The sequence below is a fragment of the Pelodiscus sinensis genome, chromosome 6 (genome assembly GCF_052426305.1).
Source record: "Pelodiscus sinensis isolate ZL-2025 chromosome 6, ASM5242630v1, whole genome shotgun sequence".
Lineage (NCBI taxonomy): Eukaryota > Metazoa > Chordata > Testudines > Trionychidae > Pelodiscus > Pelodiscus sinensis.
In genome coordinates, this window is record NC_143057.1 from 97624207 (window position 1) to 97744901 (window position 120695).

The following is a 120695-nucleotide window of genomic DNA, read 5'->3' on the forward strand; positions in this document are numbered from 1 at the left end:
GCCTGTACAGATACAGGGGAGAGTTTATTGAACATACTAATAATAAGGAAATAGTTTATTCATAAAGTTCAGTATAAGAAAAGCAAGGTATGCTCTTAAAAAGCTAAACACAGAGTCCTTGTGCTAAAACATTTACCCACTGTTCTGCATTTACTGTTCTCTCCCTGCACACAAAGGCTGTGTCTACACTGCAGGGATTTTGGGCAAAAAGCTTTTTGCAGCAAAACTTCTTGCGCAAAAGCACGTCCACACCTCAAAAGCGATTTGCTTTTGTGCAAGAGAGCATCCACTCTGCATGGACGCTCTTGCACAAGAAAGTTCTGATTAGTCATTCACAGAATGGCCATCAGAGCACCTGTGCTTCTTCTGATAGGCTCTTTTTGCACAAGAAACCCCTGTTGAGCGTCCACCCACACCTTTCTTTGGGAGAGGAATAACTACCGCAAAAAGCCCTCTGTTCTGCCGTTTTACTGTAAATTTTCTTGCACAAAAAAGTGCTTGAGGTGTGGACCCTCCACCGGTTTTTGCACAAAACAACCTGTTTTGTGCAAAAACCTTGTAGTGTAGACATAGCCAAAGTGATGGAGAGCGACAATGCTAGCTAGCAACCTGAATAGCTATTTACATGTACAATCAAAGTTACAGCACTTGCAACTGTAACATTTTACCAATGTATATAAGACCACAGGCTTCTCTTTTTTAAATTACCTGCCCAGTAATAATTTGGGAGTAAATAGATAATTCTTTTGTGACTGCAATTCTGTTGACTTTTCAAGACTGACAGACTCTCAGTATACCAATGTTTGTCTTCCTTAGCCATCTTTTTCTGCTTTTTTTTGGGGGGGGGGGGAGGGAGAATCCTCTTATGTTAAGATAAAACCTTATATAATGTGTTTTACTTTAACAGTGTCTGTTGCCATGACACTTAGACATTTCACTTTGTAGATCATGAGACTGAAAACTAGGAGCAGAATAAAAAGCAGTGGATCACACTAGAAGTCTTAAGACTTAATTAACATGGAGAATGTAATCTAAAGCTTGAAAAGAGTTTGTAGCACCATACATTAATGGGAGTGTGGGTGCTCCTATCTATGCCACTAACTTGATGTGACTTTCTGTAAGTCATTTAAACCTTCTATGCCTCCATCCCTTAATCTGTAACCAGAATGTCCTTTACTTTTTATGTTGAGATGAAAATAATAAGTCAAAAGGTGCTGTCAGTGGCTTTCATTTTAAGGAGTAGCAACCGAGGAAAGGTGTGTGGCGGGAGAAATTGGCAGTTTTCTCTTCAGTGGGGTAAATTCTGCCTTCAGTGGGGCTGAGTAACATTTTATTGAGCTGGATTTACCTGAGTTATAGGTACTCGGTCATGAAAAACAACTCTCCACACAGTTTGTATTATTTCTATCATGGTGGAAATCTTAGATATCTCCCAAATGTCTTATCCCATTGAGTAAAATAAAATGTAACAGTAAATAAAGTACACCTTAAATTGGGGCACAGTTAAGACTTCAGTGTTAACTATATATTTGAGTTTGCCTGTCTGATCAAGTACTGATGAAATGGGTTTTACCCATGACCACTCATGATCCTATATATTTGTTAGATTCTAAGGTGCCACAGGACTACCTGTTGCTTTTAAAGTTACAGACTAACATAGCTACCCCTCTGAGACTTTCCTCCTAAAAGATAAGAGCGAGGACCACTTAATTTGATCTACAGCTTTCTCTTATAACTTAAAACAAGGTAAGAGTTTGGTTTTGCTGGAAAAGTGGGATGTGCCTAGAATAGGATTCCTTCTCATGAAAAACATATAGAAAAGAGACTATCTCCAGGCAGCTGAAAGGAGTTGGCTGGGGACACACCTCCCTAACACTGGCCTAGCCTCATGCTTCACACCCCCAGATGCTCTTTTGGGAAGGGAGGCTGAAGTTCTCCCTGCCCCCAATTTATACTGGAACATTGCTGACTGTTCCTTTTAGTCAGGGAGCAAGGAGAAAGTACACAGTTTGCTGCATTCCTAACTCTGACTGGAGAATGCAGCAGGCAGATGAACCTAGAACTGCCCCCAGTCAGGAGCCATGCACACCTCCCCCACCTGTGCCCACTGGAGCTGCAGCAGCCATGGCCTGCCTGCTGCATTCTCCAGTCAGAGTTAGGAATGAGATACTTCTCACCTGGCCCCAAGCTGCTGTGGTGAAGGAGGGTTGGGATAGTCTCCTCTCTGGAGCAGTCTGCATACTGAACCCTCATCCCCGGCTCTATCCCAAACAGTGATTCACATGACGTGCATACATTCTCACTTTATTTTCCAAAAATCGAGTTAACGCCAGGTAAATCTTTTAGTTAGCATATAAGGAGAAAGGACTCTGATCCTTTTCCATTTATAGATAATTCCTGAGAGAGACTTCAAGCTTAAAATATTGCTGTATTTTTAGTAAGCAATGTTGATAACCACCTTGAGCCCTGAGAGGGTGTGTTTACACAGCAAAGTTATTTCAAAATAATGTCTGTTATTCCAAAATAACTATGTGACAATACACACAGCAATTCCTTTCTTTCAAAATATTTTGAAATAACGGAGGGCTTATTCTAACTTCTGTAAACCTCATTCTATGAAGAATAATACCTATTCCAAAATAGCTATTTCACAATAAGGCCTATGTAGATGCTTCACTTCTGCTATTCCAAAATAGAATGGCCCTAGTGAGGAGCTATTCTAAGTTATTCCTCCTGGGGCTCTAAATCAAGATAATACATCTACATTAAGAGAGCCTGCCTTGGACTAATTTTGAGGTTTCCCTGCAGTGCAGATGTGCTATTTCGAAATAAGCTATTTCAGAATAACTGTTCTAGAATAGCTTATTCCTGAATAACTGTGCAGCGTAGAAGTAACCTGAGTCTCCTTAAGTAGCTGCATTCACATTTTTTGTTCTGTATGTTGGCATGGTCCATTCTCAATAAGCAATGCAGCTCCTACCGAGGGTGTGAAACCAGTTTATCATCTGGATTTAGCAGGGACACAGCTGTACTCTGGCTACACAGGCATAAGTATATAGATTGTAGTCAAATTAACAGAGCAATAGTTACTAAGTGCTGGAATTGAGCCTATTTATTTAAACAGTTACTGGAACTCATAGAACTGAAAGTGATAGGGAGTGACGGGAAAGGTTTGCTTTCCACAGGAAATACATGCTGAAGTGCAATACTCATCAAGACAGTGTAACGGTGCCAGATTCCAGACAGTACTGATTTGCTCTGTTAATATAATTGTGGAAATGAGCAAGTAAAGTACAAGTAAGGAACTCTTAGTGCCTCTAAGGCACATAGTTGATGAACCAGCATATGCTGCAAAAGCTGTATTTACAAAATGTTTTTACCTTAAACTTTCAGCAACATGTTCTACTTATTTTGCACTGCTTATAATTTTAATATAATTGCTGTGAGGTACGAAATGACTTCCTGCTCTTGCCTTTCACAAAACAAGAACGAGCTTGAGCCAAAGACTATAGAAAATTAACCCAAAAAAGGCTTGAGCTGTTTTTCAAAGGAAATGATGGCATTACATGCCTAGCTCCCTTTGCCGGCCAATGGGAGCTGAATTCCAAATGTAAGTACCTCTTCCAAATCCTTGGCCCCACCAGCTCTTTTGTTCACCAACGGGTTGGGATGATGAGCCAGTTACTGCCAGCCCAACAGGAAAGAGAACAATTGCCTGGAATACCTCCATTGGACTAAATAATATGTAATTTAAGGCCTGAGCCTGCAATCTGCCTCCCCCCAGCAACTGTGATCTTATTCAGCACTCTGCATCCTTAAGCCGTCCGTGTGAACTGGTGACTAACACCAGTTAGAGTGCTGCAAATCCACACATCTGTTTCATACCTCCCCTCCCCCCCGAAGATAGTCACTTCCATGGATGTGGGTGAAGCTATTCATGGCTTCATTTTAGTAGATATGGATTTGGATACAAGTTTTGTATAGGTGCAGGACTCCAGTTATCTTGCACTTATTTAGTTGGTTTGCACATTTCCTCACAGGCCAGCAGTGTTACACTCAGCATAGCATAGCACTAGCCTACCCCAGCTACAACACTTACGTTATCCACTTTACCCATAATATTTTGTTCCTGCTGTTTTAATTCCACCTCTTGCTCATAGAAGAGAAGACTCACAAGGTCCCTCTCTCTCTCTCTCTCTCTCTACATACCCACTGGCCTGATAGCCAGATTAAGCTGCTTTAAGGATGCAGGTAACTTCCCAATGCACGGACTTCAGATCTTGTCTGGGTCTGGGTCTGGGTCTGGGTCCAGGCAGTGGCTCGCTTGGATCATGCCTGGCCTAGCCCTGAAACCTGACTACTAGGCTGAGAGTATGGAGTTCTGGCTCATAAAAGGCTAAAGCCCCCAGTACTGCTAATGAATCATCATGAGCTGGCAGGCGTAGCTAGTTGTAAATATCCTCATGAGTATAAGGAGCAAGGTTCCTGCTGGAGAGGTTACATTTTTGGCTCCAGCTGCTGGCACCAGGCCTGCAAGAGCAGATGCAGCTTTTTCCCGTACTCTCAAATTTCTCACTAGGCATAAACTGCAGCTATGTTATAAGGGGAACAGGGTGTGGCAAACACATGCTCTCACTGACCAGTCCCCTGTCCACTATTTCAGAGTAGGGCTGGAACCAGGAGGAAAGTGCTGCTTTGAAATAAGCTGGGGGGGCAAAGGGCACCAAAAGCAGGGGCTTATGCAGCTAGCCACAGATTTTTTCTTTGCATGTATCAGGGTCAGCCTCTAAAAAGTATCCTTAGCGTCAGCTAGCACTGAAGGGGCTTGGGCTATGACCTGTCCCACTTCCTCCCCCCAGCATACATACACCCCATCCCGAAATAGAAGTTGTTTGCAAGGGCATCAGGGTTGCAAAAATTTTGGTGGTGGCCAGAATGCCTAGAGCCTGCACCCCTCCTCCACCCACCTAAGACTGGGAGGGAGATTGGGTGCTAATGCAGGCTCTCAGAGTGAGTTGGGTGCAGAAGGAGTTCTGGTGTGCTGGCTCTGGGATGGTGTGAGGTGACCAGCCAGCAGGTTGAAAGGCAATATGGGTACAGGAGCAAGTCAGGGGTGCAGGCTCTGACCTGAAGCAGGGGGTTGGCTCCGGGAAGAAGTTTAGGGGCAGGAGGGGGATGGTGAGTAGTGGGTGTCATGCTCCTGTACCAAATATACAGTAGCTACAGAGTTTGCTTATACACACTGAATATGTTCATTGTAAGATCCTGCAATGCTCTGCCACACTGCAGCTGAGATTAGTTTAAGGTGTTTCCTGCACTGAGCTACCTAGTGGCTGCACCATAATACAGTTCAGCATTCCATAACATCTCCCTTGTTAAGTTCTACATTCCTATCATTTACAATATTTACGCTATCACACTGTCTTTGAAGTTCAGGGTGTATCAGTCTGTTAAATGTCTCTAAATCACATTGCTTTTCTGAGTATAGGAACTGAATGTGTAATTTTTTTCTTAACAGTTGAAGTTCTCCATTGCTTTTCTCCATCCAATTTGACACAAACAGCATCACAGTTCTAAACCCAACAGTTCTCTAACTGAATGACGTCTGTTGTAAAAGCTCTTTCTGCCATTTTTATGCAAATTGGCTACTCTCTTCACGTCCGGCCATGTTGTAGATAGAATTGCTGCTCCAACTTTTTCTGAGTTGTCTTTCCATCAGGAAATCTCCTGCACTATACTCAAGAGTTGCTGTTGGTATTGAACTATAACTCAGAAAAGCAAGTAATAGACCAGGGGTAGGCAATAAGATGGTGGCAGTTCACCAAGGCTAGCCTGTAGTAGCCTGCCAGCACTGTATTTACCTGCACCTCCACAGGTGTAGGAGACTGTAGCTCCTGTTGGCTGCAGATTGGCTGGGAATGGCAATGAGAGCTGTGGGAAGCAGCAAGGAATTGTAATCTGCTTCCCATAGCTCCCATTAGGTGGGAATGGTGATTTGTCCCAAGGGAACTGCAGTCACCCATACTGTGGGTGTACAGACAAATGCAGCAGCCCACCAGGGACTAAATTTATCCAGCTTATGGGTCAGTATTTGCTCACCACTGTGATAGACCCTCTTGGCTGTCTGTATAGCTTCTCATTCTCCTTTTACTTGTGGGGAGTGTGGACTGCTGCTACTAATATGATCATAACCATATTTCATTGGGAATGACCTAACTTTTGCTGCAGTGTACTGTGGTCTATTGCCCATCACAAGTTGTTCTGGAGTATCAAATGAGCAAAAACATACTTCAAGCTTCTCAATAAAATGCAAAGTGTTATTTCTCTCCAATACATCACTGCTACATATCTGCAGAAATAGTCACAATGACCAGGTAATGATGCCCTCTTAATTTGTGTAAAACTGCAACTAGTACCTCCCAAGATTTCTCTGATAGGTGTGTTTCTATTTTTCAACATTGTCTCCCTCGCTGATTTGTACTGGATCTCCTTTCCAAAGTTCAGAATCATCAGATCCTCTGTTGAGGCCTTTCACCTTTCTCATTAGGCTTTTCATGACTTCCACACGATGCCTGAGAAGACTGTTGGTCTTTGATCACATGCACTCTGAATGCATAGATTTTATCTGTGTCAGTCATTTCTGTGGTGAGCTGGCCCATGAAGTTCAGAATACCTCTAAGGCTAGTCCAAGCTGAGTCTGGAAGGTGTTGAAGGTGACTGTAAGTAGCTTCAGAGCTTGCTTATCCACACCACCTGTATTCCTCATAAGATCCTTTAAAACTCTTCCAGGTATGGTTGAGGGTCATTTAAATAAGATATTTTGCCCATGATGCCACCTAGTGGCCAAACAGTATAATACAATTTTGAGGGGTGGAGGGCTTGAAAGTCACAGGGAAGTACGTAGTTTGGTTCGGCCTCTTGTTCACAGGACTTCAGGGAAAAGTTAATAGGTACTAGAGCGCTCAAAAAGCTGGGGTTCCAGGTGCAAATATTCTCTGTTCCCTGAGGTTTACTCAAAAGGGAGAATGGCCTCTGGGACCACTGCTGCAAAGGTAAATTGGGCAGGAACTGTAGGTTGTCTCAATATTGTAGTATTCAGGGGCTGAAGAATATGGCTGGATTCCAGCACACAGAGCTCAAGTGGTTACTGTCCTAGCACATCAGTATGTGATGAAGTGACTTTTGGCTTGATATAGCTTCTGAGTTGTGTCTGCATCTCCCTGACCATTTCCAATTACCATTTGGCTATGGTAATTCTTTCTCTGATAACTATAATGCTGTCCTCTGACACGGTCACAGTCTTGCTTGTGAGCTCCATTTCTTTCTCCTGGTTGTATCTTCAATATTGTCTCCACTTCCCACTTTGAGGTGGGAGAGGGAATACTGCTGTAAGGTCTGAAAACGTCTCATCCTGAGTCTGTCTTTTTTACCCTCTCAGATTATCCAGGCACTCTGCATTTGATAGAGGCCTTGTCCTGGATGGTCTGTTCATTGCAGGTGCCATGGCTTTTGGAGCATGAAAAAAATTTGATTTATTGTTTTCCATATGGGCCATGATAGAATTTTTTTAATAGGTGTGTGACTATACCTCCCTGGGATTCTTCCCAGTATTGGGGACCCTAAGAGATGCATGCAGTGTGTGTATGGGGAATGTGCCAGTTTGAAAAACACCCATCTTACTGTTTTTCCCATGCTGCCTGAGATGAGACTCTGCACAAGTATGTTGACATAAGGTGGGAATCATACCCTTAGCTGACAGTGTACATGTACCCAGACCACAGCATCTGTCTTGACTAGAGCAGTGGCTCTCAACCTTTTTGGACTACTGTACCCTTTGCATGCCCCAAGTTTCACATGTCACTCAAAAACTACTTGGTTACAAAATCAAACATAAAAATACAGAAGTGTCACAGCACACCATTACTGAAAAATTGCTCACTCATTTTCACTATATAATAAAATCAATTGGATTATAAATATTATACCTACATTTTAGTTTACAGTATATACAAGTCACTGTATCAAATGTTAAAAGTTTTAGAGGGGTAGCTGAGTTAGTTTGTAACAGGAAAAACTTTTTAAAAACCACAAATGGTCCAGTAGCACCTTAAAGACTAACCAAACATGTAGATGGTATCATGAGCTTTCTGAAGAAGTGGGTTGTGCCCATGAAAGCTCATGATACCATCTACATGTTTTGTTAGTCTTGAAGGTGCTACTAGACTATTAATTTTTGTAATGAAATTTTAGTTTGTATGACCACATTAGAGAATTGTATGTAAGCAAACATTGAGATGAGCTGATGTACCCCTTAGAATGGGTGTGGGCGAAATATGGCTTATGGGCTGGATCCAGCCCACTAAACATTCAGATCTGGCCCATCCCAATCTTCTTGGCCACCAATGTCCCTCAGTCCAGTGGGACCCTCAGGCAGGCTCCCTACTTGCTGCAGCCTCACAGACACACACTGACCACTGCTGGGTTATCTCTGTGCAGAGCATCTCTTTGGGAGAAAGAGATCACCAGCACCCCAGCACACTCCTTGCAGCTCTCATTGGCCAGAAACTGGCTAATAGGAGCTGACTGGGCCATGCTGTGTGAAGCCCACCTCCTTCCAGGGCATGTGCCACACAGAGACACCCACACTGGCCCCACCAGCCAGCTGCTTGAACTGCTGTGTGGTGGCACAGCATGTCCTGAGAGTCCTACTGGCTGCTGGTTGGGAGCTGTCTGAGGTAAGCACCTCCCAGCCAGAGCCTGCACCTGGTACCCCACTCCCACCTACACCCCCAACGTCCTGACCCAGATCACAATCCCTTCCTGCCCCAGGTTACAACACCCCACACTCCTGCACTCCAAACCTCTACTCCAAGCGCCTTTTTTTTTGCGCCCAACATCCATCTCAGACCCCTCCGATCTTCCATTAAAATAATAGAATAGTGCCGCCCTTGACATCAGGGATAGGGAACCTCTTTTGGGTTGGGTTCTACCCTTATATGGAAACTTGTTATCCAAAGATCAAAATGTGCTTTAAAATATACACTTACTATACATGTGACAAATAGGCATTTTATAGAAAAGGAAACAGGTATACAGACACTCATCCAAGAAAGGGTGACAGAGCCAGGAAAAGAAGAATCTTGATCTCCTAATTTCTAGTTCTATACCTGTCTCACGAAAACTTATCCTTCACTTCTCATTGCTTAGCAAATGTAAGGATGTGCATTCACGTGCTCTCACAGTAAAAACCAACCAACCAACACAAATCACTACTGCCATAAAATTCTCACTGATTTATTTTTTAAATAACTGATACAGAGCAGCTGCATTCAGAACTAAATGAAAAACTCGATTAAAATAGTGCATTAGATACAATAGTTGTGTGAATACAATTACTTGGCTTTTTTATACACAAATATCAGACTATATGGAAATGGTTGCAGATTGTTGGGCTTATTCATGCAATGGATGCATTTGTGCAAGCAGTCCAATATTTCATAAAGATTATAGTGTATAGGCTGTCCTATGTTTTAGACCACTGTCTCTAATTGGTCCATGGACCAACTCAGATGGGGTCTTTTATTTTATTTTTTTTGCAAGTCATCTAATTATTGTTAGAAATCTCTATGGGATTGATTCTGACCCATTTCAAGAGAAACACTTCTGAACGCACTGAAGTTCTGTACTGCAAAATGGAGCTCAGGACTGAGTCCTGTTTGCCTACACATTTCTAAATATGGCATGCTCCAAAAGATTCTAGGATTTCCAAGTATAATTTCCAGAAATTCTAAGTGTAAATGTGATAATCTTTGATTTGATACCAGATTTCAAGGAACTCCTTTAACCACACCTTTTGATTCAGCATTTTCCTTTAGTTAGAAAAGATGCACTACCTTGAATAAAGACTCAATGCTTTTTTCTATGTAAGTGACTGCATCCATTTCAGTCAAGGTAGTCAGTGCATCATGTAGAGAAGTAGCAGGAATGTCAGGAGGTAACCACAAGCATGACTTCCAAACCAGATGGCAGAAGTGGCAAATTGACAAATAGGAAATACACTACAAATAGAATTGACAACAAAAGTGAAGGGAAGCTAGAAAGGGAAAGTAGTTTTAGTTCTTGTAACTTTGAGCAAGACGAACAGAAGGGATTTGAAGATCCTGACTATGTTTCAGAAAATATACACTACCTTAGCAAAAGCCAACTTCAGGAAAAGATTGATAAGAATGAAATCAGCACCCTGCTTGCTCTGATGGCTGCTGTCATGGTAGAGATCAATTTGTTTTAATGAATTGGAAGGGAAGCGGTAAGAAGAATTAAGTGAGATTCTTTTGCCTTACCACTGGCACGTATTTCTCTACGTCTGTTAAAGAAAACAATAATATGAAGTCCTTAAGCACAGCCGCCACCTCCGCCCTGCAGAGGTGGAAGGGGGTGCAGGTGCTCAGGCTGCATAGGGCACCAGAATTGGTAGGGATGGCCCTATTTCAAAATTAACCAATGATGAAATGCATTAATTCCTTCTAAGTACTTCAAACGAATTGGGCATTTTCAGTCAAGTAAGTGATGCCAACAGATGTATGTAGGGAAGGCAACACTCTCTCCAAGAGAAAACAGCAGCACAATACCTCATGACTTTGCAGGTATGCACTGATCGGCTGTGGACAGTCCAAACATATTCAGTGTCACGTATGATTGCCCTATAGTGTTTTGCTGCAAAGGGGCTAAGACAACCAATTGTTTTTTGGCTTCCATATTGTATTCTGGCAAATTCTCAGAAATTAAAAATTCCCTTGTAGTAACAGAATTTTTCAGATATGGATTGATTTTAGTTTCTTCTTTAAAATCTGTGGGTTCTAGAACCTGGTCTCTCTCATTTTCTTTGGAATTCTCAATTGAAGAATGCTGGGACTCACATAAGCCCTCTCTTGATATTTCTAGCTGCTGATTTTGGATTTTTCTGGTAGGCATCAAAGCTGAAAGCAGTGTTTGCTCTGTAACTATGTATGGACTTGATAGTGATAGTGGTTTTACAACTTTATGTGCTTTACCATATAAAATCTTGTTAGGTTCTTTATCCATGTCCTTTATACAAACATTTGTATGTTTAGAATCATAGTTCTCATGGCCTTTCACTAATAATGCAGAATGGTCTTCATCAGGAAAGCATGATTCCAAAACACTGATGTCTTCGGGATGTACTGTCCCATCCTCAGACTGTACTTCCTTCAGAGATGGGTTATTCTGTCAGCACAAAAAGGAGACACTTGAAACTTATATCACTACAAAAGAAGGTACATTACAAAGACCTTTTTAAAATGTACCTGTCTCTTCAGCTCTGTTCAAGTCTTTACGTTTAAGAAGCCATTTAATTAAACCGTGGCATGCACTTCTCTTGAACTACAGTGCTCGTATGAAAATGGCAGTGTGAAGTACCATATTTATTGTCCCAATGATTCCATATCAAATTTTCACAGTTCACTGGTAAATTGACTGTTTTCTAACTGTCAAGCCCTGCAAACTCAAACTGTGCCAGGAATCAGGCTAGAAAATAGCCATTTTGCATCTGATGATCAGTAATTCTACAAGCAAAATTTCCCAAGTTATGCCCTTTTAGAATGCTACAGAGACAAATTAAAATGGATTTAGTGACAAAGCTGAAGATATGTTAATATGACAAGATCCAAAAAGGAACAGGTGAGTTGGACTGACTCTGCTCTTTGTGCCATTGGGTGGCGAAGATGGGGACACGGGTAAAGCAAAGCACAGAGACTGCTGATCCAAAGATTCCAATGTCAAATATATTTGCACCAAAAGTAGAATACACAGAGACAGGCATTCAGAGAAGAACCTTTCTCTTAGTCCTCCACAGGAAAGCTGAGAGAGCCTAGGAAATTTTTTTTAAAATGGTTACTTACCTTCATAACTGTTGTTCTTTGAGATGTGTTGCTCATATCCATTCCACGTAGGTGTGCGCACAACGCATGCACACGTGGTTGGAAGTTTTCCCCTTAGCAGTACCCATTGGGGAGCCCCCGCTGGAGTGGCACCAGTATATCAGCTAATATATAGCCCAGCTGGCCCTCCACTCCCTTTGTTCCTTCTTACCTGACTACTCCAAAGGGGAGGTGGGTGGGATTTGGAATGGACATGAGGCAGCGCATCTCAAAGAACAACAGGTACGAAGTTAAGTAACCATTTTTTCTTCAAGTGAATTCTCATGTCCATTCAATGTAGATGACTCCAAAGCAGAAACCCAAGGAGACAGGGTTGGAGTTTTAACTTTCAGCCAGTTGGAGGACAGCCCTCCCTAGGGCTGTGTCCTCCCTAGCCTGATGACCCAGTGCATAATGATTGGCGGAAGTGTGGACTGACGACCATGTGGCAGCCCTGCAGATGCTCAGGATGGGGGCCTGGGCCACGAATGCTGTAGAGGAGGCCTGAGCCTTGGAGGAGTGGGTCATGAGGGGAGGGGCACCTCAGCCAGCCCATAACACTCCTTGATACAGGACATGATCCACGAAGAGATCCTCTGTGCAGACATGGGCTGCCCCTGCAGCCTCTCTGCAATTGCTACAACGAGCTGTGGGGACTTACGGAAGGGTTTAGTTCTTTCCAAATAAAAGGCTAAAGCTCTCCTAACATCTAAAGTGTATAATGCCTGCTCCTTACCCAAAGCATGGGGCTTGGGATAAAAAAAGCGGGAGAAATATCTAGGGACATATGAAATTGAGATACCACCTTCGGAAAGAAGGCCGATAATCTGACCTTAGCCTTAAAAAAAACTGTGTATGGGAGGGTCTGAGGTGAGGGCCCTTAGCTCAGACACATATCTGGCTAACATGATAGCCACCAGGAAAGGCACCTTCCAAGAAAGGTGCAGCAGCGAGTATGTCACCAAAGGTTCAAAGGGAGGCCCACGAGTTTGGACAGGACCAGGCTGAGGTCTCATTAGAGGATGGGTTGACGAACATGCAGATAAAGTCTGTCCAACCCTTTCATGTACTTTGGGATCCACAATGAGGTCCGGGACCAATGGGAGCATGATCGGTCTCTCACAGGACAGGCTCAGGAGAGACATGAACCAGTGCTGCCTGGGCCGAACCAGTGCAATGAGGATCAGGGATGCCCTGAATTCCCAAACCTTGTGGGCCAGCGGGAAAAGTGGCATAAAGGAAACCTTCGGGCCAGGGGGTAAGAAAGGCATCTCCTAGGGATCCCTGCTCCAGCCCTATGAGGGAACAGAACCTCAGGCACTTCCTGGTTCACCTGGTGGTAAGCAAGTCCAGAAGGCGGCTCCCCTGAAGAGGGATGGGGTAAGAGGATGGGAGGGAGAGAGGGGATGGTGTACCTACCATTTCCAGGACCCAACAGTCCAAGGTGATGTATTCCCAAGTCTGGTAGAAAGAGAATAAGTGATCCTTGAACAGGATAGGCATGGCTGGTAAGCTGTCCTTGAGCATACCCTCAAAACCCTTGATGGAGGTCTGGGGGCTTGTTGGATGGGCCCTGTCCATGGTCTGGGGCCGGGTGGGATCGGAGTCTGCCATTCCTCCCATTGCTATTTCTCCTTTGGTGGGAAAAATCGGGATGGGTGCCCTGCTGAGAGGGCCTACAGGCATTCCTGCCCAACAGGGAACACCAATGATTAACCGGGGCATGAATTCCAAGGGACTTTAAAGTAGCCCAGGTGTCCTTAAGACCATGCAGATATTGGTCTGTTTGGAGGTCTTGAATGGTGGTCTGGAGCTCAGGGGCCACTCCAGATACCTACAGCCAGGAGCTGCAATGCAGAACCAGCCCCATGTCCATAGTACGGGCAGCTGCATTGGTCGCATCCAGGATGGTCTGGAGACAGCCTGGGAGACCACCCTGCCCTCTTCCACTAGGGCTCCAAACTCAGACCTAGATTCCCTAGGGACCAACTCGGCAAACTTGCCCATGTTTGCCCAGGTGTTATAGGCATAGTGACTCAACAGAACCTGCTGGTTTGCTATGTGAAGTTGAAGACCCCCAGACGCGTAGGCCTTTTTGCCCAAAAGATCCACTTTCTTGGTGTCCCTACGCTTACGGGTGGTGCCTGGCTCACCCTCCCTCTCCCTCTGGTTCATTGCCTGAACAACCACGGACCATGGAGTGGGTGAGAAAATAGATATTCATTCTCCTCCTGTGGAATGAAATACCTCTGCTCAACCCTCTTGTCCATCTGCGGGATAGAGGCCAGGGTCTGCTACAGAGACTTTGTGATCTTGGTCACAGTCTTATTAATCGGCACAGCCACTCTGGTAGGGGTGTCGGCCTGCAGGATGTTGACTGTAGGGTCTGAATCCTCCGACATCCTCTCCACCTGGACTCTCAAACTCTGAGCCAGTTGGTGAAGGATTTCCTGATGGGACCTCATGTCCATGCAAGGGAGAGAGAGACACACCAAGTGTCTCATCAAGCGAGGAGGATGAGGATCCCTTCATGCCCACTGCCTCTGGATCCCAAGCTTGCAATGGGGCTTGTGAGACCACCAAAGAGGCCGCAGTAATGGGTTGTGTAGTGGGAGGCCCCCTTTCCTGGTGATGTTCTGGGGAAGCCTGGCCAAGGGGAAGGGACTGACCCAACATTGGGGAGCAGGTCAGCAGAGTTGCCAAGGGTGGAGCCCTCAGCCCCAAGAAGACCTACTTTGGTCTGGATAGAATTGCCCCCTGACACTGATGATAGGCCCAAGCCACTGGGTTAGCACCTGCACCTCATTGTGGCCAATGCTGCTGTAACACCAGCACCGGTGTAAGTGGAGGCCACTGACACTGCTGGTGGTGCACTGAGGCACTACGATGCTGAGTAAGACTGATGTCTGGATCGAGACCTGGAGTCCCCGGTCTGTTGAATACTCTGAGGTTGACCATGGTGGTGCAGTAGCAGTGACAACAGGCAACCTCCTGGATAGGGTGTACTGAGCCATTTACTCTGTTTTCCCCCCAGTGTCAAGAAGGAGGCAAAAGCACGGCCAGCTGCAGTGCTGATGCACTGAAAGGAGAAGGGCTGCTGGTTGCCGGACCCGGTGCTGCAGCCTGTGCCACCCTAGGCCCATGTATTGGTGCTGACTCCCATGTCAGTGCCAGTGCCTGAGAAGGGGTGGGGGGCTACAGCCGGTGCCAAGGGTGGAGTCGGTGCCACACCCAGGACTGGAGTCAAGGTTATTGGCACCATGTTAGGACAATGGGACCCTCTAGTGTCTGGGGCTGGAGCGCTAGGTGCCAAGGCCATGGGGTAGTGCTATCTGGATCCTTGCTCCTTGGTTGGGTCCGGGGTTGGGGAAGAGATCACTCAATTAGCTCTCTTGTCTCAAAGGAATCCAGAATGAAGGGCTCCAGAAAGACCCCCCACTGGCTGGCATCACAGCATGGGCCCAAACAGTGCCGATCCAACCACAAAGGTCCTGGTGCTGTGCCCATTGGTGCCATGTACTCCACTTGAGAGCGCACAGAGGGCACATGCCTCAAGGGAGACCTGCTCCTGCTAGGTCTCCTCTTCTTCTAAGGCACCGGGACTGCAACCTGTGCCGAGGCCTGCACGGCCCTGGGAAGGCGCAAGAATAGTTAGGTGCCTCATTCACTGACACCAATGCGCTCTGGGTTGCCAGTGCCGGATTGGACGCCAGTCCCATACGTAAGGCCACTTCCTTGAGGATAATCTTCAAGCGAGATTCCCTTTCCCATTTGGTACACGGCTTGAAGACTTTGCAGATCCTACAGCCCTTGGGCAAGTGGGCCACTACCAGGCACTTAAGATGGGCTACGTGAGGGTCCTTGCAGGGCATAGGCTTCTGGCACTTCTCACAAGGCTTGAAGCTGTGAGGTCCAGGCATGTCCCACCAGGCGCACCAGGGACACAAAGTAAGCCCTACATCTGAGCACTGAAAACTAAGAACAACACTTAACAGCTAATAAAACCTTAGATAAAAACAATAACTGCGAACTCTTTAACTAGTGAAACAACGAGAAGAACTGCTAAGAGCCACTTGCAGAGCAAAGGCATGTTCCAGTGACCATCACGAGGGGTAAGAAGGAACCAAGGTGGTGGAGGCCCAGCAGGGATATATATTAGCTGATATACCGGCACCACTTCAAGGGGCTCCCGTGCTGGTCCAATGGGTACTGCTAAGGAAAAAACTTCCGATGACGTGTGTGTAATAAGATGAAGGCCTAGAACATAAGTCCATATAGCACAGGTCTGGACTGAGGCCTACCTAACAACAGACAAAACATGGCTAACAAAGCAAAGCTAAGCTATGAGCAAGAGGCAGGCCCCTGCTCACAGAACTTGGCACGAGCAGGGCTGAGAATGCAAAACAGTAGTTGATAATAGACCCAGGTGTAGCAAAGTAATTGGTACTGGTCATAAGTGGAAAGCACTTGGTACCACCAGCTTATTAAAAAAGACCTTGGTATCCACTCTTCACAGATACCGACCCATGTTCAGGAAAGAGTCTAAAATGGATAGAGATGATCTCATCAAACCACAAGGTGCAGGGTGATGGGTGGCATCTAAGTAGTGTTAGAGGATGGTAACCAGACAACACCAGAGGGTGGCAACCTGACATGTAGGCAGTGATGTGTAAGTTGGTAGTACCTGTATATAAAGTGGTGTCTTGAGGGGACAGTCTTTTAATGACAGAGGGCTAGTGAAATTTTCCATTGATTGAGTCATTCCATTGTTACGGGATACATATAGAGTCTACTGACAACTATTACTGTACTTCACTTAACAATAAACCTGGCCTGGCATCCTTATCTGGTTTGTGGTCTTTGGGGGCTCTCCTGGGATCTGCTGTGCAGACTAAGTGCACAAGTCGACACGACTCACATAATTGTGAACACATGCAAGCAGCCTTCTGGTTATCATCATCAGCGGAGCCAGAGCCCTGCAAGGACACCTCAGCAATAAATCCTGACCCCTCCCAAATAACTACAGCGTGCATGCAGCATGCGCACATCTACATGGAATGGACATGAGCAATCACTGGAAGAACTGAGAACTAAGGGTGACAAAGAAACAGGGCCATCCCAACCACTCCTGATGCCCTACGCAGCCCAAGCACCTGCACACACACACTGGGGGGGCCTACATTCAAGAACTGTAGGGGTAAAAACTTTGCAAGTGGCAGGAATAAGGCAGGAAGACTGGCTGACCTGATGGCAGGGGGGAGAAGTAGGAGGTGCAAGGGAGTGGCAAAGGGCATGAGCAGTGTTTCTCCTTCCACTAGAAGGGGAAACAGCTGGTTAGCGAGAGCTGAACTGAGTAAAGCATGTGGTGGGGAGAAGGCATGGGGCTGACCACTGGAGCCTGCACCTGCCACTGCCTATAGCACCATGAATTTGTGGCAGTTTGACGCCCCAGATTTCATGGTACCCAGATTTCATGGTACCCTATACAGATGTGAATTTTGCTTATCATTAGGTCTAGCACTGCAAAGAAGCATTCTAAGACCTTCTCAGAAGCAGGCATTCAGACTCCTGCATACCTGTTATCTCCCTTGATTGGTCAAGCTAAGACATTTTTCATGGGTGTTTTGTCAGTTTTTGCTAAGTTTATCTTTTATCTTTCTCTGCAACAAAACTTCCCACAAGTGTAAACATCTGACAGTTTTATTAATATGGTGTGTTTACACCTATTCTATAAATTTTGTCTTGTAAAAATGCTATCTTTTTAAACCTGCTACTTTGATTGATATTTTAGGATGTAAACATTAAGGTATGTTGTAATCTGGAAAGAATACGTAAATTACTTCAGAGATGACTGGCCCACTTAACATCTCCTTCGAGACAAGATGGGAAAAACAAACTACATGAGCACAACATATCTAGCAATATCAGAAAGTAGTAAATATAGGTGCCTATAGAGGTATCTATGAAAGAATTTTACCTATAGTCAAATTCATCCAGTTAGAGCATCATTAAAATCATTACTGATTTAATGAAGCTAGTCCATCATGCCTCAATTGTTTATCAAACATTTTACTGATTTACCCACGACAAATTTGTTTTTCTTAACATCAAACTTATATTACCTTATGCACGTCAGTAGGCCACTTCCCAGCAATACTCTTTGCAGGATCTGGTATATCAGGCCAACAAACATTTTTCACCCTGCAATTAAGAAAGGCAATTTGGCCATTTGGTGTAGGAATTGTATCATGACTGACATGATGAATTCATAGGAATGCTGTACTAGTACATGAATGAATTAAATGCAGAACATGTTTAGCCAGGAATACAATGGTGAACATTTATCAAGGGAAATCGTTCCTCTATATTTGTTATCTAGTTATTATAAGGGGCACTGCTTACCCTCAAGCCAATTCTTCTAGGCTAGAGAAAAACTGTTTAAAAGCAGTAGCAATGTGTTACCTAAAACCTGAATTTTTGGTTTAAACCAATGTTTACCACTAAATACTGAAAATGAAGGTACATTTGTAATTATTCAAGCTACAAAAACCCAAATCTTTATAACATGCCTAAATTAGAATCATAGAATCATAGAATAATAGGACTGGAAAGGACCTCGAGAGGTCATCGAGTCCAGCCCCCCGCCCTCAAGGCAGGATCAAGCTTGAAGTGAGTCTGGGTTATTTCTTAAGGTAAGTCCTCAAATATTAAGTTAACTCCTTTGAGTTAACCTAGCTCAAGTGAAAGTTAACCTAGCTCAAGAGAAAGCAGCCACAGTGAACAACAATACAGGAACTCCAGAGTGTGGTTTTATTAGCAACTGGTGAGCTGTGCTGGCTTGCGCTGGAGTCTATACCTAAAGCTATGACTGTCACGGATGCTATAATTTTATGAGATGTCTGCAAGTCCTTGAAATTTCCAAGCATTAGATTTGGGGGGTGGGGGAACAAACAAGAAATAACTTTTTTTCCCTTCAAAATCTACAGTAAAGTGTTGAAAATACCATTTTCTGCACAGCTGTTGCTAGGGCCACTGTCGGGGGCCCTGCACAAAGAAGAATTATGGGTGGCAGGGTTCAGGTTTTGGCTTCAGCTGAAGCCTGGTCCCCACCACCTGTAACTTAGCTACACCAAGTCACCTGTGGCCTGGGACCTTGGTTAATTGTATTGATGGAGTGAAAACTGCACACCGTGTGTATATTTCTGTGAATTATTGCCTGTATCCCATTCATAACTTTTAATAAAAATACCTGTGCCAAAACCATAGTCTTACCAATACCCACAAGATGCAAGCCAACTTGAGTGAAGAGCTTGTGTGTGTGCAGGGGCGGATGAGAGTGCCGCGGGATCCAGAGCAGCACCGCGGGGCCCCAGGCAGCGAAATTTCGTGGAACCCTTTGACACGGCGCATGCGTGGGGCCCGGGGCAGCCGCCCTGCTCACCTTGCCCTAAATCCGCCACTGTGTGTGTGGATGACATTTTAGCTAACTCTTCAAAAAAAATATGCCTTTAGTGTCTTGAACACCATCAAGCTTCTCTGAGAAATAGGCTGATCATTAGAAAAAAAAAAAAAACTATTTCCAAATCAACACCCAGCTGTCTGTGGCAGTCAGAAAAAAAATAAAATTAGAATTTACATGGCAACATAATTTGAACAGTAGGCGCTCCCAGCCAAAATAGAGCAGAGCTGGTTCCTTAATTTATATATACAAAAGCACATAAAACCACTTTAATAACAATTAAAATAGCTAAAATCAGCTTTGTGAGTGCTTTAAAAAGATAAACAGAGTTGCTGCCAGTATCAATTATATCCTTGAACCCATACATGTGTGTATAACTTTATTCACATTTAAGTTCCTCTGAAGCCTATGAACTACTAATACGAGTAAACTTAAAAAACAGCAAATGGTCTGGTAGCACTTTATAGACTAACAAAACATGTAGATGGTATCATGAGCTTTTCATGGGCACAGCCCACTTCTTCAGATGACCGGAGTTTTGAGTTTAGGATGTGTAGACCCAAAACCAAAATGGGTCGACACATCCTAAACTCAAAACTCCAGTCATCTGAAGAAGTGGGCAGTGCCCACAAAAGCTCACAATACCATCTACATGTTTTGTTAGTCTATAAAATGCTACCAGACCATTTGCTGTTTTTTAAGTTTATCCTGTACAGACTAACTCAGCTACCCTCTGAAGCTAATATGAGTAAAGTTAGGGAAATACTTCGCTTTTTGCAGGCTCGGAGTCTAAACATATAAATTTCAACAAATCAGTACATTTCCTTAACTCGATATGGATTTGAATCTTGAACAAGCGAACAGTTTTAGAATAAAAATACTAGCCTTTTATGTGTTAAAATGCATTATTTTCTCTTTTTACAAGTACACAAAAATTTACTCACATGTGTTTTTTTAGAGTACAGGTTGTCCCTAGGATTAACAGAAGAAGCATACAGAGTCCAAATGGTATCGTTATAAAAATAAGGTCATCATCACCTTTTGAGAAAGAACAAGCATTTAAACATTTCTTAGTATATTACAATACAGAGCAAATTTTTAATTTCAGACTGTACTAATAGAGCCACCCTATTAGCATGTTTCTATTGTCAGTTGGTCAAAGATGTGACAACCAAATCTTTTATAAATTGTGCTAAGTAATGTGTATTTTGCAGATCAAACTACTCACTACTAGAGTTGGGTAAACAACAGATTTTTTGGTTTGTATAGCAAACAAACAAAAATCGAAACAAATAGTTCTTCTTCGAGTGGCCCCGCGGGTGCACCACTCTATGTGTCGGGTCCCATCCCAGCGCCGCGGCTCGGAGACTTTTCATAGTCGTGCTTCGCTGGCTCGCGCATGCGTGCTTCCTCAGGATAGCGTTTGCACCTTTGATCAGCCATGCGCGAGCCGGCAACCCTCAGTTCCTCTCAACCGCCTCAGGTCGCGGTCGGAGCTCCCTGAACTCTTTCTTCAGTGATGTTTTTAGATAGTTTTCTATCTGTAAATAGTTCAAGTTTAGTGTTAGTTGTGTTCCTGTTACTTGTTGTTCTGTTTAAAAAGAAAAAAAAAAGAAGTTTTCCTCTCAAAACCGTTTTTCTTTGAGAAGCGCTGCAGCAAAGCACTAAAGTGGTGAAATTGACTACCCACAACGGGGATTACACAGGCATTCAGTTTCTCTAACTGTGCTGACAATACCTGGATCAACTGGCTTTAAAAAATGCTCAGTGTGCCGTGAAGGCATGCCAACAGCTGACAGCCATGATACTTGTATCAGGTGCCTGGGGGAAGTTCATGTCCCTGAAAAGTGCACCCATTGTCGCAAGCTAACCTCAAGAGCCCGGAGGGAGCGGGAGATGAAGACAAAGATGTTAAAGTTCGGCAAGGCATTGCAGCCTGACCCGATCCCTCCTGCAGCCACAAAAACCTCCGAGCATAAGAGGAGAGCGGCTTCTCCGGGACCAGCTGTCTCAAAAATATCAAAGCCATCCCTAACGTGCTCTCTTCCTGCGGCAGCCACAACATTGGCAGGGACTTTCAAGGTGACCCTCAGCGGATCCAGATAACTTGCTGGGGCTGGCATGAGAGAGCCCCCACTGCCCAGAGTGAGAGCGGCTTCGGCGCCGACATCGGGAGTGGTGCCGCAGCTGGCTGGCAAGTCTGCACCGGCTTCAGCTGTGCACTCCCTGAAATTGACAGAGGCGCCGGTGCCGCAATTGACCAGCCACTCGGCACCGGCTTTAGCGCCACCGGCTGTAACAGCGCCTGCCTCACCAGCCCTGATGATAGTAATGGCACCGTCCCCTCTGGCACCGGTATCCGAGGCAGAACACTTCAATGCCTCAGACTCCGCACTGCTGTTAACCCCGGCACTGGGCATTCTACTGGCACCGGCATCAGTGCAGCAACAGCTGATTTCCCCGGCACTGCTTCATTTCCACTCGGTTCCTGGCTCCCTTGTGGCTGTGGGGATGGATGAGGCTTCAAGACCTAGGAAGTCCTTGTCAAAAACCCATTATAGGGGCAGGTCTTTTTCTCCAGCTGTTTCACCAGGAAGGCATGGTCGCTATCGTGACTATAATGTTTCTCCTTCACGGATCACGTACAGCTGGCGTAATTATAGGGACGCAGTGTATTTAGAGGCACATTGGTCCCATTCACGATCTCGTTCACCCTCCCGATTTTCAAGGTATGGGTCTGTTAGACGCTCTCCATGTTGCATCTATTATATGGTAGTGCACGCTCCTCTCGACACTCCTCCCCGTCACGTTCTGAGCAGTATTATGAGTGCTATCATAGATCATATGACGATCGTCCCCAGCGTGACCATACACCATCATCGCGTAGGGGATCTTCCTACATCTGCCAACCACCAACAGCAGAATACTTACCTCATGATCACAACACCTAGACTCACCTTTTCCAGCTAAGAGTCCAACGATTCAACTAGACCAATCCGAACCGGAAGAGGGACAGTTGTCTGAAGCAGAAGACCCTAAACCGGAAACTTCTCCAGCAGACTGCTCCTCGTCTTCCCTGGATGAGGCGATATGCCCAGGTGACATCTCCCCACCAGATGATCTGAAACACTTTCAGGATCTCTTCAAACGAGTGGCAGGCATGCAGGAAATACAGCTGGCGGATGTTCAGGTTAAAAGGTACAGTCTCTTGAAAAATCTCTGCTCACAACAACATGCAAAGGTCGTGTTACTGATTGATGACGCGATCATGGAAGTGGCAGATGAGCTATGGCAAACCCCAACACTGGTTACACCTACGAGTAAAAAGGCCGACAGAAAATATTTTGTATCGGCGAAAGGATTGGACTTTTTATTCAATCACCCTCAGCCTAATTCATTGGTAGTAGATGCAGCACAACGTAGGAGTAAGGCGCCATAGTACAGAAATACGCTTCCAGACAAGGACAATAAAAAATTAGATATTTTTGGTAGGAAAGTTTACTCCTCAGCCACACTGCTACTACACATTGCAAACTATTCGGCCCATCTATCGAACCATAATTTTGATAATTATTCAAAACTCGCAGAGTTACTGCACCATCTCCCAGACAACAAGAAACCACTCCTGAAAGCAATAGTACAAGAAGGGTACGCATCATGTAGCACTGCACTACAGATTGCCATGGATGTGGCTGACAGCAGCTCGAGCCACTGCTACAGGTATCACCATGAGGAGATCATCATGTCTTTCGTCAGCAGGGGCTCCAAGGGAGATGCAAAACCAGGTTGAGGATCTACCGTTTGACAAGCTTAAGCTCTTTGCGGCAAACACCGATGAAGTCCTTCACTCGGGAAAAGACTCACGCACCACTCTACGTACACTTGGAATGTACACACCTTCCTTCAAATGTAGACGTTATTTCCCTTACCAACAGAGATACGATTTTAATTTTTCTAAACAGCAAGCACGTCCCTTCAACAACCAGCATACTAGGCAACGCCCTCAGCGCAAGCAGCCACAACAGAGCCATTCGACTAATCAGTTGTCGACTAAGCAGCAGATTTGACTTGCTTGTCGAGGATGCAAGCCAACCGCCCATAATCAACACGGAAAATGAAACTTTTCATCTTTTTCACCATCGCCTACGATCATTTTATCACCAGTGGTCCGACATCACCACAGACAGATGGGTACTAGAGGTAGTACAGTCTGGCCTCTCCATCCCCTTTCTCGATTCCCCCTACCACTCCTCCTACCCCGTCCCTCTTCAGGGACCCCTCTCACAAGTAACTGCTGAAGCAAGAAGTTCAACGTTTGCTCACCATCGGGGCGATAGAGAGAGTTCCCAAACAGTTCTGGGGAAAAGGCTTTTATTCCCGATATTTTCCACACACCAAAGAATCGGGAGGCTGGAGACCCATTCTAGACCTTCGAAAGCTAAACCAGCACCTTCAAAAGCATAGTTTCAAGATGGTAACCTTATCAACTATTATTCTGTCGTTGAACAAAAGGGATTGGTTTGCAGTCCTCCACTTGCAAGACGCCTATTTCCACATAGCGATTCACGTGGCTCACAGACGTTTTCTTCGCTTCCAATTGGGGGACGAGCACTATCAGTACAGGGTTCTACCATTTGGACTAGCGTGTGCTCCCAGAGTTTTCACCAAAACATTAGCAGTGTTCGTGGTCCACCTACACAGACTGGGGATGACAATATTCCCCTATTTAGACTATTGTCTCCTCAGGGGCACGACGTATATGGAAACGTGCCATATGGTTCAGACAGTATCCGACGAATTTGTTGCTCTCGGCCTTCTCATAAATGTAAAGAAGTTGTCACTAGTTCAATCCCAAAACCTCATTTTCATTGGTGCACGACTCAATTCAACCATGGCACAAGCATATTTACCAATGGAACATTTTATGGTAATCGAAGACCTGGTACACTGTGGTGCATGCTCCAACAATTCCCACATGCTTCTGTCTACAGCTGTTGGGGCATATGGCTGCCGCCACCATCATAATGAGCAACGCAAGGTTACGTTTTCGTTGCCTCCAGCACTGGTTAGCCAGGGTTTACATTCTGGTGAAACACAGTGTTCAGAGGCCGATAGTGGTGCCACAGTGTGTCCGGGAGTCCCTATAGTGGTGGGCCAACCCGGCCAATCTTCTCACGGGTGTTCCATTTCATCGTCCGCAACCTACAACACAAATAACTACAGATGCCTCCCTGATGGGTTGGGGAGCTCACATGGGCAATCTCACGGTCCAGGGATGCTGGTCGTCACAAGAAATGCTACTGCATATCAATGTGCTCGAGTTGAGAGCGGTGCGGCATGCTTGCAAGCATTTCCAGTTGCACATTCAGAATACAACGTCCAGGATTCTAATGGACAATGCGGCGACCATGTTTTATATCAACAAACAAGGAGGTGCCCGATCCCGTTCTCTTTGCGCAGAGAGCATCCGTTTATGGAATTGGTGTATCAACAACACCACCGTTCTAACAGCTTCGTATCTTCCAGGTGTCGACAACTTAATAGCGGACTCTCTCAGCAGGTGTTTTCCCACACAACCATGAGTGGGAGGTTCACATGGATGTGGTGACTCGTATATTTGCTCGATGGGGATTTCCAGCCATAGATTTATTTGCGACAAAACTCAATTCGAAATGTCCTGGCTTTTGAACAATAGGCGGTCACTCGCTGGGGGACGCCTTTCTTCTCCACTGGGGGAGGCTGTTACTGTATGCCTTTCCCCCAGTAGTCTTAATTTCAAGGGTTCTCGAAAAAATCAACACAGACAAAGCCCGGGTGATCCTCCTAGCCCTGGTACGGGCTCATCAGCCTTGGTTCTCAATGCTCCACCAGATGTCAGTGAGAGTGCCATATCCTCTCTGCCTTCTCTTCCGAATTTATTGACCCAGGGCAACGGATCTCTGTCATCCAAGACCTGAAGTTCTGCACCTCACGGCATGGATGCTTGTTGGTTTACCAACTCCGAGCAATCCTGTTCTCAGTGAGTCAAGCAAGTGTTGATGCATAGTAGAAAACAGTCTACACAAACCACTTATACGGCTAAGTGGTCCAAATTCCAAGAATGGTGTGCGGATAACAATGTAGACCCTCGTTTCGCAACCCTACCTTGTATATTGGAATACCTCTTGCAGCTGCACGACAACGGCCTGGTAGTTGCATCTCTATAAGTACACTTGGCGGCAATTAATGCATTCCATCATAAGGATGGGGATGTTTCCTTGTTCGCTCACCCTACTACAAAAAGATTTCTGAAGGGGCTCTCGAATCTCCATCCTCCGCGGAGGCCTCCTCCGCCTTTATGGAATTTGGATCTAGTTCTAGAAACTTTGACTCGTCCTTCCTTTGAGCCCGTGGCTACAGTGACGTTACACTTACTTACTGTCAAACTTCTATTCCTCTTAGCCCTCACTTTGGCTCGCAGAGTAAGTGAGATAGCACCTTTTATGGCCTCACCTCCCTGTACAGTTTTTTCTAAAGACTCGATGACATTGAGGACCCATCCAGCGTTTATCCTAAAGGTTTCTTTTGAATTCCACATAAATGAGCCAGTAATTTTACCATGTTTCTTTCCAAAACCCCATACCTCAACACAAGCAGCGCAGTTGCATATGTTGGATGTGAGAAGATCCTTAGCATTTTACATTGACAGAACACTGGGTTTTAGGAAAACAGATAGTTTGCTGGTATCATTAGCACGCCATTCAAAAGGACAGCCTCTAACTTCTCAGCGTATTTCGAGAATGATAGTTTCATGTATATCCATGTGCCACTCGCTACGAGGGAAGCCTCTCCCTTCTCTTCCGAGGGCTCATTCAACTAGGGCAGTTGCTACTACTATGGCCTGAGTGGAGTGTCCTTTCATGACATTTGCAGAGCGGCAACATGGTCTTCTAATGTGACTTATGAAACACTATGCTATAGTCGGTCAATTTGTTTCAGACTCTTCTGTGACTACAGCAGTACTTAATCGTGCTGGTAGTCTTGATTCTGGAGTGTTCTAATTCTGTTCTGGATACTGCTCCAGAGTCACTTAGAGTGGAGCACCCACGGGGCCACTCGAAGAAGAAAAAGAAGTTACTCACCCTGTGAAGTAACGATTGTTCTTCGAGATGTGCCCCGTGGGTGCTCCACGACCCGCCCTTCCTCCTCGCTCCGGAATTGTTCTTTATTTTTTCTTCCAGATGAGCAAGTGAGAGGAACCGACGGTTGCCGGCTCAGGCACAGCTGATCAAAGGCACGAACGCTATCCTGAGGAAGCACGCATGCGTGAGCCGGCAGAGCACGGCTATGAAAAGTCTTCAAGGTGCGGCACCGGGACGGGACTCAACACCTAGAGTGGAGCACCCACAGGGCACATCTCGAAGAACAATCGTTACTTCACAGGGTGAGTAACTTCTTTTTCATTCATTTCCAACAAATGTTAAAAATCTGTCAATCTGGAAAAGTCTAGGTAGCTTCATCAAAGTGTCTCTGGGCATATCCCCTCTTTGGTCCTGTGATTAGGGCACTTTCCTGGGAAGTTGTCAATCCAGGTTTGATTCTCCTTGCTGGAGCAGTAAATTAAACTCAGTATTTTCCATTCCTACAGGAACAACTACCAGAATACATGCTAATCTGAAGTAGGCTGCTCTCAGTATCTTCTGTTGCAGCTGGTCCACTTTGTATAAATACTTAAATTACTTACTGGACCAAAGAAAAGCATGATTCTGACGCTGTAGTTTGGAAATTAGGACACTCAACTTGGGAGGCAGGAGATATGGATTCAAAACTTTCCTCTATATTAGGCAGTGTTCACCCCAAAGTAACCTTTATCTTGTGGTTTCACTGTTCAACTGGGATGTGAGAGATCTGAGTTCAAATCCTTGTTCCAGAGTGTGGATTCAAGTTTGAGTCCTCTACATGCCAGGCAAGCATCCTAGCCACTGAGCTAAAGGTTATAAAAGGACAAAAACACTCACACTGAGAATTTTCTGAAGCTTGTCCTACAAAACTTTTTCTTAGCTGAAGGTAATCTAGTCAGATTTGAAAACTGTCTTGGGTCAACCAAAACAACATATTTTGGTGAACAATCTCCTAATTCAAAAAGGTTTGCCTATCTCTAGCCACAACTGCAGTGGTGTATGTGATGGACCTTTCCCAGGATCTCAAAACAGCTGCTTCCAATTTTAGCTTCTGCTTTATTCCAGCTGCTGCTCCTGTGCCACCCTCCTGCACACTGTAAAATGAACAGTAAGTCAGATACATATGGGGGAAGTCTCAAAATTTTCTGCCAGCAGAAAGGCTGGCCTTCATTGTTTCTTCCAGTTAACGTCTTGATATAACCATTTTAACTTCAGATTCCTAGCCATTCTACATTCTCCCTAGAAGGAAGAGACAAATATAGGCAGCAGGAAAACAGGGAAAAAGATCTTTTTTTTTTTTAGCCACAAGCATGTACTCAGTACCTTATTGGACAAGTTCAATTCAGAGGAAAATGTGTTTTGTTAGCAGGGAGTTGTTCCATATGGAGGGGAAGGGGAAAAAAGATAAGAAATCTCAATGTATAAATATTCTGAGCCTACTTTCTAAGAAATATTTTCCTCTTCTGGTGATTTATTGGGCCCCAATCCTGTAATTAACATCACAGAGGTAGTCTTCTGCATGTACAGAGACACAGTCTTCCAGTGGGTATTCATGTGAGCACAGCATTCTGTCTATGCATTAACAATTGCAGTATTGGGCCCTTGGTTTTTAATCTTCTGTTGCTATGGCTTCCAATGTCTTCCAATGAGCTTAATTACATTCAAAGTATTCTTTTATTATTTTTCTTCAATGTGTTCAAACAGTCAGAAGGAAAGTAGATTGGGATTGGCCGAAGAAATGTCTGAATTTTTAAAAAACCTCTCTTATACACAAATACTGTAAAAGCAATCACAGTGAGTATTGTAAATTACTTACTGAATTTCAATGTGCTGAAAGTTATTCTGTTTCCATAGGTTCCACCAGCTTTGGTGGCTGCCATGACATATGCAGTATACTGAGTGTTTGCTTGCAGAGACTTCAATTTGTATTGCATAACATCTGACATCACAGTTTCATCTTTTCAGGCAATTATATTATAAATAAAAAGATATACAAATTAAGCATTAACTACTACAATCTTGCATTTTTATTATAAATAAAAAGATATACAAATTAAGTGTTTACTACTACAATCTTGCATTTGTATAACACTGTTCACACAGAAGGATCTCAAAATGCTTTAGAGACATTTTGAAATACAATATAATTAAGGGCATCGTTGGTATGGAACACTGAACTTCTTAAACAGAATATAGCAATGCACCACCACAGTCAGGACAAAAAGTGAATAATTCTATATCCAACTGAAAATTACCACAGAGTTTAGATAAGTAAAATATAATAACCAGAGTCAATATTTTACCCTTAATAAAAGTACTATGACATCTCTGCTTTTGAAAGCTGTAGAACCTTGGTTTTAAGCCTGAACTAAAAGACAGCATTATCACCACAGAGTCCAGTACAGTCCAGACTCAATAGGAAGATTACCATCCTACGTACCTGACAATACCATTATATGCCACGCCTAGATATCTCTTGGATGTCTTCCATCCAAGTACTGACATAGACAAAAAAGATTAGTTTATGAGCTCTCAGAGAATTACAGAAAAAGGGTAAAGGTAGAAAATATTTAGATCACTAACACAGGGAGGCCAGACTAAACATCAGAGAAGAACTTAAAGGAATATAATAATAATGATTGTTCATGTTTGTATAATTTCCTTTGTTAGACTATCCAAAGTATAAAGATTAACTGGGATTGCGGAATGAAATTTTTAGGGATAAGCGAATTGGTTAAGAAGTTAAGATTTTTAAATATTTGGTAAATTCTGTGTTGTATAATTTTCACAATCCTGAAATTTAATTGTTTCTGTGAGAGATTCTGTAGTCTGCCACTAGCCCACCTACAAGATGAGACCCTCATGTTTAAGTCAGAGAGGATCAGAATTGTCTTGAAAGCTTGATGGTCTTCAGGGGCACCACTCCAGTGAGCATTCTGCATAAAGCCAGACAGAGATAAGAAAGCAACAGTACATGTGGAGAGCAGGATTCTCTGTAAGGTACACGCTTGCCTGGGAGTGCACCAAGAATTTCAGTCCCACCCATTCCCTCAGCAGAACCACACAGCTGCAGCCCCAGCTGCTTCCAGGGATGGGGTGCATGGCAGGTGGCTGCCACAGCTCAGGAGCAGCTGGGCAGTCAACACGTGGCCCACGGGGCAGCTGCTGGTGCTGAAGCCTGGGCCGTGGTGCTATTTTTAATACCGCGGTCCTGGTCCCAGCTGCCGCCACACAGCCCCAGCTGCTTCCAGGACTGGCCACATGGCGAATGGCTGCCTCATGTGCTGAGACTGGAGCTGGACCACAGTGCAGCTGCTCCTGGGGTGGGGATGCAGTACTCAAAATAGCACCATGACCCTGGCTCCAGCCCCAGCACACAGGACAGCCACCCGCCATGCTGCCCCGCTACCAGGTGCAGGTGTCAGGATGGCAGAAGGGAAGGGGCAGAGTGATAACTAAAAGGAAAGTGGGGGTAAGGAAAGGAAGGGGCTTGTGCTGAGGAGAGAGGAAGAGGCTATGGCAGGAGAAGAAAGGGGAAGGCACCATGGGACAGGGTAGAGGAGAGTCAAATGCCAGAGGGCCGAGAGGAGACAATGAGGGAAAAGGGCAGGAGGAGGGGGGATGGAAAAGTGTCAGTGGGGGTGGGAGGAGGAAGGGACAGGGTGATGCTGGGAAAGGGAAGAAGCAACGGGGAAGAGGAGAAGGGAGAAGTGGGTGCCAGGAGAAGAGGGGGAAAAAGGAGGGGTGGGCATGAGGAAGGCAGGAGATGGAGCAAGTCATGTGTGAGGGTGCAGGGGGCACGAGGAGAACTGGGGTAGGGGGTAGTGAGGGGGTGGGCACCGGGAGGAAGAGGGCAAGGTGCACAGATGTTGGGAGGGCAGGGGCAGCGAAGGAAGGGGGAGGCACCAGGAGGGCACAGGGGTTAAGGGAAGATATAGGGAGATTGTGGGGATGAAGTAAAAGGGCAGAAATGGGGATGGTAGTGGAGGGGAAGGACTGGCACCAGAGGCAGAGGAGAGAGGAAGGGCAGGTGGGTAGAGGGAGGTGTTAGGACAAGGGATGGGGAGGGGGATTAGAGGAGGGGTGGGCACGGGGGGGAAGCGAAGGGCAGGTGCAGGGATCAGAAAAGATGGGGAGATGGGGCAAGTCCCAGGTGAGCTGAGAGGAGTGAGAAGAGCCAAAGCCAGGACAGTAGACGAGGGTGGGGGGCAGCAGCCTGGTGCAGATGGGGAGGGTGGGAGACATGGCAGCACAGGGGAAAAGGGAGAGGTTTATAACTTAGGTGCTACAATGGCACACATCTGAACAAGCGTGCATGATCTCAATATTGGTGCACAAGACAAAACACATTCCACTCAAATGAAATCTTAGAGGGAACACTGGTGGAGAGGTCTACCTACGATGGGGATAGATGCAACTTCCTTCTTCCATTTATATATTGACAAGTGTTCTCTTGGCCCCTACTGTGATAGGAGCAGCCAGAGGCAACTGAAGTTCCAGTAGAACCCACTAGTTTGAGGTCTTAAAAAAAAAAGGCTAGAATGCCTTAAATGCCTGACAATGGTGTTGACATAAGTATTTCTGAAATAGGGAATGATGCAAAGCAGTGGAATACAGAATTACCTGTCTATAAGATAGGCAAGGACAGGGCAGATGCCAGAAGTCTGGGAATAGTGCTGTGTCTAAAAGAAGCTTATGATATAAAAGGTGTGAGTGCACAGGATCATAAGAAGACACTGTCAGAAGAATATAAATATGCTAGAATGGCTGCACTGCCAGTCTTCGGAAGAGGAAAATGTACTGAGTGTAAACTATTTAGCAAGAGGAAAAAGGCAAACAAGTCTAATAAAAGAAACACAATTGGGTGACTAAATTAAGAAAAGCAATTTGACAGCTTAAATTATTGATTCTTGGATTGATTAGTTACAGAGCACACAAGACAGACTATTTTTGACTCGGTTTTAAGCAATTGACAGGAGTTGATTCAAAATATACTACTGCAGACTACTTCTAATAGTAACAATATAGATAATTGCCATATTCTTGAGGGAGGTAGGAGGATCGTACCAAAAACTTACATTGTGACGCTAAGCTCTAGAAAGGGGATTTTTTAATATTAAAAAAAAATCCCATATTGAAACTCCAATAAATATACTTTTTCATTAATGGGTCACTGCCAATTTATAATTTGTAATTATTTAGTCAATCTTGTGTTTATAATACCATTTTAGAAGCTTGAAAACAAGTTTATCCCCATTTAGAAAACATCTGCTTCTATAGTACATTACTGCAGGGGCCAGTGACCCTTTTGTCTAGTTCTGCGTCTGACTGATGCCAGCAGATGTATAGAATTCTGAGCATAGCATTGCTACTTACCTGCTGTTACAAAGCCGTAAGACTTGAGCAATCTGCTCATAAGTACCCCGCTTTAATATGTCACGTTAATGACTAGAGGCTTGGTTGGCTATCTTGGTAACAGCCAAGTTTGTTTTTAGAAAAATGTTTGGTTTATAGAAACATCTGTTGTGATAACAGGACAATTTGTGAGTTCAACTGTAAACAATGAGTATGTTCATAAGATGTTACAGTAACAGCAAATGTGGATGGGAAAAGTTTCAGATCAGCTATTTTACAGTAAAAACCCACCAAGTAGATAGCAAATACCACAAGTTCTGACCCACAAATTTTTCACCACATTGATCCAGTAGCTGAGAGCAGGATTAATCATTCTTCCGAGAACGGGCAAAAAAATTTGAAACCCACTATTCCCAAGCGTCACATTTGATTCCTCAAAACAAAGAGGATCTATCCCTTTATAATCCATTCTGACCCAGCCTTTAGCCATTTTATTGCTCTAATGAGCACCTCCACTAACTGCGATTTGGGTGAGGTATATGATAGTGTTCATGCACAGTGATGACTGGATTAACAAGATTTTAAATAATTGATTCTTTACATTTGTGTTGTGAAACTACTGCCAAAGTTTCCCTAAATATGAGCTTCCATAGGTGGGGGAAGGGAGGGAAGAGCCATCATATCCTATGTACCACCACATTTGGATCCTATCTCCATGTGGAAGCAAAGATGACAGAGACTACCATTATTGCACTACAGCAGTGGTTCTCAAACTTTTTGGCCTGTGGACCACTTGGCTCCATGCAACCCTTTCTGTGGACCACCAGTCACAACTCACCATTAATTACATAATTATGCCCAAGCCATTTTGCTAGTGCTGCAGCTAGGGAGAACAGTTTAATTTTAATTATTGAACAGATCAAACATTTTAACTTTCTCATGTTAATTTATCAAACTTCATTTTAAATAAAGTAAAATATTAATTTATGTCCAACACAAAAGATTTCAATGTTTTCTTTGTTTATGGCAGGGGTAGGAAACCTTTTTTGTGTTGGGAGCCACTAACCCACAGAGAAATCAATTGGGAACCACACAAGTGAGAAGCAAAAAAACTCTACCCCAAAACCCCCAACCCTCACTGATGTGGCCTCCACCTGAGACACCTCACTCCTCTGGCACTCCAGCCCCACAGGGCAAGGGGATGGGACAGGGAGGACTGAGGTTCAGGGCTTCCCATAGACCAGATTTACTTTTCTGGGGTTCTTCTGGAGTTACTGGATTTTGGGGACCCCCATTGGCTCTGATTCAGTGTGTGGGACAGTGCTGCCAGTGAGTGGGATAGGGATGGGGGTATGGGATCTGGGCAGGAGGTGAAGTGAAGGAGGGGGTGAGGCCTGGGTGGGAGATAGGGTGCAAAAGCAGTCTTGGGAATAGGGTGTCTGACCATAGGGGAGGGAGTAAGAGCAAGGGTGGATACAGTATGTATCCAGGAAGGAGGGTGCAGGAGCAACAGTGGATGCAGGAAAAAGGGGGGGTAGGTGTCTGGCCAGTGGGGAGACACAGGAGCAAGGGAAGTGCAGGAGGATGCTTGGGGCAGAGTGTTTAGCCAGGAGGGAGGGTGCAGGAGTAAGAGAGGGTATAGGAGCAATATGGGGATGCAGGATCTTGGCAGGGAGAGGGGAGGGGAGAGAAGGTGAGGGAGATTGGGATATACAGGTCTAGGCATGAGGGGAGACACTTACCTGGCTTCATGTCCCTATTGCTCCCATTGGCCGGCCAACAGCAGCAGGAAAAGCCTGTGGCCAATGCACCACTGTGCTGCTGTTCCCCTAGCGGGATAGGGAGGGGAGCAGCTCAGCGTCCCTCCCCACCCCCTCTCACACAAACAGCAGGGAGCTCTCACAGCTGGGAGGCTGAAGCACCAGCTCTGGCTTCCTGCTCAGAGGGCGTGGGAAGGGGGGCAGATGGTGAAAAAGCGCCAACCTTCCCTGCCAGACCAGCTCTCCGAGCTGTGTGCAGACACCTCACGTGAAACAGGTACCAGTTGGAGCCAGGTGCTCCCTCCTGCATCCTTGGTGTCATTTGCCCCACCCTACCCCTGTGCTGCGGGATGTGTGTGTGTGGGGATGTCAAACCAGTGATGTCGCAGGGAGGGCTTCCCTGGAATGAGTGCAGCTCCTGGCCCCACCACCCGGGCAGACCCAGGGGAGGCAGCAGCCCCTCCCTCCCCACCCCCCCACATGCTGAAGTTTCAAGCAGGCTGCCCCACACCTCCTCCATTTCCTCAAATGCACAGCAAGTGCTGGTGTGAGGAGAAGAGACTGGCTTACCAGAGAAATCCTTGCTGAACTTAAGCACAAAAAGGGAGCTTACAAAAAGTGGAAACTTGGACAGATGACAAGGGAGGGGTTTAAATGTATTGCTCGAGAATGCTTGGGAGTTATCAGGAGGGCGAAAGCGCAAATGGAATTGCGGCTCGCAAGGGATGTGAAGGATAACAAGAAAGGTTTCTACAGGCATGTTAGCAAGAAGAAGGTGATCCAAGAAGGTGTGGGGTCCCTACTAGATGAGGGCGGTAACCTAGTGACAGATGATGTGGGGAAAGCTGATGTACTTAATGCTTTCTTTGCCTCTGTCTTCACAGACAAGGTCAGCTCCCAGACTAATGCGCTAAGTGATGCAATATGGGATGAAGGTGGACAGCCCTTGGTGGGGAAAGAACAGGTTAGGGATTATTTTAAAAAGCTAAAGGTACATAAATCTATAGGTCCGGACTTAATATATCTGAGGGTAATGAGGGAGTTGGCAAATGTCATTGAGGAGCCTTTGGCCATTATCTTTGAAAAGTCGTGGAGACTGAGAGAGTTCCTGGATGATTGGAAAAAGGCAAATGTAGTGCCCATCTTCAAGAAAGGGAAGAAGGATGATCCGGGGAACTATAGGCCGGTCAGTCTTACCTCAGTCCCTGGAAAAATCATGGAGGGGATCCTCAAGGAATCCATTTTGAAGCACTTGGAAGAGGGGAAGGTGATCAGGAATAGTCAGCATGGATTAATGAAGGGAAGGTTGTGCCTGACCAATCTGATTAGCTTCTATGATGAGGTTCTGTGGATATGGGAAAGTCAGTGGATGTGATATACCTTGACTTTAGCAAAGCTTTTGATATGGTCTCCCACAATATTCTTGCCAGCAAGTTAAGGGAATGTGGATTGGATAAATGGACGGTAAGATGAACAGAAAGCTGGCTGGAAGGTCGGGCCCAGCAGGTAGTGATCAACGGCTCGATGTCAGATTGGCAGTCGGTTTCTAGCAGCGTGCCCCAAGGATCGGTTCTAGGGCCAGTTTTGTTCTTCTTTATTAATGACCTGGATGAGGGGATGACACTACAAGTTTGCAAATGACGCTAAGCTAAGAGGAGAGGTAGATAAGCTGGAGGGCAGGGATAGGGTCCAGAGTGACCTAGACAGATTAAAGGATTGGGCCACAAGAAATCTGATGAGGTTCAACAAGGACAAATGTAGAGTCCTGCACTTGGGACAAAAGACTCTGAAGCATTGTTACAGGCTGGGGACCGAATGGCTAATTGTGGAAAAGGACCTGGGGATTACAGTGGATGAGAAGCTGGATATGAGTCAACAGTGTACCCTTGTAGCCAAGAAGGCTAATGGCATATTAGGTTGCATTAAGAGGAGCATTGCCAATAGACCCAGAGATGTGATTATTATTCTTTATTCGGCTCTGGTGAGGCCACATCTGGAGTATTGTGTCCAGTTCTGAGGCCCCCAATTACAGAAGGATGTGGACACATTGGAGAGGGTCCAGCAGAGGGCGACCAAAATGATTAGGGGTCTGAAGCATATGACCTACAAGGAAAGGCTGAGGGAGTTGGGTCTATTTAGTTTGCAGAAGAGAAGAGTGAGGGGGGATTTGACAGCAGCCTTCAACTTCCTTAAGGGATGTTCCAAAGAGGATGCAGAAAGGCTGTTCACAGTAGTGAAGGATGGCAGAACAAGGAACAATGGTCTCAAGTTGTGGTGGGAAAGGTCGAGGTTGGATCCTAGGAAAAACTATTTCACTAGGATGGTGGTGAAACACTGGAATGGGTTACCTAGGGAAGTAGTGGAGTCTCCATCCTTAGAGGTGTTTAAGTCTCAGCTTGACAAAGCCCTGGCTGGGTTGATTTAATTGGGATTAGTCCTGCCTGGGGCAGGAGGCTGGACTTGATGACCTCCTGAGGTCTCTTCCAGCCCTATGGTTCTATGAAGAGGCATCAGGAGCAGCCGGTAGCATGTGCAAATCACTCACCACGCTGCCGTAAACAACCACTGGTGACTGACTCTCGCAGGGTGGGGAGGAGGCAGGAGGTGAGGAGTGCAGCTTGAGCTTTCTTGGCATCCGTAGCTCCAGCTCCTGTGCCGGGCCAGACACTGTGCCTCAGCTGAGTGCAGCTGCTTAGGACGTTCAAAAGGGCCTGGCGCACAAGAGCCGGAGCTGGTGCTGCAGCTTCGCAGCTGCGTGGCAACCACCAGGCTGGAGCAGCAGCACGAGCTCCCCGCTGCATGGGAAAGGAGGGAGAGAACTGAGCTCAAGCCGCAAACCACCTAGGAGGTGGCTGTGGATCACTAGTGGTCCACAGACCATTCTTTGAGAACCACTGCAGTACAGTAACTACTATGACAGAGGTTCAGGTTCATTTCATTAGGCACAAGTGCCACTATGGAAAATGAGACCACCTAAGAAAGAGGAATTAAGATGTCCCTCAATACATGTATGTAGGGCTAATCTCCTCTCATTAATATATTTGCTTCCAAACAACTAATTCTCTGTAAAACTTTCCAAGAATGATGTATCCGAATACTTTATTCAAATATCTAAATTGCATTGTTAAATTCATGTATCTAAATCTGAATTATTGCTGATAGTGTAAAATATTATATGACTTTGAAGCAAACTTTTTATCTATCCAAGCATGACACCCAGGTGTTCAGACTCTCCTGTTTTTTAACCTGTGTACTGTGCAATTTTTTAACATTAGCTTTAATATTTTTTAAAAAAAGAAATAAAACTTTTAAAAGCAAATATTTTCAAAATTCTTTATGGAGTGTGGATTTTTTTCCATTACAGCAATGACATAACACGGAGACCATAAAATATATGTAGATCATGTGAATCATTTTCCTGGAATATCAAATAGTGAAGTTTAATTCTAAAAGATACCGTAGGACTGAAGAATGAAATCACCCTTTTAATAAATTTATATCTACCACTGTGACATTATGTAACCTCATGAATTGCAGCCTAATTTTTATGAATGGGATTTGAATTAATTTGTTAGTAACCTGTTACGAATTGCCTTTAGAGAATCTGTTATTGTGACTTTTTTTTAAAACTTTTTAATATATTGTAACTGAAGCCCCATTTAACCATATTGTAACTGAAACCTCATTTTAAATTTTGTACTGCCTTATCTCTGTTTAAAGCTAGGTGCATGTCTTGTTGGCTGAAGGAACAATGTAAGAGCCCTGAAAAGAACCCACCCAAGAAAGAAAGAGACAAAAACCCCATCAAGAAAAGATCAAAGTCCCATCTGCTGTTAACTGATGACTTATGGTCAGACAGTGCCTGGGGCAGTGGGACAGCACAAGATTTATGGACTAAGTCCGTGGTCACCAACCCGTCGATCGCTGTCGACTGGTCAATCGCCAGGTGTTCCAGGCCCTCCATATTCCCCCACCCCCAAGAAGCCCCACTACCTACCTCCAGTGACAATGGAGGTAGTGGTGGCTTCCCACTGGGCGGATGGAAGTCCTGAGCTGCGTGTCTCTTCCGGGGGTTCCAGAAATGTGCTGGCTGCTTCCTTGTCCTAGGTCTGTGGTGGGTCGGGAGCTTACTGGGGGAGTCCCCAGAGGCTCACGTTTGGACTTCCCTTCTCTGTGGGACTGAGGGGGAGTCAGCCCCAGAGGGAGCGTGTGCATGGGCTTCCGTGTGCATGGGCTTCCCTGCTCCGTGGGAGGGGGGAGTCGGGCCCGGAAGAAGCACGTGACGAGGGCTTCCCTGCTCTATGGGAGGCACGCGTCAGCCCCACAGGAGGCGTGCAACAGGGCTTCCCTCCTTTGGGGGGGGGGGGTCCTGGGAGGAGGTGGGTGCCCCACTGGCACCTTGTCCCCTGCTGAAGAACCCTCTCCCCTGCCCCCCGGCACCCTGTCTCCTTTTCCCCACTGGAACTCTGTCCCCTGCTGCAGAACCCTGTCCCTTGCCCTCCCGGCACCCTGTCCCCTCTCTCCTGCCCCCAGCCGCAAAACCCTACCCCCACTGGCACCCTGTGCCCTGCTGCAGAACCCTGTCCCCTTCCTCCCTCCCAGCACCCTGTCCCTTCTCCCCCACTGGCACCCTGCCCCCCCAGCACCCTATCCCCTCTCCACTGCTGCAGAAACCTGTCCCAACTGGCACCCTGTCCCCTGCCTCCTGCTGCAGAACCCTGTCACCTGCCCTCCTGGCACCCTGTTCCCTCTCCCCTGTCCCCAGCCATAGAACCCTGCCCCCACTGGCACCCTGTCTCCTGCCCCAGCACCCACTAGCACCCTTCCCCAGTACCATGTCCCCAGCTCCCGCCAGCACAGTTGGGGCCACATTAGTAAGGCTTGGGGGGGGGTTTGGAGGAGTTATTTTTGTGCATCTCATTTGTGTGGCCCCAACTTACTTTTCTGTGGGTCAGTGACCCTTGACTCAAAACAGGTTCCCTGCCCTTCTCATAAATAAAGACAATGCAGAAACTTTTTGTGTTTGACATAGTATTTTATTTAAAAATGAAGCCTGGCCAACAAACCCCTAATTGGAGCCAAGCCCCCATCTGGCCACAGCATCATAACACTCCTGACCCTTCTTCCTTCGAGCCTATCATACACTGGAACCCCTTGCTCTGAGCCCATCACTTACCCCAACCCAAATTCCTGCACCCTCACATCCACAAGCCTGTGGCTTGCTTAGTACCCCAACCCTCCATCTGACCTCAACACTGCCCAGCCTGGAGCCCCCTCCCCAAGCCAGCGGCCCCTTCTCCATCTCTTCCTGCAACCATATTTCCTCCCAGAGCTTGCACCTCTCACCCCTTCCCACACCCAAATCCCTCATTTCCACCCTAGAGCCTACACATTCTGTCTCAACCCAGCAAGGGTACAGCTAGACTGCAGGAGTTTTTCAGGATTCCAGAGATATCCCAGAAAAACTCTTCTGCGTTCAGGGAAGCATTTGTTCTGCTTTTTTTAAGTGGCAGAGCAAACATGTTCTTTCAGTAACCCCCTGTATTCCTCTTTCCACTAGGAATAAGGGGGCTTCCTGAAGAAGGGTTTTTTCTGACATTTGGTACAGTCTAGACAGGCCAAATGTTGGAAAAACCTCTTCCTACAGAAGAATTGAAAAAAAAAAAGCTGCAGTATAAGGGTTAGGGATAGCAAGTGATGGAGAGGAGGAGAATAGAGAGGGTGGGACGGGGCTTCAAGGAAGGGTTGGGGTCTTGGGGGAAGGATGAGGCAGTAGATCTTGGCTTGTTCCATCATTTAAAAAGTGATTTTAGGTGTAAAAAGGTTGGAGACCACTGGACTAAGCCATATAAAAGATGGGTGCAATACCACAGGATTGGGTCTTTTGGTTCCTCAATCATCCTCCAGGAGCATCAGTGTGCACTGACACAACCTGGCTCCTCTTCTCATGTCCAGGCCACCTGCCCAGTGCAATAGCATGAGCAACTGAGACTGGTAACTATATCCCATCTGTAGAATTGTGTGGATGTGTGTGTGGATGTGTGTTGGACAATTTTAGTAGCTAGGGATAGTAAATGAATTCTGCCTTCACAATAAATGTGGCATATTGCCTTATCCCCCTAACAAGATTCTGCTAGTTCTATTTCTACAAGTACAACAATATCATCTGCCATAAACATGTAGGTATTTTAGCAACAAATACTTTCAGATATACAGCTGTGACAAGAAAATATCAAGACTGCCCTATTCACCCTTAAGGAAGTTAATTAGAGAACTTATGTAAATCTGTCCAGTGCAAGTTAGAGTTCTAGTCTATTCAGGTTCTGCCTTAATCAGAGAATGCTAGAAAATCATTTCACTCAGCTCTCTTGTTGGCCCAATATTTATATATTCATACAAAATGAAACATCTTCAGCAGGAGCAACTGACATCAAAAGAGCCTATAGCCTGGTGATTAGGGCAGTCACCTCACTCGGGTAGAACAAAGTCCCTGCTTCCATGAAATATGTAAGTAGTTAAGTAATATTTACGACAAAGGAGAGCTCAATTTGAAAGTCCTTGCTCCTGAGTGGGGATTCAAATGTCAATTTCCCATAACCCAGAAAAGTGCCCTAATGACTAGGTTAAAGATTAATAAAGAACGGGCATGACATAACCCTAACCCTGAAAAACCTCTTCTCAGCCAAACAAATTGAGTCACATTCGCTAATAGTTTCCAGTGAACAAATAAACTATATTAGTCCTGAAAATTTCACCCAGCCTTTATCATCATTGTAGTGTCTTAATGCCTTTCAGGAATGCATTAAGCAATGCAACTACATCTGCCATTTTGACTCCATAGACACACTCATAGCTAGCCTTGGCCTAGGTTCTACACAAATAGAGCACTTAGCATTAAATAATCGAGAAGAGAATGACAGGAAATAGGAAATAGGTCACATTCAGTGACCATTACAGAGCACACAAAGCATGGAGAAACTCTGCTCCTCCCCCCTGTAATGTAGAACATTAATTATCTGGAAAGTGATCAGACACCCATTTAGCCTAAAAAGATGTGAAAACCTCTCTTGTAAAACTGGTGCTGTAACAGGTACTGTATGTTGATACCTTCATAAAGTAACAGACATTTTGGGCCAGCACACTGGCATATCAGAATGGAGAACTTCTATGTTCATTTAAACAAACATATACTCACTTAATTCTTTTCCACCTTCAGGTTTATAAAATATTGTGTAGTTAACAATAAAGCCATTTCTTTTATCTTTTGGGATCTTCTTCCATCTTATCGTAGCCCCGTTTTTTCCCAAATTGTCTGTTTTAGCCACAGGACCAACTGAGGGACCTACAAAAATACCAAAATGTAATAAATATACAATAAGTATTTTAAATGGCATTACCTAGCTGCGTAGAGCAGTCATACAAGGGACAGATTTACTTTTATTTAAGAAATTATAGTATCTGAAGGGTTTAAAGGCACCTGTAAGAAAAAAATATGAGGAAACAGCTCAGTTGAAGGGCTGAGGCTGGCTGGCAGGGAGTTCTTCTGGTACCTGTACCAGCTAAAAATGACATTGATTCCAGACCATACTAGCCCACTTGCACCACTGCTTACTACAGTGATGAGGGACTTGTGTCTGAACATCTCATAATCACTGAAGGATTTTATCTTCAACATTCCTATGAAGAGGGAACTATTTACATATATTTTACAGATGAGAAGCCGAGACACAGGTCAGATTAAGTGACTTGTCCTGGTCACATAAGATGCGTGAGAGGGGAATTGAACCCAGATTTGCAAACCAATGTTCTATCCGCAAGATCAGGTTCCCTATCTATATCATACAATTTCTATATGCATAATTCAAATGCTATCTAGCAAGACTTCTGCATGGTCCAGTCTGCTGAAAAGAATAAAACCACCCCCCTCTCTCAATCAACCGTCACTATTATCAGGACATTTTTAACTATAAATAGCATTCAAAACCAACCAGTGATTATCCCTTCACAAACAAGCCAATCCATCTAGGTTTCTTTAGCAATGATATTCTCTATCATCCTCATACTGTACCCATTTCCCTAGAGGCTTCACCAATTCACAACGTGAAATCTTGAAACTACCACCAAACTTGATTCTTACAATTAACTGTATAATTCAGCTAATTCACATTACAATTCTACTAAAAACAATAATCAATCCATGATTTCTGACCACTGTGAAATGGCAAGATTTTCTATCATTAGCCAAAAAAAAAAAAAGTCTTAATATGCTGGAATGTATATTTTCCCTTACAACTGTAAAAACTGAGCAAAATTCAAACTTTTCAAACTAGCGATTTTAGTCTATGCCCAGCAATCAGTCTTTCACTGGAAAAAGTGAAATTGAACATAAAAAGTTCACTCCAATATGTCCTTGAATAGTATAATAAAATGATGTCTGAATGCGACTACAACGTTTAAAATTTGGCCCATACTTAACAATAATAAAAACAATTTTAATGTGTTTTGTGGCAGCTTTCTTTTGATTCTCAAAGTGCCTTACAACACTGCTCAAGCCCTTGCAAATTAAGCAAGCTCTATACCTATATTATAAAATAAGGAAACTCAGGTACACATCTTAAATTACTGTCCATGCAATACACAGCAAGTTAATAGCTGGGAATAAAAACCTTAAATCCTGACTCATAGTTCTATGCAATAATCACTACTTCTTTCCCTTAATAATGTAAGTCCTAATTACATTGCACAGATGCTGTTACAAGATTAAGAATAGTACAGAAGTTTGACTGTATTGACAGTTTCATATACATACGTCCTTCTTGAATAAAAGCTTGTATGGAATTTGGAGTTCCTATTTTATTTCCATAAAGTGGGTATACCGAGATATTGTAACAGATGAAGGGTTTAAAGGCATCTGTAAGAAAAAAAATGTTTCTCAGATTAAGAATATCCCTCATTTAAGTTTCACTTTTACATAAGAAAACAAAGAAAGTGGTATTTTCTTGCTAGCATTAGGTAAATGTAGGAATGCTTCATACTGGTATTTTCCATAAGTTTTTAGGAGTGAAATCTATGCTTATTCTCTTGCATACTCATTGCTGTACTTAAGCATGGAGAGAGAACACAGAATGGGCTTTATTGGCAGCTTTTCTAAAAGCACTTGAATTAGACTACATTTTTCAGTAAAATATTTTGACTAAGGAATAATAATTATACTTTATTCTTATGTAGCAATTTACATATTCACATAATCTTATAATCACTAACACTGGACAACAGTAATTACTGTAAATTTATAAACTAGGATTGAGGGAATAAAATATCTGATGATCCTTCAGTCCTTTTTCTGAAACTATTTCCATCTTTTTATTTCTAGTCAAAGAGGTATTCTTTAATGTGTAATGTAAGTATTCAAAAGTAACAAGGGAGTTCTAATTAGCTCCAGCGATGCAGAATATTCATCTTGTGAGTAGCTTTAACTGAAATCACGGCAGTGGCTTCTTTTTTCCAGGTATAATTCTCGGTAATTATCATTCAAACACTGATGGTCTAGCAACCAGTTAGGTAAGATGGCACCTCTCTCCCTAAACCCTATTCAACCAGTTCAAATTCAATGGAAGACGCTTGCTACTAGAATTAGTGTTTGAACACTCTGGGCCAAATTCTCTAGTGTAGCCCTACTGCCAGCCTAATCTAATCTAAATCTACAACCAGTTTATTCAGGTTAGTGAGGATCACACCATGATTTATCATCAAGTTCTGTAAATCCAGTGCAGAGGCTCTTTCTTTTATGCCACTCTTTTACTCTGGGTCCAGGATAGCACAGAAAGTGTTTTGGGGAAGTTAAAAAAAAGTAAAAAAGTAAACAATTATGACTGACAAAATATGTACAGGTTTGATATTTTGTTGCGTATTGTCTGCCTATTACTGCTTGTCTGTTTTATATTTTCAGATTTAAAATATGTGAGGCAAGGATCTTGTATATATATATAAACTGATAGGGAGTCTAGCATATGGTGGGTTAGGATCTGCTTTTTTATACAGGGGAAAGAATTAATTGATTTAATTGAAACTTCTTGAAGAATCCTGAATATTTAGCAAAAGACAGATTGTTCAGTATCATACTGAGGTTCTTGACTTGTGCGATTATTTTTTTAATGTTGAATAATTTCCGGTTGCAACATGTTGCCAAAGAGCTTCAAAAAATATGTTCATTTTTCTTTACTTAGAACACAAATTTCCATTCAAAAACTACCTGTCTTCTTTTTCAAGAACTGGAAGACATTTTCTTTGTATTTTCGTCATCTGATCATACCTAAAGAGCTGTATATTCTGTAATCAACCCTAATAGTACAGAAGTTAAATTTTTATTAAATATCTGTATTTAAAGTTTGTGTTGCAATTTTAAATTATTTGCTATTAATGTCAATTTAAAAAAAATATTTAACATTAAAATTATTTTAAGTCACTGTTTTTAGATATTAGTCAATTTATGTACAAAATAGATGCTGCTACAAATACTGCATGGAAAATTTAAAAAGCTATTATTTATTTCTGCTTCATGATTAAAATTTTGTACATTGTTTGCTGTTATGCAGTCATGATTCTCAGACTTTTTATCTTATAATGCAGTGAAAAACAACAGTGTTTGTGTGTCACAATGCTTTTGTTTGACACAAGAGTATGCTGCACACACATCAGGAAAAGATACCTCAGTATAACATATAGCCTATATTAAACAGAAAAACAAAATACATTTCTTGGACAGAAAATTTATATTTAGGTTCTGAAGTTATATAAGTTTCACATCTCTAAGATCGCACAAGCATAGTAAACTTGCCTTTCTGAGCTGTCCACCTTGTAATATTTGATATATATTGCCAGGATCTAGCAGAGGGCTTCGTCTCCAACTCCTCATACCATTCAATGACATATTTGCTTACTTCTGAAACTGATGATTCCCATTCCACAACCATTCGTTCATTTAAAGTAAATGTCCTCATTGTATCAATCAATTTGGAAGCTGCAAAATAACATCAACCCTTCTTAAAAATTAGCAGTGATAGTCTAATTAATTTTAATAAAGCAAAAATCCATATAATGTAGCAATTCAGTGATGACAGGTTTAGATTTGTATCTTTAGAACAGTGTGTGACTTAGCAAGTCAAACAAAAAGTTCAGCTTAATTGTCTAAAGCACCATTTTATTTAGTTATACACATGTGCACACACAATATCTGATAACATAGGAAACAATAATTGAATTTCTATAATAAAATAGAAAGTAGAAGGGGGTGTCTGTATGCAGAGAAATAAAGAAGTGGGATATATCCATACTTTACATTTTGTTGTCTGTAGTAGCACAGAGATGTAGGTTTAGGTTTTGAATTGTGTTTTGATAGGAAATACGGTAAAGCAATAGGAAATAATCAGAGACAAGGAACAGAGAGGAAACCAGAGCTGGAAAAATAGAGAAAGCTAGATAGAGTAAAAAAGGACAAAAGATCAGACCACAAAATGGGAGCTGATAGGAGCCCAGCCATAAAAAATATTCTGGAGAGGACAAGGAGACACTCAAGATCAGAAGAGGTGTGACCATGTCTGTATGTACAAGTCAAGAAGTACCCTGTTTTCTGACCACTTTGAAATTTGCATATGAGCAATGTTGAGAGACTGAAGTTGGAGGAGCTATAATTATCTTGGCATGACAAATGAGCACATAAGCAATTCAACAATGTTATCTGGATATATCTCCCTTAATTATTTCCCTGACATTACAAGAGTCTCAGGCTCTGGGGCATATCAGACTCTCCTGTTCTCTGCTTGTGGTGCATAATAGCCTAGTCTCCCACGCGCTATAAAATTTTGGTCTAATTTCAGTTGTTACATTTAGCATGAGGATACTAAGTGGTGTTGGTGACCTCTGATATGTAAGAGGTCAGATTAGCTAATCTAGTGGTCTTTTGGCTTTAAACTCTATGACCCTAAGACAACACCACAAGAGATGTATTTTTTATTTATTTTATTTTTGTGTGTTAATAGGCAGGCAAATTGTTACAATGTAAAGATAAAGGAAAGTAAAATAAAACTCCAAAATCATAGACCTGGGAGATGAAGGAGGTTTCTTGAACTACCATGAAAACAAAGTGCAAAATAAAACAGGATTATCTGTTTTAACATTAAAAAACAAAAAACAAACAAACAAACAAACAAAAAAACAGTGACTCCTACTAATGGCCTTATAAAAAGGAAGCACTATTCCTAATAGGAAAATATATAACAAGTTCAAATAAAATGATATACCAGTGCTTGAACACATTTTCTATCTTACTCAAGTATGGTGTTTCCTTGCTCTGTTGCACTTCCATTAAATTAAACAGTGAAATTAGACAATCCTGTACTGACAGTGATAAATGATTTCCCAAGAGGTTTCCTCCACCTGTAGAATCCAGAACAAAAAAAATCTCTCCCACAATTTCACTTTAACTGCAACAGGACTTAAGATGGGCAAAATGAATTATCACATGGATAGGGAAAAGACTGTTTCAATAATCCAAGGAAATGTCTACACACCAGTCTTATAAAAACGTACATTTTTCACCAATGGATGGAATTCTCAGAGTTGCCTCAGGAGACTCTCCAACCAAGTTATATGCAACAACAGATATCACATAGGCTTCCCCTGTTAAAAAGAGCGTGGCCATCTTGTCAGTAGTGTTGTGTGTCATTTTAAAAGAAGCATTGTTTTCTGGACAGTATTGTATTTTGTAGCTAAGTAGAAACTCAGAAGATGGACATTCTTTTGACACCTGTTTAAAAATAAATACAAATTGTGGATGTTGTATAATATTGCTTCTATAACCAAAAGCACTTTTAATAAATACATAACACTGGACACCTTTCCAGAACTCCAGAATTCTTCCCTTCTCTATCTCTGGGGGTATGTCTACACTACAAAGTTAATTCGAACTAGCGGATCGCTTAGTTTGAACTAGGAAAACCTCATTTTACGAGGATTAAGCCTAGTTCGAACTAGCTAGTTGCATATCATATTATATGATAAATCCTGTTGTTCTACACACTGACTGGAAAATTGTGGTCAACTTCATGTTAGTTAACAGAAAACTTTGGTAGGTTCTATTTTAGCTTTGTATAGGGCTTGTATGGCTTAGATAATATATATATAATTTCTGCTGGAAGAGGCATTGGGATTTTAAAATCATGGGTATATATACCTTCCACATAAGATGCACATATCTATCTGCAGCTGATGGTGAAGATTCGATTATTCTCCACAAATCGACTTTTCTTGAAGGAGCTATTAAAAACAAAAAAGCAGGAAACGTACAGTTACTTTTAAAAAATTAGTAGCAATATTGAAAATCATTTTGAAAAAAATTTCAAATTGCAATCATAAAGCAACTAATTTACAGTGAAAGCAACAGTTTTCATTAGGATAATCACTGTTTCCTCCATATTCCCTGTTTCTTTTTGACTTGCAACTATGCTTTTTTGCATATTGCCCTTCACAGCTGAAGTAGCTCTTCCTATACACCAAGCAATTTCCCAATCCTTAGAGTCCTGTGTAGATACCAAATTTGTATCTGCATCCACATCTGTATCTGCAAAAATGAGCCGCAGATATCCGCACTGACATCCACAGATGTGGATAGCCATGAATGTAAAGCAGATATCCACAAATTTGCAAGGTTCCAGATACAAGATTTATATCCACATCTATATACTAAAAAATAAGCCACAGATATCTGTGGATTTACAGGCCTCTGCCTATCCTCCTTCAAATTCCTCACTAAAATTCACTGTCTTTAGCTTTACAGCACTAGCTTGCACTCAGTAAGTATCTGGTCCTTCTTTAAAATCTATTTCTTGATAGCTGTGTATTACAGTATAAGTTTCATTTACATTATGAAAGCCTCAAGGCAGGACCCATATCTTCCCACATAAAACTGCTATTACATCTATAGCACTATACAGACAATTTTTCATTAACTTATTTATTCTAACCTTAAAAAACAAATAGTCTGGTAGCACTTTAAAGACTAACAAAATAAGTTTTGTTGGTCTTTAAAGTGCTACCAGACTATTTGTTGTTTTTTAAGTTTATCCTATACAGACTAACTCAGCTACCCTCTGAAGCATTTTATTTATTCTAGACTGGCATTGCTTCAGAAACAGAATTGAACAAAAAGTTCCAGAATCTTGATGCATAGACGTAGGACGGGGGAGTGGGGCATGAGAGCCTCCGCAGATCGGATCTGGCCTATCAAGCTGGTTGATCTGGCCGGCCGCCATCCTGCCACTCCCCTACCTCCAGGCCAATTGAGACGTGGGGACGGAGGAGCACGCGTAGTCCCCCACCCCTCCCACCAGGGACAGCGGCACCTAGAGTGAACCACCAACAGGCTGTTCACACTAGCGCCACGCACCCCTAGTAGGATGGCGGCAGGAGTGAGAGACTTTGCATGCTCCCACGTCCCCAGGCCCTGATTGGCGTGGGAGTGAGGAGAGAACAGGAAGTGTCCTGGCCCTGCCCCTTCCATCCAAGGCCCCACCCTTCTCAGGTGGCCCAGGGCCCCTTCTAAAATTATTATCCTCCCTGATAGACATTTTAAAGTTAGGTCTGACAGCCACTGACAGCCTAGGGGCCAGGTTTGGGAGGTGGCTCCATGCACCTGGAGGAGCAGAATGGTCAATGCTGAGGGAAGTAGCCCCTTAATGCTTCCTGGAGCATGGTGCTGAGGCTTTTTGCAGCCCTTGGGGTATGTTTAGACTACATGCCTCTGCTGACAGAGGCATGTAAAACAGGCTACCCGACATAGTCAAAGAAGCCGGGATTTAAATATCCCCAGCTTCATTAAAATAAACATGGCTGCCGCGCTGTGCTGGCTCAGCTGATCGTCAGCACAGCGCGCGAGTCAAGACGTGGATCGGTCGACAGGGAAAGCCTTTGTCGACTGCTCCTGTAAACCTCGTTTCACAAGTCATAAGGGAGAGGTCAACAAAGGCTTCCCCTGTCGACTGATCCACGTATTGACTCACGCGCTATGCCAACGATCAGCTGAGCCGGCACAGCGCGGTGGCCATGTTTATTTTAATGAAGCCGGGGATATTTAAATCCCAGCTTCTTTGACTCTGTCGGCAGAAGCATGTAGTCTAGACATACCCTCACAGCCCTGCAGAGAAGCAAAACAGTGCTCCCACCACAATTCAAAGGGGCCTGGAGTTCTAGCTGCCTCTGCTGCCACAGTAGCAGCAGTGGTGGCCAGGAGCTCTGGGGTCCTTGGAAATGCTGGGCCCCTGTGCAATTGCTCCATTTGCCATCCTTCTCCTACCCCAGTGGTAGGCTTGGGGACCACCACCCCTATCTCATCTGACCTCCTGAACATTACAGACCACAGAATCTCACCCATCTGCTCCTGCAATGGACACACCCGCTCTGGGTTGAGTTACTGAAGTCCTCAAATTATAATTTTTAAAAATTACCTCAAGTTACCAAGAATCTACCATTTACACTAGTTTAAATCAATGAGCAACCATGCCCCATGCTGCAGAAGGCAACTTCCCCCTCATTCCCCCACAAGGTTTATGTCAATCTGATTTAGGGGAGAATTCCTTCCCAACCCCAAATATGGTGATCAGTTAGATCCAAAGCATATAAGTAAGACTTACTAGCCAGACAACTAGGAAAGAAATTCTCTGTAGTAATCCTGAGCCCTCCCCATCTATTGCCCTTTTGGAGACAATGCTACTAGCAGTTGCAGAAAAGCTACATGACATTGTGGGCAGTCTCATCACACTATTACCTCCATAAACTTATCAGTGTCTTGAAACCAGTTATGCTTTTTGCCCCCAATGCTCTCCCTGGAAGAATGTTCCATAACTTCACTCTGATTATTAGAAACCTTTATATGATTTCAAGCCTAAATTTGTTGGTGGCCAGTTTATACTCATGGCTCTGTCCACACTGGACCTTAACTTAAATAACTCTCTCCTTCCTTGTTATTTATCCCTCTGATGTGTTTATCTCCCCTCAGCCTTCTTTTAGCTAAGCTAAGCTAAAAAAGCCAAGCTCTTTCAGTTACTCCTTTGAGTAAGCTTTCCGTTCCTCTTATTCTCCTACTAGCTCTACTCTGCACCTGTTCCACTTTGGAGAATGCTGTTTAAAAATGGAAAAACAAACTTGCACATGATCAACCAAAACCACCTAATTCTTTCTCCTCACCTCCAACTGATACATCCTCAGGTTAGAGCAAAATTCTTGTTGTTAGTCTCTAAGTGCATGATCTTGTACTTTCCACTATTAAGTTCAATCCCGTTTGTATTATTGCAGTTTACAATGTTATCCAGATTTTCTGATCCTCCTCCATACTGGCAATACCTCCCAACATTATATCATCCACAAAATTCATTATCACATTCCCATTATTTGTGCTTAAGTTTTCTGCTTTTTCTTAATAATCTATTTAAGATGCCTGTTCATCCAGTTTCCCACCAATATTTTCCCCTTGCTTGAAATGCGGTCTTCTGATAGCTTCCTCAACTTTGATTTAAAGTACTATTCTAGGGGAATCTCTGGTAGCTTTCTTCCCCAAAGTGATTTTGACCCAGACTCACTTTTATCCATTCCATCACTTCTAATCGCTTTGCAGACTCCTTCATTGTTAGTATATAATGCTATTCCCACACTCTTACCATTATTTCTGTCTTCCCTGAATAACACACACCCTTCAATACATGTACTCTACTCAGGATCAGTGTTCCCTCAAAGATGCATGCCTGCACAGACATGCACCAAGATTTTGTCTCCCTCCCACCTACTCAGCAGAGCCACGCAGTGACTGCTCAGCTGCTCCGGGGCAGGGCTAAGTGGCTGGTGGCTGCCCTTCCCAAGGAGGAGGAGGACAGGCCACCATGTGGCCCTCGCCCCAGCTTCAGCCCTTTCCCAGGGCTGGAGCTGTGGGCTGCGTGACTGGCAGTGGCTGCCCCGATGGCCCCAGATGGGGCCACAGCCAGAGCTGTACAAATGTGCATAGGGCCAAAGCCGAGCTACATCATGGGTGTGTGGCAGCTGCTCTGGAAGTTCCAGCCAGGGCCAGAGCCAACCCGCATCACAGGCTGGTGGCCAGGGCTGCTTCAGTGACTAGGTCCGACTGCAGAAGAGGCAGGAGAGAACATACACCTGTCTCCCTCTCTGGCCCTATATACATTTGTACAGCTCTTGCTGGATGCATATTTGTGTACTGAGCCACTTGCACATTGAGAGATTGTGAAATCTGAACAAGAAAATCCACAGGAAAAAACAAAGAGCAGTGGGTGACCTAAGAATAAAGACAAAGGATTAGTCTGACTGTACAAAGAGGTAACTGACATTCTTCAAAACATTTGTGTGCTTAGGGAAATGGTAAGGGTATAAACACGTGCAATAGGCCAAGTTGCACATGTAAGTATGAATGTTTATTCTTAATGCTAGTTGAACAGTGCAAGAGTGAAGCAATGCTAAGCGTACTCATGAAAGAGGGGGTGAGCTGAAAAATGCTACAAGGGGAAAAGATAGAGGCTGGGGTGGGAAGTATAGACTAAACTGATGTAGAGCAGGGTTGGGAGGAGCACAGGATTAATTAATTGGCATCTGCGTTTTTTGCAACCATCTACCACACCCAGGAAAAGGAGCAGGAAACCCTAGTGAAAGCAGATAACATTTTATGCATGTTTAAAAATCAATCTGTTCTTTTGTCATAAGAATTTGGCATGTGTCAGACAGGGAAAGTGAGACACTGAGAAATACAGGAACTGAAATCTGTGAGAGATGCAGGTTCTGAACATCTCTGTTTAGGGGATAATTTATTCAGGTCATTTGACTTCAAAAATTGTGACCTTAACCCCTCCATCTATAAAAATGTGGCACAATGACTAGTGCATGGGATTGTGGCTTAGGAGAGCTGGGTTCTAATTCCTGGATGTGTAACTGGACATGCTTTATACCTCAGTTTCCACATCTATAAAATAGTGATGATTGTGCTCCCTTTCGTATTGTGAGATCTACGGAGGAAAAGCACAGTATGTGAGCTAGGCATTGCTATATTTACTTCTGGATGAGGTAAAAATAATTTAAAAATATATAAATGGTATTTGTTAACTGATGAGTACCACAATGGCACACATCCGAACAACTGTACATGACCTCATTATTGGTGCACAAGACCAAACTGACTTTGCTCACGGATGGAAAATCTTAGAGGGAACACTGCTCATGACTGCTATTCCCTCTCTATTAATGTCCTACTTAGCATTGGACAAGTAGTGACAGGTAAAGAGAAAGTAAATAACTTTCTCAATATTAATACAAAATATAAACAAATAGACTTAGTAATACTACTAGGGCACGTCTACACAGAAGGGATAAAACCGAAATAAGCAACTTGAGCTACGTCAATTGGGTAGCATAAGTCAAAATAACTTATTTCAGCTTTTGGCGCTGTCTACATAGCAACACTCTTCCTCCGACTTCCCTTACTCCTCATAAAATGAGAGTTACAGGAGTGGGAGTAAGAAGTCCTGCAGCTTGCAATTATTTCAACATTATGTCGAAATAACTGCTTACTGTGTAGACATGGACTATTTTATTTCAGAATAATATCAGTTATTCCAAAATAACGCTGCTGTGTAGACATAGCCCTAAAGAAAAACATCTTCGAGCTTTAGCGGTGTTTCCAGCCATTTACATTTAATGTACTAATCTGGCCTCTCTCATCTTCCCTCAGAACCCTGCCTGTATACTTCCTTTTATTCCTTTCCACATTGTGCTTTAATTTGCTTTCTGAATTTAGGGAGTTTCTGATTTGTTTTTATTAATTTATTCTCTTTAATGAAATTTTAGTTACCTTTTGTTTGTATTGTCCCTGCTTGTTTCTGTGTTTCTGCCTTTGTACCACTTTGGGGGGCTTTGTTGTTTTCTTTATTGACCCCTGTATACCTTCTATTTTTCTTCTCATTGCCATCAGTCTCTTCCCTCCCTCCCCCATTTTTTATGGTCATCTTCCCTTTCCTAGGTCTATATTTTTATTTCTTTTAATCAGTCCTTATTTTCCTCCTCCATTCTATATTCCTCACTTGTCAGATCTTTTTATTCCTTTCAGTTTGTTTCCTGTTCCACCTTTTCCTCACCCCATCAGCTGTCTTTAAATGAATGTATATGTTTTCATAATTTCAAAGCCAAACTATGACATCAACTGACTGACAATATGCTGAAAATTGTCTGGTAATATTAAATCTTAACTTTTGTGACAAAAGATTCAAAATTAATCCAGAGGAAAAATTATATTGCAAAGCATTAGCCTGCCTTGTTGTTCTGTTCTTCCTATTTTCTCTTGACTCCATTCACTCCAGATTTCTGATTCAATGATAACACACTGAATAGCAATAGCATACTCTGTAAAATCCGAGAGTTCCGTAAGATTAAATGATGTTGTTCTTCTGTTTTGAGTCACATTGAAAATAGCTATTACCTAAAAGTGAAAACATGAACATAAAATACTTTTGTCTTTATTGAAAAAATAAACCTCAGCAGATACTTTATCTACTTAAAAACCTCAAAGACCATATCTATCATGACTCCCAGACCATCCCTCCATTGTAAGCAAAAGGGAAAGCTACTTATCTTACAAAATTCTGCTCCTGTATGTAGCACTCTCATTTCTAGATCTTTGCAATTGTTCCATAAGATTGGCACTAGCTCTTAAGGTTACATTTTACCTTTAACGGCAGTAATAATGGAGTAGAGAGCATAAGCTAGGTTTCTTATTAGCCATTGCTCCATGCCCTCTCTGAAGCATCAATATTTCAGTTATCTCCAACTGAATAGGAATGAAAGGTCCCAGCAATAAGAAAATCTAATCTATATCAATGAAAAGATTAAAAAAAAATATGCCCAGAGAAACTGCCCCTGAAAAACAATGAATAGTTCTGTGGTACCTTAGAGACTAACCAAAATCTATAGAATCATGAGTTTTCATGGGCAAATTCTATATATTTTGGTTAATGAGAACAAAGCTAAAACATGCAGTAACTACAGGGCTGACACCAACAACTGGAACAGGGTGGATTTTTTTTAAATGTACACTAAAAAGAGGGTAAGATAACATCTTAAATTGAAAAAATAGTGAAGTGTGACAATTAACCAGTAAGAAAGGCGAGAGACACACTTAATTCTCATACAACTGAATAGAGAAATGCCATAAAAAAAACTTTTGGGGTGGCAGTGGGGAGTTTGGCCACTCCTATGTTGGAGACAAGTTCTAGAGTATGGAGAGTCTGAAATCAAATTCCCACTTGGAGGCCAAAACCAAGGAATAACCCTTTCTAAGCAGATGAAGAGAGGACCAGAAATGAACTGCCTTGTCTTTTATTAAATGAACCTTCTTAGTTTCAACTCAGTTGAAATTATAGAAATGCACAAAACAGACATTCCTGAAATAGTCTCCAAAACAAAAAAAGTTTTGTGGATCTTCTAAAATTTTTAATTCTCTCCAGTTAGAACCCCTGAGTCTTAACGCTGAGCAACACTTCCCTAGGGAAGGAAATGTGATCATAGGAAGAAAGTTGGGTGATAGGTTTATTAACAGGTGGAACTTCAACACTACTTTGGAGAAGAATGTCAGTCAAGTCTCCAACCTCACCTTATTCTTATAGGCTGTGTCTAGACTGGCCAGTTTTTCTGGAAAATCAGCCGCTTTTCCGGAAAAACTTGCCAGCTGTCTACACTGGCCACTTGAATTTCCGCAAAAGCACTGACGATCTCATGTAAGATTATCAGTGTTCTTGCGGAAATACTGTGCTGCTCCCGTTCGGGCAAAAGGGCCAGTGTAGACAGCTCAACTCAGAACGCAAAACTTTTCCGTTAAAAGCATTTCTGGAAAATCATGCCAGTCTAGACGTAGCCGTAAAGTCTAGTTAAGGCAGATCTGTCACTAGGGCATGATGCTCTTTCACTGTGCAGGCTGAAGTCGCTGCAGCCAGGAAAATGACCTTCCATGTAAAGTCTTAAACTCACAGGAAGTGGGTGGCTCAAAGGGCTTTCATTCATCTGCCCTATCAGGATTGCATTCAAATCCCTGGGACAAAAGGGTTTGTTTGCTTGTATGGAAGGCTTTAAAAGATTCAAACTGTGTGTGAAACTGCTGACAAGAGATGGCAAAGACCTAGTTTCTGGTAGGCTCAAATAGTTGCTAAATGTATCTAGAAGGCAAGAAGAGAGGCTCATAGGAAACCATTTCCACTTAAAATTGTAGGTCATTCTGGTAGCCGGAATGTGAGGCAAGAAGAAATAAGCTATCTTCTAGAACAGCAGTTCTCAACTGCCAGTCCATGGACTGGCGGTAGGCCGCAAACCCCTGCCTGCGAGGCCATGACACAATACCAGGCCACACACCCAGCTTTTAATTAGCCCCACCCTCTAGGGTCTCCGTAAGGTAATTCCCAGCAGAGTGAGTTGGGTAGCAGGCAGCCAGGTGTGTTGCAGCTGGAACCAGGGCCACGGTGAGGTTGACCCAAGTGGGGCAGCCTCACTGTGGTCCCAGTTCCAGCTCTGGTGGCCACTATGCAGCCCGGTTGGCGGGGCCGCTTGGAGAGTGGCAGTGATGTCTGGCTGAGGCCAAGCGGTAGCAACGCATGGCTGGGGCCAAGCACTGTGTGTAGAACAGCAGCGCTCAGCCAGAGCCGAGCGTTGCATGGAAAGAGGATGCCTTGGCCACCAGGGCTGAGCGCAGTCGGAATTGAGGTAGGTTTCAATGTTTCTTGAGCTTATCAGTGCAATGAGTTGTGTCTATTGTCAATGTCTATTATTTCTGCAATAGGTGCAGTATCAAAATAGGCCATTTTGGATAAGTCATGACTGGAAACATGATAACATGCCAGGGCTCCACAGCAAGAAGCAATGTGTTCACAGATCCATTCCTATATTATATTTTCACCATTAGAGAGGTGAAGAGAAAAACCCTGTTCTGGGAAAATACTCATTTATGGTAGAAGAAAAAAAAATATTCTGGGTTCCTTCTGAGGTATTGTTATCAGTGAACCAAACCTCTCATCCACACCTTCAAACTCCAACCTTGCAGAGATACAGTATAACAATTACCATGATTTATTTCTGGTCGTGACCTCCGGTGAGATGATTAGGGCTGGACTGACATTATTCTACCTGGCCCTGTTATCTTTCCAGTGACCTATCAATGTCTCTTGGATTGGAAACATGTTTGTTTGGTTACATACCTAACAAATGACTTCTTAAAGAGGACTTGCTACACACGCACACAAATCAGATTAAGTTTAAAAATCTTTAAAGGATCTTAGAATAGAAAGGGATTTTTTTGTGCTGTTTATTTTCATTAGAATGTCAGACCTGGAGGACTCTGTGGTGTTAACCAACATGTTCCCCTTCCTTTGATTTGCCACCTACACCATGGGCTACCATTACAATTACATGCATTGTGTGTGTACAGATGCAATGTATAATAATATGTGACCTCTTAAAATCACCATAGTGAATATAAATATATGCAAATACAATAATGAGTATGCAAATATTTCAGTGCTCATCTACCAACAGTTTTTGAATGAGTTTTCCGGTCCATGGTATAAAAAAAGGTTGGGAACCACTGTTCTAGAACACACTGCTTACACATTTCTCTTTCAGTCAGGAGCCAGGCTGTAATAGAAATGTCTCCTACTTCTGTTCTAATCTAAACTGAACACAACTATAGCCGGTGCCCAAGTTACGAATGGTCGATTTATGACCGTTCGCATTTACGACCAAACCTCCCATTAAATGGTCATAAAGACGGTCCCCAAGTTACGAACGCGACCCGCGCTTACGAACAACATGGTCACACTGTAACTCAATGGGGTCCGACTTATGAACATTCGAGTTATGGCCAGGTATTTGGTCCATAACCCATTCATAACTTGGGGACTGGCTGTATTGTATTTGCCAAAAAATAACAGGAAGAAAAACATGTTTGATTGTTGGCTTGACTGGTTACCCTGGGGGTACCTTCATTGAAATTATGCTAAGACAAGTAAGGAGTAGGGTGGGCACGGAAACAGACAGAAAGGCAAGAAAAATTCACTCTTGACAATTAACCAGAAGGTCTTATCCATCTCTATTTTCTTACACAGCTTGAACATCTCTAGTCTGGCACCTTTGGGATTTGACTGGTGCTGTACCAGAGAATTTGCCAGATGACAGGAGGTCGGTTTTGTCTAGCAGCATTAGCAACACTTCCACTGCTTGCTGGGCTCTTAGGAGACATTTAGGGGTAAACTAGAGCTAAGCAACAGCACAGAACACTGAGAGCTAGGACTGGTTACTGTCAGACTTTATGGGACTTCAAGAAACTTGGCCACACCGATGATGAGTGGACATCTGGTTAACTAAAATCATGCCAGACCCAGGATGTTGCCAGACCAAAGTGTGCCAGTTAGAGAGGGTCAAACTGTGTTCAAATATGCATGCATGCTTATATTACAAATGAATAAATATTAGTTAATATTACTGATCTTACGTTTTTGCCTTTTGTTGCCACTTTTTGAAGGGATCATCATTTATGTTAGTGACAAATGATCTAATATTCTGAAAATAATGATGTAACTTACTGAATTGTTTGAATTTGTTTTTCGGTATCGAAGCCGGCAATTTAAATCAAATGATGTTGGATCAGGTTTGTCCCAGGTTATGTTAAGCAACTGCTTCACACCAGCAATTGTTTCTACTGAAACTATCTTAGGAGGCTTGGTTTTCACTAAAATTGAGGAAGAAAAAAATAAAGTTCTCATACTTTTAACAAAATCATTCTACAACTTATTCTATAAATAAAAGTCCACAATAGCTTGAATATGTAAATTCTAGGAAGAGTTACAACTTACTTTGTTAGAATAATAAAGTAACAAATTTGCACATATCAATGCATATTACACATATTCCAACTAATTATGAAAAACTATATATTGGAAGGGATTACATACACAGTTGTATATATTGTTTATAGACTAACTTGCACACAGATGTGCAATTTTCTTTCATATGTAAATGTATTGAATTATTGTTTCTATTTGTAATGTGACCACCACATTCTCCTCTCAAAGGCAGGGTACAGAGAAAAGAACAGAGATGCAGCTGAGTCCTAGCTCAAGGACTAAGGGAGAACTCAGCAAGAAGATGGTTCAAGGGTGACAGAATTTTATGGGAAGGACTGGCAGAACAGTTATGGAACAGACAAGCATTGAGAGAAGAAAAGAGAAAAGAGTTGATGCTGCTGATATAATTGTGGGTGCTACAGCTGAGAAGTATCCAATGAGGAGGTTGTACTTTTTTTCCCTCAGTAGATTTATTACACAGGCAAAGTTTTCACATGAATAAGACTGAACTGTAATTGTCACTAGTCTTTATGTAGATATAAAAATGTGGACTCCATCCTATTCAGATTCTAATCTTGCTAAGCTATGGCAAAAGCATAATAGAGGAAGAAGTGGAATCAGATAAGATGGAGGGAGGAAGAGGTACACAAAATAAGGTAATGGATGCTTGGTTTTGCATGATACATATAATGGATTTATTTATTTTAAATAATTAACTAGAAGAATGGCACAGTGGAATACAGAATGTAGGGATTCTGGGAAAAAGATAAAGCTCCCTGTTTACTTGGAGCCAAATCCTAAAATTCTTTTGGAGACTGAAGAGCACTTCAAATAATCCAATTTAAGTAAAAGTGCTGCTTAATAAGCCTGGCGGTTGAAGTATCTGACCTTTATTTACTAATTCATAAAAATTCAGTGATTCATACTAATTCTCCTGGCCATTAGTTTAAATATTGAGGTAAATTAATGTATTGCATTATGTGTACAACATTAGAAGAGCTTTTAATCACACATTGGCAATGCACTAATGAAGGCAAAGTTTTTCAACACTGTTCTGTTGCAGTATTCTGGAAGAATTGATATGAAAAGGCAAGGAAGCACAACAATAATAAAAAACCTCCTTCAATGAGAGACATACAAATGCTAGAACAGTTGATGAGCTCTCACTGGACAAGTCTAAACATCCAAGAGCCACAGAGCTATTTGACACAACTGATGGTTTCTGTTCAGGAGACTTTTAGGCTAGAGCAGTGCTTCCCAATTTTATTTGGCCACAGAAACCTTTTAAACTTGAAAAAAATTTGTGGAACCCCTAACAAAAGTCTAATATATGGAGCTGAAAAAGTAGACCACAAATAAGTAAGGATAATAACAAACAAATGCTAAACAAGGTCCTGAGATCAACATTTAGTTTAATCGCACATATTTAAAAAAACAATTTTTTTAAATAATAAAATGTTATTGTAATGGAATTTTCACGCGGAACTCTTATTTTTACTTCACGGAACCCCGGTGTTTGTCAGAACACCACTTGGGAAACACTGGACTAGAGACACTTAGACCTTACCAAGGTAACAGGTTGAGGTGGCCATGTAGGCAATACAGTAAGAGTCAGATTGACAAATCTTGCATGTATCCGTTTTTGCCAATATGCTAATCTTTTCAAATGTATAAATATATTTTACATTAAAATGTTACTTTCAGTATATATTACACTTTAAGAGGGAACAGGAAGGTAATGTACTTTCATTAATAAAACTATGCAAATGTTCAAACAATAAGGTTTAATTCTGGCTTTTGGTTGAAAGGCACGTGGGGAGGATTTGTTTCTTCTTTAAATAAAATATTCTTGCTATTAATTCAAGAACACAGCTGCTTTGATTCTGCTTCCCTAGGCTGTGTCCACACTCAGGGGTTCTTTCGAAAAAAGTAGCCTTTTTTCGAAAGAACTTCCCCTGCATCCAGACTCAAGCCGCGTTCTTTCGAAATTATTTCGAAAGAACGCGGCTTTTCTTTCGATGGCGGTAAACCTCGTTTCACGAGGAAGAACGCCTTCCTTCGAAAGTTCTTCTTTCGAAGGAAGGCGTTCTTCAATGTAAAGAGGCTGTCTTCGAAAGAGAGCATCCAGACTCGCTGGGTGCTCTCTTTCGAAAAAGCGGATTTCCGCTATCGAAAGATCCGCCTGCAGTCTAGACGCGCTCTTTCGAAAGAGCCTCTTTCGAAAGATGCTTTCGAAAGAGGCTCTTTCGAAAGAAGCCTGCAGTCTAGACACAGCCCTACTGAATAATCCAGAGAGCCCTGGATGGACACAAAATTTGTATCCGCAACCAATCCATAAAAATGATCCATGGATATAAAGTGGATTTGCAGATACTCTATAAAATAGAGTTCTCATACTTCATATTAATGTACTTATTTTTTAATGGTAAAAGTAAAACCAAAGAGAAAAAGCTGGAGCCTTTTGAGATACTTCTTGTATATAATCCTAGTCTAAAAAGTATGCTGTATCCTCAATTTGGTATTCTATTTTTGGTATGCTTTTTCTTAATTTTGTAAGAAAGTTATTTTATATAATTAAATATCAACATTGTTTTATTTGATTTTTTGTTATGTATTATTTTAATCTTTAAGTATTTTACAAAATAAGTTACCTATAGTATTTGTGTTGATAGGAATGCAATCAGATATACCAACACCCAAGACATTTTCAGCTTTCACCTGACAACAATAGTCTTCAGCTACTGGAGTATATGGAGGGAAAAATGAACATGATCCATTGCTACTTTGACAGGTATCTTCTTGAAATGCATCCATCAAATTTTGATCCCTGTCATAACAAAAACAAAAACAGTTAATTTTCAAACTTTTTTTTAAATCAAAGACAGCTAAAAGAGTTAATGGGCTTAGTTTTAACTATAGAGACAAGGTGAGTAAGGTAATATTTTTTATTGGATCAACTTGTGTTGGTGGGAGATAAGATTTTGAGAATAACTGCTCTGTGTGGACTCAAAAGCTTGTTTTACTCAACAACAGAAGTTGGCTCAACAAAAATACTACCTCACTCATCTCGTCTCTCTAATTTCCTGGGACCAATACCACAACACTTCATACAATATTAGATTCAATTAGAAATCATACTTTAAACACAAATATCCACTAAAATCCATACATGTTCTTCTCTTAAATGAAGCTTAACCCAACAAATGCCATTCTCTCAATGCATGCCCCTGAAAATCCATACTGTTGGATCTTGTTTTTCAAGTTTTTAGAACCTGAAAAGCTGTTAACTATTAAGAAAAAGGGAAAAAGCAATGAATTGCCATGTATGTTTCAAATGTGGAAAAAGACAAGCCAGACTACCAGTGAAAAGACATACCATGAGAATAGGAAACAGAGATACTTTTTGAAAGAGTTTCTTCCATTCCAGCATAACCTGTCATCAAAGATGGGGTGTGATACAAGACTAAAAAAAATCCCTTTTATTTCATCTGACCATAAACATTTTTCTTCATCAACGACAATGTCTCATTAGCTCTCATTCTACCCACTTTCTGTCTCCCAGTCCCAGTTATCTTACCCAGCCAGTACCAGTCTTCCCCACCACCTCCACCAGTTCCTTCTGACCAGATTAGGGTCTTGTCCTACCTACTCCTTTCCCTCCAGCCAGGTCCAGCTCTTATCCCCTCTGCACTGAAATGAAGCAGCTTAAATTCTCTATGCTGCCCAGGTATCAGCAAGGGAGTCACTAAGAACTCAGAAGAGAAAGGCTCACTGCCCTTCATTCTGATGTCCAACCCCACCCTGACCAAGAATAGACAGGAGCAGCAATTACATGGCCAGCTTTGCACTACTGGGTGGAAGAAAGTTGCTTCATTGTCTGAAGGTAACACAGGCACCGCCCAGTTAAGTTTGCCAGGTGTCTGGCTCTTAAAAGTCCAGTTGGAGGCACACCAGGGCAGGCAGGCTCCCTATCCAGTTCCACAAGGCATCAGGGAAGTGGCTGGCATGTCCCTCTGGTAGGGCAAGAGTGTTCGATTTTCTGCTATTAGAAAGCTGGCAATCTTAAATTCAGTAACAAAGTAAGTTGATGAAACATCCATACTCAGTCACTCTGTGGGGATGGTGCAGTCTGGTAAACAACAAATATTGTGAGAGGATGCAGCATATTTGGTGAGGACGGAATATTTAGAGATTTTATCTGCTAACCTGCAACATGTCCGTTGAGACTGTGTGAACTGAGATTTTTCAAATCCTTATAATTTGGTCAAATTTTTTTCCACAGAAACAGCAAAAAGTCACATCACTAATACAATGATCATCCTTTTGCCAAATTTTGTGCCCTGTCCAAAGCATGGGACTATTAGAACATCTCAAAGAAAAAGTTACTAGATTTTTTTTAAAAATTGCAAAACAATTTATTTTTCCTAACCTAGCTTTCAGAAATGGATGTAACATTTTAGTTGAAAATTTACATAAAAAATAAAATAATAGTGGTCAGTCCAGGGCACACAACCAACACAAAATTTTAGGTTAAACTTTGGTTAAGATTTGTCAAACCGAAATTAAGTCATTATGTGAAGTATTGGGTAATCTTAATAGATGATGCTTAATAGACGAACCCATTATTTTGTTTTTCCTGTTAATTCCACAGTTTTTTTATTTCTAAAGACTTCAATATTAATAGCATAAACTGGTGTTTGCTACACCAATGTAACTACCATTGAAGACAAAAGGAGTTACATGTGCATATCTGAAGGCAGAATTAAATCTACTGTATTTAATTTTCTAATAATTTGTATTAGTTTAACATAAAACGTTAGCCATCATTGCAAATTTACCAAAACAAGTATAAAACTGACTACTAGGGGATTTATATTTGTACTGCGCATTCATCCTTGATATTGGCAGTTTTGTCCATCAATCTACCCAAAATCTGCATTTACATTGGATATGTTAAGAACAGAAGAACGGCCATACTGTGACAGACCAAAAGTCCATCTAGCCCAGTAACCTGTTTTCCAACAGTGGACAATGCCAGGCTCCCCAGATGGAAAGAACAGAACAGGTAATCATCAAGTGATCCCTCTTCTGTCATCCATTTCCAACCTTTGACAAACAGAGGCTAGGGACACTATTCCTATCCATCCTGATCTAACCTCCATGAATTTATCTAGTTCTTTTTTGAACCCTGTTAAACTCCTGGTCTTCATAACATCCTCTGGCAAAGAGTCCCACAGGTTGACTGAGCGATGAGTGAAGATAAATTTCCTTTTGTTTGTTTTAAACCTGCTATGTATCCATTTCATTTCGTGACAAGCTAGTTCTCATATTATGGGAACAAGTAAATAACTTTTCCTTATTCACTTTTTCCCATACCAGTCATGATGCTATAGACCTCTATCATATCCCCCCTTAGTATACTCTTTTCTAAGCTGAAAAGTCGAAGTCTTTTTAATCTCTCTTCATATGGGCCCTGTTCCAAACCCCAAATAATTGTAATTGCCCTTTTCTGAACCTTTTCCAATGCCAATACAGGCAGTCCCCGGGTTACGTACAAGATAGGGACTGTAGGTTTGTTCTTAAGTTGAATTTGTATGCAAGTCAGAACTGGTACATATTGTAGGGGAAACTCTAGCCAAACATTTCTCCAGAGCTCAGTTTTATTCTCCCACACCTCACTTCCCTCAGTCCTTTATTCTCAAGCTGAGGTGTCTGCTGAGAAAAGCCGCTCCGCGTCTCCCTGGTCTGCTGGGGGGGAGGGGAGGGGGGCTAGCTTCGCGTCTCCCTGGTCTGCTGGTGGGAAAAAGCTAGTGCAGGGTTGCCTCACCCCGTTTGTAAGTAGCGATCCGATGTAAGTCGGATCCATGTAACCCGGGGACTGCCTGTATATCTTTTTTGAGATGAGGCGACTACGTCTGCACACAATATTCAAGAATTGGGCACACCATGGTTTTATACAGAGGTAATAAGATGTTCTTGGTCTTATTTTATATCCCTTTTTTAATTATTCCTAGCATTCTGTTTGCTTTTTTCACTGTCGCTGCACAGAGTGGATGTTTTCAGAAAACTATCCACAATCACTCCAAGTCTCTCTTCTAGATTAGTCACCATCATATTATATGTATAGTTGGGATTATTTTTTTCAATGTGCATTCCTTTATATTTATCAACATTAATTATCAACATGTTGATGATCTTTTCTCAACAACCTTAATTTCAGTTAGAACACATAGTTAGGGCATGGAAACATATTGCATGATATCAACAAACTGATCAGAATAAAAACTGCAGAGGGAAAAAGAGACAGCGCTGTTATATTAGTTGTGCAAAGTGCTAAGAATTAGATTGTTCTGAATTCCAAATTTATCTTTGACATTGATTCAATCTGTGTTCTTGTCAAGCCATTTTATCCTTCTGCGTGTTTGCCTGTTGAGAATGAGAATAATATTTGCCAATTTACTTTCAAGGTGTGTTGAGGGGTATTAGTTAATGTTTCATAGTAGTCTAGAAATGTGATGTGTGTATTAACGCCAAATACTGTTACTGAAAATTGAATACATACAGTTAGTTTAGAATTCAATTACTCCGAAGCATTCTTATAATAAAGGCATTAGATACTTACTGAATATTAACCTGAGCATATTTTGTTTCTTTAAGATAGGTAACTTTTCTTGCAGTCCATCTACGAACACAATAGTCATTGTAATAATAAATGCAGGTAATATTTTTTCTCGTGTCTGTATAGACTGTAAAGTGAGATAAAAAAACTGATTTCTAGGAAAATGGCATTTTATTATAGTACATTTAATTTTTCTTTTAGTACTTATCTTCTGTAGGTAACTTGTGTAATGGCTTTTCTTGTCTTAAATTATGGATTTCCGTCTTTAATTGAACAACCAAACATTTAGAGATGAAAACTCTAGTTATATGATGAATGAAAACTAACAAGATAAAAAACAATCTCTGCCCAAACCTGGTATAAAAATACTAACCAATGATGTAAACATAATCTAATGGGATGGGGAACCTATGGCCTGCCAGTCGAATCTGGCCCACAGCTTGCCTTGATCCATTCTGCAAGGATCAAAATTATCAGCAGCCTATTTGGAGGCTGATGTTCCTGCAACTCTCTTTGAGTACTATTAAGTTTGTTTAAATAGTAAAAAACAATCAAAAACCTGTGGCTGCTGGGCATTTATTGACTGTGTGTAGCCATGCCAAAGACTGAACTGGACAAAAGGAAGTTGGTTTTGGAAAAGCAGTTCCAGTCTTAAATAGCACATTTTGTCATTGGGTTGTCTTTAAAAAGATGAAAGTTGGATTTTCAGAGATAGTGAGCATTAACAGTTCCCTCTGATAGTCAGGACATTTGTAAACTTATAAAATCCATTATTCTATCAACAAAATGTGACTGCACATAAATTGCCCAGCCAAAACACAATGATTAGTGATTACTTTTACACACTATAATTAAAGTACAGGCACAGTATTTGCTAGAAGTGCTTTACTCTCACTACAGCTCAGTGGAGGATTGAATTGCCATTTCAGAAAAGATTTTGATATTTTTAAAAAGTTTGGCTTCATTCTGAATTGAAACAAAATGCGAAATAAAAATAATTTCAGATAAATCTAAATGTTTTTTTTTTGACAATGTTTTGTTAGGATTTATATACTGTACATCATACAATACAAAAGTTAAAAATTCAAAACAAAGTAAGTTCAAAATGAGAAACCAAAATGTTTTCTTCCAAAAATGTTGAAAAGTGATGTTTCAATGGTGTCAGGACTTTTCCTCGTTTTTCTCCATATTTGAATTTTGGCAGAATGGACTTGATTTTGCAAAGCATTTCAATTTCAACCAAATTACATATTCTAATAGAAAATGGTTCGGTCAAAGATTTTCCAACTAGCTCTATTTCTTATCTTCTCATGTGTGGGTTTCTTTTAACTGTATCCATAACAACATCCTAGTAATTTTTTTAGCCTTAAGGAACTTATCAATATGTTCTCTCAACACTGACTCCAGCTTAACGTAGTTTTTGTCTAGGAAGATCCAAGAAATGAAGATAAACTATTGATATGTACATCAAGTTACCTGATTTTATATCTTGTATAGAGTGAAAATCCATTTTTTCTTCTTCCTCTGTCACATTAACATAGTCTGGATCAGTAAATGGATAAAATAAATAGCATACACTTTGATTTGTCTGGCAAATATCATCGCAATCTGTATCCATAAAAATAGGTCTAATACCAAAAACAAAAAGCAGAAAGAGGAAAATACTTAAAATCATCCCAAAATACAGGAAAAATATTTATAGGCTATCTTTAATAACTCTTCATTAAATTCATATTGCACCAAGTGTATTCTCTCTAGAAAACTTCTCAACAGCCATAATAGGAAACATTTTATAAAGACCTTAGCAAGTTAGAGAAATGGTCAGAGGTAAACAGGATGAGGTTTAATAAAGAGAAATGCAAAGTGCTCCACTTAGGAAGGAACAATCAGTTCCATACATACAAGATGGGAAGCGACTGTCTAGGAAGGAGCATGGCGGAAAGAGATCTAGGGGTCATAGTGGACCACAAGTTGAATATGAGTCAACAGTGTGATGCTGTTGCAAAAAAAGCAAATATGATTCTAGGTTGTATCAACAGGTGCGTTGTAAGCAAAACTCGCGAAGTCATTCTGCCACTCTACTCTGCGCTAGTTAGGCCTCAGCTGGAGTACTGTGTCCAGTTCTGGGCGCCACATTTCAAGAAAGATGTGGAGAAATTGGAAAGGGTACAGAGAAGAGCGACAAGAATGATTAAAGGTTTAGAGAACATGACCTATGAAGCCAGGCTTCATGAACTGGGCTTTTTTAGTTTGGAAAAAAGAAGATTAAGGAGGGGACATGATAGCAGTTTTCAAATATCTAAAAGGGTGTCACAAGGAGGAAGGAGAAAATTTGTTCCTCTTGGTTTCTGAGGACAGGACAAGGAGTAATGGGCTTAAAGTGCAGCAGGGGAGGTTTAGATTGGACATTAGGAAAAAATTCCTAACTGTCAGGGTGGTCAAATATTGGAATAAATTGCCAAGGGAGGTGGTGGAATCTCCCTCTCTGGAGATATTTAAGAACAGGTTGGATAGACATCTGTCAGGGATGGTGTAGACAGAGCTTGGTCCTGCCTTGAGGGCGGGGGGCTGGACTCGATGACCTCTCGAGGTCCCTTCCAGTCCTATTATTCTATGATTCTAAGACACTTTCCTAGAACTTCTACAGAATGTATTTAAGAAATTAATGGATTACTTTACCAAAAGATATTTTTCACTTATCTGCAGTATGTCTTCCATATATATTGTTTTAGCGCATCTTCACCAGATTTCCTTAATCGATATCCACTGCATCCATTGCACCAGTGCTGATCTACCACAAAGTGTAGACATGATCTTACACCACTCTACAAAAATAACCTCTCTGAGAGAGTGGTTCTTAATGATTCAGAGTCATGCTGGAAGGGCATAGAAAGAGGTTCTGCAGGGGTCTGTTCTGGGACTGGTTCTGTTCAATATCTTCATCAACGATTTAGATCATGGCATAGACCGTAAACTTATTAAGTTTGAAGAGGATACCAAGCTGGAAGGGGTGGCAAGTGCTCTGAAGGATTAGGTCAAAATTCAAAATGATCTGGACAAACTAGAGAATAAGGCAAATAGGATAAAGTTTAATAAGGAAAAATACAAAATACTCCACTTAGAGGAGGTTACTCACCTCGATAGTAACTGATGTTTTCAAGATGAGTGTCCCCATGGGTGCTTCACATTAGGTTGGTGTGCTGCCACCACCCCTCAGATCAGAGATTTCAGAGCAGTGTCCCTGGGGCCGCACATGCACATGCCTGCAGCCGCATGCTCTCAGGTTGCAGTCATCGTGCATGTATGAGCCCCTCCCCTCCCACTATTCAGTTCCTTCTCTACCCCGGAATTATGCCATGAGAAGGCCAAAATCCCTAAGTATAGGGGAGGAAGGGAGGGTTGTGGAGCACCCATGGGAACACTCATCTTGAAGAACATCAGTTACTATCGAGGTAATCTCTTCTTCAAGAGATACCCCCATGGGTGCTCCACAGTAAGTGACTACAAAGCTATTTCTGTTTAGGGAGGTAGGAACTTCGGATCTGGCAGAAAAGCGGTGGAAAGAAAGCCTTAGCTAGTTTCAAGTTGGAGAGAGGTCCCTGTGTAAGTGCATAGTGCTTTGCATACGTATGGTCAGAAGACCATGTAGCAGCTGCGCAAATGCCTCTTATGGGCACTTTGCAGAGGAATGCTATTGAGGTAGCCATGGCTGTGGTTGAGTGCCCTTATGCTATCTGGAGGGGATACCTCTGACTGAGTAACACAGCTTGATTCAATCTGAGATCCAGTGGGAAAGAGTCTCTGTGATGAGATAGCAAACCACAATAAGAGCCAAGCTATCAACACAAATAGTCTCTGAGATGCTCAAAAAGGTTTAGTTAATTGCAGGTAAAAAGAGTACTCTGTGCAGGTCAAGGGTGTGTGTTTTCATCTTGAAGGAACTGGTGTGTGGTTTGGGGAAGAAGGTAGGAAGCTGTATTGTCTGACTGAGGTGGAAGAATGAGTGTACCTTGGGGAGAAATTTGGAACGGGTATGTAAAGGGACCTTGTCTTTAAAAAAGGTGGTGTATGGGGGGGGGGGGGGGATCAGCCATTAGGGCTGTGATCTCTACCACCCGTCTTGCTGAGGTAATAGCTATGAGGAAAACAGTTTTTATGGATAAGTGTAATACTGAGGTGGTGGCCACTGGTTCAAAAGGCGGCTGAGTTAAAGCATTCAGTATTAAATGCACGCCCCATGGTTGTGTTGGTTGATTGATATCTGGATAAAGTGCCCAAAGACCCTTTAAAAACCTCTTGGTGAGTGGATGTGCAAATATGGATGAGTCGTCTATCTTACAGTGGAAGGGAGTAAGAGCAGGAAGATGAACTTTAATGAAACTTATTGCAAGGCCCTTTCATTTAAGGTACAGAAGGTAGTCGAAGATGGTAGGAAAGGAGGATATTAAAGGAGCTACCCAGTGGTGTACTCACCACGTTGAGAATCTTTTCCATTTCTGAAGGTAAGTCTTATGGGTGCTCGGTGTCCTACTGCATAGAAGGACCATTTGTACTTGTTCTGAGCAAGTCAATTTTATCACAGAGAATGATCCAGGAGCCACGCCTTCAGGTGTAGTGAGTGGAGGCCTCAATGAAGAAGGAGATCCTCGCTGTAAGGTAGGTGGATTGGTAATGCGCAGGACATAGCCATTAGTAAGGGTAGCCATTAGTAAGGGTAACCATGGTTGGCATAGCCATGCTGGAGCTATAAGTATTAGATGGGTTTTGTCTCTCTTTGTCTTGTGGACTACCCTGTTCAACAGGGGTATGGGAGGAAAAACGTACATTAGGCAGGATGTCCAGCTGATGAGGAAGGCATCTCCCATTGATCCCTTGCCAATGCATCCCCTGGAACAAAATAGGGGACATTTCTTGTTGGATTGTGTGGCAAGCAGATCTATGGTGGGGTGACCCCACTGTCAGAAGATGTCCACCAATATGTGTGGATTCATAATTTATATTCATGTTTGGTTGGGAACACTCTGCTGAGTACGTCTGCCATTGTGTTCAAGGTGCCTGGAAGGTGCATTGCGGTAATATTTATCTTGTATTTTAGGCACCAGTTCTAAAGTGCTATGGCCTCTGTGCAAAGTGCTTGAGATCGGGCTCCACCCTGAAGATTTATATAAAACATTGCTGAGACATTGTCTATGTACAGTCTGACATGACTGTTGGTGATGAATGGAAGGAATTTGATGCATGCATTCCTGACTGCACAGAATTCCAGGACGTTTATGTCTAAGTTCTTGTCTCTGCTGGACCACAGACCCTGGCATGTGTTGTTGTAGATGGGTGCCCCATCCTGTACGAAGTATATCTGTTGTCATGGAGACAGACAGTTCTGGCGGGTGGAGGGGGACTCTGGAACAAAGGTTCTGTTGACTTAACCACCAATGTAAGGACTCCTTGACTATCATGGGGAAAACTAGGGATTTGGATAGTGGGTGGCTATTGGGTCTGTAAACCTGTTCCAGTCAGCTCTGTAAGCATCTCACGTGAAGGCGAGCATTGTTGACAATGAAAGTGCACACTGCCATGTGCCCCAATGACCAAAGGCATTCAAGTGCCGTTGTGTAGGGGCTGGATCGTAAGGTGTTTACCAAGGCCACAATTTTTTGGAAATGGTTCACAAGAAGGGATGTGGTAGCCCTTGTTGAAGTGAGACACGCTCCTATAAATTGTATCTTTTGTGTAGGAGACAGTGTCGATTTGGCTTCGTTCACTTGCAGCCTGAGGTGTTGGAACAGGTGTCTTGTAACTGACAGAGAATGGCAGGAATAGTTGTGTGAGCAAACCTTGAGAAGGCCATTGTCCAAGTAAGGAATTATGATACTACTTTGTTTTCTCAGATATGCAGTGACAACCGCCAGAACGTTTGAAAAGACTCTCGGGGCCATAGAGTCCAAATGGAAACACCTTGTATTAGTAATGTTGAGATTCTACAACAAAATGAAGAAAACATCTGATCAGGATGGCTGGCAATGTGAAAGTATGCATCTTGCAAGTCGAGGGACGAGACTCATTCATCCTGTTTCAACTCCAGTAATATAGTAGCATGCATTATCATCTTGAATTTTTTTTTCTGAATGAATTTATTGAATCTTGTGAGAGTGGTACCTGAAGGGAGACCAGGAAGCGAGGTGGGAAGGAGATAAGATAGCCTCTCAATTATCTGGAGGACCCTTCTGTCAGAGGTTATACATTTCCAGTTGTTAAAGGAGGATAGCAGTCGATGATGGCACAAGTCTGCTTGCGATTATGGCGTTGGAAACAGGTGAGAGGCTCTCATGACCCCCAACCTGATGTTCAAATTTGCTTATTGGACTGCTGCGACTGTTGGGAGTTGGTAGAGGAGGGGCAGTGGTGTTGGATTCTGACTCTACCTCTGTTCTGTTGATGTTGGTCTTGTCTGTGTCTGTTATAATATTGGGCAAATGGAGGGTATCGAGGTCTATACTGTCTTCTTTAAGGTGGTTGGTTGGCCATTCCCAAGGAGTGAAGCGTTACTCTGGAGTCTTTCATGGAGTATAAAATTTCATTGGTGTTAGCTGCAAACAACTTCTGACTGTTGAAAGGAAGATCTTCCACTGTAGATTGAATTTTTCTGGGGAATGGAGTTAAACCATGACACCTTTCTCATTAGTACTGCTGTTGCTGTGAATCATTCAGCTGTGTCAGCAGCATCTAAGGCAGCTTGCAATGACGTTCTAGCAATCGTGTGACCTGCAAATATCAGCGCTTTGTACTATTGTCTTTTAGCCTCAGGAATATCTGCGATAAAGTTAAGTTTGGTGTAATTTCTGTAGTCATATATGCTTAATAAAACTGTGTAGTTAGAAACGTGAAATTGCAAAGTGGAAGACGCGTATATTTTGTGTCCAAATGAGTTAAGTCTTTTGCTATCATGGCCCGATGGAGTGGACCGAAATTGATGCTGCTTGAATTTTTGGCGTGCCACCTCCACTATGAGGGAATTAGGTATTGGGTGAGTAAAGAGAAATTTAGATCCCTTTGTTGGCACATAATACTTCTTCTCTGTTCTCTTATGGCAGAAGAGATTGAGAGTTTGCCACACCATCTTTGCTGGTTATATTATTGCTGGATTAATTGGCAGTGCTATTTTAGATGGTGTTACTGAGTGCAATATATCAGTTAACTCGTGCTGATTCTCCCCAACCTCCTGAAGAGGAATGTGTAATTCAGCAGCTACATGTTTAAAAAGGTCTTGGAAATGTGCATCATCATCTAAGGTAATCGGAGCTGGGGCAACAGACCCTCCCTCCACTGGGGTAGGTTCATTTAGGGTCAGGGAGGCTTCCCCTTCTTGTATGGGTGGGTCCCCTTCATGTATTTGTTTAGAAGGGGAATATTGCACTCTGTGTCATTTCCAGCCATGCTGGTGCTTTTGATAATCTTGCCATTTGTCCCAGTATTGCCACGGGGGTTTAGCGTGGGTGGGAGTACTAAGGGATTACCATTACATGAAGGCATATTCCAAAATTCCTGGTAGGGTCTGGAAAAATAGTCTGATCTATGTAAGGAGAATTTTCTGGGGAAAAACCCCTCGAGAATTCATCTTGAGATTTGGATGAAAATCTTTCCTGAGAAAATGATCTCTGTGATGTTAACATAGCAGGAGAGCCAGCAGGGTCTAAAAATCACGAGTTAAAGTAGATGAGACTAACAAATCTCTGTGCTGAGTGTAGTGCCCAGCTGGCATGGTTGGTGCTGTAGTGGGAGGCACAGATGGTATTTGGGCGTTGACTCATGCCTCGGTGCCAAGGAGAGTAGCACCGCATTAGGCATCTCTGTGGTAGAGGTGGACGCAACCTGTTGGTATGGTCGGGGCCACACTCTTATGTTGCGCCAGCGAGATTGTATCAGTGCCAGATGCTGCTACAGCTGATGAGGCAGGCAACTGGAAGCCTGACACCGTAGAGCATGGTTTGGGGAGCAGGAAGGAGGGGCTCACTCATGCACAATGACTGCGGCCCCAGACACACTGCTCTGAAATCTCCAATCTGAGGCTCAGTGGCGGCACACCGACCCAATGTGGAGCACCCACAGGGACATCTATCAAAGAAGAAAAATCAGTTTCACACACACAGAATGGAAAGTGACTGTCTAAGAAGGAATACTGCTGAAAGAGATTTAGGGATGATAGTGGACCACAAGCTAAATATGAGTCAGTGTGACACTGTTCTATAAAAAAAGCAAACATGATTCTGGGATTCATTAACAGGAGTGTTGTGAGTAAGGCACGAGAAGTCATTCTTCCACTGTACTGTGCGCTGATTAGGCCTGAATTGGAGTAGTGTGTCCAATACAAGATTTGGAGAAATTGGAGAAGGTCTTGAGAAGAGCAACAAAAATGATTCAAGGTCTAGGGAACATGATCTATGAGGGAAGACTGAAAAACTGGGCTTGTTTAATTTGGAAAGGAGAAGACTGAGAGGGGACATGATAATGGTTTCAAGTATCTAAAAGGGTATCACAAGGAGGAGGGAGAAAAATTGTTCTCCTTGGCCTCTGAGGACAGGACAAGAAACAAAGGGCTTAAATTGTAGCAAGGGAGGTTTAGGTTGGACATTAGAAAAATTTCCTAACTGTCAGGGTGGTTAAACACTAGAATGAACTAACTAGGGAGGTTGTGGAATCTTCACCACAGGAGATATTAAAGAGCAGGTTAGATAGGCATCTGTCAAGGATGATCTAGTAAGTGCTTGATCCTGCTGTGAGTGCAGGGGACTGGATTTGATGACCTCTCGAGGTCCCTTCCAGTTCTAGCATTCTATGATAAAATACCATACTCCCATTAATACACCTAAAAATAATATTAGCCAACATCACATTGTTGGATATACAATGACTAGCTATATGATGTGTTCAAACAAAATACAAATAAATTACTTTTATAATAGTGGTGTTTATACTAAATAGGCTTGAAAGTGCTAAAATGCACAGTTATGAGTAAGCCCACAAAAGTCTGAGGCTTGGAGTTAAAGATTAATAGACTTATTCCAAAACATTCTTACCTATAAAATATATGTCTATAAGTAATCAAATTTGGGGAGGCTGAAGAGAATCATGGGGAGCTTGTTTTAAGTGATTTTCAAATGAAAGCCTTGGAGAAAAAAGTAATTCATTTATTCCCATAATAGATGCAATCACAAATAACGTTTCTTCACACCACTATATAAAAATACCTTCACCCTGACTCTGAAGTTTAGACTTTGTCTACACTACCCAGCGACATAATGTAAATACTGTTAGCACTTTTACAGACAAAAAACTTTTGACACTAGCACTTGCAGCAGGAAAGCTTTTGTCCTTGGGAGATACTAGAGAACAAAAGCTGAAGAAACATTGTTTAGGGCCGTGGTCCCCAACACGGTGCCCGCGGGCGCCATGGCGCCCGCAGGGGCATTTCAATGCACCCGCCAGGTGCTCGGGGCTGGCCTGGCCCCGGGCACATGGCGCACGGGCGCTTGCGGGGGGAGCGCGTTTGCGGGGGGAGCGCGCTCAGCGGGGGGGGGGGGAGTGCAGGCCCCGGGCGCGCGGCCCTTGGAGGGGGCCCTGCCCCCGGACGCGCAGCTATGGGGGGGCCCCCGCCCCCGGGCGCGCGGCGCGCAGCTATGAGGGGGCCCCCCGCCAGCGGGCGCGCAGCGCTTGGCGGGGGGAGCGCCGGCCCCGGGCGCGCGGCCCTTGCAGGGGCCCCCGCCCCCAGGCGCGTGGCTGGGGGGGGCCCCCGCCCCCGGACGCGCAAGTGTCCCCGCTCCCTGGCGCCCGGCGGGCCAATGGCCACGCCCCCTGGTGCCCAACAACCTCAAAAGGTTGGGGACCACTGGTTTAGGGTCAGCTATAAGATGTCAGCATACTGCGGGGTCATGAGGGTGCCAATAGCTGTGCCGGTGACTTGAAGGTATAAACTGTCCCCAAATTGGAAATAGTTGTGGGTGAGGACACTCTCATCCCCTAGCACCTTTACTCTACTTATGCTACATCGGTGATACCTTCATCATATGAACCCATGGGAAGGAGACCATGAAGAATTCCACAGGGATTTCAACAACTTTAACCCCACCATCAAACTTAGCCTGAACCAGTCCACACAAGAGAGCCACTTCCTTGGCACTACAGTACAATTAAATGATGGCCACATTTCCACCGCTTTATATCAGAAACCTACCGACACTTATTCTTACCTACATGCTTCTAACTTCTATCCAGGACACATCACACAATCAATTGTTTACAGCCAAGCCTAAGATACAACCAGATTTGCTCCAATGCCACAGACAGAGACAAATACCTACAAGATCTTTATCAGGCATTCTTAAAACTTAAGTACCTGCCTGAGGAAGTGAAGACAGAGCCAGACAAGGAAACCAAGGAACCAGCTTCTTCAAGATATTTCCTGGTTGGACCTAACAGAACACTACTACTGATCACCTACAGCCCCCAACTTAAACCCTTCCAGAGCATCATTAACCATCTACACCCTATCCTGGAAAATGATCCCTCTCTCTCACAAGCCTTGGGCGACAGGCCATCCTTGCCTACAGACAAGCCCCTAACTTCTAAACAAATTATTTCCAGCAACCACACATCACATCTCAGACACACTCACCCAGGAATCTACCGCTGCAATAAACCCCATTGACAATTCTGTCTACACATCTATACAAGTGAGACAATCACAGAACCTAACCACATAAGCTCCAACATCAGAAGCTTGTACAACTGCACATGCTCGAATGTGATATATGACATCAAGTGCCAGCAATGCCCCTCTGCCATGTATATTGGCCAAACTGGACAGTCTTTATGACAAAGAATAAATGGACACAAATCAAATATCAGGAAAGGTAATACACAAAAACCTGGAGGTGCATATTTTAATCTCCCTGGGCACTCATTAATAGTTCTAAAAGTTGAAATTCCTTTGTAGAAGAATTGCTAAAACCAACTACAGAGAGAAACTGAGTAACTGACCTTCATATGCAAATTTGACACCATCTCTCAGGGCCTGAACAAAAACATGAACTGAATGGGCTATTATATTCACTACCCAATTGATATCAAAAGCTAAGTATGGGACACTTCCAGCCCACTCAATTAGCCTCATTAGCACTGGCACTACAATTGACAGGTACTTTTTTTCCTCCTTCCCCTCTTCTTCTGTTATATATTGGGAAGTTTTTTTTTCCTCCACTCTACTCATCTGAGGAAGTGGGTTTAGCCCATGAAAGCTTGTGATACTTATATATAAACACACACATATTGTTTCTTAACAAAAACTTTGTTGCTCAATTGCCAGTGTAGACAAAGTCTCAGTGTTGAAAGGTCAGCTAGGACTCCAAATACATTCCATTCTTGACTTCTTTGGTGAGATTGCAAATAAAGACATAAATGCCAAATTATGATAGAAACATCTGCTCATTAAATATTGGTTTAAAAGCATTAATTTATTTTGCATAGAAGACTAAAAAGGTAACAGAGTATAATAACTTCTTTTATTACAAGCCTAAAGTTAAATCAAAAGAGGACAGTCTCCCTCCACCACAGTCAAAGTCATATACTTACCGCTTTCTAATTAGAGTATATTTTGTGCTAAGATATGTTTCTTTTCCTGGAATCCAACTGCAAGTAAATTTAACATCATAATGGTAAATGCAGGAAATATTCCTTGGTGTGCTTGGTGGAACTATAATCAGATAAAAAAATAATTAAATTCTAGATAAAAACATAAAATTGACTACTGTACAGAAATAGTATGATCTCAGCCAGTTAGAATATGTAGCTATATGGCAAATTTCAGTAAATTTACAATATGCATATTCCCTACTTTGACTCATGACTGTCCTTAGAACTCAAACAAATATTTTTACCAAAATTAATTCCCCCAAAAATATACAACTAAGCATTCTGGTATAATAAAAAAAAACAGCAATCTTATCCTGAGCCAATTAACACATTGACCTCCAGTCTCAATGTTTATTTTGCTCAAGGTGTATATATCTCAGACAAGTATCAGAGGGGTAGCCGTGTTAGTCTGAATCTGCAAAAGCGACGAGGAGTCCTGTGGCACCTTATAGACTAACTGAAGTGTAGGAGCATAAGCTTTCGTGGGCAAAGACCCACTTCGTCAGATGCATGTAGTGGAAATTTCCAGAAGCAGGAATAAACATGCAGGCCAGGATCAGGCTGGAGATGACCAGGTGGATCCAATCAAGGAGGATGAGGCCCACTTCTAGCAGCTGATCTGGAGGTGTGAATTCCAAGAGAATAGAAGCTGCTTTTGTAGTTAGCAAGCCATTCACAGTCTTTGTTTAATCCAGAGTTGATTGTGTCAAACTTAAAGATGAACTGTAGCTCAGCAGTTTCTCTTTGAAGTCTGGTCCTGAAGTTTTTTTGCTGCAGGATGGCTACTTTTAGATCTGCAATTGTGTGTCCAGGAAGATTGAAGTGTTCCCCTACAGGTTTTTGTATGTTGCCATTCCTAATATCAGATTTGTGTCCATTGATTCTTTTACGTAGGGACTGTCCTGTTTGGCCGATGTATATAGCAGTGGGGCATTGTTGGCACATGATGGCATATATTACGTTGGTGGATGTGCAGGAGAATGTACCAGTGACAGTATGGCTGATCTGGTTAGGTCCTGTGATGGTGTTGCTGGTGTATATATGTGGGCAGAGTTGGCACCGAGGTTTGTTGCAAGGATTGGTTCCTGAGTTCGAGTTATTATGGTGCGGTGTGTAGTTCCTTCAACAAGCATTCTGTAAACTGCGATACCCACACGAGGAAGTGAGGAGACAGATTGACAGAGCCAGACGTGTACCCAGAAGCCTCCTGCTACGGGACAAGCCCAAGAAAGAAACCAACAGAACACCACTGGCCATCACCTATAGTCCCCAGCTAAAACCTCTCCAACGCATCATTAGTGATCTTCAGCCCATCCTGGACAATGATCCCTCGCTCTCACAGGCCTTGGGAGGTAGGCCGGTCCTTGCCCACAGACAACCCGCCAACCTGAAGCATATTCTCACCAGCAACTACACACCGCACCATAATAACTCGAACTCAGGAACCAATCCTTGCAACAAACCTCGGTGCCAACTCTGCCCACATATATACACCAGCAACACCATCACAGGACCTAACCAGATCAGCCATACTGTCACTGGTACATTCTCCTGCACATCCACCAACGTAATATATGCCATCATGTGCCAACAATGCCCCACTGCTATATACATCGGCCAAACAGGACAGTCCCTACGTAAAAGAATCAATGGACACAAATCTGATATTAGGAATGGCAACATACAAAAACCTGTAGGGGAACACTTCAATCTTCCTGGACACACAATTGCAGATCTAAAAGTAGCCATCCTGCAGCAAAAAAACTTCAGGACCAGACTTCAAAGAGAAACTGCTGAGCTACAGTTCATCTTTAAGTTTGACACAATCAACTCTGGATTAAACAAAGACTGTGAATGGCTCGCTAACTACAAAAGCAGCTTCTATTCTCTTGGAATTCACACCTCCAGATCAGCTGCTAGAAGTGGGCCTCATCCTCCTTGATTGGATCCACCTGGTCATCTCCAGCCTGATCCTGGCCTGCATGTTTATTCCTGCTTCTGGAAATTTCCACTACATGCATCTGACAAAGTGGGTCTTTGCCCACGAAAGCTTATGCTCCTACACTTCAGTTAGTCTATAAGGTGCCACAGGACTCCTCGTCGATATCTCAGACAGAGATCACATGAATTGCCAAACTTAGAGGTGCCAGGGCTCAGCCAGGGCTCAGCCCAAGCAAGCTCTGGCACAAATTAAGCACTGCTCTCCCCCCCACACCTCCCCACACACACATTGCCCCAAGCATGAATCTGTAGATCCTGTCTTAATTCATCCCAGTCATAGCAGCTTTAGAATGACATGCATGTTTATTCAAAGGCATTAGTTTCAGACAGCTTGCAGTTTATTTATAATTTGCTCAACAAGAGGAGCTTACTCAGTACCTTCTCTGGAGACAGTTAGGGTAAGACAAACTGGATGCAACATATTAATATCTAACATCTTGAACAAAAGCTCATGGATGTCAAGAACTACGAACAAGCTTGAGTAAGGGAAGCAGATACTCCTCTGTCATTACAGAAAAACAGCAAAAAATGCTTGCATAAAAAATCCTAAAATGCAACAAACTATCAATTTGATTAATCATTTTACATCATTTAAAAGTTGTCCACTATAAGTATTATGGGTATCATTTGCATTAGGATCTTTTAAAACTTTTTAATTTCAAAGTCACATAATTCTACTTACAGCCAGATTTAACTTTTGTGTGAACCAGAAGTTGTTCTTTATCTGGGTATTTAATTAAGCATTTCACATGTGCACTTTCATCAGTGAAATTATGGATGGTTACACCACAAACAGTTTCATTGATAATGTTGTAGTTTTCTTGTGCAATCAAATTCTGATTCAACTTCCAGATGATGTGACTTGCATTTCTGTAAGGCATGTCGTAGTATCCCATAAAGCAAAGAAGATTTAAGGTTGAGCCTCTTTCAATTTCAGGAAACTGAGGAGAAATGTAAGCATTCCTCACAGAATTTCTATCTAAAAAAAGAGTCAGACAAATCAAACATTTTTTTAAAATATTTATATCATTTAAAGGCTATGTCTACACTGCAATTAAACATCAGTGGCTGGCCCACGTCAATTGACTCAGGCTCACAGAGTTCCTGTTAAGGAGCTGTTTAGCAGCAGTAGAGATGTTTGAGCTCTCTAGGACCCTGTGAGGGGGAAGGTCCCAAAACTCAGGCTCCAGGTAGGCCTAAACATCTATATGGCAATTATATAGTACTGTACTTCAATAGTTTTATTTTTCCATATATCTAACTGATATAGTAGCCACTAGAACATTAGATGATCCTGACTGGGAGAACAAGCAATTTATATGATTACCTCTATTAAAATGCATACCTTACTAAACTAAAGCTTGAGAACGCCTACTGTCAAATTTACAGTGTCTGGATGATCGTGGTGCTAAAGGAGCACTCACTGAGAGATTCATTGAGAAGATAAATTCAATTGTTGCATAAGTATTCACTGCAGATGGTATGATGGAAACTCCCTTCCCTTAAGACATTTTTAAGAGACAAATCTGAGGAACTGTCAATGACAGAATGCACCCCTGAATCCACACCCAACATCATCTTATAATTATCCTCATATAAAGTATGTGTTGCAAGGTACCATTTCAAAACCCATAATTTGTTGATCACTATTATCCCGGTAAAATGTGTGTAGTAACATTGTATGTAAAGTAATGCACGCTGGAAATAACAACCGCAACTATACATATCATATGATGGGGGCTAATTTGGCTATGATAAATCAGGAAAGAGATCTTGGAGTTATCGTGGATAGTTTTCTGACAACATCCACACAGTGTTCTGCGTCAGTCAAAAAGGCAAATAGAATGTTAGGAATTATTAAGAAAGGGATAGAAAATAAGACACAGAATATCTTACTGCCCCTGTACAAAACTATGGTACGCCCACATCTTGAGTCCTGTGTACAGATGTGGTCTCCTCACCTCAAAAAAGATATTTTGGCCTTGAAAAGGGTCCAGAAAAGGGCAACTAAAATGATCAGAGGTTTGGAACAGGTCCCATATGAGGAGAGGCTAAAGTGACTGGGACTTTTCAGTTTGGAAAAGAGGAGACTGAGGGGGGATATGATTGAGGAAAATAAAATCATGAGTGGTGTGGAGAGAGTGAATAAAGAAAAGTTATTCATTAGTTCCCATAATATAAGGACTAGTGGACACCAAATGAAATTAATGGGTAGCAGGTTTAAAACTAACATGTGAAAGTTCTTCTTCACACAGCGCATAGTCAACCTGTGGAACTCCTTGCCAGAGGAGGCTGTGAAGGCTAGAACTATAATGGAGTTTAAAGAGAAGCTAGATAAATTCATGGAGGTTAGGTCCATAAAAGGCTATTAGCCAGGGGGTAGGAATGGTGTCCCTGGCCTCTGTTTGTCAGAGGCTGGAGACAGATGGCACGAGACAAATCACTTGATCATTGTCTTCGGTCCACCTCTTCCAGGGCACTTGGTGCTGGCCACTGTCGGCAGACAGGCTACTGGACTAGATGGCCCTTTGGTCTGACCCAGTATAGCCACTCTTATGTTCTTAAGTTATAAAATTCCTCTGTATGGTGTTATTAACACATGTTGCAAATACCACAGCCCTGCCCAAATGGAAGTTGGCAAAAAGATCTGCCTTAACCAAAGCAATGAATGCTCTACATAATTGGCATTTAAGCAATAAAGTCATCAAGCAAGAGGTAGAGACAAAGAAAGTTCAAACAGGTGAAAAACAGCAGGGAATATCCATCCACATGTGTGTCAGCTGGAAATGTTTTTCAAGAGGGGGACATGAAACTATATATATATATATAAAGAGTGATAAACACAGAAACCCATTCCTTTCTCCCCTCCTACCTATCAATTGCACCTGATGAGACAAAGGAAGCAAGTATTATATTCTGGAGGAAAGGTACAGAACAAAACCGTTTGTTATCATTGTATTAAAGCAAGCTGAACTATGCCTCCTACCCAAGAGGTTGCCATGTGTTTCATCTCCCAGTATAGGAGGCGTTGATGTCATATTGTGTTGTTAAGGCTGTCTGACATACTTCCTATATAATAACCTGTTTCAACTGCTTATAATATTGCCAAACTAAGTGGTTGAGTTGAAATTTTCCATATTAAAAAAATAGTACATAATTATAAAAGGGGGGCAAGTTAAGATGCACAGGCAATCTTAATTTCAGCAATTCCTAATTTGAGTGTTTGACTTTGCAACCTCAATACTGTTCTTTGAACATAGCTTCTATTATAAATAAACACATTACACCCAAAAACTCTCCCTCATTAGAATGGCCTGTTCTGAAAATAAGAAGCAGATAGGGTAGTAGTCTGGTACTTTAGTGCTATTTATCCAGATCAATCAGTTAAATAGTCAAACTTTGTTCTGAACGTGTGTCATTTCCCTCTATACTACACACCATTCACCCAGCCCTCCTCTCACCTATCCCATTTGTTAGGAAAGTTGCAAAAAGAAAATTCCCTTTGCTTTTCAGTGGTGTTTGTGCCCTTATAGTAAAGGACTTCACTAGTGTGACTAAAAAATGGAGAGCGTTTCCAAAATTGCTGGCCTTTGTAAGTGATCTTTGATTCCTTTTTTACTTCAAAGGAAATTCATCTCTTCCATGCTTTCTACTCTTTTTCTCTATTGCCATATGTTAACTGTATACATTTAGGTAGGCTAAAAATGGTCTGTTTACTCGTTTTGTTACACGTGTCCAAATAAAAAATTTTAAATACTGCTTGCATAGTGATATATTTGATATATAACTGTTCAGCTGTATTCTTCTCATGGAGTGTTCTGGCTTCTGAAGACATTTGTATATAGTTCTTGCATACAACTCTAAGAAAAAAAGAGCTAACAATCCTTTTACATGTGACCTTTGTTGCCTGTCTTGTGATAATTTAAGTTTTATTTTAAACATTTTAAATGCACAAAAAATTGCACATGAACTGCCAATATAACCACTAAAGACTTCATATTTTGCCAAATTAGTACTGATATTTCCTGTTCTAAGGCTAAATAAAAATTGGAAGCTCAAATACTATTTTTCACTGATGAGAAATAAAGACTATTTAAATTACAAACAATATACATATATGAAGGTTTACTACATTTGTCCCTGAATAGGAAATGTGGCTATATACATCTTGCCCATACGTATTAAATACTACTAATGATTAATTGTTTACTTTAGAATTCTCCTAAAATACTGCATCCTAACAATAAGATGCTTTGCCATGGCTTTCTAATACAGCCCCGCCTCCTCTCTAAGCAACAGGGAAAGAACTAATGTGATTTCTTCTGAGTGTTTGTAATAAGATTAAGCAAATACAGGTATTATATTCATTAATCAGCGTTCTAACTGTAAATACATGTGATTACATCATTTGTTGCTCTAAAAGTTATACACTATTTCCAACTAACTGGGATACTGATGAATATACTTAGTTATTTATTAAAGATCTAATGCAAATTCTACTTTTTCCATTCAGTTATTTTTTAAACAATTGCTATCATTTTTCCTTTTCTTTAGAAATGTTTCTTAAAGTAAGACACAAGTTAGCAAGACAGAGCAGTTTCATCCTACCTGCTATAAAGGTTCTGCAAAGTACAGTTAATATCCAAAGCAAACAGTAGAACATTTTCTTTACAATAACTGGGAACACTGTAAAAAAATATAAATAAAAGTTATTTATTTCAATAGACAGGGCACCTCCTCCACCTCTCTCAGTGCTATATATCAATACAATAATCTATACATAAAATATATACAAACGTAAACAAATAAGTCTTTTTTTCAGTTAACTATATTTTCCAACAGAAGTCAAACTGGTATTATTTTGCCTTTTGGAAATCCCTAATTTTATGCTTAGTAATTTGGAAAGTTCCTCACGTTATCTTACCAACAAACTTGGACTGTGTTCAGAGAATTATACAACAACAGGAAGGATGTGGTACATGTATCGCAATATATACATTAATAAGTGTTATGCAATCTGTTACTCCATTGGGGCTCACAGGTCAACACTGCAGTGCAGCTAATGTATAGTAATAATAAGCCTATGATAGGCACTTTTTAGGAAGATACAACTCAAAATAAAATCTCTTGAAAGGATTTTATTTTCTTTCTGTAGAGGAGTTAGCTCCATGCATTAAGACTTTAATTCAGCAAAGCACTTTACTATTTGCTAAACATTAAGCATAACCCCCACAAACCATTCATCTGTATAAGTGCTTTGCTGAAACGCAACCCAGATACTCAGATGAATTACTGATAGGCAGTAAAAGTTCAAGTGTAACATGATTTTTTTAAAAGCTTCAGAGGGGTAGCCAAGTTAGTCTGTAACAGGAAAAACTTAAACAACAAATTATCTTGTAGGACTTTAAAGACTAATTTATTTCTGTGTTATTTATGCATATACAAGTTTTCCTGGATTTTAAGGAGCATGTGTTATTTTCACTCCCATGTCAGTAATGGACAATTTTGTGACTGACAATTTCCTGTATACTAATTCTTCTTGTTTATTTATTATTATTATTATTATTTCATTGTCATCATTGATGGAGTCAATCAGATTCAGAACACCTGTTGGGTTAGGGGTCCTACAAATGCATACAAAGACTTGGGGAGCTCACAGTCTAAGACTTTGCAACTATGCCCTGTGGGTACAGATCACTGTGAAAGTAGAAAGAATTATATTGTAAGAGAAAGATGAATTGCACTATAATAATTGAATAAGTTTAAGGAATACTGTTTGTCTCTGAACAGAAGAGAGAAGATTATGTTTGTAGGTATGCAGATCGGAATGAAGCCAGGAGTGCCTGGGATAACAGGAAAAGGAACATTAGGTGTTAGGCAGAAAGTAATTGAGGTAACCAGGGAGATACAGACAGGAGATTGCTGTGTGCTTGATATGGAAATGAAGATACTCGACTAGTCTCATACTCTCATGTGAGTTTTGCCTCCTTTTTAGATCATGTTAATTTTGCTTTCTTTTGTCTGTATAAATCAAGGAGTTTGAGCTTTGTACGGCACTCACATTTTCTGGGTGTATTAGCACCGCGGCTTTGCTAATAAACAGAGTGATCTGACAAATCTGAGTCCTGTGTCTGACTTTGACAGGACCAATTCAATTTAGATGCATATCTGCAGAATTTGTTGACATCAGTTTTGACCTCTTTTCACTCCCATTTGCTCTGCAAAGACAGCTGAATTCTATTTCATTCTTGATGCAGAAGGCATTTAATATGTTTCAAACAAACAGTCTTATCTGTGAAAGGCCATTTAACACAGTGATGCTCCAGCTAAGACACAAGAGATGCAAGAACACTTTCATATGTCTCCTACAGCTCTCTGCAGTATATGATGATACAACATTGTGTGATTTAATTATTAAACAAACAATCTAAACCAATCAAGATGCTTTTACTATGTTATTAGGCAACTGCAGCTGATAAAATAATATTTGCTGTGAGATTAATATATATAAAAATAGTTCATGAAACAATGAATTCACACTAGAGCGGTTTTTTAGGTAATGCTCATGGTTCATTTGGCTCCTGAACTAATGAGGTCTGAGTATCACTGATTTAACATAATGTTGTTGCATATATCAGTGAGAGTATAATTTGGCCAGCAGAACATTGATAATGACAATCCACTCAACTCTCAGATCACAGGCTGAGTTTACAGGACTAGCATCTAGAGACAAACACTTTTTCTTGAGGCCATCCACAAATCTGGAAGCTGGATTGCTTCTCCTCCTTCACATAAATCAAGGCATCTCCACACCCACACAGCACCTACCACTCAGATCTGCACTCAGAAGCTCTTCCTAATCAATGGCCGTTCTGTCTTCAACAGGGAATAGGAAAATTATCCATTTTTATCTGAAATTTCAAGAAATTTAAAAAATAACCAATTAACTGCTAATTAATAATCCTGTACCTTTTCCCAATTAAGAGTCAGGGTGGGCTGGTTTGTGGACCTCATTAATCCAAGAAAGGAAATTTTCAGATAAGGCATGGACAGACTATTCATATTAGTAATGAGGTCCATAGATCCCTGGCATACTGGAGTTTCATAGCAGTGTCCATTTAGGAGAGGAACTATATACAGTTATGTATTGAAGTGAAAGGGGATGACCCTTTTGTTATAGTTACTGAGATACTACAGTGAGGAGCTACTAAAGGCAGCATCAGATGATGACTAAACATCCAGCTTGTAGAATCTGAAGGAGTTATGAACAGAGGATTGCATTCCAAATTTCCTCATATGAAGATTATGAATATTTTGCCCATAAAGCTGCCATAGGTGTGAGGGAAATTAGCTTACATACTGGAAAACAGAGTTACTCACATGCTAGATGATCCAGACAGGGAGGATTGTGAAGCCTCCTTTCCCTCTGCCAACAATAAAAGCGCAAACAAGCATTTGTCTTTCTGACTTAAGCTGTACCATGACAATTCTGGTGGATACGCGCATAATACAACACTGTACAAAGGGGAACATGTTCCAATTCATATTTTGCAGTTGCTTAAAATTCTTGGTTTGTTTCTGTAATAGCAATTGAAGTTAAATGGATAACGTTTTTGATGCAGGATGTCTTTTTTAAAGACATGACACGCCCTTCAACTAAAGAGTTAAAGCTCAAAATAATATACTTCAAAACTCCCAGAGGTCACTTAGCAAAAACAGAAAGTTTAGACATGACATTCCTGATATTTCTAAGGTACAAATCAAGTAAAAAAAAAAAGCGAAGGACCTCTCAGGTTTTCATTTTGCATTTTTATAGACCTTTTTGTGACAAATTTACAGTTTCTTTTTGTACATGTGCTGTTATCCTATTCAAATTCCCACTTTAGTAAATACATATGCTCTATCTAAATCTCACTGAAATTTCAGCTAAATATACCACTCTTCACTTCATGTCACAAACTGCTGTATGATAGTGGCGTTATTAAACAGTTGTGTTCTACATCAAAGGCTGTCTTTCAATAGTAAGTGAAATGGTTCCTGTACCATATGTTCAAGTACTATGAAAACAACTTTTGATTCCTTCAATTAGTACTAAACCAGTAGGTTTACAGTTATTAGAAATGCCTATCTAGTTAAATGTAAAATGTTTTCCAAAAGTTCATGCCAATTATTGTGGCACCAATCATGCAAACAGTTATGTATAAAAGCAGATGACTCCTCTGTGTGATGTTAGTTATGTGTGTAATTGTTTGCTTGAAAGAACTTTATAAGCAGCCAGTATTCAACAATTAAAATAAGTGGAACTTTTTAAGAATTTGCAAGATCAAAACCAAGAAATCAGTAACAGCACATATATAAATGCTCCTGCCCCACTCCAATCCCAGCTGGGCTGCCCCGCTTCTGCAGCCCTTGTCCTGCTTCTGGGTAGCAGGTGGCTCCAGCACCACTGCCGCCTGACCACGGACCCTGCTACTGCGGCCCTGGTTCTGATGGTGGGCTGCTGCGGCCCCAGCCAGGCTTTCCCTGCCAGGTTGCCATGACCACAGGCCCATGTTGTCCAAGTGACCCACAGCCTCAGTCCCCATCTTGGCTGTCAGGTGGCACACAGCCCCGGTGGGCTGTAATGGCCCTGGCCAGGCTTCCTCTGCTGGACTGCAGCAGTCCCGCTGCTGATTAGGCTAGTGTGGCCTCGGTTGGGCTGCAGAGGCTCCAGCCCCACAACCATCAGCCTTCTGAGCTCCCAGCTGCTGGCCCTCCTTCTGGACTACGGATGTTGCCGGACCAGAGGGTCCCAGTTAAGGTAGGTGCAACCTGTAGATAAAATCTCTAAAGATTTCATTCTGACAGAGCATGCTTCATCCTCTCATGACTCTTAATGCTGACTTAGTCAGACTTTCCCTGTATTAGCTGCTACCAGCTTCCCTGGGATCAAAGTGGGGTCTCACACTGGAACCAAGACAAGAACTTAAGAGCCTGAGAACTATGGGTCACCAAATGATATTAATAGGTAGCAGGTTTAAAACAAAGGGAAGTTTTTCTTCATGCAGGGCAGAGTTAACCTGTGGAACTCCTTGCCAGAGGATGTTGTGAAGACCAGGACTTTAATAGGATTTTAAAAAGAACTAGATAAGTATTGATGGACCTAACCTCCATGAATTTATTAGCCAAACTGGGTAGGAATGGTTGTTAGAGTATGGGGGAGTCACTGGGCCCTGCACCCCCACTCGCAGTCAGATTGACTCTCAAGCCAGCAAATAGAACAAAAGGTTTATTGGTTCACAGGGACACAGAGTAGCACAGACTTGTTGTTACAGGAACCAGGAGCATTCAGTACAATCCATCTTGGGGCAGAGGTTCCCAGAGCAAGGGCTCTGGGACACTGCCCAGTCCCCTAAGCCAGCTAGACTCCTTTCTCCCTAAGCCAGGCAAAAAACTAACTCATACACACACAAACTAGCTCCAGCCCTCTAGGCAGTCCCACCTACTCCTTTGTTCAGATTGGGAGGGGGGGCAGGTATCACCTGATTGCTCCCTCCACCCAGGCTCAGGTTACAAGAGCAGCTGAGCTATTATTGTGTAACTGCTAAGATGGGGCCACACATCAGAGAGCCACACACAACATTCCCATCTCCCAACTCTCCCATTCCCATCTCCCAGTGCAGTGCCCAGGGAAACTGAGGCGCACACACACAGAGTTACAACAGAACAACACAGGACAGTAGGAATCATATACATCATAACAAAGCAAACAGTGAATATAGTCCCCACTACATCACAATGGTGTCCCTAGACTTTGTTTGGCAGGGGCTGGAAATGGATGACATGAGAGGGATCACTTGATGATTCCCTGTTCCGTTCACTCCCCCTGGGGCATCTGGTATTGGCCACTGTCAGAAAAGAGGATACTGGGCTAGATAGACCTTTGGTTTGACCCAGCATGGCCGTTCTTATGTCTCTCCTCTGTTCTCAGTGACCCTCCTCAGTGAACTCAGCCATCACGCAGAAGGAAATGGTCTAAGTTAATTGCAAAGGGGACAGCAGCCAGCCAGATAAGAAGAGGAAAATGTGTAGACTGTGACAAGGATAGTGGTAGAACTGGAACTGGAAATGGCAAGGAGAGAGAGACTGGTTTGATGAGGAGCCCAATAAGAGAGACTAGGACTGGGAGCCAGTAGAGGAAAGGGGAGACACAGATCGGATGGGAAGTTGGGAAGGCGGAACCGGGACTGATTAGGACATAGGACTGAGGCAGAGGAAAGACAGATCAGATAAGGAAAAGTTGTGGGGGTAGAACTAGGATTGACTGAACAAGAAAACTAGAAAAGTCTGAAGAGTGGAGACTGAAACTGGATAGATAAGGAGAATGGGAACAATATGTTATGCCAGGAACAGCAAAGAGATAGGACTGGGACAGGCCACCAAGGACAGGATAGCTGGGTTCATGCTTGGGGAAAACAGGCAGAAAGGTCTGTGTCCGTTAGAACACACACTGCTGCTAAGCCTTAAAGGAACTCAAGTTTCCTGAGACTTACCATTCCTCTGCTGTGAGCATGCTTAAAACTCACTGGCAACATTGGTATGTCTCATCCTCCTCTAATGCTAGTGGATGTCAATCTACTAATGTTATTTGTTACTCCATTAGCTCAAATGGCAGAGTCTGTGCAGCCAGCGTAACAGTTACAACTCTGCTGATTACACATGTTCCAACTTTGCTGATTACACATGTAGATCTTAATATGATGCCGCTAGATGGAATTTGTTTTTTCAATATGTTTTTCTTTAAAACTATGCACTAAAACATTACATTTAAAGGTTGTTATTAAGACTGCAAAGTGCAGCACTCAAAAGTCAGGAAATGCTTGCTTGTGCGTATCTATTGCAATTACAGCTGGCTGGAAATTTTTGGACCAAATGTTTTTGCTCAAAGTGCTGATTAACAAACAGAATTTGTTTACAAGAAAGAAGCCATTTGGGGGGAAATGGGAAAAAGTTTTGAAGTTGTTGAAACGTCCCAGTGTGACATTTTTCTAAAATTTGCTGTTGACATTTTCAAAAGTTAAAATACTGAACTGATGAAAAAAGTGTTGAAGTACTAACTCAGCTTTTGAAAAAGAGAAGCTTCTTTTGCAGGTGCAGAGAGATTGGTTTCTTCGTTTCATTTTATTCAACTAGTTTAGTTCAATGACTTCACTCAAGATCAAGAAAGTATTTGGGTGCTGAACAAGTACGAAAGCTTGTTTACCTCTTGTAGTCTATGAATAAGAAGGAGGTATGACAGGACGACAGCTACAATTTTTGAAATCTTTGAAGGACATGATGACCAGAAACAATCAGTTCAATTCATTAGATACATATACTACTTCTTTCAGTTAATAAAATAGTTAAATTTAAATGCAAAACACGGTTGACAAATTTGCTTTTCCTATTTATACAGCACATTTTAGATGTTTATTAAATTAAATTATTTTAAAAAGCTCTGTTGTGAATTTGAATTTCCATCCAAATGTAGAATAGTGATAGAAATGTATCCATGTTAGTCTGGTGTAGCTGAAACAAAATATAGGACTATGTAGCACTTTAAAGACTAACAAGATGGTTTATTAGATGATGAGCTTTCGTGGGCCAGACCCACTTCCTCAGATCAAAAAATGATCTGAGGAAGTGGGTCTGGCTCACGAAAGCTCCTCATCTAATAAACCATCTTGTTAGTCTTTAAAGTGCTACATAGTCCTGTATTTTGTTTCATCCAAATGTAGTTTGACAAAACATCAAATAAAATATTGAATCCCAGAGTGCATAAGAGATGTCACTCACCATTTTCTGACATCATAAACAATAAGAATATGAATTATGTTAAACTATACAAGTGCTTAAATTAATTTATATAGAATAAATATAATGTTCCCTGGTTACCAAAAAGTACAACCAAATTTAGCTTAAAGGCTATATTTAGTCACAAATTAACATATTTCAATAGCGATACCAACTAGTGAGACTCAAACACTCTTCAGGAAGATAATTAAAAAGTACAAAACAAGATTAAAACTATTTAAATCAAGGTTCCTTGCTCCTTGATTTAAATCAGTTCACTCTGCTGGACACTGATGCTGCTGCTCCCACAGAAGAAAAAAAAATTCCAGTGCTACTACACTGAATCCCAGATATTTAGATATGGAAAGGATATCAAGAAGTTATCAAGATCAGCCCACTGTATGGAGGCAGAACCAAGTACAGGCAGTCCCCGGGTTACGTACAAGATAGGGACTGTAGGTTTGTTCTTAAGTTGAATCTGTATGTAAGTCGGAACGGGCATCCAGATTCAGCCGCTGCTGAAACTGATCAGTTTCAACCACGGCTGAATCTGGACACCAGTTCTGACTTACATACAGATTCAATTTAAGAACCCCAGGCGTCCCCAAGTCAGCTGCTGCTGAAGCTGATCAGCAGCTGATTCCAGGAAGCCCGGGGCAGAGCAACTCTGCCTCGGGCTTCCTGTAGTCAGCCGCTGGTCAGTTTCAGCAGCGGCTGACTTGGGGACGCCTGGGGCAGAGCAGCTCGGGTGCTGCTGGGTTGGTCCAGTAGTGCGGCCGCTCCTCAGCGCTACTGGACCAACCCAGCAGCACCCCAGCTGCTCTGCCCCAGGCGTCCTGATTCAGCCACTGCTGAAACTGATCACCAGCGGCTGAATCAGGACTCCTGGGGCAGAGCAGCTGGGGTGCTGCCGGGTTGGTCCAGGAGCGCCAAAGAGCGGGGCTGTGGGACCAACCGGCAGTGCCCCACCTGCTCTACCACAGGCCCCGGGCTTTGCTCCACGTCTCCCTGGTCTGCTGGGGGGGGGGGGGCACTAGCTGCATCCCCCCCCAGCAGACCAGGGAGATGGGGAGCAAAGCAGCGGAGGACCCGGGCCGGACCCGCGGCGCTTCCAGATCAGCTGGAAGCGCCGCGGGTCCGGCCCCGGGTCCTCTGCCGCTTTGCTCCCCGTCTCCCTGGTCTGCTGGCTCCCCCAGCAGACCAGGGAGACGGGGAGCAGCTTTTCTCGCCCCGGAGGAGGCGGGCGGCGGGACCACGCATCCCGCTGCTCCAGTCCTCCGGGGCGAGAAAATCCCCGTTCGTAACTGCGGATCCGACATAAGTCGGATCCGCGTAACTCGGGGACTGCCTGTATATCTTAACTACCCAATAATTGTCCTGTTTCGTTCATTCCTTCTGATACCGATCACTGTCAGAAGACAGGCTATTAGCTTAGATCAGCAGTTCTCAAACTGCGTCTCAGAACCCCAAAGTCTGTCACAAGCAAGCCCATTTTAATGAGATTTCTAGGGTTAGCTCAGACTAGTTGGAGCCTTTGTCAAAGCCAAAGTCTGAGCCACACCATCTAGGATCAAAGTCAAAGCCCAAAGGCTTCAACTCTGGGTGGTGGAGCACAGGTTACAGGCCCCCTGCCTGGGGCTGAAACCTTAGGTTTTGGCTTTGGTCTTCCCATTTGGGACAGTGGGGCTTAGGCTTTGGTCCCCCATCTTGAGATCATGTAATAATTTTTGTTGTCAAAAAGGTCGCAGTGCAATGAAGTTTGAGAACCTCTGGGCTAGACAGACCATTGGTCTGACCCAGGATGGCTGCCTTATGTAGGCTGAACATTTTAGATCATCCCTGATAGCTGTTTATCTAACCTGTTCTTAAAAACCTGCAATGACAGGGACTCCACAGCCTTCCTTGGAAGCGTATTTTTCTTTCACTATCTTTATATTAGGAAAAATGTTTTAATATCTAATCTAAGTTGCCCTTGTGACAGATTAACCCATTATTTCACATCCTATATTCAGTGAATATGGAGAACAGTCACTAGGCTAACACTAAGATTTATCAGGTTTTCCATGAGGCTTCTCTTCCGAAAAGTAAACAAGTCCTGTGTATTTTTAAGATTTTCCTGAAAGGTCAGGTTTTCAACATAATGTTTGTCATGCTGCCAAAGAGCATCGTGACACTCTTCATTGTTTCTTCTCCTTTGTCTACTAGAAGGGAAAATATTGCTGGAAAAGAAAGTCTCAGAGGTACGTCTTCACTGCAATTAGACACATGTGGCTGTTCTGTGTCAGCCATCTTGGGCTAAGAGGCTGTTTAATCATGATGCAGGTGTTCAGGCTTAGGCTGGAGCCTGGCAAATGCACAGTTATCCTCTTCACACTAGGGATGTCAAAGTGTAGACAACTACATGATTAACCAATAAGCCTGGTCTTAACTGACGAGTCCAATTTTTAAACTGGCTCCCCTCATGGACCAGCTGCTGCCTGCCACCCTATGCTGATGCCTCTAACACAGAGGCAGCAGCATGGGATGACAGGGGGCTCCCCAGAGGTGGCGCTGGGAGCTTACCGGCTGCCAGTCCACCTCCAGTGACTATTGAATAGTAATGTGACCTCTAAATTGTAATGCAGTTACATGACCATTCAATTGCACACTAACATCCCTACTTCATAACCGTGAACCATTTTTGTGGGTAGTGGACCAGATGCAGATACACCTGCACAGGACTCAACTGGCCAGCAGCACTTGGCTTGCAGCATCCAGCTCGGGCAGCTTGGGGGGCTGTGGTGTGCTCAGGGCTGGCAGCTAGAGCCAATGGCTGGGCAGCAGATTGGAGTCAGGGCAATCCAGCACACACATACTGCGCTGCTTTCTGTCCAGCAGTTTGGACCCTTGAGGCAGCACCAGCAACCCTACCATTGCTGGCCCAGCAGCACTGACCATGTTATCAATTCTGGGCCCGGCCAGTGGGCTCCTAAGCAGCAGGGCCCACCCTCATCCTGAGCCAGACAGATTGGACTAGGCGTGGTCCCAGAACCACACCCTCACCACATTGCGATGCAATATACACTGCTTCTGTCATGGGCAGTCACTCGCAAAGCCCTGGGAGCAGCATGCAATGAGACATACACCTACACTGCCCCTTATCCCCTGTCCCCGCCTTCACGCTGCTTCTTCCCTGAAAGACACACACATACACTTGCTAGCCCTTATGAGAATTTGCTGCTGTGGATGCAGTTGGAGACAGGTAAAAGATGGCTAGCAGATCACAGGTTGATTCTGGTGGATAAGGATTGAATACAGATCCACATTTTTGTATCTGCGCAGGGCTCTCCTTTCAAGAGCTTAGGGTGCAGCCTGAGCACAAGACAGCTTTAATGAGCAAGCTGTAAGTTTTTAATTGTAGCATAGTCTTACTCAGGATGAATAGGCCCAATTTGTGGATTTTATGTCAGTGTTCAAGGGAGATGATGTAATTAAGTCACAGCATGCTTCTTTCATGCACAAAACTCACCTTGCACCCAGTAGCTGACTCGATTGAAATAGGAACCTAGTCATGAATTCTTTTAAGCAATCTGCCCCAGAAGACAACACTCACAAAGCCAGCTATAAAAGGAACGTTTAAGGACACTTTCATAGGTTCTATGTGTGGTGTTTGTGAAAGGCTAATATACAAACATCAACTAAGAACGCATTCCTTCCCAAAGCAAAGCACCATCAAATATGTTTTTCTGCCCTAGACACTGTACCTTTATAGAAATTCCCCACAACAACCAGAAACAAACAGCTCAGTAAAATCAAACAAAACTAAAATGCCCAAACCAACAAACAGCTGGACAAAATCCTGCACTACATAATACAATCCAAACTGTTGTAAATAAACTTTTTAGAAAAACAGCGCTCAAAAACAAACTAAGAACTAGTGACAGACAGAGCAGAATTTCAACTCTTACAGATACAGGCAAGTGAATAAACTAAATAGTTGCTTGAGCTACAACCCTCGTATATCTTTTCTGGTCAGACCTAAAGTTATAGTTAGGCTGCTTAGCTCTAAAGGAGCTGCTAGTCCAGCAATGGGCAACGTAGGCTAGTGAGAGAGCCTCATGAGTGGGCCTCCTTCATCACAGTGGGATAAAAGATGGTCATAAGCAAGATGGTATCCCAGGATAGGGTAGTTTCGCTAACCGCACTTGCATATCTAGAATTTTCAGGGTTTACCAATCGAACTGTAGCAGTGCCTTGATTGCACATGGCTCTCACAGGCAATGCTGTGTGCAATTAGCACACACTTCCCCTCATGCTCTTGCTTTAAATCCATGTCACTTGAGTAATACCAGAAGGAAAAAAGATTACACAGATGGAAACCAGCAGAATCTGTGCCTGGGCAATGATAAACAAAATGTCTCATAGGCCACACATAGAACCCTTATGGGCTGCATATGGCCCCATCACTGTACAGGTACTCCCCGGGTTACGTACAAGATAGGGACTGTAGGTTTGTTCTTAAGTTGAATCTGTATGTAAGTCGGAACTGGCGTCCAGATTCAGCTGCTGCTGAAACTGACTGCCAGTTCTGACTTACATACAGATTCAACTTAAGAACCCCAAGCTTCCCCAAGTCAGCTGCTGCTGAAACTGATCAGCGCTGATTCCAGGAAGCCTGGGGCACAGCAACTCTGCCTCGGGCTTCCTGTAGTCAGCGCTGGTCAGTTTCAGCAGCGGCTGACTTGGGGACGCCTGGGGCAGAGCACCTGGGGTGCTGCTGGGTTGCTCCAGTAGCATCGCTCCTCGGCGCTACTGGACCAACCCAGCAGCACCCCAGCTGCTCTGCCCCAGGCGTCCTGATTCAGCCACTGCTGAAACTGACCAGCAGCGGCTGAATCAGGACACCTGGGGCAGAGCAGCTGGGGTGCTGCAGGGTTGGTCCAGTAGTGCCCAGAGCGGGTGCTGCAGGACCAATCCGCAGCGCCCCAGCTGCTCTGCTCCAGGGTCCAAAACAAAAGCCTGGTCTGCTGGGGGGGGCACACTATCCGCGCGCCCCCCCCCCCCCAGCAGACCAGGGACACGGGAAGCAGAGCAGTAGCGGCAGCGGGGTGCCGTGCCTCTGAGGCTTTGCTCTGGCAAAGTCTCAGAGGCACGGGATCCCCCCGCCCCCCGCGGCTGCGGCTTCAGTCCCGGTGCCTGTGGTCTGCTGGGGACTGTCCCCAGCAGACCACAGGCACCTGGACTCAAGCGGCAGCAGCAGGCGGGTTCCCGCGCTGTGCCCCTGGTCTGCTGGAGACAGTCTCCAGCAGACCAGGGGCACCGGAGCAGCTTACGAACGGGGCTTTCTCGCCCTGGAGCTCAGAGGTAGCAATCCGCTACCTCGACCTCCGGGGCGAGAGCCCCGTTCGTAAGTGCGGATCCGACATAAGTCGGATCCGCGTAAGTCGGGGACTGCCTGTACTAGACTGTTCTGAACTCATGCAGGCATCACTGACAACAGTGATGAGTTACTTTTCCACACGGGACATCCTAGAAGATATAACAGAAACACCACTGTTCATCATTTTTAAACTTCTTGTAGCTGTACAACACAGACTTCTCTTTATACAAGTGAGTTTTCCTTCCCCCTCTAAAGATTAAAGGAGGCTATAATGAAATAGGATGTTACTAAGCAAAGTACAAGTAACATTTTTTCCTGTTTGGATCCACAGAGAAATTGTTCCAAAAAAAAATGGAAAGGGTAAAGAAAAAGAGACTGAGTGCATGGCTTCCAGTGCTAATATCTGGGACCTGGAGGGAGTGGAGAATATTTAGGAAACACTCCCTAAGGGCAAAGATGCTGTGACTTGAGGGTGTTGCACTAGGAAACTAGCACTTTCCACCATATGTCATGGATGCTGTGCCTTGGGAAACAAACACAACAATCATTTACACACCATCTTTCATATAAATTACCTCCCAACGAGATTACAGAGTTAAATAACTGCAAAAGAGCAAGTGTTCTTAGGAAAGATTTTCAGGTGAGATTCCAAGAAGTGACAAAGTGGCAGGACTCGTTCTCCAGGAGAGCAGCTAGAACCACCCAGCATGCCCACAGCGTTACAGCGGCTGGGAGACTGGTATTAGACAAAACGAGAGGGGGAAAGAAGCAGAACAGCTGAAGCCTCTGGAGCAAGCCAACAAGCAGACCCACAAATGACACTCGGACCCCCCCGTGCATCCCTCCAACCCACCCACAGCTCACAAACCTGCCCAGCGCCCGAGCCGCTACCTGGCGCCGTCCGCCGGGCGGGGCTGCACGCGCTGCACCTGGGAACAAAGACAGGGAGCGGGAGACAGCGTTCCTCGCCCGCGCTGCCGCCCGGCCGCTCCTCAGCTCAGCCCCCGCAAGCCCGCCCAAACGGGGAGTGCTGAAGCGACAGCGCAGCCCCGTGGGCTGAGGCTGTGCCGCCCTCCGCCCCGCCGCATGGGACAGCGCTGGCGGGAACCCTGAAGCGTCGGCAGGGCTCAGGCCAATGCGCACAAATCAGCCGAAGAGCTGAGGGAAGGGTCCGCGCCGAGCGCGCGCTGGGTCCGCAAGGCACAGCTCTCCTCAGCGGGGGCACTGCTTATGTCCAGGCACCACCCCAGAGCCCGCCTCCTTCAAAGTAAGATGAGAAGAGTGGCAGAGCCACCCTCTCACGCGCACATAGACCATAATCTGAATTCCCAAGGCCGCAGGAGGCAGTGACCCGCCTGGCCTACAGGGATACGGGAGGAGACCATAGGAGGTAGGACCTCAACACTCAAACCATTACAATCTTTGTCTCTTTCACTACAACCACCTTTTTCTACCCTTAAGTTGCTTTACAGTAGAACCCCCATTGTATGAAGTAAGGAGGAACTGAATTACATCAAGTTAATAAAACTGAACATTTTAAATTACAGTAGATGCAACACACATTGCAGCATGCTTTCTTGTGTCAAACTATTGCAAAGAAATTTCAAATGCACTGAAAGAAATTACAGGTTAAAAGTCTGTAGTCCAGACCTGTTCCAGCATGATTTTAATTAGCTGGATGTTCACTTACCATGGGTTTGTCCAAGTTTGTCAAGGTCCTATAGTTTAGTTACAGGCGTCAGTCATGTCTCCCAGTGGCCTGTGTTGCTCTTGCACACTAAAGTTAGCACTAAGGGTACATCTACACTGCACAGCTATTTCAAAATAGCTATCTTATTTCAAAATAGTTATCTTATTTCAAAATAGCGTGTCTACACTGCAGGGAAGCCTCAGAATTAGTTTGAGGCAGGCTTCCCTAATGTGTATGTGCTATCTTGATTTAGAGGCCCAGGAGACACTGGGGAGGAATAGCCCTGCTATGGGGCTATTTCGAAATAGCAGCAGCGTAGTGTCCACACACACCCTATTTCAAAATCGCTATTTCAGAATACAGACTGTCTCCCAGTTATGAATGAGTTATGGACCAAAAACATGGCCGTAACTCGATCTGTTCATAACTTGGACCCCATTGAGTTACACGCGACCACACTGTTCGTAAGTGCGGGTTGTGTTCGTAACTCGGGGACCGCCTTTACGACTGCTCCATGGGAGCTTTAGTCATAAGTGCGAATGGTCTTCCATGAGCCCGAGAAGCACTGAGGGGGTGGTAGTGCTGCTGGACAATACTGACTTGCCAAAGTTCAGCAAATTCTTGTGCAAGGTTTTGCACAAGACAGCTCCCGAAGGTGCCAAACTAGAGAGGCTCAACCTGCACAATGTGAAGGGAGATGAAATTGTATTTGCTTAATATCACTGATTTTTGCCCCAATAGAGAAAAATGATTTACACTAGTTATCCACAGGACCTGTTAATAAAAGTGAGGGGCTGTGTCCAGACTGGCATGATTTTCCGGAAATGCTTTTAACGGAAAAGTTTTCCGTTAAAGCATTTTCGGAACAGAGCGTCTAGATTGGCTCCGACGCTTTTCTGCAAAAGCACTTTTTGCGGAAAAGCGTCCGTGCCAATCTAGACGTGCTTTTCCTCAAAAAAAGCCCCGATCGCCATTTTCACGATCGGGGCTTTTTTTGTGGAAAACAAATCTGAGCTGTCTACACTTTTGCCCAAACAGGAGCAGCATAGTATTTCCGCAAGAACACTGACAATCTTACATGAGATCGTCAGTACTTTTGCGGAAATTCAAGCGGTCAGTGTAGACAGCTGGCAAGTTTTTCCGGAAAAGTGGCCAGTCTAGACACAGCCAGGTTGTATTGTAATTTTTAAAAGGGCTTATGCCCATAGTACAGGAAAATGATCCATTCTTCAGGATCACAAAGCTATGGAAGGAAGATTTGACTGAAGAAGGGGTACAAACCTAGAAAAAATGTGTTTTGGATCCAAGCAGTTAGTGCACATTGTTTCCATTAGGAAAATAAATTTGAGTCTGGTATCCCTGGTGCAGTTCTGCTTCATTATTAGAATGGTTGAATACCGGTAGTTTAGTCATACTCTTGATGATTCATCATACTACCTTTGCAGCGCAGTACCAACACTGGTTGCCTGCTGTTGTAATCAGAAGTGCTGACCAGCACCTGGTGACTAAGGAGTGCACTTATGCCTCCTGTACGTAGTCAGATAATGGGTGGTCAGCCAATAACAATTCAGGTAGGAATTTCAAATTGGAAAAGAGGAGTTTTTCTCTGTTTCTTTGTTTGAGATTCAAAGCAGTTTCTTCCCAGACTCAGGGAGATGGGAGACACTTCTCTTTCCAAGGACAGACTTCTTACAATGTGTAAGTAGGGAAGAGTTTAGATAGTCCGTCAGGATTTGTTGTTTTCCTGGTTTGGGGATTTGGAAATAATGTCTGAGCTGTTAATTGTGTTTTCTCTCTTTTATAACTAAATTTTAGCCCAGGGAATTTCCATAAGTATCTAGATCAATTGGTGGCTCTTCCCATCTAGCCACTTTACTATGCTTGCAACTGTAGTTCGGTTCTAATAATAAATGATTGATTGTTTTTCTAATTAACCGGTACTGGTTGATTTTTGTGTCCTGGAAGGTCTGTCTGTGTGTATCTGCATGCCTGACTGAGGGATCAACTACCACAGACTGCAGCATGTTTTCTTTTCAAGCTCTTTTGGGGAAAAAAGCTTGGGTACTCCTGGGGTTGGTTTCAAGTGTCCACCTCAGTTTGTGGATTCAAAAGCACTTGATGGTAGCAATGGATCCCCTAAAATCTGGGTATTAGGATTTTGGGGGGAAGTGTTTGTACCAGAGCCTGTACAGGCAAGGTTTTGGAGTGGTTTTGCAGGCCCCCACTTCTACATTTGTCATGCCAGAATGGGGAACAGCCTTGACACCTGCTGAACCCTCAGTCTGAAAACCATCGCATCAGATGGTCAGGTTTTTGTCAAATCCAGGAATCTGAATCCAGAGTGTTTCAGATGGTTTGTGAACATTTTTCCCTTGATTTGTGTGTAATACCTGGGTTGATGTGTGTGTAACTAACCCCAGATCTGATGAAAAATCCCTTCACTAAGAACGACTAATATTGTCAAAGCCTCAATTATGCAAATGTCAATCCTTTTATTCCCTTTTGTGAAATAATCGATAGGAACCAGTAAACATTCACGGTCAACCTCAATCTCAGGAAGAAACCAAGCACTTAAATAGCAATGCACTGCAACAGTGCATCTACAACATAGGACTGACTGCACTTCAGCTCTACCTAAAGAGGAACCCTTCTTTTTTAATTCAAGAATCATATTAATTCCCTGGATCAGTTGGTACATCCTGACTGCATCTCCCCAGTAAAAATTCTCTTATCTTGGCTAAAGTTCTTCCAATCCCAAAATGTTCAACAGTATTGACATCATGGCCAGGGTTCCATGAAAACTGTGAGTGTACAGCCACTCAGGAGATTCAAATGCCACCCAGCTGATTAGCACAGCACCCACAGCTAAATTTTGTTTCTACTGATGGTGCACAGTCTCACATACCTCTATTCTGTATTCTGCATATGGATGGAAAAAATTCATACATGGTGGGAAAGATTAGAGGAAACATTGATCAGGACAATCTCAGAGCCTCTCTTTTTCCTACCTAGTGTTAATTCCAACCTCTTATATACTATTACATGTTTAAACTCCAAGCTTCCCCACTGTGACCAGAAAGCTTTTATTTGAGGTGATGCTACCTTCCAACGTGGTTGCATTTGCTAAATAATTTTCCAGTCATACAGTATGTGACTATCAGATTCCTCCCTTTTGGAAGAAAGCCGCTTTGCAGTCCATCCCTACAAACTCCAAATCTACTGTTCCATTGGATGAACCAAGTACTCTGTCATTTCCATAAATTATGTGGAGAGGAAAGACAGACATTTCATTCTGAAGTGTACACATTCCCTGGAGCAAACAAATGTCTTGCTTTTTTATTACAGTAGTATCTACAATTAGCCTCTCATCAAAGCAGTCTGGACAAAGGATCAAGCACTATTGTACTTGTAGTGAAGCCTGTGTGTGACAGTGAAATAGCACTACAATTCTGCCTGTCATCTAAAATCTAAAGAGCCATAGCAAGGGTACATTCTCTCTTCTAACCACAAACTTCCCTATAAGTAATGTTGACTGTTCTAGAGATTTAACCACTGAGAGGAATTCCGTTTAGATGGTGCAATAATTTCTATCTGGAGAACTTTGACTTTTGATATAATAAACCATTACCAATTCCTTTGTCAGTTACATTGTTCACTCCATCTCCTCCACTCTGTCCTGGAAATTATTTCTGCTAATTCCGGTTCTCCCTCCAGTGGCATCTTCTCTCCAATACTGTGTTGGACTGCAGCCTCATTCATTTGTGGATATATAGCCTCCTCTTTGTGACTTGGCCCTCCAGCTAGGTCACTTAGGTCCTCCCCTTCAAGGGAATTAAATCTTTCCAAATTTGCTGACTGCCTAGCAGATTTTATGCCCTGACCACTCCCCAGTGGTGAACAGAGGAATCCAGGCCTATCTTCCACAGTGGGTTCTAGTCCAGGGACCTCTGGGCTTTCCTCCCCAGCCCTTGCTGCTCCTTTCCTGAATTGCCTCCTACTACCAGTTCTCCTCCTCCCTTTTCCCATGAAGTGACTACATCCAATAAGCACTGCAGTCTTCAAACCAGGGGAAAGAAAGATCCAGCTTGCCAAGCCTTTTAATCTGGCCTGTATCATTGCAGCATGGAGCAGCTTCACTCTGACTGCTTCCTGTGGCTCTCTACACTGTGGGCAGGGGGGGGGGGGAGGAAAGATGAGGGCTTTGCACACTGCACACACCCCGAGCAAAACCCTTCAGTTCCTATTGGACAGAAACCAGTTGATAGGAATGGATAAATTTTGTTGGGGGTAGGGGCAGTGCAGCACAATTTCTCAGCTCCCACTGGCCAGTTTCCAGCCAATGAGAGCTGACAGATTTTGCTAGGTGGCGGGGGCAGCATGCAAATCCTACCCCCACCACAGAGAGCCACATGGAACAGACAGCCTCTTTGAGCAGTCTGGGGCTGCTGGCAGGGAGCTGTTTAAGTGCTTCGTGGTCAAAGCCTGCTTCTGGCACTCCAGCCCTTACCATACCCCAACTCTCTCCAACACCCTGCACACTTCCTCCTACATCTCTTTCCCAGGGTAGAATCCCATTCAGAATCCTGAACCCATTCTCCCTCCCAGACCCTGCACCCCAATCTGCTGTCTCAGATCACAACTCCCTCCTTCACCCACTCCCTCTCAGACACACCATCTCCTGCACCCCAAGCTCCCTTCTGTACCCAACCTCCATTCCAGGCACCACACCCAATCCATAAAAAAGAGCTGCTCTTGACCACTTACCAAAATCTTGAAGTGCCACCCCCCATCAAAAAATTACTGCCCATCCCTGCTCCAAACACTGCCCTCCCACCTGAACTACTGCTCTCTCCCAGCAGCTTCTGGCTGTAGCCCACTACCTAGCTTTATAGGACCTATCTTTGCTGCCCAAGATAATTCCCTCAATTAACTGCCTGCAGCCTAAAGCTCTTCCATTTGCAACCTAATTAGCTGATAGGGCCTTCCTGCTCTACTTTAGCTCCTGATCCTGAAAGGCTAGTGTGAGGAGAATACCCAGACAGTGTTTTCAAAACTGCTCCCAAACCATAAACACAAGCAGTTGTGTCAAATATGAAAGGGGATTTGAAGCACAAGTGAAATAAAAGAAGTCACAAAAATTTTAAACTTTGAAAATTCTAAATTGCACTGTGTTGAGCTAAGATTCCAATAAGCTACAAGCAGCAGCCTATTAAGCACTATACAGACACTCAGGGAACCCAGCCCTAGTGGATCTGCCATGGCCAGAAGAAGCACTTCTCCCTGAGCCCAAACCCAGGCCTGGCCTTGCCTTTGCAAGAGGAGAGGTGCCTCTTCCTGTAGCAGTAGCACCTACAGCACTTGGGCTGAAGGGAGTACTCGTTCTCCATCATAGCAGCCTGCATCCCAAGCCTCACCCCACAACCTGCAATCGAGCCAGAGCCCGCAACCCCCTCACCCTAGAGCTCCCATCCTTAGCCCATGACAGCCTGCACTCCAAACCCCCCATCCCTTGCCTCAAAACCTGCACACCCAGACTGAGCCTTCATACCCCTAACATCTCAACCCTCTGACCCCTCCCCACAGTCCAACCCTCTGGCCCCACGCTGACCACATGGAATTTTGTTATGTCCACCAATATGGAAGTTGTATGTCACATATACCTCCACACTGCACATTACAACATTCATTATGCGCATGTGGGGAAAATTAAAGGAAACACTGCTGTAGACCACATAAATGGTTTTCCTGTCTCAGACATCTTATGCAATGTTTTTGCAATACTGGCAAACCCACAAATAAGCTTTCTTGTAATGCGATCAAACTCTGCATATCTGAGTGGGGAAGTGATCGTTTCTGTGCAATTTCATCTTGGCTATCCAGACCTCTAAGTATCCCCCGTCACTGATTGTGTGCCCACAGTAAATATTTTTTAAATAACTTTTTGAATTCAGTATCTGATTGTCAATCTTAAACTTACCAAAGACCATTTCACATGCATCTTTGCCCACGAAAACTTATACTCCAATACATCTCTCAGTCTATAAGATGCCACAGGACTCCTTGTCGCTTTTGCAGATCCAGACTAACATGGCTACCCCTCTGATACAAAGACCATTTGTAAGCACATCAGTTTTAGCACGTACCAAGATATCATCTAGGCATAGCAATATGGCTAACAGGAGAGTGTCTTGTAATACCCTCTTTATTAGCCTTTTAAATGTGTCTAGTGCAATTAAAAAGCCAAAAGCCAGCACATGTAATTCCTATAGCTCTTGTGCAGCAGTGAAACAGTTATTTCCCTGATCTTTGACTCCATTTCTACTTGCCTACATTCACTTTTAAAATCCAGCGTGGTCTGCACCCATCACAGCTTCCAAGGTATCATCTGTTTGTGGCACTGGATAAGAACCCTTTAAAGTGATTTCATTTAATTTTCTCTATTTTGGACTCTGATGCTGCCACCATTTTTCTTAAACAGAACTACAAGAGGCCCCCGACTTGCGACCGTCCAAGTTCCACCCACCCACACAACCATTTTTGTAAGTGCAGAAGGGGCTGAAAACCCCCAACTTATGTCCTCAGTGAGCATTTACAATGGCGCAAGGTGCCTATCGTAAATGAGGGTTCGAGTTACAATGCCCCTGACTTGCGACGCTTCCCCAGGAACCAATCGTGTCTTAAGTCGGGGGCCTCCTGTATAGGCAAAGCCCAATGACTAGTGGAAGGCTCCATCATGTTTTGGTAATACATTTCCTCCATGGCTTGCAATGTCTCTTCCATCTTCATTACTAGTAAACAGTAAGATGGCTGTTTAATTAGACAGTTTTCTCCAGTGTAAATCTTGTACTGGATCATTTGATCCTCAGCCAGGACATCTTAGACCATTCTACTGTTTCTAGTTTAAATGAACAGCACTGCATTGGAACAAGTCCACTAGAAATCTGGAAGTTCACTTGCACCCTTCCCCATTCTAGTTTTACTCTATACTAGCATTTACTAAATTCATTGGTTCACATTTTGCAATCATGGTTCTCCTTTTTTACTATTTACAGTTGGTCAAAAATCATTCAGCAAAATGGCCAGGCATCTGTCCTGGATTTGAAGACAGAATTGTAGCAGCTAAGAGTCACCTGAGCTCTGGGTCTCAAAACGGATTACAAATACTTACCATTTTACTTTTGCTGGAAAGCAACCACAATATATAGCAGTTTTCCACCTTCTAAAAGCAGTACAATTTGTTCACTGCAATCTATTGCCAACAAATCATCTGCTTCACGTGAACCATGTTTTTTTAGAGACACCACTCCTGTTATTTATTATTTATTAGCCATAATAAAATTCAAAAACTTATTAGTTAATGCACTGTCTTGACTATCCAAATCATATCAGATGAAAAGCTGTATGTACAAGGTTCTTAGCAATCAGACTCTATCTGCCTCTCTAGAAGCTGCATACTCTCCTGGTGCACTGCTGCAAGGCAAGCATGTTCTATGGCAAGTTCAACAGTCTCTCAAAGTGCTTTTGACCCCCTTTTGCTGAACATGATGTGCAAGTCTGAATCCAATTGTCTATAAATCTGTCCATTGCAAAGTAATCTTCAAAGTTGTTGGAATCTGAATATTCCAGGAATAAGTCTCCTCACTCAAGTCCTCTGCCAGTTCAGGTGAAGTATCTTTCTCGCCCCTCCTATCTCTCAGTTGAACTCTTAAATTGCTGGTTGGCACAAAACTGCATATCAAGAATTTCTACCAGATCTAGATAACAAGAACATCAATTTTACTTTGCAGCTGCCCAAGCTCCAAAAGTCTGTAGCTCCACAGAAGTCCCGCCAAGTATACTTATCCACACTTCACAGATAGTGAAATTGACAAGAGCTCTAATTCTATGACTCTACAGCAGGGCAGAGTTAAGATTAGGTACAGTAAGGGAGATAACCTCAGGAAGTATTTTTGTTCTGTTTTGATTCGGTGTTATTGTTATTACAATACAGTAGTGTAATGCCAACATTTTAAATTTTTTTTATAACTATTTAGATAGTCTGTAAGACAAATTCTTGTGAATCAATAAGCAAGGATAAATTCTTATGAATCAATAAGGATAAAATTTAACAGTCAGTGCTGACCAAAATCATGGACTAAACCTGAAGTCACTACTTATTCAGACAAATGTCATGTAGATATCAGAGAGTCTTGGGTGAATGAGGCATGAACAAAAAGTTCAGGATGTAGTCCTATGTGTTTATTTTTGTAATGTCAAAAGTTGTATCCTGGATTTTGCATGATTCCCTATCATCATCAACCACCACCACGGGCTCAGCGCCCATTGGTGTCCAATGCTTCCCTCACTGTTTCCTTCCATCTTTCCCTGTCCAGTGCAGAGTGGCTTCATTTCCTGTAGACTAGCTCCGCACCAATCTACTGTATCATCTACTCATTCTCTGTAGGGTCTGCCTCTCCTATTTGGACCATCCATTATGCTGAATACCAGAGTCTTAACTTTTTGCTCATCATTCATTCTGCAAATATGCCCTAATAGCTGTAACTTCCATTGTATAACTTTCTGCAGGTTCTCTTTCAGCTGTATCTTCTGATATAATTCCTAATTGGTAACCTTCTGCATCCATCCTATTCTCAGGATCTTTCTATAACAACTCCTCTAGAACACCAATATCCTTCTCTTCGAATCTTTCATTGTCACCCATGTCCCACATCCATACAACATGCTGCTAAATACACGTTTTCAATACATTCAGCTTTGTTCCTAAGCTAATCGCTTTACTTCTCCAGATCTTGTCCATCGCCTTCAAACTCACTCTTGCTTTCGCTATTCTAGTCGTTATTTCCTTCTTACAGTCTAGATCATACATCACGTTGCTCCCCAAATACATGAACTTCTCTACGTTCTCTAGTTCAATCCCATCTACACTGATCTTCCTTCCTATTTCTTTATCTCCAAATACCACTGTCTTCATTTTATTGATAATCAAAATCAGTCCTTACCACTTCCTTTCCTCATTTATCACTTGCACCATTTTCGGTAACTTCTCTATATCATCTGCGAACCTCAGTTTTTTAATTCTCATCCCATGCACCGATATCCCTTCTACCTCTTCCTTGATCTTGTCCATCGCTCTCTCTAGGTGCATGATGAAGATACTCGGCGATATTGGATCTCCTTGTCTTGTACCTCTACTCGTTCTAAACCAACTTCCCAATTTTCCGCAAAGTCTCACGGCTGCCTCCACATTATTGTTGATATCCTTCAGCAACTGTATCAGTCTGCTATCTACTCTGTACGACTCCAACACAACCCAAGTCACTTTCTGATCTATACTGTCAAAGCTTTCTACAATTGCTTTGTCAATTTTCAGATGTTCTTGTTCTGTTGCCAAGCTTTCTCTGCTATCAATCTTAGTGACAACATCTGCTGTATGGTACTTCTATCTTTCCTGAATCCCGCTTGCTCATCCGCTAGATGTTCTTCTCTCTGTGATCTCAATCTCTCCATCAGTATCATCATCAGCATCTTGCCTATATGACTCATTAAGGCAATTGTTCTGTAGTTCTTACACTCCAACACGCTTCCTTTCTTGTGTATTGTCACTAGCACAGATCTTGTCCATTCCTTAGGTGCTTTCTCTTCTTTCCACACTATATTACATAGTCAATGTATTTCCTGAATCATACTTTCTCCACCATATTTAATCATCTCTCTTGTGATCTTATTTCCAGGACTCTTGTTGTTCTTTAATCATTTCACTGCTCTTTCTACTTCCTTCTTCAGAATATTGGTCTCACTCTCGATTCTCAGCGGTGATATCTTTTTAAGTTCTTCAATCAGTCTCTCGGATACTTGGGTCCAGTTGTGCTTTGTACAGATTGGTGCAATATCTCGTCCATCACTGCACAACCTTCTCCTTGTTCATAAGCACCTTATCAGTCTTGTCTTTGATCGCCATCTGCTTTGGTTGCCATTTCCTATTAATATTCCTAATCATCTTATACAACTCCCTGATCTTACATTCGCCGTAATACCTCTCTATAGCTTCACAATGCTCCTTTAATCATTTCACCTTATCCATTCTGGCCACTTTCCTTACCACGTTGCATTTCACTCTATATTGCTGTACCGCCCTCGGAGACATCCTTTCTGATCTTCAATACTCTCTTCTCTTGGAAGAGAGTCTCCTGTGTAATCTACTTCTTATTGATTTTCTCTTCTTCCGGAACCGTCTGCTCAATTGCCTCTTCTATTGCTGTAACTATCCCTTCCACTCTCTTATATAAGTCTTTCTCTATGCCTGCCTTCCTGATCTTTTTGAGCACTGCTCTGTATGCATTCCCTATTTCTTCCTTGCCTAGCCTCGCCATGTCTCTGTTTCTTAAACTGTGTCTTATACTTTTTCTTAAGTTTCATCTTGATGTTCACAATCACTAGACTGTGGTCCGAGTCAATACCCGCTCCTTGGAAAGTTTGGCACTGCTGTACTGATGTTACCCATCCTCTTCTTATCAAGATCATGACAGATTAATGTACTGTATTTAGGTTAGTACCATTAACTCAAAAATGGCTCAGTCCTGTATCATACTGAGCACTCTAACCAAATCTAGCAAAGTTTTTAAGCATGTGCTTAACATTAAGGAATTTGAGTCCTAGAATTATAGAACACTAGAACTGGATGGGCCCTTGAGAGGCCATCAAGTCCAGTCCCCTAGCCTCATAGCAGGACCAAGCACCTACAAAGTCATCCCTGACAGATGTCTATCTACCCTGCTCTTTAATATCTCCTGTGATGAAGATTCCACAACCGCCCATGGCAATTTATTCCAGTGTTTAACCACCCTGACATTTAGGAAGTTTTTACTAATGTCCAACCTAAACCTCCCTCATTGCAATTTAAGCCCTTTGCTTCTTGTCCTATCATCAGAGGCCAAGGAGAACAATTTTTCTCTCTTTCTTGTGACACCCTTTGAGATACTTGAAAACAGCTATCATGTCCCCTCTCTGTCTTCTCTTTTCTAAACTAAACAAACCCAATTCTTTCAGTCTTCCCTCATAGCTCATGTTTTCTAGGCTTTTAATCATTTTTGTTGTTCTTCTCTAGACCTTCTCCAATTTCTCTACATCTTTCTTGAAATGTGTTCAAAATGAGGCCTGATCAGCACAGAGTAGAGTGGAATTACTTCTCATGTCTTGCTAACGACACTCCTGTTAGTGTCAAGTCATCCTTTGACTTCTGAGGGAATACTCACTTTCTTAAAGTTAAGCACATTTAAATGTTTCACTAAATTGGAATAGAGTGCTAAACATATGGCAGGATCAAATCCAGAGGCAGTGAAATCAGCATAAGTCATCCAGGCTGTTAAATCTATTTATAATGATTCAATGGAAAGAAATTATATTTTAAGTGTCTTATGTGATTTATCAAATGGACTGATGGAAACAAATACACTCAAACAATAAAATTAAATAGGAAAGTAGAGAAAAGGTATCAATTGAAATCATTATCAGAAACATGTTTTCTGATCCACAGTGAGCACTTTGGCATTTGGGCCAGAGCTACGCAATGATGTGCGTCAATCCCCTCAAATGGGCAGACATCTCCTCCCATCCTGAAACTGTCTTAGCTGCATGATGTGTAGTCAGTCTGGAGCTATATTGGCTCAGCTGCTATTCCTACACTGGGAGGGTGACTGCCCAACAGACTCTCCTCTCCACTGCCCTCGTCATAAGACAGCTGGGTCATACCCATACTAGTGTAGCTGCTGGCTCCTCAATCCCAATAATGCCCATTAAAGAGGGCAGACCACCTCCTCTCCTCATAAAATTGGCTCTAATAGATCAAAATCAGTGTCAATGTCAATTTTATGGTGATGAGGAGTAAATGAGAAGTTAGACCAGGAAGCAGGAGCAGGCTCTAAATGTCACACACAAAATTATGGTACAGTCAGGACTAGAAACCAAGTTTCCTCCTCCAAGTTGTGGTTTTAAAAACAGTTTTAGGCTTGATAGGACCCAGTAGTGATTTTTAAAAAGCAAAGAACATTGGCTCAACATACTGTGGAGAAAATGTGTACTTGTGGCTACATACATTTCAATCATGGTTGTTAATCTCAAGTTAATTCTGGGGTCCCTTTCTATTTGAATAAAAGTACTGTTCATTTATACAGATTCATTGCTTGTGAGTGGGGCTCTTAGAGGCAGACAGAGGTGATGTTTAGTTTTCTCAGATTACTAGATGGGAGCATGAGCTGGTTGGATTTCATATGGTTAAAAGGAATACCTGAATATTGAACCTGGTGGCTTATGCTTCTAGTTAGTTGTACCTAGCAGAAGGGACACACACCGATTGAAGTACTACTTTCCCAAACTTGGCATCAGACCTATAATAAAAGTGGCACAAAAGTCACTGGATTGCTCCACATTTCTGTTTTACAGATCTCATATACTGGCATGATCCTGAAAGCAAGTGGAAGATATTATCTGAGCCCTTGTAGAGAATACCTTGACATTCAGAGCAAGATACTCACCAGCTGATAAGAATTATACAATGCATCTTCACATCTTGAAAATTTTCTGTGATGAGATGACTTGGCATTTCAAAGAGCTCAATTTAGACACAGAAACAATCTGTCTCCATCAATGTAACAGAGCAGAACAGAACATGTCCAAAGTATGTAGCGTCTCTCCTGTGACTTTGGGAAAAAGTCCAGTAGGTTAATAAGTTAAATGACATAATCTGAAACCCCCTTAGAAATTAATTTAGGATGCAGTCTCAGAACCACCCCATTTCAGTGAAAGGTGGTGTACAAATATTTGGCTGTAAGGACTTAAAGCTCACTAACCCTCCAGCCTGAGGTGATAGTGACCAAAAGGATCACATTAAAGGGTGAGGTGACAATGAACAATCCAACAATACCTTGAATAGGGAGGTACCATGCCTTTCAAGATAATGATGTCATAATCCCATGTAGGATTTTGGTCTCTGAAAGCTGGGTAAGAATGTAAGAGGCCATCTTAGTACTGCTGAATGTAACTACAGAATATTACTGCACTGAAGCATGACAAGCAGGTATTGCCATAAGGTGGACTACCAGAGAAAAAATGGTTACTTACCTTTTGTAACTGTTAGTCATTGAGACATGGTGCTTGTGTCCATTTCAGTAGGTATGCACACGCTGCATGCACGATTGGTGGAAGCTCTTTCCCTTAATGGTACCAGTCGAACTGGCTATGGAGCACCCTGAAGTGGGACATCTTGAAGAACAGTTACAAAAGGTAAGTAATTGTTCATATGCACTCCAATAGGTGATATGCAAGTAGTATACCAGGAGGAAGGGTCGTAGATCACCACATATCCCTCTGGAGGACTGCCCTGTAGAACACAGCATTATCCCAGGCCTGATGAGTGATGGCATAGAGCTATGTGAACATGTGGATGGAGGACCATGTTGTCACCCTGCAGATGTCCTGAATAGAGACATATGTGAGGAATGATGCCAAGGAAGCCTGCGCCCTCATGGAATGAGCAGTCAGGATCAGAGCTGGGATCTTGGCCAGGTCATAGCATGTCCTGATGCAGGACATAATCCAAGAAGAAAATCACTGGGATGAGATGGGCAGCCCCCTCTTTCATTCCGCAATTGCAATAAAGTGTTGTGGTGACTTACAAAATGGCTTGATGTGTTCAATGTAGAAGGATAATCCTCTCCTGACGTCTGAGCATAGGGTTTGCTCCCTAGAAGTGGCATGTGGTTTAGGAAAGAACACAGAAAAATGTCCTGGTTCACATGAACATGGGATACCACATTTGGCAGGAAGACTGGGTGAGGCCAGAGCTGCACCTTGTCCTTGTAAAATACCATATATGGGATTGGAGCTCTGAAACCCTGCTGGGGTAACGGCCACTAGGAAGGTGACCATTCATGAGAGAACAGGAACAGGTAGTAAAAGGCTCAAAGTGAGGCCCCATGAACCAGGAAAGGACCAAGTTGAGGCCCGACTGAGGTACAGGATGTTTAAGCTGAGGGATACAGCCTTTCTATGCCCTTGAAAAAGTGCCCCACAGTGGAGTCAGTAAAAGGGGACCTGTGACCCACCCTGGGTTGAAGGCCAAAAATGTCAGCCAAATGAACCTTAAGGGATGACAGAGCCAGGCCTTGATGTTTCAGGTGTAAAAAGTGATTAAGGAGCTGAGTTGGTTGACCAGGGTGTTCCAGGCCCCTGGCAGGTGGGAGGTTTACAGGTGGATCCTGTGCTTAATGCAAAAATTCCACAGGTCGAGGTCTTCACAGCAAAGGAATGAGCACTACCCTGGTTGTTTATATAGCACATTGCAACTATGTTGTCTGCCAGCATGGGAATGCACTGGCCCTACATGAGGTTCAGGAAGGCTTGGCGGGCAAGGGAAACTGCCCTGAATTCCTAGATATTTGTGTGCAGGGAGAATTTCACCTGTAACCACAGCTGAGTACTGAGTTCTCCCAGGTGTACTTCCCTAATCTGCCTCCAATATATCTGTGACCAGAGACAAGGAGGGTTGGGCACTGAAAGGGACCCCCCACACATACCTCTTAAGGTTGCAGCCACCAAGTTAGTGAGCGGAGAACTGATGTGGGCAGGGTGACCAGACTATCTAACAAGACCTGCTCGGTTTGTGGATTGTGGCAGGTTTGGAGGTACAGGAGGTGGAGTCTGGCATGCCATATTACAAACGTGCACGCCACTATGTGTCTGAGGAGCCGTATGCAATTTCTGGCCATAGTGGTAAGGACCTTGCATGACGTGAATAGCATCCAGGAGCATCAGAAAGCGAGATTTGGGCAGGAAGGCTCTTGCATGGGTAGAATCTAGAACTCTAATTTGCTGAGCCAGGACCAGCTGAAACTTAGGGACTGTTGAGATTGAGACCCAGTGCAGCAAAAGTTGCGTGCAGTGGTTCCTGGATGGACCTGCTCCTGATCAGCCAATCACTGAGGTATGGGAAGACCTATACCCAGTATTTGTGCAGAAAGGCTGCTGCCACTGCCATGCACTTTATGAATGCCCTCCATGCCAAGAAGAGACTGAATTGCAGGATGCCAGTTGATAGTGGCAGCTGAAATTGGAGAAACCACCTGTGCTCAGGAATGATGGAAATATGCATCCTTCAGGTCCAGAGAGGCACACCACTCCCCTGGATCTAAGGAGGAGATGGCAGTGGCCAGGGAAACCATAAAGAACTTGAACAAGTTCAGATTTTAAAGATTCATAATAGATCTGAGCAGACTCTTGGCCTTGGGGCTAAGGCAATACCAGGAATAGAAACCCCTGCTCCTGAGGAACCTCCTCTATTGCCCTTAACTCTAGAAGGGATTGAACTTCCTGACTGAGGAATTGCTCATGAGTAGCATTCCTGAAGAGAGACAAGAAAACTGGACTGGTGCTCAGTCCTCCACTCACCTCCAAAATTGGTCATAGGGCCAGGAGATGGCTTTGTATGGCCCTGGTCCTGACCCAAGGAAAAGTGGGAAGCCTGCCTACAGCTATTATTTCTGCCCTGCCTGTGGGAGTGATCTGTGACAGGATGAGGCCACAGGCGTACAAGAGAGTGATAAAAAGGGAAATATATTAGCCTTAGATTGAGTAAGTCTCTGTTCCTAGGATAAACTAACAAGGGCTAGATGAGAATCAGCAGGAACTTGCCAGAATCAATAAGGGCAATTAAGCACCTGGAGCCAGTTAAGAGGGCTTCCAGAGTCAAGTTAGCTAGGCAAGTTGGAACACTTGGAGCCAATTTAAAAACCATTTGGGAGTGGTGCAAGAGAGCTCCTCTGGAGTTAGTTTAGCTCATGAGGAGCTGAGGAGACCAGAGCTGTGGAGGATCTAGGAGGAGCAAGCACTAGAAAGTACCATGAGAAAAAGCCTGCGATCAGGAAGGTGCTGAGGAAAGTATGGGGAACTAGCCCAAGGATTTGAAAGCTCAACACATGTCAAGAGTTACAGGAATAGTGACTCAGGAACGTCTGCTGGCTGGACTGGCGAGCTGGAGCCCCACAGTGAAATAGACCTTACAAAGAGGTCCAGCTTTTCTTAGTATTCGTGTTCTTAGGGGGCCTGTTCTGGCTGCCCCTGCTGCTCCTTCTGGTTAACAAAGTCAACCATACCCAGGTGTATGAATAGATGTTTTTCACCCTGCTGGGGGACCAAGTAGAGCAAGGATTTGTAGCTGTCATGCAGCTTGTGACAAACATTATGAACACTGTGCATAAATGAATTTGTTCAGCTTGCATAAATCCAAGATGCATAACCATCCCCATTTTCTTGCTCATGATAAAATGAGTAAACCCCAACCCGTGTTGTTGTGGCATGTGTTCAATTGCCCTGAGTTGCAAGAGATGGGTCAGTTCCTCCATGAGGGTGGTTTCATGAAATGGGTCCTTAAAGAGGAATAGGTGGGGAGAGAGGTAAAACAAAGTGGAAGGCAGTATCCAGTTCACACAATCTCTAGTACCCATCTGTCTGTTGTGATGGTACTCCAGATTGGATAGAAGGATGCTAGGTGATGCCCAAATAGGGTGGAAGTGGTTGTAAGCAGAGTGGAAATTCTGGGGCACTCTGTCCCTCCATCAACTCTTCAAAACATTTGCCTTGATGTTCATGGTTGGGAACTGGGCATTTATTCCGCCAGTTGTCTGCACCTGGTCTGGCACAGTTTACGCCTGTTGTCATACTGTTTCTGGGATTGTGTATATTGAATAGTTCTGAATCTGATTAAAAATCCTTCCTTGTTTTCTTTTGGTTGCAGGCAAAAGTCTTCAAAGGAGGACCTCAAGTCCTTTAGAATGTGGAGAACAGCATCAATGGATTCTGCAGAGCTTGGAGCTCTCAAACAGCAGATCTTCCACTGTAAACTGGACCTTTTTTGGGAAACCCAAAAGACGTAGCCAGGATGTGCACTGCATAATCTCTGCTATGGAGATGGATTCAGCAGACAGTGTTATATGTTCTAGCACAGCTTGGAGTGCTATGCAGGTAATGAGGGCAACCTTATTTACGTTAGCTTTGTACGGTTCTTTTTTATTGTTGAGTTCAAGAATAGTTGACATGTGAAAATATTGAGGATATAACTTTGCTAGTAACACTGCATAATTCACAATCCTGAGCGGCAGCTGAATAGACTTGCCTACCGAATAAATCAAAACCTTTCCAGCCCCTGACATAGGAGGCGCTAGAGATGGCATTCTGCTTGCCCCTCTGGTTCACAACCATTAAGAGAGTTTGGAGTGGTATGAGTCAAGAAGAAATCTGCTCCCTGTGGTGCGACACAATACTTCTTGCCAGATCATCTGCAGTGGCTGGAGCTGCCAGATTGTTTTGGTTGGGTCCATAGGTGCTGCATTCAGTGGCAGGGCAAGCTTGGCAACTGGAAAGGTGTGGAGAATGTCCTTAAGACTACATTGTGTCTCTAGTGACTGTTCCAAAGAAGTCTCCAAGGAGTCAGCCACTCTCCTGTACATCTCCTGAAACGATGTGAAGTCTCCTGAGGTGGGTGAAGGCATACTTGTATCATCAGGTGAAGAGGAGGATGTGTGTGCAGGTCCTGGGAAGTCAATGTCACCCTGCTCCTCAAGATCTGCATTCTTTTGCATCCATTACAGATGCAGGGGCTGACAGGGCTGGAGAAGCCTCTGTGATCTGACACACAGAGCTGGTTGTTGGATAGGTTGATAGTGCTGAGCTCTATATATAGCAGAGAGATCCCAGTATGGTCAGTTAGATGGTATTGGCATTGGCAGAGGGATCTGCCACTGTGCTGATAGCTGCATTGATCTAGGTGATGAGTGGCATGGAGCATACAAGCCCTGAGAGCTTTCTTCCTCCTCATCAGTAGGTAGTGGGGGGCTGAACCCACAGGGGTAGTGGAGAGGCTGAACCTGGAGGCCATTGGGGTGCCATTGGTATTGAACAGAGGTGTTCCAAGTGTTAACTGCTAAATCTGAATGACTGATGAAGTGTTGCAATGCTGGGGAGGTACAGACTGCTAGTTATGATAAGGTGCAGCAGGTGGCAGCATTGACATGTTTTGTACCCAAGCAACATGGGGCGTAGATTGGGAAGTTGCCTTAACTGACCCATGCAGTCTTGCACGCCTCAGGTCATCTTACTGCCAGATGTACCCAGTGCCTCATGGTCCGGTGCTTTAGGTGCTGCCAATACTTGGACTTTGTTTGGGTGGGGAGGGGAATGATTTTTCAAGAAGGAATAACCATGAGATGAAGAACTGGAGAACTTTCTAGACACTGCAGTCAGAGCAGAATCTCAGGAGCTTGATCCTGAGGAAGCTGCCTTTTCTGACACTGTCCCAGGAGACTGTTGCCTTGGCAGTGTTGTGCGCTCTGGGTCAGAGGCTGAAGTGATTTCTCTGGGAGCACTAGCTTGAGTTAAAGCTTCCTGGTGCTTTTTGTGATTTTTTTTTGCACCGGGGGGAGGGGTGTACCTGTGTGTAATATGGGGATATGAAAGTCTGCAAGTCAGACAGCATTTGAAGCCTGGATAGCCAGACATGTCCAAGAGAACAGACAAGATGCAAAAGTGGCAACAATTTTTTTTAAAGGAAAAAAATTTAAAACTAAATACATTTATAAAAATGAGGAAAATTAAGGGGCAAAGAAATCTAACAGTTTTTGAGAGGATTGTGAGGTGCTACTAAATTCTGACCCGGGCCAATGGTGGTAGAGAAGAACTAAGGAGAGTCAGTTGACTGCACATGTAGGATAGCAGCTCCAAATGACACATTCTGACTGCCTAATATATGAGCAGCCTGCCAAGGAGCACAGCTCCCACAATTCTCGGACTTGAGGCACAGAGATATCTAAAGTAGAGCACCCACAGGGACACTCCTTCAAGAATTGTATAGTCAATCCCACAAAAATTGAAGAGAAAGTACAGTGCACATATAGCAAAACCTATAGCACATAGCACAGGATTAGCTGCATAATTCACAAAATAGCCATGTATTCTATTTGTGATAGTACCTACAGCCTTATTGTAGAGCAAGGGTCTAATATGCTAGGCACAATTGGAAAAACTGTCCTTGTGACATCAGTACAGATTGCACTCTTATTTTAGTGCAGGTCTTGCTGCCATTATCCATGTCATCACTGCTAAACTAGACTTGAGTATTTTGGGGACCACACCTTAAATTCATTTGGAAACAAAATTATATAGTGTAGTTATCTGATTCAAAATAGCTCAGCACTATTTTAATGGCCATTTGCTGCGTAGATGCACTATTTTGAATTACGCTTATGATCTAAACAAGCTCTAAGATATCATGCTTGACCTAAAATCACTAACCGATTTGGGACCCATCTACTTAATACCATACTAGCTCCTGTGCCACAGAATGAAGCTGCACCCTGCTCTTCAACTTCTTCATTAAGCTGGCTGGAGTTTAACCAATGCCATTAACCATTGAATGGTTAATTGGTTAAACTTGAAAACATCCCCAGAAATCCCAATTTCGGTTGTTCAATATAATAGTGTTGTAAGAAAAAAATTCATTTTTTTTGGAGTGTTCTAGATATCTGGTGCATATTTTTTAATGCTTTTACTTAATGGCCAAATCTAGGAACACCCACACTGCACTTATTTCTGAATAAGCTATTTCGGAAGAAAAAGTCTAAAAACTTAATTCAAAATAGTGCATCTGCACAGCAAATGGCCATTAAAATAGTGCTGAGCTATTTTGAAATAGAGTATCCAAACTCATTGGATGCTGAATCGCATTTAAGGCCACCTGGAAGCACTTCAGGCAGGGCATCAGGACAGCAGTCACTTCCTGTAACTGCTGCCTGAGGCTCATGTTTAAAGGGCCCCATCTGTATAGTCATATCAAACTATTCACTTTTGCCTACTTCTCCAAGCCATAGTAAAGCCTTTTCTCTGGCTGCTGTGGTTTCCCTTGTACACACCATAGTACTCCTGCCATGGAGCCAGACCTGCCTCCAAGCAGTTGAGAGATCTTTTTGCATGCTGTACCTCCTACTGCAGTTTCTGCAGGCTGCCCTCGTGGCCCTGCAGGAGGACCCTCCCCCCCCCTCAGCTCATTGCAGATCATCTCATCACCTCTCCCCAGGCTCTGCTCGTGCAGCTCAACCCTGCCTGTCCTCTCCTACACACCATGCACCACTGCTTCAGGTGACTGGATGCTAGTTCTGACTGGGGGGACTGGATCATGGAGTGGTCAACCAGTAGTAGCTCCAGAATTTCCACATGCAGGACACCTTCATGGAGCTGTGTGAGTGTCACAACACCCACGAGACCAACCCATCACCCTCTGGAAGCTCATCATGCCTGACAGATTGGCAGCTGTTTGGATGGAGATATCGACCAGCAGGGCCATGGTCATGCAGGTATAGTGCTCTTGTGCTATTGTCCTGCGGGGCGGGGGGTGGAATGCTGGATTGGGGTCCCCTTGGGAAAGGTCATGGTAGCCCCCTCCCCAGGAGGTTTTTCAGTCCTGCCTTCACAAAAGGTATGAGGGAGAAGGGGAGTTGGGAACTCCCAAGGGCCCTGGCAACCCTGTGATTATCTGTCTCCTTCTACAGGGTGATCAACACAATCCTGCTGTGCAGGGTCATCAATCAGGGTGAGGCGAACTGCCATCACCTGCTTTGCCACCATGGGCTTCCTCAGCTGCGGGGGAGGAGGGTATTGATGGCACCCATTATCCCCCTCCAGGCCCCCAATCACCAGACATCCAAATACATCAACCAGGAGAGGTACTTTTCGATGGTCCTACAAGCCCTTTTCAACCACTGCATCCAGGTTACAGGCATCCATGTCAGGTGGTCAAAGAAGGGGCACACTGACCATGTCTTCCAAAACTCCAGTCTCTTTCAGAAGCTGCACACCAGCACTTTCCCTGATTGCACCATTAGGTTTGGGGATGCGGACATGCTGATGTGCATTGTAGAGGATGCAGCCTACCCTCTGCTGCCCTGACCGATAAAGCCCTACACCAGACACCTTGACCCTAAGCCAGGCTAAAAAGGGCTCATTATGGTGGAGGGCACCTTTGGGTGCCTGGAGGTTCCATGGTCTCCTCTCCCAGCTAGACAGCAGCAAGCAGAACATCCTCAAGCAGTGACTGTGGGCTGTGCCCTCCACCACCTGTGTGAACTTAAGTGGGAAGACATTCCTGCCAGGGTGAAGGGCAGAGGCTGAGTGGCTCAGCAGGGCCTTTGAGCAGCCACATACAGCTGCTATCTGACAGGCCCATCAGGGCAGGCATCCAGGAGACCTTGAGCCAGGGCCAGCTGCAAGACTGTCCCTGGGGCCTCCCCACAAGGGGCCTTTGCAATGGCAGTGTGGCTTTCCTCCCCCATCCTTCCAGAAAGAAATTAGTTTTCTTTAATCAGGGGTAACTGGGGTGAGACTGGGGAAAGAACCTGGGGAGGGGGAGAGGAAGATGGAAGGGAGAGGAAGGGGAAGAGAGGCTCAGAGATGGGACTAAGACTGCTCTCTGCCTTGAATGGCCCCAAAACCTGGGGTGGGGAGGAAGATGGCTAGAGAAAGGTGGGGGAGCAGCAGCAGAAACAGGTACCAGGTGGTTGAGGATGGTGGTGAAAGCCATATACATAGTCCTATCTTGCTGCAGCAACTCCTGGCCGGTGTTGCTGCTGCTGCACAGCTACAGATCTTCCTGCAGTCTGGTTCTGGGACTTGTATCCCTGCCCACTGGAGGAGAGGCCAGAGCACTGGGGGAGGGGTGTGAGAGCAGCATATGTTCCTCTGCCTTGCCACACTGTCCCCAGGAGCAGATGCTTCCCCAAGATGATGGGCATACCCCATGTGCATTTGTCTTCATGCTCTCAGCCTCCTTCTAGTGGTGGGTGTCCCAGCCCGTGTCAATAGCACAAGGGTCCTCTGTTGCAGTCTCCTGGGGCTGTACGTCCTGGACTGGCACTCCACATGCACCAGCTGCTGCACAATCCCAAGACTGAGTGAGGAGCATGCAGCAGTCCCTCAGTGCCTGCTGCCTCCACCTGTGTGTGTCTAGCAAAAGTAATGGCATTCACCTGTTGGACCTTCCCCAGCTTCAGATGACATCTGGCACAGATATTGGGGGGGGGAGGGGTGTTACCAGTTGCAGGGTGAGCATTACCTCCTCGCTGGTAGGCATCAAAATACTGCTGCCCTTTTCTTGTCCCCCTCTCCCTCACCCATCCCTAGAAAGCAACAAGCACCTCCAGCCCTGAGTCAATGAGGGGAGGGGAAGGGAAGGGAGAAGAGACTGACCCACCTCCTAGGATGTGGTGGAGGTGGGCATAATATGGGCAGGCCTGCAGTGCCACCCTAGGAGCTGCACGCCCTGGCATAGGCCTGCCTCAGTTCAACTCTCATGTGCATCTGCTCCTGGTAGTGCATGTGGCTCTTGTTGCCCAGGCTGTCAGCCATGCAGCTGTAGATATCTGCATTCCTGTCCCTGGTGCAGAAATCCTGGAAGTTTGCCTCCTCTCCCCACACCTTAATTAAGTCAAGGATCTCCACACCAGACCAGGAAGGTGTGCACTTCTTTCGTTCCTGGGAACTGGCTTCCAGCTCCCTTGCACCCATGTCGAACTCAGTTGGAGCACCAGGGTCTCTTGTGGCAGCTGCCAACACTATGCAGGCTGCTGCGTACCACAAGCCCTTTCTCCTGTGGCTGCACCTCTAAAGCTTACAGGGCAAGGGGAACTAGAGTTCTGAGGAGTACGGACAGAGTGGGCCAGCAAGGAACCTATGGGATTTCCTAGAGTCCTATTTCAAAAAGAATCTAGCTGCTCTGTCTACACACCATATTTCAAAATAAATCATAAAATGAGGCTTACAGAATCCAGACTAAGGCTCCTATTATTTCAATATTATTTTGAAATAAGCTTGCTATGTAGATGCTCAAATAGTTATTTTAGAATAGCCTCCATTATTCCAAAATAACACTGCTGTGTAGACATGCCCCCTCTGATTTATTTATATAGCTGTTTTCTGTATGCCCCATTTTGGTGCATTTACTAACTTAAGTTGGTAGAGAAGATAATACATTTACTCCAAACGTAAAATGCAGGACAATGTAGCACTTTAAAGACTAACAAGATGGTTTATTAGATGATGAGCTTTCGTGGGCCAGACCCACTTCCTCAGATCAAATAGTCGAAAGCTCATCATCTAATAAACCATCTTGTTAGTCTTTAAAGTGCTACATTGTCCTGCATTTTGCTTCAGCTACCCCAGACTAACACGGCTACATCTCTATCACTACTCCAAAACGTAGTGTTTTGTTTTATTTGATTTTTTTTAAAACATACATCTTAAGCATTGCTCTTTGTTAATTGTCCCTTATTTTAATATTTTTTCTTCTTCCATATCTATAAACTGTTTCAAATAATATCCTTACAGGTAGGTTTTTGTTTGTATTGGTAGCACACATCCACACAACCTCAATATTCATCTTGCATATAAGAAGTTTCAACCCATCCAAAAGATAATTCAACCACCCCAAATGGAAAACGTTAGAGGGAAGAAGAGGTTACTTACCTCGTAACTGTTGTTCTTTGAGATGTGTTGCTCATGTCCATTCTGATTAGGTGTACGCACGCCACGTGCACGGCTTCCAGAGCTTTTTTCCCCCCTTAGCAGTATCCATAGGGCTAGACAGGGAGCCCCCTGGAGTGGTGCCAATATACCGGTGCATATATACACCCTGCTGGCCCCTCCACCTCCTCAGTTCCTTCTTGCCAGCTCCTTCCGACAAGGAGAGATGGGCGAGATGTAGAATGGACATGAGCAACATCTTGCAGAACAACTCTCCCCATAGTGGATATTGTCAGCATCAGGCCCAGGTCGTGTGGCACTACCACTGGACAAGATGGCAGATAGCTTGTCAAAGGCCCTGTGGCAAACGCCAGCAT

At 43.2% G+C, this 120695-nt stretch overlaps 1 protein-coding gene across 8 annotated transcripts; it reads right to left on the reverse strand.

Moving 5' to 3' along the window:
• Window positions 1-9270: 9270 nt before the first annotated feature.
• IL31RA (interleukin 31 receptor A) lies at window positions 9271-96304 on the reverse strand. Of its 8 annotated transcripts, none has more exons than XM_075932441.2 (20): window positions 95964-96302; window positions 85283-85328; window positions 84731-84813; window positions 82511-82588; window positions 78585-78881; window positions 75842-75962; window positions 65693-65844; window positions 64220-64343; window positions 60249-60424; window positions 57337-57482; window positions 53027-53192; window positions 46902-46984; window positions 46259-46475; window positions 44508-44690; window positions 42480-42581; window positions 40866-41012; window positions 28372-28512; window positions 20340-20433; window positions 18059-18137; window positions 9271-11244 (listed from the first exon to the last, which is right to left on the reverse strand). In XM_075932441.2, the coding sequence occupies exons 4-20, from the start codon at window positions 82563-82565 to the stop codon at window positions 10630-10632; spliced, it is 2898 nt and encodes a 965-aa protein (XP_075788556.2). In that variant the 5' UTR covers window positions 82566-82588; window positions 84731-84813; window positions 85283-85328; window positions 95964-96302; the 3' UTR covers window positions 9271-10629. The 8 variants fall into 8 exon arrangements, with proteins under 8 accessions (XP_075788556.2, XP_075788555.2, XP_075788560.2 ...); XM_075932440.2 differs by having other exon boundaries at window positions 95941-96302; XM_075932445.2 differs by lacking the exon at window positions 84731-84813 and having other exon boundaries at window positions 95964-96303.
• Window positions 96305-120695: the final 24391 nt, after the last annotated feature.

Coding starts and splice junctions, on each gene's coding strand:
- IL31RA (XM_075932446.2), bottom strand. CDS start 82,565: ATGTTCTACTGTTTGCTTTGGATATTAACTGTACTTTGCAGAACCTTT. Junction 42,582..44,507: donor AAGGTGGACAGCTCAGAAAG/GCAAGTTTACTA, acceptor TTTTTCTTACAG/ATGCCTTTAAACCCTTCATC. Junction 41,013..42,479: donor AGCTTTTATTCAAGAAGGAC/GTATGTATATGA, acceptor GTATTTTTGTAG/GTCCCTCAGTTGGTCCTGTG.